Source organism: Panthera leo, chromosome A1, assembly GCF_018350215.1.
Source record: "Panthera leo isolate Ple1 chromosome A1, P.leo_Ple1_pat1.1, whole genome shotgun sequence".
NCBI lineage: Eukaryota > Metazoa > Chordata > Mammalia > Carnivora > Felidae > Panthera > Panthera leo.
Genome location: NC_056679.1, coordinates 162876733 through 163020911, shown reverse-complemented (window position 1 = coordinate 163020911; position 144179 = coordinate 162876733). Strand labels below are relative to the sequence as shown.

Here is a 144179-nt window from a genome sequence, read left to right as displayed (position 1 = left end):
TGGCTATGTGATGAGGTCATGGATAACACACTAATTAAAATACAGTAAGTATCAATTTGAGACAGTCTTCTCATGGGTGCTCTGGTTACAAGCACTGATAAATGCACACAATTTGAGCTTCTAGAATAGAAGATTTGCTTAATTCACACAGTAATCCCAATAGCAGTCATTGTGGCCAATTGGTGTTGATGAACTTCTAATCAATCATTAAATGGATTGATAAAACCAAATCAGATATGCAGATGATTTTCTTCCTACTTAGTGCTTTTGGATATTTTTTAGTCCCTAGTTCTTAATGTACTCTGCTTTAGGGTATTATAATAAATGAGCCAGATTATTGGTATTTTTTAATCAGTTCATGTGTTAAAATGTTTAACTCTCTGTTTTGATTACATGCAATGGGGAAGGTAATTGTTTCCCCCCAAAATAGGTTTCTTTAATTGAGTTAATTCTTTAGAAATATATATTTCCATATGTTCTACTTATATTTTTGGTGGGCTGGTTGCAGATACAGATTTGTTAGATTACGTTTATTACTTTATATTCCATCTACTCCCCAAAGGATTTAAGGGGACTAATATCAAGTGTAAGATGTTGCTAAATACTGCTTTTTGAAAGCAACGAACATGTCATTAGCTTCCTTTTCTTTTTCTTTTTTTTCTTCTTCTTTCTTATGAAGAGTATATAAATAAATAGCATTAATTCTACTAGTATTTATTGATACCACTGTGCCCACTAATTCATATTAGTGATGAATAAGAGACAAGAATTTTGCTCTCATTGAAGCTCATTTTCTATTGGCAGGAGATGGAAGAGGAAAAGCATGCAAACAAGCAAACAGTTGAACGAATAAGAAATTAAAGTAGCAGTAAAGACCATAATATAAAATAAAGTAGGGAAAGGTGTCAATGTAACTTCTTCAGAAGACAAATACTAGTTGAGAAGGTGAAAATTAAGCTGAAATGTGGATGACAAGAAGTCAGGTATGTGAAGTTAGATGGAATAAACAGCTTGTGCAAAGGCCCCCAAGCAGGTGTGTTATAGGAGAAACCGTTCCTCTCCCCGAGCAAACAGAGGGAGAGAAGTTAGAAAAGTTGGTGTGGCTGTGTGGAGCACTGTGGGACATGTGGTGAAAGTGGAGGCCGGATCATATGAGGCTTTGAAATCTCTCTTCCCAAACACTCTTCTGGACAACTGGGCAATTTAGAACACACTTTATTTTTAGGATATGTGAGTGTGAAGCTTTGACTCTTCCATATGCAATTTATGGATACCAATCTCTTCTTATGGCTGCATTTTCTTGGGTTGTTAATCTACATCCAATTTTGAATGTCTAGAAAGTCTGTGACCTGATGAACACATTTATATATCTTCCCCAGTCACTTCTCGGCTCATTTACACCTGCCAAAAGATGGTGAGCATTGGACAGCTGTGCACCTTACTGATACTTATTATCCTGATCACCTTTCACACTGGGTTGAAAGGTCTGTGATGTGTGACTGCAGTTCTTGAGACTATAATCGGAGTTGGTTCTTGGGCTTTAATGAGTATATAACCAGCTAGTTTGTAGGCATGTTACACATGCCTATTTGCAGTTCTAAGCTTCTAAAGGATTGGGACAGTTCAGCTCTAACAACCCTTAATATTGCTGCCACAATGGCAAATGTGAAGATGCTTATTATATTGTAGCTGCTGATGAAAAGCAGAGATGGTCAAAATCCCAACCAGTGTAACACCAGCTGTAAATGACACTATATTAAGAAAGTGTTTCTTTTCCAGAGCAGCTATGAATGGAGAAAGTAGAACATACTTTTGTGTCCATCTGTTTGTGGCACAGCTTAGGAAAATATTTTTAAATGATTTGAGAGCGAGTTTTTGGGGCTTTTCCACAGTTTTATGTATTTCATAATTTGCCAGCCATTTAGAACCCTGTGAATGCAATTGGCTTAAATAGCTCATTTATGTTAGTTTTGGAATATTCACACATCATTCTAAAAGGCAACGTCCTATTCCTGCAAGCTTATTTCATAACTCCTCTTGTTAATGCAAAGAAGCAAACTCCCTCACATAGACCCATATGAGCTATTTGCGTCTTCATGCTCTCAAGTCTGTGATCATTTTTCTTCCTCTCAAATGACAAAACAGATAAATTTGTATTGATAGTGTGAACAATTAAAGAGATAAGTGAAATTAGAATATTTGAAAGGTATGTCACCTTCTAGATAAATCTATTCGTGAGGCTTTTGTAAAATCCTGTCTGTCAGCGTCATGCAAAATTGGACAGAAATGCTAAAACTTGAATTTCTCATTTTCAGCTGCCAAAAGGTACATATTGCTTTAAGAAACTGATATCTGTGTCAGGAGGGTCTCAGCAGGATGGTGACTGGGTAGGAGTTGGAACTGTGAGTTCACCAAGTGGCTCCATGCTCTGGGCATGTGCTGGGGGTAGGATGTCCACTGAATGTCCCCACCCATTTACCTCTGGTTGCAGGATGATTCGAAGAAGAAACAAACAGAACCATACAAGGACCAGGAAGAGAATCTCCTTTCTCCTGTAGTATCCTTTTATAGCCCTCTCTTTCTCTAAAAAAAAAAAAAAAAAAAAAAAAAAAAAAAAAAAAAAAAAAAAAAAAAAAAATTAATGTTGTACTCAGTGCAAAGGAGAATTGTTTACAGGGTCTAGCACCATTGTCACATCAGAAGATAAAAGATATATTTGGATCTGAGAGGCAATAGATTGATAACTGCCCCCAAAGATAAGTGGAAGATAAATTGGCAAAAGAAAATGGTACTTTTAATTTGTGTTTGACTAAGGGAACTATGTAGATGTCTATATATTTCACTGTATGTTTCCTCTGACTGTTTTTCCCTGTTAGAACGACTGTTTGCTTCCAGTTTAATTGGAATTTGATCCTGAGGCAGTAATGTTGTGGTGAAAATTTCCATTGACTTTGGCCCTTCATTTTCTTCATTCTGCTCCCCCCCCCCACCTGGATATATGCATGCACATATACACACCTAGCTGAATTCTAATCCAAATTCTTCCAGTTATTAGATTCATAATTCTCTAAAACTTAATCTGCCTATTTGTAAAGTAGGAGTTAAAATATGTCTTCAATTATATAAGCCCTACAAAACAATGTTTGAGAAAATTCAGCTCATCTTAGACACCATGTAAAGGTTTGTCAAATTCAAATCCTTTGTAATTTCTGACTCAAAGACTATTGCAACAATAGTATATAAATGAAAAGGATTAGGTGGTTTTCAGCTTCTGTACATGAAGGAAACCACAGAAAATCCTAACTGAGGTAACATTAGTAAATATTAAGAACGTATCTATGGCTTATAAGTAACTTGTTTTACATTTTGTAAACCATTTGAAATCACAAACTCATATTGTAAAGGCTTCAACATTTTATAAGAAGATAATAATTATTAATTGTTATTCTATCTACATAGATGTTTGAAAGTTGTAATTGTAGAGTTGATCAGTCGATCAATCAATGTGGTTATTTTTAAGTGGTTTCTCCCTTCTGCCGAGTAATTACCTCTCTCATTCAGTATGTACTCCTAAATAACTCCCTCTCCTGAACACACATGCATTTATTCTAATGAGCTGACATATTCTCGGTTGACATGTGAATGAAGTTGTTTCTCTTCCACATTCTAGCACCAGTCATAGCCTCTGTTCTTTTACACCTTAACAATTCTTGAGACTTCCAATCATGCACCATTTTATTGTAATTAAATCATGCATTTTCTTCTACCTGGAATGCCTTTGAAAGCTTATTCATCCATCAAGCCTTCACTGATAGTACAAGCCAGGAGTGATCTCTTAGTCCTTTGATCTCTCCCTCACCCCACAGAATGTGGTCTGTATACTCCTTCCACAATGTTCTTCCTTATGCCATAGGCCTCTGTACTTTTTGCCTGTGTCCAGTTCAATGCTCTTGAATAATAGGGTCAGTTTCTCCTTTGTGTAACATACAATGTATTACAGTATACAATAGTTGGTACCCAATACTATTTGATTATGATAATAATAGTAATAAATAAGGTAAATGATATAAAACTGATTATAATAATAATATAGTAGCTGTACTTAAAAATATAATTTCTCAATAGCTAATATAGTTAGAGGGCTCAAAATTCAAAAAGCACTGAGAGCTATACAATGACAACTCTCCCTTCTCCTCCTTGAACTCAATTCCTCTCCAGATAGATAATAAATGTTATTAATTTCTTAGATTTCTTGCAGAGAAATTGTATGTGTATATCAGTTAAAACATGTATATAATTACCCTATTTTTTAAAGGTATTGAGCACTTTGGTTTTTTTTACCTTAATATATTTAGGATACCTTTCCACATAACATAATTATAACCAATGTTTATTTAGTATTTACTATGTACTAGATTTTGTTTTCAGTGTTTCATATGCATTAAGTTATTTGATTATGACAATAACCCTAAAAGCTAAGTACTATTATTGTCCCTCTCTTGTTAAAGAAGAAACCGAGGTATCAGGAAATTAAGGAAACTGCTCAAGATCACATGGTTAGTAAGTAGCATGACTCAATATTAGAATACTGACAGTCTAGTTTTGTGGTTCATGTTTTCATCCATTAGGCTACACTGACACTTGTAGAACTTCCTCTTTCTTTTTTGCAGCAGAAGACTAAATCTCAGATCCTTAACAGCTGTTGTTGTTGTTTTTTTTAATGCTCACTCTACATTAGGCACAGGGCCAGTCACATTGCATGACTGAAAAAGGCACAATTCATGTGGAATTCTCTATGAACGAATTATCTTGGAATTGTGTATGTTACCCTGGAAGGCACCTTTCAATAGCTCATAAAGAAAATGAGATTTAGATTGGTAATTTGCCCAAGATTACATACAGAACTAGTAAGTATAGGATTGGGAAGTGAACAATAATCTACTTAACACCAAAGCTTACCAAACTACCACAGTTAAACGGCTTCAGACTTCAAATCTTCAGCAAGGAGAAAATGTATCTTTTAGATTGTAGGTGATATTGTAGAGAAAACAGTGGTACGATCTTGGTTGAGTTTCCTTCAGGATAATCCTGTAGATTCTCTGCAAATACTTCTTTTCCTGCCCACCACTCCTTTCTCAAACTTGCTTCACCTATTACATTCCTGTATTTCAATCATAAGGAGAAGTAAAAGAAGAGTTCATTTCAGAAAGATAAATGTTTAGCATAAGATATGGATTCTAGCTGATTTGGTCAGCTAGATTTTCAGACCACACTTCACACTCAAAAAGAAAGTAAAAGAGATATGACAAATGTCACTTAGAATTCTAAAAAAATTCTTCTTATCTTTTTCTTCTCCTTTCATTTCTTCCATCTTCCCTTCTCCCTCCCCCTTTTAAATGTTTATTTATTTATTTTGAGAGACAGCTTATGCACAGAGGGGAGGCACACAGAGGGAGGAGAGAGAGAATCCCAAGCAGGCTCCATGCTGTCAGTGTGGAGGCTGAGGTGGGGCTTGATCTTAAGAACTGTGAAATAATGACCTGAGCTGAAATCAAGAATTGGATGTTTAATCAACTGACCCACTTAGGTGCCCCTTGTTTTTCCATTTTTTCTGGTCTGATTCCACTCTGAGAACACTTGCCCTATTTGGGGTTAAGTTTTCTTTGGGTTACTTTTGAGTGACTCACAGTTCTGGAAATTGATAAAAATTTGCAAAATTCCTGAGCAGGCTTTTAAACTTCTCCTTCAACCTTTGAAAAGGATTACTCCTCTGGGAGAAAATGAGCAGATGGTGCCTAAAGCAGTTGGCCAAATTTCTGTAACAATGCTATTACTTGACTCTGTGTCATCCACTGGAGCATCTGTCAGAAAAAAGAGTTATGCTTCTGTGCTTCTCTCCTTTGACAATTAATCACACCTCTCCTCCATTTCTCACTGTTCAGCATATTGTCTTTTTCAAAATCTGGTGCCAGAAGGTTTCAGTGACTCCCTGACATAATTCAAAAAAGATACTACAACAATAGCATTATTGGGAGTCCTGTGAGACAAAGAGGGACTTCACTAGGAAAGAGGCTGACACTTTTTCAGTGATTTGTGACAAGAAGACTATTTAGAGTCAGTCACTTAATCTCAAGGGAATTATGATCTATGATGACATCTTAGTAAAGAAAAAAAAAAACCCTAATATGCTATGGAAACTCCACAACCTTCTGCTCCTCCATCATTCTGACTTATTTCTAGTCAACCTATGCTCACATATGTACATGGTGAAGAAAATCGATCATTTATTCTTGCCATGTGTCATTATTACCACATGAGATGCTCGTGTCAGAGATCATATGTCCAAATGCAACAGTTACTTGTAATATTGCCTGCATCAATTAAGACAGTGACTGTAAATGCCCATGACTATGCCTTGGCCAAAGTTAGAGAAGAAGGAGCAGGAGACATGTACTAAATTGGAGCAGTCATAGTCGTAACACTAAAACCATTGGTCATAAATATGCATATATTCTGTTCAATTAGAATATTATGAGTCTTTAAGGATAGAGTGAATAACTCTATTTCATAGGTAAAAACCAGGTTATGTTTTATATCCTAGGCATCCAACAGTTACTATGGATTTCCAGATACAATCTTAATGGCTTTAAGCTCTTTAGCCAAAGTCATAAAATTTTTAATGTTTCTGTTCAGCACTGGTCCAGTCCACCTGAGGCTAAGCCAATGGACTCTCCCTCCTACATCAGAATTAGAAACTCATGTGCTGGCCCAGGGGATGGAACAAGGCAGAGGATGACTGAGTTTTCTTTTTCTTCTTCTCTTTGCCAAATACTGTTTTTTGTTTTTGTTTTTGTTTTGTTTTTGTTCTTGTTGTTTTATTTGTTGTTTTGTTGTTGTTTTTTTTTTTTTGAGAGGGATTTGATGTTCTTGAGTTTATTTTTGAACAGAGAGGATATTTATAGGAAAAAGGAAACAAGAACAGGGACTGCCCATGGAAAACTAGTCTAGCATGGTCTGCTAGAAAGCCAATATACCTGTCTGTTATTTCTTTGTTCCTTGGAGACTTTATCATACTGATATGGAACTGTATCCTCTCCTCCACAAACAGTGGAGGCTTAAGATTTCTGTGTAAAAGGGCTGAAGGTCACAAACAGTTGGACTTATTGGAAGTCAGAGACAAGAGAACTTTATTTGAAGCTGTGTTTGTTCACTGTGATTAACTTAGATTATTTATTACAGACAAATATAACAAACATTCTTAGAACTTTTAAGATTCAAGATTAAGAACATATCAATTTTTTATATCAGATTATATTATTAATGATATTATAACTATAATCATTGTTTTTATTTAAAATACTTTCAGGGATAAAGCATCTAGCACTGCTAAAGCTTCCTCAATTTACCTTTTGGTTCTGTGTTCATGAGATCTTCCATGTTGTTCATTCTTCTACCCCCACAGATGTCACCTGCTTCTCTGTCCTTCCACTGTACTTTCTGTAGTTTTCTATTGTAGCTCTTATCATTTGGTGTTGTAATTATTTGTTCCTGTTTTCCATTAGATCATTTGTTCTATGATATTGCTGTATTTATTTTTATTTCCATGGCACATAGCATTGATTAACATCAATGCTGATGAATCAGAGGTTCAATCTCTTGGATGACAGTGTACAGAGCTCTCCTTACCTGTTCTTTAGTGAAATTGATGACAAACAAAAACAAAAACAAAAACAAAACAAAACAAAAGAAAAAAGGAAAGAAAAAAGAAAACTCAATCACGTAAAGCTTTCAGAAATAGCCCTTAGGACAAATGTCAAGCAAAGACACATCTCTTCAAGGAAATCTATAAAAGGTAGTAAGAAAGGTGAGAGTTTGAGAAAGGTGATATTTGAACCAGGACTGCTTCCTTCTTTCCTTTTTCCCAGCTCAGCAAGATGGAAAAACTACTCCAGACCACTGCAGCCAAGAAGATAGGACCCCTTCTTACCTAGCCCCTTGTCAGAGGGCTTTTTTCTCTGGGGAAGGAGGTCTTTAATGCTTCACATCTTGGCCCCAGCTACCTCTTGCTGAGGCTAGGTTCCAGGTGATTCCTGATGAGAGTTGGTACTCCCTTCTTCCATCTAGCCCTCACTTACAGAATGGAGTCTCTACTTTGGGTATGGAGTCCTGAGAATACTGTGGCACTGATTTACTTGCCCTCACCATTAGGTAGTGGTTTCACACCAGGAGAGAGAAGCTAAGAGAGCCTCAGTGGTTGCCCCCCTACACTGAGTGTTCAGCTTCTAGAGGGAGTAGCCACACTGAGAGAGGCTTGCCATTTACCCCACCCTCAGTTCTAGGGTCCTTCTTCACAGATTTTTGCCTAAAAGGAGAAGCAGACTGTAAAACAGATAACTCTTTACAATTTCTCAAAGGAATTGACTTCATTTGCAATGGAGCATGGAGTAATTCAAATCTAAGGCTCTCTCAGGAACAGTGGAGGTTGTGGTGAAAGACAATTAAGAGACTAGTAGATTTTATGAAGATATAGCTTAGACTGTAAGCTACATTGTCACCACCTTCAGCTCTACAGCCCTGGCTAAAAGAGTTTTTCTGGAGGGAGAATCAGGCCATAAAACAGATAGCTCCAAATCTTTTCTCAAAGGAACTGACTTCATTTGCAGCAGTTTAATGAAGTTTAAGCCTAAGCGCACTCAAAAGAACTGTGGAAATTGGTAAAAGGCATTTGGGAAGAAATTCTTGAATGTAATGAAGACATAGCCTAGACGGTTGGCTGCCAGTTTGTAGGAGATAACTAGAGAATAAGATAGCTGGGAGAAGCTTTCCTGCCATTTAAACAAATCTCAGACACTGACCACAGAATCTATTTCCTCTAAGGAGCCACCATTTGATTGGAATAGTTTGTATGTGTCTAGGGGCATTGCTGAAACAGTAGAGCATTGGGGCGCCTGGGTGGCTTAGCAGGTTAAGCGACTCTTGAGTTTGGTTCAGGTCTTGATCTCACGGTTTGTGAGTTCATGCCCTCAGTCAGGCTCTGTGCTGACAGTGCAGAACCTGCTTGAGATTCTCTGTCTTCTTACCTTCTGCCCCTCAACCACTTGTGTTCTCTCTCTTTCTTTCTCTCTCTCTCTCTCTAAAAAATAAATAAACTTAAAAAAACTCCACATATTGGGGCGCCTGGGTGGCTCAGTTGGTTAAGCGTCCAATTTCGGATCAGGTCATGATCTCATGGTTTGTGAGTTCCAGCCCCGCGTTGGGCTCTGTGCTGACAGCTCAGAGCCTGGAGCCTGCTTCTCATACTGTGTCTCCCTCTCTCTCTTCCCCTCCCTCGCTCACACTTGATCTCTCTCTCTTTCAAAAAATAAATAAACATTAAAAAATTTTTTAAACCAACCCCCCCCAAACTCTCTACATCTTTATTTATAAAAAAAGAAAAGTAGAGCAATCAGCTGGAAATTAATGGAGTTTAACAGCTGAATGTGTTCATTGTAAGAAAGGAAGAGAGCCTTATAAATACTACCCTTCTAGGGTAGCTGTGCCTTTCTGAAGAGCAACAAAAAACAGAGGCTTTAATTATGTGTGGAGGGGTGTGCATGGGGAATAGACTATGTTAAAATAATCCAGCCATTCACTAAACAAATTTTTAAAAATGGCAATAACATTCCCTTGAAGGGGAAAAACCAGTACCCAGAGTTTCTATAATATCATCTAACATTTTCAGTTTCCCCCAAATTACAAGATGTGCAAAGAAACCAGAAAAGCAAACAAACAGTACAAAGTGTCTGTAACAGTGACCAGATATCAGATTTAACATAAACTTTTCAGCTCCAGAATTTTCATTTGGTTCTTTTTTTTTCTTTTTCTTTATTTCTTTCTTTCTTTTTTTTTTTTTTTTTTGGTCTCCTTATTGACAGTCTTTATTTGATGGAACATTCTCATTATACCTTCCTTAACTTCTTTAATCATGCTTTCCTATAGTTTTTTTTTAACGTATTTGAAATGGCTGCTTTGAAGAGTTTTATGTGAAATCTGATCTCTCTGATGCATGCATTAGGCATTCTTCTCAGAATACAGAGCCAAGAGGAGGAAGGTGACCAGAACTCATAGGCACGCTGGTATTGTTGCAGGATTTTTTACTTCAATACCCAGGGTTCCTTGTTTCACTGCTTTGAAGAATGAACAGGTGAACACAGAATAAAATGAGCAGCAGGTAAACGTTTACTAGATTATGAGATCAGAAAGTAAGAATAGTATGAAAGCTCTCTTTACAGAGAAGGGGCATTTGAAAGTGAATGTCCCCGATTATGGGTTAAAGACTTTGTTTTATAGGGTTTTGGTCCGATCTCCCTTTTCTTCCCCCTTGTTCCTTCTCAGGTTCTACCCTTATTGGGTAGGTAACCCTAAATGCCTGGTCATTTCCTTTTGATTAGCTCGTTTCCATTGTATGAGGGCGTTGTCTATGGCCAGACTGTTGCTTGTGGGTCATGCGTTTTATGGCCTACTTATTTTTAGTCAGGTCTTTTGTTTGTCAAATTCCTGAAGAAACCTGAAGTGGGGTAGGTGGTGTCGGTCACATTCTCAAGAGGAACTTCATGCCTGAGGGAGTTTGCTTGAGGTCAGACGTTCCCAGAAGAAATGTTTTAACATTTGTGTTTTTCCCCATCCAGAGACCTCAGGTCCTAACCTTCCCCCTCTTCTTACTTGAATTCTATCTTTTCCTACTATAGTATTCTGTTACTTTTTTTTTTTTTAATTTTTTTTAATGTTTATTTATTTTTGAGACACAGAGAGACAGAGCGTGAACAGGGGAGGGTCAGAGAGAGGGAGACACAGAATCTGAAACAGACTCCAGGCTCTGGGCTGTCAGCACAGAGCCCAACGCGGGGCTCGATCTCACGGACCGCGAGATCATGACCTGAGCCGAAGTCGGCCGCTTTACCAACTGAGCCACCCAGGCGCCCCAGTATTCTGTTACTTTTTAACTATGACCCTACTTTATGATCCAGTTTTTTTCCTCTAGGGAGCTAAAGACTACAATTCTATTACAATTCCTAAGGCCAAATTCACTGAAAACTATTTTTATATTGTCATATTGTTGAGGCTTTTCTGCCAACCTGTCTTCTTGGCCACTTCATAGGCTATGGAATTCTGAATTTTCTCACCACATGAACTAAATATGAGATTTCACTGAATATATTTTTAAAAGTGACAAAACATGATTTTTTTTCAGACATATTAGATGTCATCCCTCCAGGAAACCCAGGTCTAATTACTCCAAATGAAATACAGGTGGAGATTTCTATAGAATATCTTTAAAGATGAGATTTATTTTACTATGAGATATCGGGCTGTAATACTAAAGTTAGAACTAAATAGATTTATTAAGGCACTTCTGAGTAGATGATGATATTTTTAGATTTAAGAGAAATATACAATTTACATATGTATGTTTATATATCAGAATGTTCTTCTGCCTAATAAAATACTTGATTTCTCACATTTAATAGTAAAATAATTTTTACATATATATGAAAGAGAGTATTCATTTATGAAAAAAACAACATACTTTGTTACTTGATTTGAATAGATTACCAGGATGTTCTATTATTCTATTTCCCAGTTTATATTTGGACTATTCATTATTAAAAAAAATCACCTCTATCAAATTACTGTCTTTGAGCCTCTTAAATACATTTTTATTCAAAAGTATCAATGCACAGTTTTAAAATATGGTAGCACAGAGAAATCAAAGTTACAATTTGTCTGTTAACGGAGATTTTAACAAAACCTGCCAGAATTCTTCAGGGCTTTTTCATGGGCAATTTTTCTGAGTCAAGTTAATTGAATATTAAAATATTTAATATTAAGAAAATAAAACTTGACAAGCAGACAATGACATGAACAGCAAAAGTCAGCATTTTTAGGTGTCTATTCAATGACTTCTAACAAATGTCCATAATCATATAACCACTACTAAAAACAAGATGTGTAGTACTTTAATCTCTCCAAAAGATTTACTAGTGCCCCTTTGCATTTAGTCCTTTTACCTCTCTCCCAGCTCCAGGCAACTACTGATCCAACTTCCGTTTCCATAGTTTTTCTTTTGAAAGAATGTTATATGAATGGAAGCATACTGGATGTAGGCTTTTGTGTCTGGGTTCTCTCTCTAGCTTCTTTCACTTTTAAGTTTCATCTGTGTTGTTGCATGTAGGAGTGGTTCATCCACCAGTGGCCAGATTGTTTTCAGTTTTGGTAAATGTAAACAAAGCTGCTGTGAAATGTATATACTGACCTTTGTGTGGACTTATGTTTTCATTTATCTTGTTTAAATGGAAAGATACGAGGTTGCTGGATGGTGATATAAAGAACTATCACAACTAAACACCAAGAAAACAAACAACCTAATAAACATTGGGCAAAAAATTTGAATAGACACTTCAGCAAAAAAGATACAAATCAGTCAAATAAGCACATTAAAAAATGCTCAACATCATTAGTCATTAAAGAAAAGCACACTGAAATTACGGTGAGATATACTGTACAGCCACTAGAGTGACTGAAAAGAGTAGCCAGGTGCTAACAATACAGAACAACCAGAACTTTCATATATTGTTGGAGGGAATGCAAAATGGTATGGTTATTATGGAAAAACATTTTGGCAGTTTCATATAAAATTAAGCCTATACTTTGCTAATTTTCCTAGGAACAGTTTAAGCAAATGGCTCCACCTAGTGCAAATATGGAAAGAAACACTTATAAAATCTACATTGGATTTGAAAGAATTGCAGCATGCCAATTTTTATCCTATTTTTTATTTAGACATTCTTATTTTATTCTGAATCTTATTTCTGTGTGGTAGTTTATGAGCTCAAGGTAAGAAAATTCTGAAAAATAATTAAATATATAAAATGAAATATTTTGGCATACTATTTTCTTCTTTAAAATATATTACACAGATAAATTTTTTATTATAAAGGACACATAACATGAAATTTACCATTTTAGCTATTTGTAAGTATACAGTTCAGCTGCATCAAGTACAGTCATCCTTTTGTGCAATTATCATCACTGTCCATCTCCAGAACTTTTCTTCATTCCTTAACTGATACCTGTACCCATTAAATATTAACTCCTCACCTCCTCCTCTCCCCAACCCCTGGTTACCTCTATTCCACTTTCTATTTCTATAAATTTGAAGAGTGATATTTTCTTCTTTTCCCAGATTTATTGAGATGTACCAATGTATAATATTGTGTAAGTTTAAGGTATGCAATGTGTTGATTTGATAGATTCATATATTATGAAATGATGACTATATTAGCATTAGCTAACATCTCGATCATGTCTATAGTTCCTTTTTTTGTGCCACATAGTATTAAAAGAAGAAAGAGGAGGGGAAAACGTGCCATATAATGATGGGTAAATTCCAGACACTACATAATAAAAAACCATTGTTTTCTCAAAGGTAAAGTGATAAGTTAGACTAGAATACTGAGAAAGCAAGAAACTCTTATGCTTCAAAATAAAAACTTTTGTTTTCATTTTCAATGTTAGTAGTATTATAAATATATAAAATGAATATATGGGGAAATGGTTATGTAGGTCTCTGATTGCTTGTTTATTTATTTATCCTTTGAATTTTGATTCAGCAATTAACACATGCCAGACACAATAAGAAGCCCAACAGTTGCAAAGATGAATATGAGGCATAGCTCCTATCTTCCAGGAGTTCACATATATTGTGGGAATGATGGTAACAGTATATAAAAATAAAAACAACAAATAAAAAGCATGAAAGAAGAAATGGCATTGTACAAATAATGGTTTATTTGTAGATATATTTGTTCTCCCAAATTAATAACCTGAAAATAATTTATTTACATAAAATTTGTATTTCATCTCAAATGTGTAATTGCAGGAGAGCCCTATGTAAATTTAGAAAAGGGATAAAGTTTTCCTTCGCACATTATAAGAAAGATGCTTAAATTACTTTGAAAACTCAGTATTTTCCATTAATTTAGTAGAACCAGTTTGAATATGAACATTTACTATAGCATGCGAGGCACTACATACTTTTAGTACTTACCAAAAGAAGCTGAATGTAATTTGAGGGTAAAAAGTATGTTTTTAAAAAATTGTAAAAAAAAAAGGGGGGGCTTTAAGGTATTCTAAACTAGCAATGTTAAGAGCTAGAGATATAGTTTATATCAATGTACTTCTTTGACTCAATTAACAAAAGCTCTTTGATTCAATGTACAGAGAATGTATATTTTTAATTTTTTTTTAATGTTTATTGTTGAGGGAGTGGACACAGAGACAGGGAGACACAGAGTCTGAAGCAGGTTCCAGGCTCTGAGCTCTCAGCACAGAGCCTGATGTGGGGATCAAACTCACAAACTCACAAGATCATGACCTGAGCCAAAGTTGGACGCTTAACCAACTGAGCCACCCAGGCACCCTGAGAATATTTTTTTAATGGACACATACACTCAATTACACATATAAGACAGAAATATTTAAGTGTAAAAAAGATCAAGGAATTTGTTCATTTGGAACCATGTCATAGTTTTTCTACCAGGAGCTATGAAAAATACATTTTAGAGAGTATCTTTGAAGAATGAAAGCATTTGTTATTCTCTCCTCTATACCAGAAGCTCTTTTAACTATTTGATGGGTTTTATAAATTAGATTAAACACTTTCCAAGGGGAAGACACACAAAATTCTTTCGTATACTGAACTTGAGAGAGAAAATCATTAACTTAAGTCTATGGAAAGCCATTCCTGGGTCTGGACATACTCTTATCAGTGGCCAGCTGTTGCTTTTCTAAGACTGGCTGCAACCAGGAACTGTTTTTATTCTTAATTGAGAATGGTCATCCCAAATGGTTGGCAAACTTTAGGTTTCTCCTGTCTCCTAGCAGCATGGGTCCCTAAAGAGCAGTACAGGCCAAGATCATGATGTCATTCCCACTGTGGCCTTGAGTATTCAAGAGCTAAATTGTTTCTCATCTTGTTTAAAAATATCTTGTTTCAACTATTGAATATATTGCCTGTGCTTAATTTTATAGACTGATGTCAAACATATAGAGCATATTAAGAAATTTAATATTATGGCGTGCCTGGGTGGCTCAGTTGGTTAAGCATCTGACTTTGGCTCAGGTCATGATCTCACCGTTCATGAGTTTGAACCCTTCATTGGGCTCTGTGCTGACACCTCAGAGCCTGGAGACTGCTTCAGATTCTGTGTCTCCCTCTCTCTCTCTGCCCCTCCCCTGCTTGTGCTCTGTCTCTCTCTCGTTCAAAAATAAACATTTAAAAAAAAATTAAAAAATAGAAACTTAATATTATTAATTTTTAGAATATTTCTTTCCTATACACTACATCAATTTACATAATAAATTACTTAGTACAGTTTTGATTCAACTCAAAATTGCTAAATATAAAGATGCAATTTTAAGCTTTTTCAGAGAATAATTACTATAGAACAAAATTTCCATTAAGCATATATTAAGCATAGTATCTACAAATTATAGGAGATTTTAGTCATAAACCTTTACCCTATTTATATAATAAACTCGTGTCTATTTTGTGGTAAAAATTCTGTATAAAAACAAGAAATGGCTACTAATAGGCTATAGATGTATGCTTTCTGTGTGACTACCTTGGTGGTCTCTGCTCTTAGAAACTGTGGCTTAGTCACAACTATATCCTGTTTCAGCTCTTCTGGTGGAAAGGGGTTTGTAACCTAAAGAATTTATGTTTTACAAATTTCTTCACTCAAAGGAAGTCAATGTACATTTCATTGCAGCACCCTTACAACATTCTGATGATGTAAGAGGCAAAACTTGCTTTCCACAGCTTAAAAATTAGGAAACTGATGTATGTTGAAGTTAAGTGGTTTAACGAAAGTCATTCAGAGGTTCAGGTCTGACTCTCTTATCTCCACTTCCTTTAACTCACTCAAACCATGTTCTCCACACAATATAGATCCATAGTGATCCCTATTTTGCTTCCTTAGCCCCAGAGTTTGTGGTTATTTAAATTCTACAAGTCAGTGTGCAATAAAGATGATGCCGCTGAAGGGATTGAGTTTTCTGCACATATTTTATAGTGCAGTGTTTTAGATGTAATCAGCATGTTCTTAAAGCTTTATGTTTAAATTTATCTTGCTAAATATGACTTTTCCTTTTATTTATACCTGCTTGGTCATCAGAATCATCATCTGCTTTTCCTGCCAGTGACAGATGAGGGGCATCAGGCTCAATGGGTTGAGTAGGATAATTTTTATCTAAAGAAAAGTTCTTAATTCTACAGATTTGTGTAACAGTGACAGAAACAGATAAAGAAATTCGTGGACAATTGGTAAACTCTCTGTGGTTTGAGCAAATAACCTAAACTCTGACTGGTTGCTGACAGACTGGAATTTCTCCGTATTGATAGGAAGAAAATGACTCAGGAAATGGCATGATGTATTCTTGATTCTCCAGAAGAGGGCACCATGTTTCAAAGACAGAACAAAAGATAAAAAGAACTTGGATGTATAGCAAGAGCAGGGCAAAGTCAGTTCTCTAACCTTTCACAACTGAGGCCTTTTTTTTTTTTGAGGAAAGAAAGATTGGAAATTAATACCAAGTTATAAATTATACAGCTATAATTTACTTCAAATTTATTAAAGTGATATGTTATAAAATTTAAGATATTAAGATTTCTTGGTATAAATATCGCTTTCTTGTTCTTTCCAAAAGTCACACATGGAAGTGCTAAAAAACATTAAGATAGTGTAAACCAGGCAGACTAGGTAATAAGGGTATGCAGCACTTTCTCAAGCACTAGCTGGGTGTAAACTCATCGTGAATGGAACTGTTTCACCAGCAATTCCTATTAGACATGACACATATGTACTCATTTTATAGAGGCTCCTAGTCTAGTTACTGAAAATGCCCTTTAATAATTTGTCTCGCATTCTCAAAGTGATTAAGAATGAGATAAGATACTTAAGTGCTTACTATTTTGAAACTATTTAAATATTATAAATATGACACTACAATTAAGTTTGGTCTATTATATTATGCAACTTAAAATAATTTTGATGTTTTTTCTTCACTAATATTTGGAATTGATCTTGTTACTGTTTGATGAAACATGAAGTCTTTGTGCCAATATTCAGTGAACATTTACAGGGAACCAACCATTTTAGCCATTGTCCTAAGAGCATGGGTGAAGTGCTAAGATTATAAAGCAGTTTGAACAACTTTATCCAGATACATGTTGTTCTGATTTGATTATTTTTAACTAAAATTGTCTGTCAGTTCAGCTGAGCAAGCAATTAGTTCAACCTTACAATTGGGAAATCTTTCTTTTAAAAGTAAATTAACCAGGGGCTCCTGGGTGGCTCAGTCGGTTAAGCATCTGACTTTAACTCAGGTCATGATCTTGAGGTTTGTGGGTTCAAGTCCCGTGTTGGGCTCTGTGCTGACAGCTCAGAGCCTGGAGCCTGCTTCAGATTCTGTCTCTCTCTCTCTCTCTGCTATCCCCCTGCTTGCTCTCTGTCTCTCTCTCAAAATAATAAATAAACATTAAAAAATAAAATAAAATGAAAATAAATTAAACATTTGATTGAATTGACCAGTTATTTTCAGGAAAGTAGCTAACTTGTGTCTTGTATGTAAGCACAACCTCAACTGTCAAAACTCTGCTTCTTATTCATTCAATTGAATCAGATATATAGAGCCATAGACAGTTTTTTCTTTACCTTTATGTTATCTCTTTCTAGCCCCTTTGTTTTTCTTTTCTGCAGGGATTGTGCATTTAGTTTTCCAGTGGCCCAGCAACTATTATCTGTGCAAAGAATGTAGGTTCTAGGTGGTAAGTGCCATACTAAAAAATACATTGATAAATGGAAGATATGGAAGTTATATTATATTATAATTTCAGAAACATCTAGGTGAAATTCTCCATGTTGAATTTCAATTTAAGGGGTATTAAAAGTATACGAATTTCAATTTAAGGGGTATTAAAAGTATACATTTGTTGTGGTTTTATTTTTACTTTCTTTTGTGATATTCTAGGTAGTCTTCCCTGTTTTTTATTCTTAGTTCATGATCCATGATGCCTATTTCAGCTTTATCTCTTCTCTTTATCGCAGTTAGGCCAGAGTCAATGAGTTCATAAGGCTTCATCTGTGTATCTCACTTTAACCTCCTACAAGTGTTCTTTTTTTTTTTAATTTTTTTTAATGTTTATTTATTTTTGAGACAGAAAGAGACAGAGCATGAATGGGGGAGGGGCAGAGAGAGAGGGAGACACAGAATCTGAAGAAGACTCCAGGCTCTGAGCTGTCAGCACAGAGCCCGATGTGAGGCTCGAACTCACGGACCGTGAGATCATGACCTGAGCCGAAGTCGGACGCTTAACGACTGAGCCACCCAGGTGCCCCTCCTACAAGTGTTCTTAATTCCTGTTCTGCAGACTTGTGCTTTGAAAACACAAAACAGTAAAAACGTAAGCAAAAACAGCCTCATCAAAGTTATTCCCTGGGCTCCTGGGTGGCTCAGTTGGTTAAGTGTCTGACTCTTGATTTTGGTTCAGGTCATGATCTCACAGTTTGCAAGATTGAGCCCTGAGTTGGGCCCTGCGCTGACAGCATGGAGCCTGCATGGAACCTGACTGGAATTATCTCTCTTTCTCTCTTTCTGCCCCTCCCCTGTTCTATCTCTCTCTCTCTCTCTCTCTCTCTCTAAATAAATAAATAAACAAACTTAAAAAAAAAAAACAAACAACAAAGAACAGGTTATTCCCCTGAGGCACAATTTGCAGTATAATGAAAATTCTGAAACGTAAGAGGACTTGGTAAAATCTCGTATTATTCTTTTCTCAGTCCTAATGAGGAACATTAAGCATGCCATAAATTTACTTTGCTTGCACCGGCATTCCTGTGGCAGGCTAAATAAGAACTATGTTAATCTTTAGGTTCCACAGTTTGCCCAAATAATTTGTTATAAGGTACAATATTATTTGGATTAGGGCATAGTATGTAGACTACTTAAAACAGCACATACTGGACATTCCGTAAACATTCTTAATGATCTTGTTTTGAAAATAAGAGCTGGGCAGCCCCTGTTGGCTTGTTGTTTTCCTTGCCCAGGAGATACAACCTGGCAGACTCTGTGCATTTAATCAGGAGTTGTGCTTAGCCCTTCGTCCTTTCTTCTGGGAGATAATTCACACCCCATCTCTCCACAACACTTACTCATGCAGTAAGGCATACCAACTACAATCAGGTAGGGAGGTTTAACTGTGTCAGATCTGATTGTGAACATTTGTTCCCCCCAGAAAGCTCAGGAGGGGCAACCAGCCAGCAACTCTCTTTTCATCCTTCCTCAGATTGGGCTTTAGGGAGCTTAAATCCTCCACTGCCAATGACGTAGACCCACTGCTTCCCACTTCCTCTTCCCTGCTTGGTGTGATGTAGTCCTGCCCAACCTGGTTTAAGGATTCCATGGAGATGAAAAGACCCAGATAAAAGACTGGAAGTTCTACTTGGAAGGAGATAAGTAGAAGAAGAAAGTTTTCAAGAATTTGGTATTTGTTCTACATCGTGAAGATCTGGGTAGGAAAACGTGGACAAAATCTAATGACAGAGAAGTTGTAACAGAAGATTCAGTACAACAAAAACAAATAGTAAGATAGCAACTGGTTACTCTAAACAGAACAAAATAGTGCACACTAGGGACAAAATTAAGAACAATAGCAAACTAATTAAACATTAAGGATAATATATATTTTTTCTTTATAATTTACAGTAGTGTTGCAGCAGGATTCTCGCACAGAGAGTTGTGATGCCGAGGCTTTTTAATTTCCAGGACCACTCAGTTGGGTTTGTACCCAAAGAACTGAGCACCAAACATCACGTGGCATAGTTTTTTATACATTTTCTATTTCTTTGTCTCCCATATATGGTAACACACATAAACATGCAGTCTGATTAAGTAGTCTCGGTTTACAAGGTCATGAGGGATGTTGTCACGTAGGCACATAGCCAGGTTACCTTGAAGTTTTCTCTCCCTTTTTTTCTCTCTCCTTAGGGAGGGGACCCTACCACAGTATGGATATAAAACTTTTCCAGCTTAGTTACTCCACACTGTTAATAGCACATGAATTCTAAAAATATTCAAATATAAAAAAGTGGAATCTACAGACGGAACTCAAATATAATTAAGGACTTTGCTAGAGAATTTGGTATCTATACTGTGTTTAAGGATAGAAAGCTGTATTAGTCATGAATCACTAAGTTGTAAATGATAAAAGCACAAATCAAACTACTTAAAGAAAGCAAAAACAAAGATTCATTGGCACACATTACTGGGGTTGAAGGGACATGCTTCAGATATAAGAGATTTCAATAATTGTATCAGAATTCTTTCTTTCTGTCTCCATTCCTGTTTCTACCTGTGAGTTGGTTTTATTCCAGAAATAGGCTTTTCCATTATGGCAGGGAAGAAGATTGTTGCCAGCTCAAATTCACATCCAGCCAGGTAGAGTCTCAGTGGGAAAAGTCTTAACATCTCTAGATCCATTTCAGAGAAGACTTTTATTGCTTCTGCTTGAGTCCTGTGAAATGCCATGGGCAAGCTTTGATAATAGGGCCACCCTGAAGCAAGGAAGGAGTGCTGTGGAACGGTCCAAATCAGGACACATGGGAGAAAATTCCATGCTGTTATCACAAAAGGGAGCAAAAATACTAGGCAGGTAAACCAACAAAATTCCTTGCCATAGTGATATTTTTAATTGGGTGTGGTGGAAAAGATCATTTATGAACATTTTTTTTATTTAAAAAGTTTTAAAATTAAAAAAAAAATTTACATTTGTTTATTTTTGAGAGACAGAGAGACAGAGCACAAGTAGGGGATGGGCAGAGAGAGGAGGAGACACAGAATCCGAAGCAGGTTCCAGGCTCTGAGCTGTCAGCACAGAGCCAGGGTGGGGCTTGAACCCACAAACCCACAAACAGCGAGATCATGACCTGAGCCGAAGTCGGATGCTCAACTGACTGAGCCACCCAGGCGCCCCAATTAAAAAAAAAAAAAAATTAAATGCTGTTTATTTTCAGAGAGAGAGGGAGTATGCAAGCTTGCTCTTGTGCAAGTGGGGGAGGGGCAGAGAGAGAGGGAGAGAGAATCCCAGGCAGGCTCCTCCCTTTTTTTTTAAATGAAGTGAAGTCACTTTACTGGCAAAACACCATAGAAAATGTGTTTTATAATTACATGTAAAATGGAAAGAGGGTATAGCCTACATGTTAATGATCTTCATGTTCCATCTTCTTTAGGAATTTTAAGTAGTCAAAAAATAAGAACTACCTGAATGTGACTAATTACTTTTGCAAATTTTATAGGCAAATGGTATTGAACGAAAAGTACGCTAATTTCAATTAGCTGAGTTGAGTGGTAGAAACGTATAAATTAAGTTGTCATAATAGAAGGTTAATGATTCTGATTGTGGCTACAGTATACTCCTGTTCAACATACAAAACAATATGCTGCCATGAAACTGATGATAGCAGTCAGAGTGCATCAAATAAAGGTAACGCCTCAGAACAGCAATTCTCCTTTAAAATTTGCAGGGGCCCCTGGGGTGGCTCAGTTGGTTAAGTATCGGACTTAGGCTTAGGTTATGATCTTAGATTCCTTTCCTGACCCACATCCAGCTCCGTGCTCAGTGCAGACCCTGCTTAGTATTCTCGCTCTCTCCTCTCTCTCTGCCCCTCCCCAGCTAGCACTTTTTCCTCTCTCAAAATAAATAAACTTTAAAATTTGCATCTGGCTCACTTAATAATTATTAAAAACAGATTTTTAAAGCCTGTGCTTCTAGATGTATATAGATAGATTTGAAATATCTTTGAAGCATAGATGGCCTAACCTTTAATTATGTAATATTTAAGAAAAAAAATGATTAAACCTTTTCAGAGAAGATTTTATACCTAGGTCATATACAACATATTGTGTTACCAATTCATGTTCTTAAGATTCTCAGTAGATGTTACCAATCCTCAACTGTTCAAAAAAGTGATTTCTAGCAATGTTATCTAGACATTAATAATTATAATAAATTCAGGGCCATCTTTGCACAAAGTTTGCTAATATTAATTTAAAAGATATATACATTAGTGAACTGGAGGGATATAAATACTAAGATTCACCAGAAAATTTTTAAATTATAGTAAAAAATGTAACTCATTCTGAAAGTCTAGGAAGAACATTCTTCCTCCTTTGGATAACTAATTCTAATTTGAAAATTAATTTGTGAGTTAAGAGAAAAAGTGAAGTATAGTTACCACCTGTCACCTTATAAAATTATTACAGGCATTGCGTAGTATACAGAATTGTTGAATTGCTGTGTTGTACATCTGAAACTAATATAACACTGTGTGTCAACTAAAGTTCAATTAAAAAAAAAGAGAGAGAAAGTGACAGAAAGGAAAGCTTGCTTCCTTTTTACTCTCCTCAGCCTGTGAAAAAAAAAAAATTAAAAAGTGAAAAATTGACAGCTGTATAACTTCATATTTTGTTTTTCTTTTGATGCAGATTTTAAAAGCCATCTAGAATTTCCCATTTTTAATAAGCACTAGTTCTATTAAAGTATATTTATTTCCTAATGAAGAAATTCTTAACTGTGCTTTTGTAGTCATATGAGCGTTTAAAATTATTTTATTTTGGTGATGTTTCTAGATCCAAATAACTTAATATTGTAAACATATTTCTTAACTATTCATGATTAATCTAATGAACTAGAAATTATTTTTTCCAAATAACTTCATGAGATCTTATCAAATTATTCTGGTTCCTTTGTAGCTACAAAAAAAGAAAAGGAAAAATTTTAAAAATGTATATTCCATATACTTTTCAATGTTAACATTGCTAATATAGCTGAGTTCTAAAAACTATTTTAAGATTGTATAAAATATATATAATTAGATTGTCAACTCATTACAGTAAGTCTTTCTAATCAGTAAGTTATTAAGTTACATGAATATTGTATTCACTCAACAAATATTTATTGGGCTCCTATGTGTGGTAGGTGCTGTTGATGTTCTAGGATTATAGTCATGAGAGTCTGTTGTGATCTTTTCCAGATGACAGATAAATGAATAAGAAACTTTCAAATGATGATAAATGCTATCTAGACAATAAAATTGAGTAATGGCATAATACGTGCTCATGTTTGAACCTCAAATCCTAGGTTTAGGAAATGGGATACTTTGGATAGGATAGTCAGGAAAGGCCTTTCTGAAGCATTAACACCATCAGGAATCACTTAATTTACATCTTTCATTAATATTTTGGAAAGTACAATATCTATATCCAAAGAGGAGATCAGAAGTGTAATTAAAGACTTACCATTGAAAAATCAGCAGGCTTAAACTACATGGTTATAAGGCTCAATTCTGTTTACAGTGAAAAATCACCCTACTGATAGCTAGTTGGTGATAGTGGAACTGAGAATTGAAACACAAACCACAACTTCTGAAAGGTTACTGCACCATGCCTTGCAAAACAGATAAGTTTTGCTTATGAGTGAAACCATAGTGTCCATTATAGATATAGCACCAGTTTATTCAGACCCATATGTTACAAAGTAAGACCATAGACAAACTGAGTCAAGAGTAACTCCTCTGGGGTTCTCGAAAGAGGAGACCATTGTCTGCTCTAGTAATTCCCTAGTTTTCAGCTTGATCAATCCTGCTTACTCCATCCTATTTCTGATGCCAGTCTCCCAAACCCTATAAAATTCTTTCCTAGTTCCCTACTTTTGATATACCCATTTCCCCATGGTGTGGAGTCTTCCTTGCTTTTAGTGACAAATCTACCTGTGCTGAGTATAGGTGTTTTCTAGGTGATCTTTGATAGATAAGAATTGACAAAACGTACTTCTTTCATTATTTGAACTATACCAGATCATATACAATCTTTCTTTTGAAATTAGAAATTAAATAGGTTGAGACAGGAAACCATCAAAATCCTAGAGGACAACACCGGCAGCAACCTTTTGACCTCAGCTGTAGCAACTTCTTACTAGACACGTTGCTGGAGGCAAGGGAAACAAAAGCAAACCTGAACTGTTAGGACTTCATCAAGATAAAAAGCTTCTGCACAGCAAAGTAAACAATGAACAAAACTAAAAGGCAACCAATGGAATGGAGAAGATATTTGCAAACTACGTATTTGATAAAGGGTTAGTATCCAAAATCTATAAAGAACTTCTCAAACTCAATACCCAAAAAACAAATAATCCAGTAACGAAATGGGCAGAAGGCATGAGTAGACATATTTACAAAGAAGACATCCAGATGGCTAATAAATAAATAAAAAGATGCTCAACATCCCTCATCATCAGGGAAACACAAATCAAAACCACATTGAGATACCACCTCACACCTGTCAGAATGGCTAAAATTAACAACACAAGAAACAAGTGTTGGCAGGGATGTGGAGAAAGGGGAACTCTCTTGCACCATGATGGGAATGCAAACTGGTGCAGCCACTCTAGAAAACAGCATGGAGTTTGCTCAAAAAGTTAAAAATAGAACTACCCTACAATCCAGCAGTTGCATTACTAGGTATCTACCCAAAGGATACAAAAATACAGATTTGATGTGGTACATGTATCCTTATGTTTACAGCAGCATTATCAACAATAACCAAATTATGAAAACAGCCCAATATCCATTGACTGATTAATGGATAAAAAAGATGTGGTATATACATACAATGGAATATTAGCCATCAAAAGGAATGAAATCTTGTCATTTTCAGTGATGTGAATGGAGCTGGAGCATATTATGTTAAGCGAAATAAGTCAGGAAGAGAAAGAGAAATACCATATGATTTCTCTCATATGTGGAATTTAAGAAACAAAACACAATAACATATGGGAGGGAGAAAAAAAGAGAAAGGGAAACAAACCATAAGAGAATATTTATGGTAGAGAACAAAGTGAGGGATGATGGAGGGAGGGTGTGGGGGACAGGCTAAATGGGGGGTAGGTATTAAAGAGAGTACTTGTGTTGAGCACTGGGTGTTATATGTAAGTGATGAGTCACTGCATTTACTCCTGAAAGCAATATTACACTATATGTTAACTAACTAGAATTTAAATAAAATTTTGAAGAAAAAAGAAATGCTTTAATAAGAAAAATAAATAAATTAGTTTGAAATCAGTTAGAGTATCCAAAAGAACTTTCATTTATTAACTAGCTCCCTGAAGGAATTAGAAAGGATATAATTTTTCATTTCAGTTTTCTGAAACAATAAACAAATACATATGATAACAGAAATACTGTTACCATCATGTATTTGAAATGTTCCAAGATTCTGCAGAAATGACATTTAAACTTGAGTAATTATACCATGAATATCTTCTACCACAGGGCTACTATTTTCCAAATTAACAACTCTTGGAATCAATTAACATGCACTAGATAATTATAGAGATGTAGAAATTTCACTTTTTAGAACATATTCCTTTGCTTTGTGAAATCCAGGTATTTGAAACTAAGTATCTCCTCTTTATCATGACCTTTGTATTTAGGAGACTTATCGCTAGTATCCAATTTATTCTGAGGAATACCAGTTGACTTTCTTGTGGCATTGTAAATTGGTACAATGCTTGTTTGGTGAGCAAAGAAAACTTGCAAGCAATTCTAGCTCATGAGTTAAGCGGAGAACATCTCTGTGAAGCCCCTCTGGGGCCAATGCCAAGATACTAGCAAGTATATTGCACAGAACGGCAAAGAGGGCAGGAACGCTGCAGAGTGTATAGCTCCTGAAATCTACTCTGAGAGAAAGGCTGAGTCATTCAAGAATGTTACTTTTCATAGGGAAGCAAAGCCATACAAAGGTATGTGAAATGTATATTTCCTATAACATGCTTCAGGAGGATGGTTCTCAACCTTGAATGCACAGTAGCCATATCTGGGGGCTTTAAAAAATTCTGAAGCCCAGGTCACACCCCATGCCAATTAAATCACAATCTCCAAGGACGGGACCCAGGCATTTATTAAAGTTCCCTACAGAATTACAGTGTGTGGTCATATTCGAGAACTACTGCTTTAGGAATAAACTAAATTACGTGCAGTAGTATGCCATTTAGAAAAACAGTAGAATATTCCAGAATGGGCAGACATACAAATACAACTTTCCCTACCAACAGTGAAGCAGTATCTTACAGCTTTTTACTCAAAAAGGGTATTTCTGTGTAGCGGTGTTAACAGTTACATGAACACATTTGAAACCATCCTATTAGTTAAGATTACGTTTAATGCCCCACCAGTTCCACATTTGCCCCGATTTCTCTGCCACAAACACTTGGTTTATTCTGAGCTTGAAATTTTGTGAAATTTCTAACATATGAAACATCTACATTGATTAAGCATGTTGAATAGTCAGTATTTATTTTTAATTTTTTAATTTGAGTATAACTGACATACTATGTTACATCAATTTCAGGTGTACAACTCAGTGATTTGACAATTTGTACATTATTCCCTGTTCATCACAATGTAGCTACCATCTGTCCTGTTACATTGCTATTTTAATATCCTTGACTACATTGCTTATACTGTGCTTTTTATTCCTGTGACTTATTCATTCCATAATTGGAAGCCTTTTCCCCCTCTACCCATATTCCTTTCTCCCATTTGGCCAAACCTCCAACAGCCCTGTCTTCTGGAAACCATGTTTATTCTCTGTATTTATAGCTCCAATTCTGCTTTTTGTTTGTTCATTCATTTCTTTCTTTCTTTCTTTCTTTCTTTCTTTTTTTTTTTTTTAGATTCCACCTCTGAGTGAAATTATATGGTATTTTTCTTTCTCAGTCTGACTTGTTTCACTTAGTATAATAACTTCTAGGTGCATGCATGTTGTCTCAAATGGCATGATCCCATTCTTTTTTATGGCTGCATAATATTCCATTGTGTGTATGTATGTGTGTGTGTGTGTGTGTGTGTGTGTATGTATGTATCACATTTTGCTACCCATTCATCTATAGACACTTAGATTGCCCATATCTTGGCTGTTGTAAATAATGTTGCAATAAATGTATGGGTGCATGTACCTTTTTAAATTAGTGTTTTCTTTTTCTTTGGGTAAATACCCACTAGTGGACTTATTGGATCATCTGATATTTCTGTTTTTAATTTTTGAAGTACTATTTTTTTAGAGTGGCTATACCAGTTTATATTTCTACCAAAAGGAACTCTCATGTGTTCCTTTTTCTCCACATAATAATCTGTATTTATTAAAGAACAGAATTTCTGATTAATTTGACAGGATTTTCAGCTTATATCATTAGAATGCTCTTCTTGTGGTTATCACTGGGTTATATTTCATTAGAACTTGTATTAAGTTTTTAACCAGCTACTAATTTAGTGATATTTAGAAGTATCCATTTGGTTAATGGCCTGGGTTTTTGTGTTAGACCTGTTTGAATTCTAGCTAGCTAAACTGTGTGTTCTTAGTAAATTAGGTACTTTTTGCCTCCTTTTCTTTATATCTGTAAAGTTGGGATTTGTGTGCCTAATTCACACAGTATAGGATAAAATGACAAAGGACATGAAAAGTGCCTGACATATAATTAGTACAGGTAATAGCTATTATTATTTAATTTTAGTAATATGCACATTGCTATAATCAGGAGTAACTAAAGGCTGTCATTTCTAGACAACAAAGAAAGGACTGAATATTTATTATATATTTTGAGTAACTAGAATATACCACACTTTGTGCTAGGAGGCTTATATAGATTTCTGATTTAATCTCTTTGTGTGAAGTAGATCTTATTATCCCAGCTTTATAAATGGAACACTGATGGCAAGGGAGATTAATAATGCATACTAATTTTATTCCAGTGAGCATTTTTAAATTTATTTTATTTTATTTAATTAATTAATTAATTAATTTATTTATTTATTTTTGAGGGAGAGAGAGAGCACAAGTGGTGGGGTAGGCATTGGGGAAAGAGAGAGAGAGAATCTTAAGCAAGCTCCATGGACAGTATGGAGCCCAACACAGGACTTAATCTCACAACTATGAGGTCATGACCTGAGCTGAAATCAAGAGTCAGAAACTCAAGCAACCGGGCCACCCAGGAGCCCCTTCCAGTGAGCACTTTTGTTGATAGTAGCAACCACCTTAATAATGAATCTCCAGAAACCCTAGCCTTCACAATAATTTAAACAGTAGAAAATATTCAATATTGCATCGTGTGGAAGATTTCTTCCCCCTTCAGAAGACAGAGGAGGAAGTGATGTGGAGATGTTCAGAATTCAGAAAGGGGGTCCCAAACATGCAATAGACCTGAAGTAAGTAATGCTGTGTTGGCCAGAATGACCTAATCAGAGAAATAGTAACTAGAAAGAAATAGATTTCTAACTGTAGTTACTAAGTTTAGTAAACTTTTTCCCTAAGAAAAGTAATTCAAATAGATCAACCATGTCTTAAATGAGTAAAGAGAAACAGTAGTCCCTTTGTCCCCTGACTCCATTTCCCTCTTTCTACTCTGTCTGCCTCAGTGGAGATGCATCTCAAGCAGACTTATTTTAATTAACAGGATCTGGGAAACTGAATACATACAGAGGAAGCACAAGAGTCTAGACTGTGAGTCTAGAGGTGGTGGAGCAGGTATAGATAACATTTGCTTGATCTAATTATGCTTTGAGGCCCTACTTGTATGCCAATAGAGTATTTTCTGTAAAAACAAAATAAAGCATTAATGTGGAAGTGCGGTGGAGACTGGATTTTGCCCAAGAGGCCCATAAACATGGTATTCATCTCTATCCCATCATCCTAAGAATATCCAAATGGTGAAATTCATTCTCCTGTGACCAGAACTGTGAGTACTTTCTGCCAATTATGTCTTTTTGTTTTATCTACAACACCTAAAATAATAAGGCCCTTTTTTTTTAAAAAAAAAAATCAGTGCCTGATATTAAGAGTTCTTAATTTAGTTGAAACTTGATCTCCGATAATTCTTCAGTTAATCCACCTTTTAATCTGAGATCTTCTAAAAGCATAGTCTTAATAAAAGATCTGTGTGCCAGTGGTTATTTGGGAAGCAGACAGGATAGCAGTGAGGGGGAAGATCAAACAGGGAGGCAGGAGAAACCAAGACCAAAAGAAGTTACTGAGATGGTCACTGCTGTAGGTGACAAGAGCCCCATCCTTCAGGGGAAGGTGTAGAATATCTCAAAACTGTCTACCTGAGGGTGCACACGACAGAGCATTTGCCCTTCACTCTCATTCTGCACTGATTAAAGGTTATCTGGTGTCGTTAGTCCCGATCTGCACTTGTGTGCGTGCTGAATGGAATCCTGCAGGACTCTCAGGGCACAGATTTGGAAGGCCCTGGGGCAGTTGCTTGAGGCAAGATGTTGTTAACACTGAGTAAGTTAAAGCCAGCCCTTCACAGATATGATTCCAGAGCCAAGGCTGGAATCAATGGGACGCCTGAGGAAAGTGAGCATGGGCATCTGGGTTAAGTAAACATTTTTAGGACAGTTCCACCTGTATTTGAATCTGGACTCCATAACTTGCTTTGTGAGTCATTTTGGACCCAATATTTATCATTATTATGTCTCAATTTACACATCGTAAAATGGAAATAATATGTGCTTCATAGTAAGGATCCAATTGTTAGTACCACTATAGGAAGTGCCTGATGAATATTGCCCGGAAGATCCTAAGTCATATAGAAGAGGTAGTTTGCAATCACATCACGTATCTTTAAAAAGGCTGATCAACATTATTTCTGTTGAACCACACAGCAATCTTTGCTTTGAGTAGGGCAAACATTATGTTTATTTCATGAGGACCTTGAGACACAGATAGATTATATGATTTTAACTAAAGTCTCTTATAAGGGATAATGCTGGTTTTCTGCCTGTTCTTCTAAGTGTTTAATTTTTTTAAGTTTTTAGTAAATATTAAAACTGTTAAGCTGGTCTGCAATTTGTAGGTTATAATTTACTCACAAATACAAGTTATGGATCAAGACTTAATTGCAATGAACTAATATCTGTTTACTTACTAAACTTGGTGAATAGCTCATTCCCTGCCATTGATTTTACTGTTGAGAACTGGGCAGGGCTGGGCTAAGTCATCTTCCCATGTCAGAGTTCGCTGTGGTAGAACCGGTGTAATTACCTCCACTGACTTCTACCTCTTAATTGAATTAGCGATTCCTGTAGTCTGCCTTAAATTAAGTTCTTAGGAAGCAATTTAGTTGTCAAGTGATTCAGATTAAGTGTGCACATTTGGATGTTAATTTTTTGAATACCTCAGTAACTGAAAAAAGTATACAAAATAGCTTATAATTACAAGAGTCAGACACAGATTTATATAGACTTCATTAATCTAAAATTCACCATTTAACGAAAATGTTAGTGACCACATTAATTCTATGAAGATTATTCTTTGCATTTATTCATTTAATAAAATGTATATTGCAGTTCTATACCATGGCTTAAAAAGTAACATCATATTCTTTTTAAACATTTGTGTGATATTTATTATATGTCCAGCTCTGCTCTGAGCCTCTTACATATACCAACCTATTTAATCTTTGTAATAGCCTTATGAGATAGGACAATTATTATACCCATTTTATAAAAGAGGAAACCGAGGCACAAAGAGGTTAAGTGACTTAGTGAAGGTCACATAGCTAGTAAGTGGCAAAGCATTGTGGTAGGGCTTTAAAGTCTCTGCCCTTAATCACCTTGCCTATCTCCTCATGTGATTCCTGAAAGAAAAAAAAAACAAAAAACAAAAAACAACACAGAGTTTTTAGTGAGTTCATGAAACATAGGTGATTCTATTTAGGGATGGAGATTTTTGACAGTTGGAATCTCTCAAGACCCTTTTAAGTAAAAATATATAAGAACTTTTTATTGAAATGTTTACCAAGATACATGAAATGGATATAATATGCAGAGATGTCTGTGCTTATTTTATTTTGTCTATTTCGTTATCCTGATCAAAATTTGCATACTCTAGATCATCTCTGTTGTCTTTGGGTTGCTAGGATCAGAAGTTCAATTAAATTGATTTAACAAGAAAATGAAATGTATTGGCAAGTATAACTGATAATCCAGATGGTTATTGCTAGTTTAGGACTTGATTCTATGCAGCACACCTTTTCCTTTTTTTTTTTTTTTCTTTCTCTATCTCTTGGCTCTTCTCTTCTGTATTTTCCCTTCAGGCAGGCCTTCTACATGTGGTGTCAATGTTGTCCCTGGAGAGACAAGAGTTATATAAACAGAAGGAGAGCTCCCATCATCCAGAGTTCATATTAATTGCCAGAGAAGAGTTGATCGGCTCTGTTTGGGTCAAGTGTCTGCTTCTGGAATAATCATTAATTTTGGAGGCATGTGATGCTTGACTGGCCAACCTGGGTGGATGGACACATTGTTGGAATCATATCAAATAGGTGAATGTGCAATTCCCCGAAGAAAAAGAGTATTCAATTATCAGAGAAAGAAAGGTAATCTATGTCACTGATTAGTCACAGTTGCTTGAGATTCCAAAATCTTCAGGTCCTTTCAAGATATTTTGTGACAATGGCAATGATAATAGACAATGCTAGACCCTGTTTTCCTATTTCCCCAGAAAGGAAGGTGGTGCTTATTATTTATCGTCTTCATTAAAGGAACAAAATGAAAACCTTTTTTTTTTTTTTATTATTTATGATGGGTCTTAAATTGCTTCAGGTGATCAATAAAAGTAAGCTATTTAATTTAAAGTTAAAATACTATAAATTTTTGCCACATATATAACACCATATGTAAAACATGCTTAAAGATATGTGAGCTCACCCCTTCTTCTCCATGCTCACTTTTTCACCATTTCTTTAGACTCACTTTCATTCTAGCCCTGAAAAAGTATTGGAATTTCCCCAAAGGTGCTCTCATTTTATGCATTGGCATACATTTATGTGCTGCTCTCTCTTACTGCAACGTCAGTTCTTGCCTGCCAAACATACTCTTAATTCCAAGGAAATCTACTTGGTCCACAGCCCTTACAGCCTTGCATTGACCTAACTCTTATTCTTATTCCCTTCCCCACTGCTCCAGCAATAGCTTCTTAGACTGGTGTGAATGCATGTCTCAAATCAGCAACCTCTCTATGAGAGAGGTAGTACCGTTATCCTTATTTGAGGAAACCAAGGCCCTGAAACAATACATAGAGCTGGTAAATGACAGAGTCAAGATACAAATTCAGGTAGATTAATGTCCAAACCCGTGTTTTTAATCACTATATTCTCTCTCGTTCAAGAATGCTTATTGAATGAATGGATTAATGCTTATTGAAAACCAGCCCTAATACTATGCCATGACTGACTAGAAAAAATAAGAGTTAAACTTTTTAAAAAAGGAAGAAAAATAAAACTGCTATTAGGGTTACTTAAAAAGGAGACAGAGAAACCAACCCTTCCACATTTTGTGAATGCAATGTTGACTAATCAGACAGAGCTTTTAATGTGAGGTATTTTTGTAGAGTAAGATATGTTTCTTTTAGAACCAAAGCATATGATTTAACACACACACACACACACACACACACACAACCACCTTTCTAGTATGACCTATAAATTCAATATATACATTTAATATTTAATTTTTTCTTTGAGGCAAGAGTTGGGCTTATGGTAACATACATGCATTTATTTTTTTTTCTTTCACAGAATGTCACTTAATGGTTGTCTTTTGACATTTCAAGAGCAAGGCCCTCTGATAGTGGTGCTGAATCAGTGACTGCTTTGGTTGGAAATTCAGCTGTGTTTAGTGAGGTGTGGTACATAGCTAACTGCTGAAAATTGGCAGTATGTGGGTACTTTTGCCGGAACAACACTGACTTTCAAAGCAAACACTTTAAATGGATTGGGTAATAATAAGACAGGGAATGGAAGTAAAGAAGAGCTGATGGATTCATGCAAAATAAAACAAAATCTACAAAATCAAACAATTCTTAAAAACAATCATTCAGTCTCTGCAGGAGCAGAATTTATTGCCAAAAAGTTATTGTTTTTGACACCAAATAGCAGACTGGTCACCATATTCCATAACCAGGAGAACTTTCTCAGAAGCCTTAATCTCCTTATTTATTTAAAAAAAATTGTTTTAATGTTTATTTATTTTTGAGAGGGACAGAAACAGAGCGTGAGTGGGGGAGGGGCAGAGAGAGAGGGAGACACAGAATCCAAAGCAGGCTCCAGGTTCTGAGCCATCAGCACAGAGCCTGACACGGGGCTCAAACCCACGAGCTGTGAGATCATGACCTGAGCTGAAGTTGGACGCTTAACCAACTGAGCCACCCAGGCGCCCCTCTCCTTATTTAAAAAAAGATCATTATTCATTCTAATTTATTGGTCTTTTCCCTAGAAAATACTAAATGTTCCTATTTTTATCTGAATTCTGCCGATTACCTGATGAATCTTTGACTGTCAATTTGATTCTATTATTCACTACCAAGAACCTAATTCCTTTCCTTTATTCTTCAAATAAATTTGGGGATAAATTGCAAATAAGTAGTCACAGAAAACTAATCTAACTTCATCTTAAAATTATGTACTTTTTTGGGGCTCCTGGGTAGCTCAGTTGGTTAAGCATCTGACTCTTGATTTCGGCTCAAGTCATGATCTCTTGGTTCGTGGGATGGAGCTCTGCATTGAGCTCCATGCTGACAGTGTGGAGCCTGCTTGGGATTCTTTATCTCCCTCTCTCTCTTGCCCCTAACCCCAACCATGCTCTCTCTCTCTCTCTCTCTCTGTCTCTCTCAAAATAAATAAATAAACTTTAATTTTTTTTTAAATGAGGTATGTTTTTCCATCATGTTCATGGATGGACTTAACATCAGGTCTTTAGAATCATGCTTCTAAATCCTTAACACGTTAAAACTTCTCCACATTTCACATCAGATACGCAGTAATGAGAAAGACCTGGATATTTGTCTCCCAACCCTTGGGGCTCTTTTCTGCAATGAATCCTCTATTATCTTGGCTAATTTACCCCACTGAAAAAATAAACCAGTACTGGCTGTCTCCTGTGTACTCATACACATATTCCTACTTCAGTGGACTTTTGCTCCTTTCTCTGTAACAACATAGGTTTGTCTGGGAGACCTAGCAACAGGTGATAATTATAAGGATCCTGTTAAGGGTTCAATTTTATGCCCTCAAAATTTATATGTTGAAATGTTAATTCTTGGTGCCTCAGAAACTTAGAGGTAACAGAGTCATGTGGATGTAATTAGTTCAGATGAGGTCATATTGAAGTAGGGTGCCCTTAATCTAATATGACTGGAGCCCTTATAAAAACGGAAAATTTAGATACAGACATGGACAAAAGAACAATGCCATGTGAAAATGAAGGCAGAGATTGGGTTGAGGCATGTACAAGCCACAAAAGGCCAAAGATTACCAGCAAACCATCAGAAGCTAGCAGGGAGTGATGGGATAGATTCTTTGCCACAATCTTTAGAAGCAACCAAGTCTGCTGGTATGTTGATCTTGGATTTGTAGTCTCCCGAACTGTGAGACAATAAATCTCTGTTGCTTAAGACACCCAGTTTGTGGTCCTTTGTTACACCAGTCCTAAAAAACTGACTAAAATCCACACAGACTTTTGGATGACCTGATCCTAATGAGCACTGACACATGGTGGGAATCTTAAAGTCCTTCTGCAACCTGAGCTCATTTCAACCCTCTCTGAGTTACAGTTGTAACTCAGGGTGAATTCCCCAAATTCAGCAGAGCCTGTACCTAGAACCCAATAGCCAGATTGGAAAATCACTATTTCAAATGGTACTTTTAATGCTAGGATTTTAGGGCTTAAGCAGTTCTTCAGACCTGAACTCTTAATATCAGTGATAGGCCTCTCCTGAACTCCCAACAAATTTTCCTTTGCTCTCAGCTCTTATAAAACTCAGTTTGTCACGATTCTGCCCATCACCTTCCTTTCCTGGCTTTTATTTCCTGGACTAAGTAAACCTTGCCTTAATCATACCATCATTTCTATCTTTGTAGTGAGAGATGTAGCCTGGTTCTGGTGATCTGCGCATGAACAAGAATACACATCGTAGAGAATTGACAAGGAGGGAGAGTGGAACTACTTTTTTTCCTTTCATAAAAGAACAATGATGACCTACACATGGGTTCATGTGTGATGTAGCCTACACGTCCAATTTAAATAACTTGAACAAGAAGTAATCTGCCTCTGGAATAATGGCACCTTATGTACACTGAGTTCCAACTTTTTGTGTTATATATTGCATGAGGTGCTTTCCCTATGAATTTCACATTGATCCTAATAATGACGATCATTTTCATCATTTTCTGAGTACCTACAGTATGTTTGCACTGTAGTAGGTTTTAATACACTTAATTTTAATTCACACCCAGTACAGAATTAGGCATTGTTCTCCACATTTTACAGATAGGGAAATTGAGATTCAGACATGTTAAATATTTACATTGGCAGGGCAGGAATTTTGACTGACAAGATTAATGCTGTAACAATCTAGGACAGAACAAAAGAAATTCAATAAATAGAAGTTTCTATTTACATTGTCTGTAGTCAGAGAAATTTATTGCCCTATTAGACACGTTAGAGCCTAACAGCATCTCAAATCTGAAATAAGGAGTGTGATTCTTTCTATATGTAACTCACTAAACTTTTAACAACATTTCCCCACTTCAGGCTCAGAATGTTTCTCTTTTCCACCTTCCCTCTCTCCCTCCCTCTATCCAAGCATGGGTATGGCCTGAAACACCATGACAAGAACAGGCAGAATGTACAAGAAATACCTCCTGCTTTGTGGATCACACTATTGCTGTACATTTTTTCCCCATTATTTCAAACAAGTGGGTCTTTACTGGAACTCTAACCGAGAACTGATTACTAACAAAATTTTGCAATAGCATGTTGAATTACTATTGAAATACAGTTGACTGTGGCTAAATCTACTATCCTCGAGACTATAGACAATGGAGTTTCCTGAAGCTCAAGGTTAATATTACTTGCAATAAGATTTCCCCAGAGGTGCTGTTTTGCTATGGAAATACTCTAGATTTATGGCATGGTATCAGGCAAGATTCTGGTTTCTTTCTATCAACACCCTCTTAAAAATTCATGAATCAAAACACAGATTCAGAAATTAATGGAAGCTTGAAGCTAAAGACCACAATTCCAAAAGCCAGCTTGTCTTTTACTGTCATGCAGAAAAAAAATACTCTCAATGGGAACTTAGTTTAATTAACTACTCAAATATTCTATTCTAGGGATTATTGACACTTTAAATGGATTCTTTCTGGAGTAGCTGATAAAAAAATTTTGTTGGGAGGTTGTTAAGAAAAAGTAATAAATTAGAGCTGATGAAATGTAAGTAAAATGGTTATTCCTTACTTGAGGGAAATAAATGGCAAAGAGCTGTGTGAAAAAGAGAAAAAAAAAAAACCTTCCAAGATCTGCAATAACATTGATTCAGAGATTCATATCTCCCAAAGACACTAATTGCAACTTTTTAAAATTTCTGCTCTTGAGATAGTAGGACAAATGAGATTTTAGAGCAAGACCTGGAAAAGAGAAATGGTGATTTATGTTTATGTTTTCCTTCCTGACTGCTTCTTCCTGCCAGCAAGATTTTAGCAAGCAGATAAACTGTAAGATCTAAAAATTATTACCAAGTGGTAATGCTAGATAAACAGAAAATTAAAACAAATCACATAAGTCTTCTATTGGTTATAAGTTTCTAGGAATTAAATAAATAAAGTACATGGTAGTAGACATTTAGATCAAATAATCTTTGAGATCATAAGTGATTTCCTTTTTTCTCATTTAACATGTATTTTTCCTTCCTTATTGTTTTTTCTGCTGTGGGACTTCAGAACAAAATGGTGTGTGTATGTTTTTTATTTGAATTTACAGTATGTATGAGAGATATACAGGATAGTGCCTAAGAATGTGGGCTTTAGAGACAACTTGGATATGAATTCTGGTTGTGCCGGTCGGTAAGTGTGTAACATTGGACAAGTAATATTACATTACATGTCTTTATCCAAATATTCACCTGTACAAGATGGGTTAATAACAGCAGCTACTTCATTGTGTTGTGCTAAGGATAAAATGAGTTAGTATGGTGGCCTCCACCTGGTACATGAACACTTTAAAGAGTTGGGACAACTTTAAGGGAATCCCTTTCTAGATCCTGAACTCCACATGCATTCTACCTGAGAACTTGTGGCTGGAGGAGAGATTATTCCAGAGACGTCACGCCTCTTTGCCTCTCTCTCTTCACACCTGCTCTTTCCCACCTCTTACCCATGAATACCCTTAACTCTGCTGCTTACACTTAATGTAGAAATTCTCCAGGGCCAAGTAAAGTGACTATCTGAAAAAGGGTTGTTGGTGTTGAGATGGTGAATAACACCAATGAGTAAAATTATGTGGTTTTTTTTTTTTTTTTTTGCAGGTTTGGTGATTTCTAATTCTCTACTTTCAACAAAATTCAAGGAGGACTTGCTTGAATTCTTAGCTGATAGATCATTAGAATAATTAAGGATGATAAGAACAGAGGATTCTACCATTCCTTTCTACCTCTGTGTGTGAACAGGCTTCTTAGCATGTTATGTGTCCCTGGTCACCATTTAAAAATTATTTTGAATATGGGGCACCTGGGTGGCTCGGTTGGTCAAGCATCAGACTTCAACTCAGGTCACAATCTCATGGTTCATGAATATGAACCCCATGTCAGGCTCTGTGCTGACAGTGCAGAGCCTGCTTGGGATTCTCCATCTACCTCTCTATCTGCCCTTCCTCCTCCCCCATTCTTTCTCAAAACAAATAAATAAGCTTAAAAATAATTTATACATATATATATATATATATATATATATATATATATATGGTATATATGTATATTTGTTGTTTGATTTTGTTTTTGTGTTGGGGATGATACATATCAAACTACTTTATGACCTAGTCTCAGAAGGCAGAAGGCATTACTCTGGCTGTACTCATAGGCCCACTCATAATCAAGGGGAAGACATAGATCCCACTTCCTGGTGGAGAGCTGCTAATTTCACACTGATAGAGTTTGTTGAATGGGATATATTATTGCAATAATCATTGAAAAATATAAAATACTACATATTATGAGAAGGGAAAATCCTGCAATTTTAAATTTGCAAGCAGTTTTGCTTCTATAAATGGGGAAGCTTGAATTTACCTTTGAAATCAGCTATTTCTTTAGTTTTAGGGAAAAAACCTAATCAGTTTAGTGGGACTTTTCCTATAGTAAGCCAATATTCCATTCTGAAATGAAGGGATATAGTATAGTGAGGAGTGAAATTACTCTGCATTATAAATAAAAACTTTTCCTACAAAGAAATGGATCCATACCTCTGAAGTTTGTTTCCTTTCAGAATGAAAAACTCTCCACTTTTGCATTTTCTGGAGTCCTTGAGGGAGTCCTGGTCCTGAATTCTGAGCAGGACAGTCATGCTGAAGAACACTAGTATGTGTAGGAACTCCATATAACATGGTGGGATACTGGGAACTAAGGGTAGAGATGTTCACAAGCAGTTATGTTGGAATGGTTTGGCCAGGGGATTCTTGGGGTGGTTTTATGTAATGTCCAGTTTTGAGGGTTCCTTTCTTTTCTTTCTTTTTTTTTTTTTTTTTTTTTTTTCTTTCTTTCTTTCTTTCTTTCTTTCTTTCTTTCTTTCTTTCTTTCGCTAGGATGACCAATTTGTCCTGGTTTGCCCAGAATTTTCTGGTTCTAGTTCTAAAGGTCCCATGTCCCTGGAAATCTTTTAGACTCAGATGAAACTGGATGGTTGGTCACTGACTCAACATTGGAGGTTAACTTGTTGGGAGAGAAGAATAGCAGCTTAGGGAAAGGTGACTTCAGGTCAGTAAGTGGCAACCTTCAGAAGAGATGAGCCATGTCCTGTTGAATCAGGAAGTAGTTCAGCTTTCAAGCAAATGTTAAGAAAAGGTATTGACATCTTAGAAATAGGCAAAGAGATTACTAGGCCTCCTTTCAGTGTTATGCTAAGTATTGAAGTTCACAGAAATGTTATCCAGTTCCCTAAAGGTGAGTTCTTTTGCTTGACTTTCTATTTTAGTAATGATTATGATATCTTATATCTCTGTAATGGTTGTCATTCACTTGTAGAAGCAGATGCACATGATTATTTTCTGATAGCAATACAAGTGAATTTTGTTCAAGAGATGAAATGATTTATGTCCTATAAAAAGAGATGAACCCCAGAGGTCACAGTTTTAGCATCCTGCAGAATATTAACTAGTTTTGTATTTTAATTAGTATTCTTATTCTACTATCCTTTCTTTAAGTCACTATAAATACTTTGATTTTTGCAACTATTTTTTTGAACCAGACTCACCATCTTGCCAGTTCCCTCATTAATGAGGTAAATAAATATTTGATACTGCTGACTTTTTTTGGGTGAGTGATATTTTCATCTTGTTGAAAATCATGTTTTGATGTTAGAGATTTGCTGGAATGTGCTAATAGTCCTCAGAAACATCCTAGAAATTCATGGAGGGAGCGAACCTGGTACAAGTCTGGGTGTCTTATATCACTCTCTCCCACGGCTGGGGAGATAATGAACATGAGGCTATAAATAAGAGATTAGGTATTCCTATCTCTACTTCATCCCCACTGCCAGTCCCTGCAGGCCTTTATCCTTCTCCTCACCTGCAAGTTTCCACTCTTAGAGGATTCCATCAGTGATGTTATGGTGGGGTCCAGGGTGGGGCAAGTTCTTCAGAACCTCTTCTTAAAGGTGGATATGGACCTCTTCTTAAAGCTTAATTATGCTACATAATGATCCTAAAAAAGTCTGTGTTGCTTTCCTCAGTCTTGCCAAAGAGGCTTTTCTAAGAAAGAGTTGGAGATGGAATCAGAATCAGAATAAAACTAGATGTACACATATAAGTATATGTGTGTATTGCATATATTGTCAGGGTCCTAAGAGTAAAGCAGAAGCCAGAGACAACTCCATATGTTGTTTTTGTTTTTGTTTTTTAAAGAAGGTAATACCTGGAATTGGTTAAATAGGTAATGGAAAAATGGAAAAATCATGTAGGGGACGGTGAGGCATTCCAGAAATTAGCAAGAGCAAGGAAGCTGCTCCATTCCTCCTGCTGGAGGGATAGAGAAACAGAAGGCAGTATCCGTGAAGCTCACTGGCTGGTGTTGAATAGCAGAAATAGGATCAATGGGGAAGATGCAGCTGTTGGCAGAGAAACTGCTACGGGCAGAAAGAGGGGAGAGAAGCACCCTGGTTTCTTCCTTCTTTCCAGCTTCCCACTGCCAAATCTAACAGGAAGCAGTTGATTACAAAGCCTGGGAACTGCAGCCTGCATGGCCAGCCCCTTTGAGAGGAGAAAAGAACAGCAGAAGTGGGGAGAAGGGGATTAAGAGGTGTGCTGAGCATACCTGCATTATTTACTGGGACACATGATAGATTAATAAATGGTAAATTCCCCTTTCTTCCAGTTTTCAATTTCATTGGCCATTTAAATTTTTTCTTTGATTGCGAGGGATGTAAAGAAAAGTGCTTTTATCATATCCCTCAGGACCTTGAATCAGGTCAAAACTTTCTAAGAATACAAAGGGCTGTCCTCCTCTGAATTTCTTGAAACTGCCCCTCTGAAGATAGTCAACTTGGTTGAGCTAAACACTCTCTCAGCTCCAGCATTAACTTCAATACTTTTTTAGTATCTCTCTCTTTTGCTTGGCCTCCCAAAGGTCTTCTTTCTCTGTTTGTGATGCATCCCTAAATCCCACAAAAAAAGAGACCTTTCACTGTTTATTTTACTTCCTCTAATTCACTTGCTGTCCTGTTTCACACATACACATGCAAAATACTGGGTTTTGTGGTGATACTAATTATACTCTCTTTTTTCCTTTGAGTTCTGAATACATTAAAAAAGTAGATTCAGAAGTGAGGTGAGAGCAAAGTATCAGCTGTACTCCTGCAAAAGCTAGATGAAAGAGCACAGCTGGGACTTGCAGAAACGTACTTTTCCTCCCACGAATCCAACGTACCCCGTACCACGTTGCCACAGGTAAAGAGGACAGATAGCTTGCAGGCCCAGCTCCTGCATGCTCAATCCAGACCCACTCTCACCAGTTTGACAAATCAATCCTTCTTTCTGGGATATATGCAAATAATGAGGTAGAGGGGGTGACCAGAAATAATCCCCACCACTCCTTTCTGGGTAGTTTAGGAGAAGGCCTCTCTCCCTGCAGAGATGAGAGAAGGATAATAGCTGTTCCCCTGAGTCAAACTACAGCCTACATAAAATGTCAATCAATCTGTTAAAACCTAACTGTGGCCCAGTTTAACCCCACAGGTTATCAGTTTGTATGTAATCAACCCCTGCCTCAAGAATTTGCAAATCAGGCATTCCTGATTCCTAATTAAGAGAATTTTAAAACCCGATTCAAAGCTTAAAATTTTTATTTAAAACTTCTGTGTTGAAACTTGTTTTGTAAGTATTGTAGGCTCTGTTATAAAAGTTAGCACAGTAGAAGCAAAAATAAACTATCACACACCCAGTGTAGTCAGTAACTACAACTCTCAGAGTACTGGAAGTATGATTAAAAAAATGAAGTACTTCTGTAGGTGACAATAACTAAAAATATTTTCCTGAAAGAAAATGTAAGTAACAAATGTAGCAGCATGTGAACTCTATTTTAAATGTCTCAATCCATTTCTTTTAGATTTAATATAAAAATGAAAGTCTACGACCACTAGATGGCAGCAAATTAAATCTTTTAAAACCATGTATCTGATTAAGTAGACGTGAAGGAAACAGGGGCCGGTCATTAAGTTGTGGCAGAGGGGAATTAGGAATTCAGACAGAAACCATAACAAGCAAAATACACTGGCAAATTATATCAACTATCCAAATTGTGATTACAGACTTTCTATATTGGCCTCCTAAAGTCAAAATCTTTCAACAGCAATTCCTTTGGACTCATATGTTCTAAGACAAAACTGATTCAACAGTAACTCCCCACAGTCTGATGAGTTCTGAAAATACAATCACTGACTGTACAGAAACCGGTCTAACTTGCAAATTCTGACCAATCTTTGCCAAGACCTACCTGTGACTAAGTCTAGCACCAAACCCTCTCGGTACCCTTCCCTGACTCTCTCCTTTGGTTGTGACCTTTAACACATCAATGAAACATGCTATTTTCAAGCTTATTGAGGGATTATCTTCAAAATGGCCTATAATATTAAAGTAGATTTATTTTAGGTAATGTAAGTTGAACGTCAGCCACAGTGCAGAAGCAAAGCATCAAATATCCTGACAGACCTTCTCCTTGACCAAATTTTAGATACACTCCCCTAAGCCCTCTTTTCAAAATCAGTTTTAGCAAAGAATCCTGCTAAGACATCATGCCCCTACCCTTGATATCTGATCACCCTTGTTATCTGATCAAGTTCCTTGTCCCCGTCTTTGATATAGGAGTCTTTGGCCTGCTTTTAGCAAGAGTCCTGTTAGCAAGAATCCTCTTGTGTTTGATGTCTCCTCTTAGTAATTTTCTATCTACTGACCCCCTCAGCCTAGTCTTTAGCTATAAATCCCCACTTGCTTTGCTGTATTGGGAGTCGAGCACAATTTCTCACCCTTATTGCAGAGTCTTGAATAAAGTCATCCTTTTCATTTTAACAAGCGTCAGAATAATTTCTCTTCATTTTTTAGTGTCTTACTTGTTTTCAAAATTTTAACATGTAATCTAGCAATCATTTTGAATGGCTTTACATCTGAAATTATTTATTAAAATGTATAATCAATAACAGGAAAGAATTTCCAACGCTCTTCTTTTTTACGTGTCTTATTCAGCTGCGTATTACTTCACCTATTGACCTCCTGGATAATCTACTGTCTCCAACTTCAATCTACTCAACCATTTTGCAACTGAATTCCTAGGCTTTGCTAGCTAATGAGTAAAAATTACTTTATGTTTATTTCAACATCACAAATTCTTAACTGCAGAACCCCAGCTCTCCCAGATATTTCTGAATGTCCCCTATTTCCACAGAGATGTCAGGGAGTCATACCTGGGAATCTACGCATTATCCTTCTTCTTCTTCTTCTTCTTCTTCTTCTTCTTCTTCTTCTTTTTCTTTTTCTTCTTCTCCTTCTTCTCCTCCTCTTTCTTCTCCTCCTCTTTCTTCTTCTTCTTCTTCTTCTTCTTCTTCTTCTTCTTCTTCTCCTTCTCCTCCTTCTCCTCCTCTTTCTTCTTCTTCTTCTTCTTCTTCTTCTTCTTCTTCTTCTTCTTCTTCTTCCTTTTCTTTCCAGCTCATTGCCTTTCAGAGTCATTTGTTGTCTGTAAAGCTGCTTCAGGAAGCCTTAAAACTCTTTGTTATAGCTTTTAACTTTATTTCTACGTGTCCTAAGTCTTATCTCTAATGTACCTCACAGTAAACATTGATTTTGGCTATTATGTTTCTTGCAAACCATTACTTTTTCACATTCTATCGGTTAATTAAGGATGAAAAGCCCCTCAGTAAAGTCAACTTCTATCCATTGACTGAGGGTCTCACTTAGTAGGTAGTAGAGGGCTACACATAATAGGTACTTTTTAATATAAAAGTTTATGCTTGAAATAATTTTATAAATAATTATCTTTGTTTAAGTATCTACTGTATACCAGGAACTGTGTGACACTCTTAGCATATTACATCAGGCCCTCACAATAATTTTTCAAAAGAGTTGCCATTATTTTCATTTTATAAATGAGGAATTAAAGGTAAGAATATTTAAAAGAATTCCCCCAAATCACATAATAACTAAGAAGAGTTGGACCCAAAATCTAGGTTGAATTCTCCATACATGATTCTTCCTTCATGGTTGCCACGTTTGTTTTCCTATGAGTTTAAAAATTACTTAGCATTTCATTTATCCAGCAGTTAGACTTTTATTCTCAATAAACATAAGCAACTCATGGGAAGCCAATACAAAATAAATAAAGCAAAATACCTGTAATTGCTGAGAGCACCAATTTATTTAATGTTTTTAACAATACTTTGCAGTCACTTTCAGCCTACAACCTGTAGGTCTTATAGTTCATATAGAATATGCAGCAAATTTGACTACATAGTTATGGGAGGCAACATAGTAGAAACTGTTGCAAAAAGTCACTACACTCTATCAGTGAAGAATCAGGAACCATACACCTCGGCAGCTAAACAATCCAGGGCCATTTACTAACCGCACAGATAGTTCTATACCTCTTCTTAATAGTGAAGTCATTCCTTGTTAAATAAACTACATTATAGTAATTTGTAACATCATGTCATTTTTCTGTTTTATTGACTCATTTGTCAAAAAGAGCTATATAAAATAGCCTCCCTAGGTTACTTTAGTGAGTTGTTCTTCCTACATACATGTTTAGAGGTTTTAGCTGAAATAGATATTATATGGAGGATATTTAACAGCACCTCATAAACATACATTGCTTAATTCAAACTGGTCTCTTGAAATATCTTAAGCTCTTGAATTGCTTAATTTCTCAGAGACTGATTTAGTTGGTAGGTATATTTCAAAGCCTATATTGAAATTTAATGCAACAATCATTTGTTAACTTGTAGAAAACATGAAAAATTATTTTAATATCCGTGTTTACAGATTCAAATACAGTTTTTTGTTTTTTCTACATTAATATTTCCAAAATTGGGATACGTTTTACAACTTTATTTACATTTTCTCTGAAAAGTTGTTTAGAAAAATTTTTTAATGCTTATTTTATTTTTTGAGAGAGAGACAGGGCACGAGTTGGGGAGGAGCGGAGAGAGAGGGAAACACAGAATCCGAATCAGGCTCTAGGCTCTGAGCTGTGAGCACAGAGCCCCATGCGGTGCTAGAACTCACAAGCCGTGAGATTATGGCCTGAGCCGAAGTCCAACACTTAAACGACTGAGCCACCCAGGAGCCTCTGAAAAGTAGTTTTAAATTCGTGATAAAATCTTTCAGGAAAATACATATGAAGATGTCCATTTTAGTATTATGAAAACAAAAATTGTAAACAAGCCATACCATCAATATGGGAGTGGTTACATTATAGTAAATTCATACAATAGGATTCTATACAAAAACTGTACCATCATATAAAGATAGCCAACATGGATTGTTAAATGTGATGTCTAGTAAGGTTAAAATGTGCAAGGCAAATAGAGGTCTGTTATTTCTTCTTAAATACTTAGGCTACAATCCTTGCAGCTGGGTGAAACTGCCCTCTATTATATAACAAAAGCCTGTGATTAGACATTTTTTCCCTTGAATAAATGCTACTATTAAAAAAGACACAACTAAATCATTTAGCTGGCGAAAAAACCAATTATACAAATGGAAAAACATCAACTTATTATAAAATATGATAAAGGAATTGCTATTAATTCTGTGATTTAAATAAATCTTGGCCCCCCAAAACTTATAAACTTAACTTTTTAGAATAGAAAAGGAACCTCTATAATCACACTCCCCATCAGGGTAACCACCAGCTCTATATGGCTCTTGAGCATTTGAAATGTGGCCAGTCCAAACTGAGGTGTCCTGTAGGTATAAAATACAAACTGAAGACTTAGTGGAAATAAAAAAAAAAAAATATATATATATATATATATAATATTTCATTAATAATTAATGATTTAAAAAATATTAATTATATGTTGAAATAATATTTAGGACATATTAGCTTAAATAAAATATATTACTCAAATTAATTTTGCCTGTTTATTTTTACTTTTTTGTAGTGGGACTAGAAAATTTTAAATTACATATATGCTGACATTTTATTTCTATTTTACAGTATGGCTCTATAACCTAGGTTTCTTAGAGACTCAAAAACTTCAAAGGTCTCTTTTCTGGTAAAACTGAGAAGAAATGGGGCGCCTGGGTGGCTCAGTTGGTTAAGTGTCCGACTTCGGCTCAGGTCACGATCTCATGGTCCGAGGGTTTGAGACCCGTGTCGGGCTCTGTGCTGACAGCTCAGAGCCTGGAGCCTGCTTCAGATTCTGTGTCTCCCTCTCTCTCTCTGCTCCTCCCCTCGTTCATGCTCTGTCTCTCTCTGTCTCAAAAATAAATAAACATTTAAAAAAAAAAACTGAGAAGAGATTAGTGAGGGACCACTTATTATTTCTTTATCACACTCCTTTGGACTTTAAAAAAAAAATTTGTGATCAGAACAACAGCCACAAAATATCCAAATTTACATGAGCAAATCTTCCTCTGGGAGCTCATCTTTCTATCATCATGCAGTTATGTTAGTAAACAACAATACAGGTGTGGTTTCCCTGACTTTCTAGCTCATACTCCCTGTTACAGTGAAAAGGACCTATCTTTTTATGACTGTCACCTGCTGCTTCCAGTGGTGAATTCCTGACTTAACTTTCCTAAAGGGCCACATCATTTTTTTCTCCATGGGTATTTTAAACAACATTGGGTATTGAAAATATGACTACACTTTCACACAGTTGTTTCTTGCATAAAGGTTTACTCAAATAACCCTGGAAGCAAGTCAAAGGGCAGTAGGTATGATACCATTTATTAGTTTGGGGCACTTCCCTTCTATTCTTAATTTCTTGTGTGTTTTTATCACAAAAGGGTGATGAATATTTTCAAATGCTTATTCTGCATCTATTAAAATGATCAGGTAGACTTTGTCTTTTGTGAATCTGGTGTATTATATTAAATAATCTTCAAATGTTAAAACAACCTTGCATTCCTATAATAAATTCCATTTGATCATGGAATATAATTCTTTTTATATGTTGTTGGATTTGACTTGCTAACATTTTGAGAAATTTTATTTTATTTTTTTTTTTACAATTCCTGACATCTTTTTGAAAGATATTTTTATGGATAAAGAATTCCTAGTTGGAAATTTTTCTTTCATATTTTAAAGATATAGTTTTATTATATTCTGGCTTGCATAGTTTCTGATAGTATAATTTTCTTTTCTTTCTTTATTTACTTTTTAAAATGTCCATTTATTCATTTATGTATTTATTGTATAATATACTTTTGTTTCTCTATAAATTATGTTTGTCTTTTCTCTGCTTCTTTCAAACTTCTCTAATTAGGCTTGATTTTTAGCCTATGCCTATGATATGTCTAAATGTGTTTTTTTGTTTTTTGTTTTTTGTTTTTTTGTATTTATCTTGCTTGGCATTTTCTGAGATTATTGCTTATGTGGTTCTACATCTTTTATTAATTTTGTAAAATCTATGACCATTATATCTGCAAATAATCTTCCAGCTCATTGTCTCTCCCAGGTACCTCAGTTATATATATGCTAGAACATTTAATACTAATTTTCAGACACTGTATGTGAATGTATATTGCAGACCAATCTATTTACACCTGGAAATGATGATACTTCTATCTGATTGTTAGTCTAGTTTTGTCAATGTTGACAGGGGTAGAGTTGGATTTGGGTTTTGTTTTTGCTCCATTTGTCTTTTGTGAAGCATGTGCTTAAAATTCTAATGGGAATTAAAGCCTCGTGTGCTTTGTCTGAAACCTGGGGTGCTTGAGAGTCTTTTGACAGTATTACTACTCTACTCTCAGCTTTCATCAGGGGTCCAGTATGCCTGTACCACAGATGGGGCTTCCTTCTGCTCTTCTGACCCACCTATACTGGTGCAGTGTCATTGCTTTTTTATTCATGCAAAGCTCATACTGGAAGCAGGTTCCTCTGGACCAGTCCCAGTCCTAGGCCCTGAGTGCCTGAGCCTCAAAGGTTGGACTTTGCCTTGTTTTGGTGGCAGGTCTTGGGAAGGGATGATGTTCCTGCCACTCTGTCTTTGTCAGATGGCTTGTATTTCTACCCTTCCCTCTGGTTGCTGCCAACCTTTGGGTTGATCATAGAACAGGATGTTTTCCTGCCTCTCTTTCAATGGCAAATGGTTTTTGCTCTGCTTCTCTCGCTTTGCAAGTGATTAGGGGGCAAGAGAGTTTCCTGCCTCAATTCCAAAGGCTGAGCTGCTTCTGCTTTGCTTGTTAAAAGGCTCAGGAGCACAGCACTTTGGAGTAGGAAGATCAGGAAGAGTCCTTGTTTCTTCCTCATTGTCAGCCTATCACTACCAAATGCATTCCTCATTAAGGAGGTTAAGCATCCAACTTTGGCTCAGGTCATAATCTTGCAGTTCATTAGTTCAAGCCCTGCATCGGGCTCTGTACTGAGAGCTCAGAGCCTGGAGCCTGCTTCGGATTCTGTGTCTCCCTCTCTCTACCCCTCACCCACTCACACTCTGTCTCTCTCTCTCTCATAAATAAATAATCATTAAAAAATTAAAAAAAAAAAAAAGGAGGACTCTCCTGCTCTCTCAGATGGCAAATATCTAATAAGAGGGTGTGGATTCCTCTTGACTCTGAGGTTCCTAGGGTTTCTAAACCATTATCTAGTCCTTATAGTCCTCACTTGTCCTTTAAAAGTTAATTAAAATTTTCAATATGTTTTTAAATTTTCTTTTATGGTTGCTACCTCCTCCTTCTGTGTTCTGCCAAAGCTGAAAGAGTCTGTGTGTCCCATTCTTCTTCCTAGGGGTTTGTTACCCTTTGGAAGCAATTCACCTCGTTGCTTTGCAAATGTAGCTCTCCAGTGGGTTTAAAAAAGTGATAATTTTTTATATAATCCAGATTTTTTTTCTTGGTTGTTATGTTGTTATTGTCTTGGTTATTATGTTGTTGTTTTCTTGGTTATTATTGTTATTAGAGTCAGGTACATTCTGTTTGGCTCTGTATATTCTGGGTAGAAGCAAAAGTCTTAGAATCATTTCTTTTGATCAAAGCCATCTTTTTCCCTCTGCTCTCAGGCAGTGCCCAGTCAGGTACTAAAGCACGAGAGTAAGAGTCCCCTGGCTTTCCACCCTCCAAGGCATGTTGTTTCCTTTATGCTTATTAATGTCATGAAGCAATGTGAGGGTGAACCCTAGTTGAATATGATGAATATGGAAAGACTAAGGTATTTTTCCTACTTATGTAGTGACCACATGTTTGACAAAGTAGGTCTCCTAATAAGGGCAAAATAACATTTCCACGTACTGATGGGCATATAGTGAGGCAAGATGAGGACTCAGGTTGGAGGTGGGGTCTGTGGTACCCTCCTCCCCAGCACTTCTCAGTGTGTTTTTTCTCTTGGTCTACCAGCCCTAGCACTTACTAGCAGCTCAAAATTTTTTTGAAGATCTGTATTGTTTTTGGTGACACAATGTCTAATCCATTGGAGGGAAGCTAGTTTCATTTTTCCTATAAAGTCACCCCGCCCATATATATGGCCTGAATAATTAATATTTGTGCCTGAGAAAAGGAAGACAATAAGAAGACGAATTTTCACCATAAAAACATACAAGTTTCACATTCTGCTACTAGTCTCCTATATTCTTTCTTTTCAGTAAAATTGTTGTACCTAAGAAGGTGAATGACACGGGGTCCCATCCCACTATTTAGGGAGGAAAATAATAATCCTTTCTGTTCTTGGCTAAGGATAGTTTCTAGGACAATAATTTATATATGTAAAACACTTTACTTAGGCACATTCATTGGAATATTGTTTTATGATCTTTGCTGGTTTCTCCGAATATGATAGAAGTGTCTTTTTTCATGTCTCTGATTTCTCCTGGTCCTTCAACACTTTGCAAGCTGTTTGTAGTGAGACCATCCAGTTCAAAAAACATTACAGTAAGGTAAGTCTGGGGGAATTTGGGGGACAGTTCTGATATCGCATCACTGCACATTTCTCTTTCCTTGCTTCCTAATAAAAAGTACTAAATCCACTAGAGTTACTCTGGCGCCCCCTGTTTGTGCTGGCAATGATCAGAATCTAGTCATAGTAGCTTCCTCCCCACCCCCCCCCCCACCCCCACCCCTTCACCACGTGGAAGCAGAGAAGGAAACAGCCTTGGAAGTTCTCTCTGGGCAACTGTCACCCTTACAGGGACGTTTGCCTTCTGCTCAAGGAGAAACGTTCCCTCTGGAGGCCTGGGCTGCAGGTGCCTCCGGTGGCCCCCAGTTCCCTGACGTCGGGCCCGCCGGCGTTTTGGTGGAGCAGGTGGAGCAGGCCGCGCCTGGAAACCGCAGGGCACACCTCTTCTAGCCCGGCGCCGCCCTCTGTGAACCAAGACCCCGGCCTCCGCAGGCCACAGTCCCATGCAGGACGCCCGAGTAGACATGGGGCCCCAGGCTTCCCCGGCCCAGATTTCTGAGGACACCTTGGCCGAGGAGGCCGGGAACGCCACGAAAAGAACCCTGCCATCAGGGGACGGCCTGATCAAGTTCCACGGTTTCCCACAACAGGGGAACGATCAGGCTGTGGCCAGGCCCGCCCTTAGGAAGAAAACACGAGAAGGGAAAGAAAGTTTGGAAAGGCCTTGTGGCTTGGGCTGTATAGTTATTCCCAGCTGTCAGCGTTTCAACAACATCCAGTGCTTCCTGGTTTTCTTCTGCATCCTGGTCGTCTCTCAAGGTGAGCCTGAGCGAGGGTGGCGGTCGTTGTGGTGAGGGCTGTGGCGGGGTGCCTCATGGTTGCTGAGGTGGGGGAGGCGGGGGACAAGTGGGGGAGAGGACTCTGTGTGGTGACCAGCTTGAGGCAGCTGTACTCTCACGTTTTCAAGGTACGTCTGGAATAAAAACAGGTGAAAGGGCCCATTACTTGGGGTTTGTACGCCTGTCATTGCTTCACCTCTGCAGGCACCTGGTGACGCAGTCTGCCTAACACAGTGTGTGTGACAGGGGCCCGGCCTCCAGCTAGCCGCTGGAGGGAGGGTAGTGCTGAGCCATTTGATGTTTGGTCACCAACTCTGAGAAGTTCAGGGCTGAATTACTTGAGGGATTAAAGTAAACCTGAAAACTGTGGCCACTGGTGTGATCCTGCTTGTGCTCACAATTTTGAGACACATACTGGCCGAGCAGCTCCCCGCCTGGAGTTTGTTTCCTCATGTGTGAATTGAGGAGGTGAAGTGGGACCTCAAATAATCTATATCAGAGAACCCAAACTGGAACGTGTTTATCTTGGAGGGAACAGTTTAACAAAGAATGTGAATTTGAATGCCTTTTGGGGGGGTATGCATTCTTACTTGGCCACAGTTATCACCCCGCCCATTATTTAGATTCATAGCCTGTTTACACTGACGGCATCGAACTTTGCCAAAAATGATCCCCTTTTGCTCTAAAATGTTATGTCTAAGTAAGTGCAATAAAAAGGCTGTATATGATAAGAATCACAAGAAGCACACATAAATAGTGATCAGTTTGTCTTGATTTTATTAAAGTAGTTTCTTGGGAAGAGGCATTTGAATTGTGCCTTGATAAAAGAGTACAGTTCTGATAGCTGGGATGTAGTTGAGGAGTATTTATTGTAAAAGGAAATCAATGAATGAATTTTTTGAAAAATAAACACTCAGATATAGAAAAGCCTTGTTCTAGACTGTTAAGTGACAAGTTTGGTTTGGATGATGGTTTCACCTAAGCACCAAAAGGAGTAATTATATTTATTTTATTCATTGTGTCTCCCCAGGACTTAATTATAGTGACTAAGTTAGAAAATACACTCAATAAATATGTATTGACTGCATAAATCAATAAAAAGAAGAAGGAAAAGACAGATTGTCACCACATTAAGTTCTTTAAATACCAGACCGAGAATTTTGAAAGGATACTAAAAGGTGTTTGTTTGTTTGTATTTATTTATTTATTTATTTATTTATTTAAATGTTTATTTTGAGAGAGAGAGAGAGACAGACCACAAGGGGTGGGGGGAGGGGAGTGGCAGAGAGAGAGGAAGACACAGAATCCGAAGCAGGTTCCAGGCTGTCAGCACAGAGCCCGACGTGGGGCTTGAACTCACGAACCGTGAGATCATGACCTGAGCTGAAGTCAGACGCTTAACCGACTGAGCCACCCAGGCACCCCAAAAGGCATTTATTTTTTATTAATGTGCTAGGTGATGAGTAAGAAGCTTTACAGGTATTAACTCACTAAATAGAATCTTCTTATTAGGCTAGTAAGGAAGAGCCATTGGAGGTTTTTGAGCAACTGGTTTACAGTGAATATTTTTAGCTCCACTACTCATTAATGACTTCATACAGTTATTAGCTCAGTTGGGTATAACGTTGAGGTTTCCATTCATAAAATGATATATCTCTGCATGTATATTTATCAGTTGATCTATTTCTTATTTATTGTTACATTTTAAACAATTTTTAAAATAATTTCAAACATGCAGAAAGGGTGCAAAGTGATACAAAGAATTCCTATGGCCCATACACCCAGATTTTCTAGTTGTTTACGTTTTACCACATTTGTTGCTTCACTTTTTCTCTGTACCTACAGACTTTTTTCAGACACGGTACCCCATTACTGCTAAATACTTCAGTGTAAATTTTCCCGAAGTGAGGACACTGTTCTATATAACCAGTATACACCCTTTTCAGTCAGGAATATAAGTGCAACACTATCATCAAATTAGGAATTGGTGGTGCCAGTCAGATAACGCCAACTGCCTCAATATGCCTCAACTGCCACGAACATTTTTAGACATTAATCTGCAGCAATTACTCATTTTTTCCCTGTTTCTTATGTCCACACAAGTCTTAAAGTATATGGATCTTTCATTCTGTATGTTGAACTTCAACCTGGTTATGTTTGATGTCTCCTTATAACCAGACTCAGGCCATGCCTGCCTGATTGGATCCAGGCTGTTATGAAATTGGTATCAGGTGTAGTCCCAGAAGATCTACCCATAAAGATGGGATTTTTTAGGACTGGTTTTATTATTCCTTTCGTCTTGAGGGAAGTTCTGAGCTGTTTGACAGTGGAAGATAGGTAGTCATTTTTGGTATGTGATGGCATTATAATGAATCAAGCTATCACTTGTGTTTGATTGGGATGAAGTACGAGTTGAAGTATGTTATCTTAAAAGCCCAAGTGTCTCTACACTTTACTTTGTGGAAGTGATAATGACCATAAGGATTCTGGTGTAGGATGGACTCTTGAGTGCCCTTAAAAAGTGCACTTATGAAGGGAAAATGACAAACTCCTATCTGATAACTCTCAGCTCAAGTCCTGGTCTGAGAATTCTAGAGCTCCCATCACATCCCTAAAATAAGTTCTCATTTCTTTGAACTGCAGAGCTTGTATTTTTGGAAATCAAATACAGAATTTAAGTGTATGGGCCTATGGGTTATAATGCCAGTGTAATGCACAATCTTGTCAGGTTTGTCCTGCATCTTCTCCTCTGTTACATTTCCAAGAAGAGTTGTTAATTTTTTAGTCTGTTCAGTTTATTGCCTGTTAGGACAGAGTGGTGACTTCCAAGCTCCTTACATGTAGAACTGTTACAGTATGAATTGTAATTGAACCAAGACTTATAAGTTTTTGTGTGGACATATATTTTCATTTCTGTGGCTTTTATGCCTGGAAGTGAAATTGATGTATCCTATGATAACTCTTTGATTCACTTTTTAAGTATGCTATAGGTTTTTCACATGTGTGCTTTATTGGTTTGACGAAGTTGCTTTCTATTCCTAGTTCATTGAGTATTTTTATTATGAAAGTGTTTTGGATTTTGCTATATGCTTTTTTTTTTTTGATGTTTGTGTGGGTTTTGTCCTTTATTATATTAATCTAGTGAATCACATTGATTCATTTTCATATATTGGAATGAAATTAAGAAACACTATGATTTTGCACATTTAAATTGGGTGAAGCATTCAAAATAATTGTACACAGAGACAATTTACTTGAGGAGTTTTGTCTTGTAAAGTATTAGTAAAAAATTCTCTGAATGGAGTATTTTGACTAAAATATTTCAGTACAAAAAAAAAGAACTTCGAACATTATTTAGTAGTGTTTTCTTTAGATAGTTACGCACCTGTAGAGAGTGTTTTCTCAAAATATGATCTACAGTGAACAGTCTTTTGGAGCTTTATATTAAGTAACAATTATTTTTGAGGTCTCTAAGACCTCATTCAGGCTGAATGATTCACTAGAAGCATGTGGACTCAGAGAAAGATGTTATCCTCATGGTTATGACTTATCCTCATGGTTACAATAAAAGGATACAGATTAAAATCAGTAAAGACACATGGGACAAAATCCATAAGAGACCAGGCCCAAGCTTCCATGTGTCCTTTCCCAGTGGAATTGCATGGCCATGCTTAATTTTTCCAGCAACGATGTATGATAACACATGCAAAGAGTTGTCAAAAAAGGAAGCTTATGTGAGCCTTAGTGTCCAAGTTTTGGGGAAGTATTACTCATGTAAGCATACAGCATCAGTGTGACTGACCTGAACTACTCAGACTCCATTACCCCACTCCTACACACACAACAAAACATGCGTTCTCCAGAAATTATATTGTTAGCATAAATTATCTGATCAAACTGGTACAACATGGCCCAAGGCCTCAGGCATACAACAACAGATGTTCACCTTAAATTACCTTATTAATATAAACTTTTTTACTGGTTCTGTGTGGCCCCAGGCCTCGGGTGTAATAAAGCACTCTTAACAGGCAGCATATTACAAGCGTTCAGAGTCCTTTTCCAGGAGCCAATCAAAGGCCAGTTTTGAAGACAGGCATTTTTTTGAGCAACCACGGCCTGCTGAGTTAACCCTGTACTACAAAACTATACAAAGCAACTTGAATGAATTGCTGCTAATTTCATGAGAACAGTTAAACAAAAGATCATATTAAAAATATATTCTCCAAAAAATATGAATAACATTTTATTAGAGACAAGTATGGCTAAGAAGTTAAAGTATGTGAGTGCATATCAAGAGTCATATTCTTTTATTTTGTAAAAGTTATATATAATATAAAGTTTTGAAAAGTTTTAAAATAAACTTTTAGCTTCACCAATGTAATAAAACTAATTTGTCCGTAAATTACAATGTGAATTGTAATTGAACCAGGAAAAAAAAAAAAAAACTGTGAGAGCAGGAGGGTGGTGCAGTGAGAGAGGGGGAGAGAGAGAATCTCAAGCAGGCTCCATGCTGTCAGTGCAGAGCCTGATGGGGCTGGGGGTGGGGGAGAGGGGGAACTTGATCTTAGGAACTGTGAGATCATGACCTGAGCTGAAATCAAGAGTTGGACACTTAATCAACAGAACCATCCAGGCACCTCTAGAACTTTTGACTACAAAGATTCTAGGGTTGACTGATTGCTTCTGATTGTTCTAGAAAGTTTACAGAAAGAAAATGAGAAGTTTAGGGCATGATTAGGGAAATGTGTCAGCTTCTCTGATGGTTCTATGAGAATCTCATCACTTATAGTGACACACTGCATATTTTGATCATTTCCAACCCCGAATTACAGTGTAAGTTCAATTCACAGATTTATCAGATCACTTTTGTCAGAGTTAAGACATTGATTGTGGAAAAGCAGAACCCTAAGATTTGGGATCAAGGCATTTGGGGAATTGAATGAGTGTGAGGACCATAAATCCCCAAATCCTGAACTTCCTTTCCCAGTAGGAGCAAATATTTCTCCTATGTCTGAAGAAAAATCAATTACTTGCTTGAAAATATTAACCTTACCTCACCCAAGTGAAGGGAGTGCTGGTTGCCCTTATGATCTACCCCACCACCCCTTACTGTTGCCTGTACCATAACTAGAATTAGATCCCAGCCTTCATAGAATGACTAACATAAAATCAAACCTGGGAGATAATATACACCAAAAATTTCCCTGCCAGTTCAGTGACGTGTCTAGGGAATGATTGGTTTGGAGTGTGAGGGCTACCTCTTCTAAAGTGAAGGAAAGTTTCTTCACTTGTTCTACTCACTATTAAGAAACATAATCTTTAGTGAACCTATGGTTTTTTGAAGGTGGAAATATGTTATGGTAGATAGTCACACTGTAGCTCCACTCAGGGGAGGCCCTAAAAAAAGTAGAGGAAAAAGGAAATATTCCTAGCGGGCAGAACATTAAGAAGTATATCTGGTTATCTATATTGCCTAGAATGGCATGCTGCCATTGCCTAATGGTTTCACCATTTGGTAACTAGAGGAGAACTGGGAAAGTGTTATGTCTACTTAAATGGGCATAGTTCTCCTTTGTGGATGTTCACCAAAGAAATCCATTACAGAGAAAGCGTTCAACAATGAGATAGATAACCATACTGTGAAATTAGCCAGCCGCTTTCCCCAGTCATTGCATGTCTTGTTCAGTGGGCTCATATTTATAGTGGCAACTGCGTCAAGAATGGAGGTTATGAAAGAGCTGGATGCATAATTTATCTTGACCAGCATTGATATGGCTATTGCACTTATTGATTGCCTTATATACTGTCATGATCACTTATTATCACATTGCTTTAAATGAAGGAACTCATTTTATAGGAGAAGAAATGTATCAGGATGTTCATGTTCATGGAATTCACTGATCTTACTACATATTTCCATAACCCAAAACTCTTGGCCTTATAGATGATTATAATGTCCTCTAGAGGACTCAGGTAAGGTCCAGCTAGGAGACAACAATAAAAAAATGGAGATGCTGTCCTGTAGGGTGAGGCATATGCTTTGAGATAGCAGCCTACACATGTCATGCGTGATCAAGAAGTACAAGAGGGGGTGAATAGTGGAAGAAGGGGGTTATAAATATCAACTGTGTTTGCATAACTATTTAGAGAAATAAAAACAACAATGATGCATTTTTCTCTCATTTGTTTTATGTGTACACAAACATATATACATTTGTGTGTGTGTGTGTGTGTGTGTATGTGTGTGTATTCCAATATTTTTCTTTTTCCCTTTTTATTTGATCAAAGAGTATTATGGGAGATAATGTTGCAAATTTATCTCTAGGTTACAGAATATCCCTGAGAAGGAAAATTAATATCCCAACACCAGAGTTGGACATAGTTACTGACAGGACATTTCTTGCTTTGGCCATTATTCCCCTTGGCCACATCTAAAATGAGAGTTGAGGAAAATTCTTCTCTTTGATGCAGCAACATTTTTATACCTTGTTTCCTCCTGGTCTTGCTCTGTTAAACTGTTGTTGCTCTAAGTTTGACTTATGGTTTCTTTTTCAATGTAATTCCCTTGCAAATTTAGTTAAGTCTATGATGTCTTTGATTAGTTATTTATACCTTTTATACCATTTATACCTTTGCAATTTACTTTTTGTATTGAGAAAATCCATTCAGGTTTGCGATTGAACTAGAAGATGGATTCACATTACCTTGAGATATATATGATGACTGGTTGGACTGTGTGTCTCTGCTTTTGAGGGAAAGAGTGAGAACATGTTTGTAAGAATGAGAATTGCAAAATGTTAGGCAGAAACATGATGGTGTCCCTGCTAATTTGGTATGTTAGTTTAAATAGAAGAAAGGTGAAAATATGTCCTGAGTAGTCTAAAGGGTGAGTTCTCAAGTTACTTGTCTGTTGGCTATAAACTTCATCATTCACGGTCTGGACTCATTCCTCTATTTACAAAGGGGACTGGGAGCTTGTAAACTACAATTGTCAGCCTTTCTTTCTCTCTGGCTTCCACTTAGGTGGTGCCAGTGAGAGGCTATGGCAGTAGATTTGCAAAACGGGCAAAGGAAGGCCTCTTTTTTGTTTTTTCCTCTCTGTCTGTGGTGATGTTTTTGGCAAGAGCAGCAATGCTTGGTGAGGAAAAGCCCCTGGATTTATGGTCAGGAATCACTTCAGCTTCATCAGCAGCAACAGTGCTTATGGTTGTAGGTCTGCAACTGCAAGAGCAGCAGAAGCAGTGGGTGGCTGTGAGTTGGCTCTCAAAGCATTATGTGGGTCCTGGCTTCCTGCAAGAGAGGCGGTGACAGCAATTCCAGCTGGAGCAGCAGCAGTGGCCCATGCTCCCGCAACCTCCCTTGGCGTAGGGATCCTGAGTTTTGACAAGTAACTCTTTTCCCTTTTCATTCCAAAAAATGTATTATTTTGGTAACCAATGTCTATATTAATTTATTTTTCTTTCAAATATTTAGCATATTTTTTCCTAGTTGTATACTGAGGGATAGAAAAGCACCCGTAGGATACCATTTATTTAGTGTTCAGGAACATGACAAACAATTCCTGTATTATTCAAGGATATACACATTGTCAAAAAAAAAGTGTTTAAAAGGGTCAGAAATGATAAACTTCAAATCTAGGATGTGCGTTATGGAGAGAGAGAGAGGAATATGTTTGGGAGTACATATTGGGCTTCAAATATTTTGATAATGTTTTATTTCTTGTTCTGGGTAGTAGATAAACATAATTATTAGATTGTTATTTATTCATATTCTATGATTTAAATGAATACATTAAAATAAATATCAGTTGGCACAAAAACAGACACTCAGATCAATGGAACAGAATAGAGAACCCAGAAATGGACCCACAAATGTATGGCCAACTAATCTTTGACAGAGCAGGAAAGAATATCCAGTGGAATAAAGACAGTCTCTTCAGCAAGTGGAAAACTGGACAGCGACATGCAGAAGAATGAACCTGGACCACTTTCTTACACCATACACAAAAATAAACTCAAAATGGCTGAAAGACCTAAATGTAAGGCAGGAAGCCATCAAAATCCTCAAGAAGAAAGCAGGCAAGAACCTCTTTGATCTTGGCCACAGCAACTTCTTACTCAACACATCTTCAGAGGCAAGGGAAACAAAAGCAAAAATGAACTACTGGGACCTCATCAGTATAAAAAGCTTCGCACAGCGAAAGAAACAATCAGCAAAACTAAAAGGCAGTCGGCAGAATGGGAGAAGATATTTGCAAACGACATACCAGATAAAGGGTTAGTATCCAAAATCTATAAAGAACTGATCAAACTCAACACCCAAAAAACAAATGATCCAGTGAATAAATGGGCAAAAGACATGAATAGACACTTCTCCAAAGAAGACATCCAGATGGCCAACCGACACATGAAAAAATGCTCAACATCACTCATCATCAGGGAAATACAAATCAAAACCACCATGAGATACCACCTTACACGTGTCAGAATGGCTAACACTAACAACTCAGGCAACAACAGATGTTGGCGAGGATACAGAGAAAGAGGATCTCTTTTGCATTGTTGGTGGGAAAGCAAGCTGGTGCAGCCACTCTGGACAACAGTATGAAAGTTCCTCAAAAAATTAAAAATAGGGGTGTCTGAATGGCTGAGTCGGTTAAGCGTCCGACTTCAGCTCAGGTCATGATCTCACAGCTTGTGAGTTTGAGCCCCGCGTTGGGCCCTGGGCTGACAGCTCAGGCCCTGGAGCCTGCTTCAGATTCTGTGTCTCCCTCTGTCTGCCCCTCCGCTGCTTGCCCTCTGTCTCTCGCATTGTCTCAAAAATAAATAAACATTAAAAAATTAAAAAAAATTAAATATAGAACTACCCTACAACCCAGCAATTGCACTACTAGGTATTTATCCAAGGGATACAGGTGCGCTGTTTTGAAGGGACAGATGCACCGTAATGTTTATAGCAGCACTATCAACAATAGCCAATGTATGGAAAGAGCACAAATGTCTGTAGATGGATGAATGGATAAAGAAGATGTGGTATATATATATACAATGGAGTATTACTCGGCAATCCAAAAGAATGAAATCTTGCCATTTGCAACTATGTGGATGGAACTGGAGGGTATTATGCTAAGTGAAATGAGTCAGAGAAAGAGAAATATCATATGACTTCACTCATATGAGGACTTTAAGAGACAAAACAGATGAGCATAAGGGAAGGGAAACAAAAATAATATAAAAACAGGGAGGGGGACAAAACATAAGAGACTCTTAAATATGGAGAACAAACTGAGGGTTACTGGAGGGGTTGTGGGAGGGGGGATGGGCTAAATGGGTAAGGGGCATTAAGGGCAATGTTGAAATCATTGTTGCACTATATGGTAACTAATTTGGATGTAAATTAAAAAAATTAAAACCACTCTAAAAAAAAGGAAAAAAATTCAAAAATAAATACAATAAATATCAGTAAAAAATCACTATTCTTCAGTAAATAGGTACAAAAATTCAGTTATTAAGTATTTCTTAGAGGTTAAGGTCTGTTAGCATTTTAGAAAATGGATCGTGTGCTTATAGGGTTAAACAATCAGAATAATGTAAAATAAATTTAATGTAAATTGTTTTGCTTTGTAATGATTATAATGGTGTTCTTTTTTGTCTCTTAAATGCATACTATGGCTTTCTTTTTTTTTCTTTTTACATTTTAGGTATTGTGTTTGGTCTTGTAGATCTAAGCATTGACACTTTTCAGAAGGAGAATCATCTGGGGACCAGTGAAAATTTAGTGTTATCTTTGACTTATGATATTTCATCTTGCCTGATAGTACTATTTATATCACACTATGGAGGGAGAGGAAACATACCAAGATGGATTGCATTTTCTTCCTTTTTAGTAGGACTTGGCTCACTTTTCTTTGCTTTTCCATACATTAGTGATGGACGTTATCAATTGAGTGCAGACCCTGAAGGTAAGATTATAAAAGACACAACAAATTACTATTCATTTAAACCATTTCCTCTAGAAATTTAAAATAGACTGTGATATTTGTGTGTACATCCATCCATCTGTATCTATTTATATTACCAAGTTTATTAAGCTAATTAATTATAGCTCCATACTAACATTTATGTGCCTGTCTCTCATCTTCTCATGATCAGATACCCTTTCATTTAAGAGATAGGGATAGGAAGAAGAAAGAATATTTTGGGATAATTGTTTATCTTTTGTCAGTTTTCATATATATTACAAATCTCTTGAGAACTTTGGTAATTCCTTATGTCTTCCACAGTATGCTTTAATTAATCCCTTTATTTTGACCTCAACACACATACACACAAGCAGAAATAAGTACATAAATAAACAGAAAAAGAAAGATTACACCTTTTTGAAGGTACTCCTACCATTTCAAAATGGGAGCTGCCCTTCTGCATAGTACTTGGAATCTGAAGAGATTAGTGACTTCTTTACTTTGTTCATTTTTTAATAAGTTTATTCCACAATCTTTTTGCTGTTCCCAGTAGAAGAAGTCTATTTTGAGGTTTCATAGTGCTATTTCTGACACTGTTGTGTTGGGTACTTTATTGTTGTGTATAGTTCTATAAAAATGTTAAAATGAATTTACCCATTTTGATAACTTTAAACTGGACTTTAGCAAGGCATGGTGGAAAAAGCCATGAGGATGTGTCCATGTTTGTATGTATGTGTATATACATGCTTATGATATTTAAAGGTATGCTTATGATGTGTGCTTATACTTTAAATAAATAATATTAAATATAGTTTAATATATACTATATAATTTGTATATTAAATATGTTGATATATCATCAGTATGTGAACTATATAACATTCACATATATTTATTATGTATTTATTACATTTGTACAATGTAAATATGTAGGCTAAATGTATTAATTTGTAGAATATATTTGTAGTATAATTAAGATATATATTTTTTTCCTGGGGACAAAAGTCAGGGGTACCTACCAGATGCCATATTTAAGAGGAACATGTGTGTATGTGTGTTTTGTATGTGTGTGTGTGTGTGTATGTGTGTATGCATATATTTACACATAATTGTGTATATACATGTAATTGTGCCTACACATTTATATGTGGTTTATAATATTTGTATCTTTCCCAATATTCCCACAAATATCCTTTTATAATTGTGTTTTTCAGAGAATATGGTGATTGATTGTAGAATGGCTACATTCAGTGTAAATTAAATGTTAACTAAAAAAAGCATACTGGTGGAAATAGCTTTGTAAAAGGTTAAATATTTCATGAGAGATACTGCATATTTGTTGTATGTGTAACTTTTGACTGATTTAATAAAAAAATTATCTTTTCAAAAGATACTTGCCAAGAAATGAAGATCATCAAGACTTGCAGGAAAGTCTCACCATCATTCCAAGCAAAATACATAGCTTCCTTCATCCTGGGGCAGACTGTGCAGGGAATAGCAGGCATGCCTCTTTATATCCTTGGAAGAGTCTTTATTGACAACAGTGTTGCCACACACTCAGCTGGCATTTATCTAGGCAAGTTGTTTTCCCTCTCTAATATGATTGACCCGTTTTGAATTTTTATTGAGCTTTTATATCTTGGTGTACATGTTGAAGCTGATATGGAAGTGCTAATTATTAGCTCTTATAATAATATTATAATAAATAATAACAGTATGTTTGACCTCAAAATCACATTGAGTTGCCTAATTCTGAGGAGTTGCTTGAGATTTGGAATTGTAGACAAGTCATCTGAAAGTCATCAAACAGATAAAGAAAAATTGGAAAAATACATACTGTCTTAAGTAATAAAATCTATACTCTTTATATGTGTGTCTAATATATATATAATACATATAACATTTATATGTTTTATATATATATGTATATATACATAGTTTGTAATATCAAACTTTATAGGCTGCGTTTCATTTCTCCAGGGAAAAAAAACTCAAATTATTATATTGAATTGCTTGCATAGTTGTATATTTAAGCTTTGGGGACATAGGTGGGAAGCAGCTGCCATCATGTTCGTAAGGAGATAGAAATATTGTTTCATACCTCCTCAGCGCTAGATTCAGTGTTGAAATCATCATCACCATTGTACTAAGCCTTTTGCATACGTTAACTTACTTCATCTGTTTTGGGGAGCTCAGATATTTTGAAGTTAATGAAAATATAATCTTGTTCATCCCATCAAGAAGAGAAGTGATGTGCTATTTAATTGACTACAATGTAGTACTGTTTCCAGTGTTTTATGTCATGGTATCCTACAATAAATAACCCAGGGGTATATCTCAGAATAATCTGTATTTCCTTATGTTTTAATAGCTCCTGGCCCTGGTAGATCATCTGTCTGGACAGGGTTGTCTACCTATCATATTTTTTTTAAAAATTAGAAATTTAACAAAATATATATTGTGAAGGTGACTTAAGAGAAAATAGCATTTTGCACCAAAATAGTGCTTTTTCCACTGGAAGTAAGGAAAATTATGTCAATAGATTAAAATAGTTGACTTTCATATGTATATTTGCTTTTAGAAAAATTTTGCAGTGATTTTTTAGTGTTGGCTGAGGGTGGCAACAAATCTGTTTGTTTTACTTTTGGTTCTAATTGAGATGTACACATACACACTGCAGAAAGAAACTTACTGTATCTCCACCTCCTGCCACCATAGCTGCCAGGGTGAAGGATACAAGCTATCACAAATTAAAGTGAAATCAGGTATATCAAATTTATATTTATATTAAATATAAATATATTTATATCACATTAAATATATAGACTAAATAAGATACAGTGAATTATATAATTAACTTGCCTAAGTTTCTTTATTTATGCATTGGATGAAATACAGGATGGCTAATTTTATGTGTCTGTTTCACTAGATTACGGCAACCATTTATTTGTTTCAACACCAGTATAGACATTTATGCTATATTTTTTAAATGTGACTAACACAGTCAGTAGACTCTGAGTAAAGCAGATTACCCTCCATTATGTTGGTTAGCCTTATCCAATCGGTTGAAGGCTTTCAGAGGAAAGACTTGGGTTTCCCAAAAAAGAAGCAATTCTTTCACCAGACTGCTAGATAGAAACTCTGCCTGAGTTTTTCCAGCCTTCTGGTCTATCTTATGGATTTCAGGCTTAATTATGGACTCACTACTGTAACTTTAACTCTTACCTGGATTTCCAGCCTGCCAGCCTACTCTACAAATTTGGACTTGCCAGGCCTTACAATTGCATGAGCCAATTATTTATAATCTCTCTCTCAATATCCTATTGGTTCTGCTTCTCAGTTCTGCTTCTCATAACTAATAAAGTTAGTTATGAAACTTTCAGAAGTAATCTATTTCAACCATGTAATTTTTATCATGACAGAACTGGCTTATGTAGTTGTTTGATGTTCAGTATTCATTTCATAGGCTTAATGGACGCTTCATTAATACTTGGATATTCTTTGGCTTATGTGATAGGAGCACCCCTTATGAAGGGGGCTGAAAACAATACTTTTCCTATTAGGTAAGTCATTTTATTTCATTTTTTGTTGTTGTTTATATGATATAAAATATTTATTGGATATGTATAGCCTATAAACATATATTTTTAATTTGTTGTACCATATTTTTAAGAAAAACGTGAATGTGACTGATACGTGTATTTATGTGCATATAAATACACTTTTATCTTTATTTGAAATGCAATATATTGTTTGAAAACATTATAAAGACAACCTTATTACTAATTCTGCATATGGTTTTTTTGAAAAATTGTGGAGAAAACAAATGACATAAAATTTATCATTGTAGCCTTTTTTTTTAAATTTTTTTAACGTTTATTTATTTTTGAGACAGAGAGAGAGACAGAGCATGAATGGGGGAGGGTCAGAGAGAGAGGGAGACACAGAATCTGAAACAGGCTCCAGGCTCTGAGTTGTCAGCACAGAGCCCGACGCGGGGCTCGAGCTCACGGACTGCGAGATCATGACCTGAGCTGAAGTCGGACACCCAACCGACTGAGACACCCAGGTGCCCCTGTAGCCTTTTTTAAGTGTTTAGTTAGTACAGTAGTGTTAACTATGTGCACACTGTTATGCACCAGTTCACTAGAAATTTTGCATCTTGCAAAACTAAAATTCTATATCCATTGCACAATAACTTCCATTTATCCCCTTCTCTCCAGCCCCTGAAAATCACCATTTTACTTTCTAAGATTTTGGCTACTTCATATGCCTTATATAAGTGGAATTGTGCAGTGTTTGTCTCTTTGTGACTGGCTTATTTCACTTAGCACAATGACCTCAAGGTTATTGAACATATGCCGTGGCATATGCCGGTAAAAATACTTTCTTTTTAAAGCTAAAAAATAGTCAATTGCATGTATATACCACAATATTGCATCTGACAAGGGAGCATATGATAAGACAAAAAATCTGTGGTATGACAACTACAGTTGTCACTGTACCCTTATCCAGAAATAGCTGACTTGATAGAATGGAGTCATGTCTTGGTATTGTCCACACTTACTCTGTGCCCTTATCCAGAAATAGCTGACTTGATAGAATGGAGTCATGTCTTGGTATTGTCCACACTTTTTGATGGAGTATTTAGGTTTTCTCTATTACTATCATGTCATCTTCAGAGATAGTTTTACTCATTCCTTTCTGATTTGAATGCCTTTATTTCTTTTTCTTCCCTGATTGATCTGGCTAGTACTTCCAGTGCAATGTTGATTAAAGTGAGGAGATTGGGTATCCTTGTGTTACTCCTGATCTTATGGGTTTGTCATGATGACCTTTGTCATGTTGATGCATTTTCCCTTTTACTCAATTTCTTGAGAGTTTTTATTATGAATGAATGCTGAATTTTGTCAAATGATTTTTCCACTTCAATTGACCTGATCATATGATTTGTATCTTTCATTTTGTTCCTGTGGTGTATCACATTGATTAATTTGCAGATATTGAACCATTCTTGCATCCCTGGAATAAATCCCACTGATTGTGGTGTATGATCCTTTTAATGACTTGTTAAATTTGGTTTCCTAATATTTTGTTGAGGATTTTTGAATCTGTGCTCATCAGGGATATTGGCTTGTAATTTCCTTTTCTTGTAGTGTACTTGTGTGGTTTTAGTTGCACATTTAAATGTAATATCCAATTTCAGTTTGTTTTTTTTTATATAATATGGGAAATGGGTAAAGCTTCTATTTTTCCCCTCAAAGGGATATCCCATTGTACTGATGACATTTATGGATCATTCTGTGTGGTTTTTTTTTTAAATCAATTTATTTTTTACTGATATTATACACCATCTATATCATAAATTAAATTTCTTGCATACATAGGTTTCCTTCTGATCTGTTGTCTCTCTAATCCGTTGTCTGATCTCTCTCTCTATTTTCATGCCAGTACTACAATGTTTTAATAACTACAACTTTATATATGATTTGCTATTTGGTTGGGTAAGTCCTTCCTCAGTATTATTCACCAAAAAGCAGGAGCTATTTCTGCAAAATTACTCTTTCAGATAAACTTAATAGTCTCAGGTTACAGTGAAAGCATTTTGATTTGAGATACTTGAATTTACTTATCAAATTGGGAATAAATGTCATTTTTCTATGCAAGAATATGGTATATATTGCCCTATTTTCTCTGCTCTTCCTTTGTGCCATTCAATAAAGTCTTAGGAATTTTGTTACTGAAAATATTCCATTAAGCTTATTCCTAGTAATTTATTTTGTTAGTAATGTGCTTGGAATCTTTATATTATTACTTCTTAATCAATTATTTCTAGTAAGAGGAAAATCTGTTAATATATATGGCACCTATTAAATTCTTTGCTTACATTTTCTGACTATTTTCCTCAGTCTTCTTGGTTATCAATTATTTACAGATAGGTAATAATCATATATAGCATAATGCATATGGTTACAATACATAGCTGGATTCAAAAGTAAAAAGAGAAAAAAAATTCTAAATATTTTAATCAGTGAGGAAACACATAATCTTAGTGAAAATCTAGAGTTGAAACTTTCTATGCATACCATGTCCAGATATATATACCTCTCTGATAATGGAACTCAAGATTGCAACCTAATAGTATTGCAAGTCGGAACTTGTATCCCTTAATAATATAACAATGGATAAGGAGTTAGCCCATTAATAAATAAAACTGGGAATATTCTCCACTTTCTGTGAAAGACAGAGCCTATATGCAAGCTCCTCACCAGGTCACTGTTGACAAATAGAATTACCTGCGAGAAACCAGCACCTTCAAAACTGTGGTTCTTAACTATGTGGGTTTTGTCCCACAATGGATGGTCAGACAAGGTCTTATGCGTCTGTGGAATTGAAGACAGTGGTAGCTGTATGGTAATGAACGTCTCCAAATCTTCTACCTAAATGATACAAAATAACTTTATAACTATGAAAACTTTCTGCAAGATCATGGCCTTAGCATGACTGAAGACAAATAGTGCTGAAATTGCAAAATGAACAGTGAGTAAAAGAGAAAATCAACACAGGATCCTTCACATTCCCATCCTGCCCTGCTTACTGCAAAGTCTGCCAATGCAGACCAAGAAAAAGCTGCAGGGAAAATGGAAGATAAAGGCTAACAAAGAGTACTATGGGTGATTAGGTATGATCACCAGGAGAGTGATAAACACTCAATCTGAGTTGATTCAGAGAAGGAATTGTAAGAAAGGCATTTCCAAGTGTATGTAATGTAAAGGGTTAGATATCGGATAAAAGGTTAGTTGCACACCTTAAAGGCCAGGCTTGCCCTAAAGGTTGTGCATGATTTAAATGGGCAGGAATGATGTTTAAGGATAGGTAAGAGTTAAAGGGGTAATATTCCAAAAGCATAGCTTCTGTCGACAAAAAAAGTTGAAAAGGAACAAAGAATTACTTGTGCCACCTGAGTGGACATGGGAAAAGAAAGAAAAGAGAAAAAAAATTAGAATCTTGTAGGGTAAAAGAAACCTGCATAACTGGAGGAGTCACAGTCAGCAAAACAAACAATAGGGACAAATTAACACAAGATGTTCCTCCCTTCCTCCTTCCCTGTCCCTCTCTCTTTCTCTCTGTTTGATTATGGCTTTGTAATGAAATACACAAAGTTGAAATTTTTAATTTTTCTCTGTTAAAGTGTTGAAGACATTGATGATCATCACAAGTGGCTGAGGAGTTGGTGGATTTATTTCGGTTTTGTCTCACTTACTGCATGGATAACATTAATACCATTGTCATGCTTCCCACACAGTGTAGGAGGTGACTGTAAAAATGTAATTCATTAAGTTAAAATACAGTAGGTTCCTTGTCCCACCCCCATTTCCCGTTCTCAGAATATGGCTGAACTACTTTTCTTTTTGTCATGGAGATATGACATATGCTAGTGTTATTTGAACACATGAAACTTCATGTTGCCAAATACTATTTTATTTATGTGCCAAACTTTCATTAGTATATATTTTTGTTTCTTGTCATTTTTTAAAAAAGGTAGAGTTCATAAGTTTTCTTTAAAAAGAAATATATTTAAATCTATTTACCTAGCATTATTTAATACATGTACCACCTGAAAGAATTATTGTAAGATAAAGTAATAACTATTAAAATTCTTTTGGAAACACTAAAAAATACATGTAACATTAGAGAAATCAAATACTCTCCTAATGGTAGTACATTTTATTGGCACAAAATATTTTTAGTAATGTCAAAGATGACTCTTTTACATTTTAGGGCTGTGTTGTCAAAAACTATAGTCACTTTCCATGTGTGGCTATTTAATTTTCAAAGTAAATTAAGATTACTCAGTCATAGGAGCTATATTTCAAGTATTTAATAGCTACATAGAGCTCGTGGCTACAGTATGGGACAGTACGGCTACGACAAGTTTTCATTATCATAGAATGTTCTTTATGACAGCACTGTTTTAGAAGAATGTGCTTTTTACTTAGATCGACTTTAGCTTGTTCAAAAATAGCTCACTTGCCATTTCAAGAAAAACTATTAAGATGTGTGCGTATGTTTGTATATATGTTTTAATTATTTGAATGTGTCATAAGATTCTTTTACTTGTTAACCTATAGGTACAGCAAAGATAAAAGCTGAGAAACGTAAACAGCTTCATCCGTTTGACAACAAGTTTAAAGATAAGGAACTTGGAACTAGTATCAAGGATTTATTTGCTAATACTTGGGTAAAGTAAAATATTTTACATGAACAAGCCAATTAAGTTGACCTGTATATTTTCTAACAGTGGATTTAAAAGAATAACCGTAAAGTGTTCAACTTAAATCTGAGGGGGACTTAAGCCCTTAATTAACTTACTCATTTTACAGATAATGGCAAATAGGACCCACCTTACCTAAGTGACGTTTCCGGGAATGTGGCTAGTGTCAGAGGATGGTACTAGTTTTTTCCTTCTACCTTTTCTTTTAATTTTACTTTTGTATTATTTTGTGTTTGTTCTTTTCCTGAAGAAATACATAAGACTTATAGGTATTAACATCTTTTTATTATGTTTAAATGACTTAGAAGAGAACTCTAGAAGTTAACAAATATTCATGAAAACATCGTATTTTATGGAAATTATTTCATCTCAGTTTCAAATGGAGAAAAATTCTTTGCTTCTCTAGGTGAGAAACAAGGCCTACAATACAGACATAGTGGGTTTAATAAAAACAAACAAACTTCTAAGTAGTGATTCTACATTCAATTTGCTTTCTCTTCTCCTTTTCATAAGTATTCTTTATGTTGTGGGCAGAATTATATTGAGGATATATGGAAACTAACACCTATGCCTTTATGGAGCTTATATTCTTGTGTAGGTTTCAGATTTTTAAAAATACAGAGATTAGAGGTAGCTCAGGCTGTTAAGCGTCCAACTCTGGATTTTGGCTCAGGTCATGATCTCATGGTTCGTGAGTTCTAGCCCCATGTTGGGCTTTGTGCTGACAGTGCAAAGCCTGCTTGGGATTCTCTCTCTCTCCCTCCCTCTGCCCCTCCCCTGCTTGCACTCTCTTTCTCTTTCATAATAAATAAACATTAAAAAATACAGAGATTAAAAACAACTGATTAACAATTGTGTAGGGAAAATTCTACATAAAATGTACTTTAGTTATGGGGTAATAATGTAGGTTTCACTGAATGGGGAGCATTTAAATGGAATACCCTAAAGCAAGAGAAGAAGTTATCCATGTGAAGAATGGTCATTAATAAAATTCCAGGCATAAAAGACACATGTGGAAACATCTTGGAGCAGCAAAGTTTTAAGAATGTTCAGTTCAGAGAAGCCTTGTGTATTTGGAGCATAGTTGCTTGGTGGGGAGAATGAACGAATAACAGGTTAGAGAGTAAGCAGAGGCTAGGTCACAAAGGTCCTTGTGGGGCATGGTAAGAACTTTAGATTTTGGTTTTAATGCAATAGGTAGTCACTCATATAGGTAAGGAAATAGTGTTTTAAGAACTTTAAAACATGACTTTGGGTAAAAAATGGATTACAGTGGGGTAAGAGTTGAAAAGGCAGTATGACTTGGGTGTTATAGGAGGTTTTCTCTGGGTATTATAAATAGTAATTTTTTTATTCATATGAGACCCAATTGTAAGAACCAATTAAAGAATTATTTGGCATTTATAAAATACGGGGCTACTGACAATGAATTGTGTACGAAGAAGAAAAAACCTTCCACATGTCAACATGATTTGAGTTTCTGGGGCCTTAAAGAAAAGAAATTAAAGAGTGGCTCAGCTGATTAAGCATCTGACTTTGTTGGCTCAGGTCATGATCTCACAGTTTGTGGTTTTGAGTCCTGTGTTGGGCTCTGTGCTGACAGCTCGGAGCCTGGAGCCTGCTTCCAATTCTTTGTCTCCCCCTCTCTCTGCCCCTCCCCTGCTTGCAGTCTGCCTTTCTCTCTCTCTTAAAAATAAATATGCATTAATTTGTTTTTTTTTTTATAAGAAAAGAAATTAAAGCCTAAAATATGGGGAAACAGATGTTCTAACAGATGTTCTAAAGCCTACATATGGACATGTAATATTAGGATCCAACAGAAAGCTTATGTATCTTATGCTCTTTCCTTTAACAATGTACCAGGCTGAGTTTCAGAAAGAAAACAGGGATAATGCGCCATACTTTAGGAAGCCTAGTAGATTACAAAAAATCCCACTGTTTGCCTTATTTCATGGGGTAGCACCTGCCAAAGCTCCGTTTCTTAGTAAGATGTAGCTACGGAGCAAGCCATGTTGGTGAAATTAAAGTAGGGCATGTCTTCTCTGATAATAATGGAGTCAGGCAGTGTTTTCTGCTAGGTTGGTGGTTAATTATGAGTCATTTAAGTAAGCAATGCAGCTTATTAAAGAATTCATGCAAGGAAGAGTGGAGTTGAGCAGTGGATAATGGCTATAACCCCTTATCAGGCAGGGGCTAGAGATGATATGACTTTCTGGAAATGAGTAGAAAGTGGAACTAAAGGTGAGTTTATGCTTGCCTGTTGTAGATCTTTTAGGCAGAGAGATTTTCTTCAGTAGGGTCTATTACTTTTCATCTAAGCCCAAAAGTCAGATGAGATGCTAGAGATGCTGACCCCTGAGGAGTAGCATCCTATTCTCCTTTGGTAAAAAGTTTTAGAGAGAGCAAGCTCTATCCTTCTCTTTGTGCTCTATTGGTTATCCAAGAGGTAAAAGGCTAATGATACATCAGATCTCTCCTCATCCATAGGTTCTTATCTGTTAGTAGGCCTGACCACTAGTAGGACTACCCAGCAGGGATATTATATAGCACTCACTAATGGTGAGACCTAATGTAAATGTCCATATTTCTTTGATTCTAAGACACACTTTTTTCCTTTACATTTTAGCATATTTAAAATTGGGTTGGTATTAAATTGATGGAGCCTCGAAATAACTGTAAAGCAGCATGTGATTGTGACATAGTAGATATTGGCTAAGTAGATATTGGCTAAGTATGGGTAAAATGGTCATGGCCATTCATATTATCATTACCTTAAGTAAGTTATATACTTTAGTGGGACTGTCCATAGTAGGCGAAACCGCTGGGTTAACTCTTCAAAAAGATGATGCAGTATTTAAGCATTGAGTTATGAAGTCATTATATATCTAGAAAGAAACAACAACAGAATATAATTTTGATATTAGTAAAGCAAACATTTGATGTTGAACGAATGACCGCTAGTTCACATTTTCTTGCAAATAACATCCAAGTGTTTTATGAAACTTAAGTAAAGGAGTCCCATAAGTAGAGATAGCATTATTGTTCTCTTATTAAGAAAGCTGCTAAAGGAGATAGCATTATTGTTCTTTTATTAAGATACCTGATAAAGGACTGCCTACCACGTGCCGAACTGTGCAACTGAGTCAGGAAAAATTGGCAAGTCCTTCTTAGTAGATCTAATATATTTCAAAAGCTGGTGAAACTAATATCTGCATAGTATAGGACTTTCCTTAAAGCATTGTATTGTTATGTCATTGGCAGTAATTTTTTTTTTCTTGGTGGTACATAAAATAATGGTGTTTCTTACTGTTGATAGTATCTTAGAGTCCATGAAATATGGTATTTTAACCTTTCTGAGCCTCTAAAAAACTGGTGCAATAATGGTACCTTCTTCATAGGAATGCAAGGTGTATAGATTACCACATAGCCCATAATAAAAACTCAATAAATACATAATAAATATGAATGCCTTCTTGAGATATTTCTGATTTTAGTTTAGGGAAGGAAAGTACACCAAAAATACAGGGGAAAACTTCTTAAGATTTTCTTTCTATCTTGATAAGAGTGGGTTATCAACTAGAAAATAAATTTAAAAGACTAATTGAAAAATTTGATGGAATAAATATCTATTGTTTTCCTGCATTACTAATCCTATAGTTCAATACTTCCTGGTTCATGAGACTTAATTGGTACTATTTGCTTGAAGTTCAATGTCTGTTTACAAGCTCCTAATATAAGAAATGACATAAAATAATTCCAGCAAGCAAATTATTCCAATCAGTGAAATGTATCACCATCATCATAAGACTACTAACAGCTAGTTAAAAAACACATCTCCTGATTTTCTAGACATAGATTTTTTAAACAAGTCTTTTTATCATAAATTTTAATTAAAAGCCAGAGAAGTGGCTATTTTTAGAATGAATTCTCTTTACTGTTACCTATTTCTTGCTGTTCCTTATTTATATATTTTAGAAAATTCATCAGTTAAGGAAACATAATAGTTTTATTCAAATGTTAGTAAAGATAATTTTAATTTACAAATAGAGGGGCGCCTGGGTGGCTCCGTCGGTTAAGCATCCGACTTCAGCTCAGGTCACGATCTCGCGGTCTGTGAGTTCGAGCCCCGCGTCGGGCTCTGGGCTGATGGCTCAGAGCCTGGAGCCTGCTTCCGATTCTGTGTCTCCCTCTCTCTCTGCCCCTCCCCTGTTCATGCTCTGTCTCTCTCTCTCTCTGTCTCAAAAATGAATAAAATAAAAAAAAAATTTACAAATAGAAAAAATGGGCATGAATAAAAGATAACAAGCTAAAATAGAGACAAAATACTTAACATTTTTATAAAGTTATAATATCCATGAGGTGAAATGTTATAAATAAAAAGTCAATGGCATTAACTTGAAGAACAGAAAGAAAAATGACTAAGAGCAATAATAGTCTATAGATCTCAGAATATAATAGATTAGAAGTATATTTTAAAAGAATAAAAAGAGAAAGCTTGGAAATTAGGAAATAAGTCAGGGAAAAGAAAAAAATGAAATTAAGACTGGCTGGAAGCAGGTAAGGAATAAAATTTAAAAAAATTAATCTTTATTTTTGAGAGAGAGAGAGAGGGAGGGAGGGAGGGAGGAATAGAGAGAGAGGGAGACACAGAATCCAAAACAGGCTACAGGCTCTGAGCTGTCAGCACAGAGCTTGACTCAGGGCTCAAACTCATGAACTGTGATATCATGACTTGAGCCGAAGTTGGAGGCTTAACTGACTGAGCCACCCAGGCACCCCAAGGAATAAGATTTTATAGGAGAAAACTTTTTAAATGTATGGAGTAGAGAGATCAGCACTTTTACCTTCTTTTTCTTCATCTCCTACCTAAAGTTTCACACCTTATTAACAGAGAAGACATTTACATACTAAAACTCCAGTGAACAAAGAAGTGTCAATGACTATCATGATAATAAAGAACTTTTTGAACGATAAAGACCAAACAAATATAAAGTGTTATTCATTGTTTGTATTTGACTGTAAGTGGATGACAGAATCTATCAAAGGAAGCTAGGATCCAAAGTATTTAGATATTATTCTATTGGTAGTCAAAATACTGAATTTCCTTGGAAAGCAAGTAAATTACTATTATAGATACTAAAATCAATTTACATTTGACATAAGTAACATAATTTTTAAAAATGTATTTATTGCTTATGTTTATGTCAGGACATAATATACTAGTTTCAGTCTCTGAGTTGTCTACTAGGTTTGACCAAATAAATTGGTGTGGAAGGAGAGTGAGTGAAATTTCAGGATAGAGGGCTGAAACATTTTTAAACTTGAAAAAAACAGCATTCTCTACATGAGATATTGTACTCTTATTGGCAGATTTAATAAAGATAAGCATTACTTTCTATGGCTAACTATAGATATTTCATCATAAGGAATGAAGACCAGAGCAAGGGAGAAGTTAAGTAATCAGTAAAACACTTGAGAAGTTCAAGGAAGTTTATTGGTGTCCTCTTCAGCTTATGTTTTCCTCCTATTTGCTCGTAGACACGAAGGCCTTTTATTGGCAAGATCATTGTTTCTTGTCATGCTGCCTTGATTAGGGTAGGAAGTAGATTAATGCTTTTACCACATAGAAGAAAAAGTTCCCCAATTAATTGGGACATTATACACCCCATCTCCAATGAACCTTGGTTGAGTCTTTAGGAACTCTTTCCTCTCTTGCATCATTGCTCTGCATTAGTTTCCTTGTTAACATTTCTTTCCACTGTTACTCGAGCCCTGTCCTGAACCTTAGTCTACTTGTCTGTGGCCACTCTTCCATATACTTTATATTTTGCTGATCCTGTCCTTATTTCAGACTCTAAGTACATTAAGGAGTACCTAGTCTAGTTTGAAATCATACCTCCCAGACCAACATGAACCTCCTCTGGTATGATAAAGACCTTGGTTTTAGACCAACTCTGTAATGGACTAGGGCTGAGAGCCACAGTACTACAAGATATGGCTGTTGCATAAAATTATCCACTACTGTAAAGAACTAATTTGATTTCTCCTTTTGTATATCAACATCTACCATAATTAAGCCTGAGTTTACTACATGAAATTCCTTGAATACTGATTTGTATGTCTGGCCTTTTTCTTTGCCTCCCATATTTATATTTAAGAAAAGAATATTTATTTATTTATTTATTTATTTATTTATTTATTTATTTAAAAAGGAAAGCCTGGACATTTTATTGGAAAGGTCATTTGCATTCTGAGTGTTTGCTTGCTATGCTCACATGTTCTTTCTGAATAAAGCGCCCACAGCCCTTTCTGAAGAAACCCAGAAGTGTAGTGTTGTGCATTAATTGCCATGTTCTATATGATGTAGTTTAAATGTCCTAGTTAAAACTAGGTCTGAGATCAGCACTTGAGCCCAAGACAGCCATCTTTAGATTTCCCAAAAACTTATCAAATATCTTGAGAAAAATATCCAATCAGGAAACCTGCTATAAACTGACTAATTTCTCTTTCTTAAGAGAGTATAAATGATCAGAAGGGAGCTTTAATAAATTGACATCAAGAAAATGAATGAGAAAAGGCCATTGAGACAGAGAAGCAAATGGAGAGAGAATATACTAAGTAGCTGTAATAGAAGTAGATATAGACACAATAAGCTGACAGAAAGAAACTGAATATCTGGGCCTTTGAAGCAATTAAGACAAAGCAATGGAGACAAGATAAGCTGCTGTTTGAGTCTGAATGATGTTGTTTCTTTATGAGTGCTGAATTATTCAGCTACTTAGAAAGTGTTTTTGGCTTTCTCTCTTTACAGTGTAACATTATAATAAGTTTCATCAATTGGATTAAACTATGAGTCTGTTCATTTTAATTCTAAAGAGTCCAAACACAAAAATTATCTAGTACAGTGGTTCTTAGTGTGGGGCCTAGACCACCACCACCACCACCAACATCATCATCATCATCATCACCTGGGAATTTGTTAAAAATGCAAATTCTTAGGTCCTACTCCAGACCTACTGAAAGTAGGATCTGGCAATCTGTGTTTTATACCCTCCAAATGACTTAAAGCACACCATAGTTTGCAACAACAAATCTAATAATCTAGTGTGACCTTCTTATTTTATAACTTATGAAAATGATTTGTATTCTTTCCTGGGTACCTTCTATATGGCAGAAATTAAATTATTACATATATTCAATTCTCTTGATCACTTGGAGGTATAGATATTATCATTTCTATCTTATAGATGATGAACCAGTAATTTAAAGAGGATGAGTAATTTCTCCAAAGACATGTATATCTTTGGATACACATGCACACAGACAAAAGACACATAGGGTTGGCCGAATTGAAGTTAAAAATATAAAAACCTCTCAAAAAAAGAATATAAAAACCTCTCACATGCCTGACTCTAATGCCATTACTCTTGTGTACTCTTGTGTATTATAAAATACCGCCTAAAAATAAGATACGTAGAGACTGCTATTTGCTGATTATTGTTTCAAAAATCAATTGCAGAGCCAAGATAAAAGCTAGGTTTTCTGTTCCTTATTCTGCCTGTTATATCTAATACATACTACCATTTCTTATAAAACCATGGTATAGTCCAGTGGAATGGAAGATAGAACTCAATAAGAGACTAATACATATAAGAACTTGCCATGCGATAGAATAGGCACTGCAGGGATAGTTGCTCAGTAGATGTGATGACAAGTTTGGTTCTCTGTGTGGTGAAATGAAGTTGGATTTCTATTTCATATCATACACATAGGTGATTTCTAGGTTAATAAAATGTGATTAGAAAAAAACAACACAGTTAATGCTAAACCGTGAAAGACATATCTTGTGACATAGAGGTAGGAAAGGTTAAACAAGTTTGCAGTATTGTAAAATACGAAGTAAAAATTTATGGATCAAAGATTTCGGTTCTATGAAGGAAACCGTAGACAATGTTAAAAGATGAGTGACAGTTCTTTCAACCCAACAAGAGATTGGTATTTAGAATGAACAAATTATTGGAAAATCTGTGTAGGAATTTCAGAAAGCCTAATAAAAATATGAATAGACAGTTTGCACACAGTAACAAATCCTAAATAGCTATGAATTACATGAAGAAATGCTCAATTGGATTTGAATTTAAGGAAGCATATTGTGGCACTGCTTCACCTCCATCAGCATGGCTAAATTTTAAAAGCCAGCTAATAATATCAAGTGTTTGTGATTATGTGGGGTGTACCAGTTATCTACTGCTACATGACAAACCACCCCAAAACTTAGTGGCTTAAAATAATAAAACATGATTTTGTTCATTAATCAGCAGTTTTGTCAGGCCTTGCTCCTTTCAAATATACTTTTTTTAATGTTTATTTTTGAGAGAGAGAGAGAGACAGAGTGTGAGCAGGGGAGGAGCAGAGAGAGAGGGAGACACAAAATAGGAAACAGCATCCAGGATCTGAGCTGCCATCACAGATCCTGATGCAGGGCTGGAACTCACAACCTATGAGATCATGACCTGAGCCTAAGTCAGCCACTTAACCCACTGAGCCGCTAAGGTACTCTATGGCTTATCCCTTTCAGATCGACTTGTCAGCTAAAGTAAAGTCTGGAAAATAAAATCGTCTGGAGGCTTATTTACTCAAATATTAGCTTTTGGTACTGGTTGTTTGCTGAAATACCCACAGATGGCCTCTCCATCTGATCTGGGCTTTCTTATAACATGGTGAAAGAGTTCCAAGGCCAGAGTCCTAAGAGAGTGGGAGGGAGTACATAGCAGAAGTCAGATTGTCATTTTATGACCCAACATCAGAAGTCATGCTGCATCACATGCTTTGTTGAGACAGTCATAAAGGACTTTTCCAAGGTCATTGCCTCCTGATGAGAGAATGGCAAAATTCTGGAAGGGAATGTGGAACTGAAAATATTGCTTTAATGGATTTTATAAAAAGTATAAGTTGCTACATGAAGAAAATAGAACTCTCTTACATTATGGTGGGATTGTTTTGGGAAAAAAATTCTAGAGAAATGATGTACTAAATGTCAATGCCCTAGCAATCCCGTTCTAGAGTATGTATTTCCAAAGGCGTTCTACCCTAGTCCTTGATGGTGCATGCACAGGGATGTTTAATGTAGCCTTGTTTGTGACAGTGGGAGTGGAACTGAGCCTAAGCATTTAATGCTGTGGGAGTGGATGAGTATGGTGGAATCACACTTTGTAAAGTTAGATAGCACTCAGAAGATGAGTTAAATTAATATACAGAATATGTTTAGATTAAAAAAGTGGTGTTTAGGACTAGAAAAAAAATTAAGTTATTTTAAGAATATACAAATAAAACACCACTGAAAATTTCAAAGATATGTACATATATAGGAAATACAGAAATCTGTTTGAAAATTAATACTTTAATGTTAATTATTGTCATGTTAATTACTATGTATAGTGTAGTAGTATGATAGGTAATAGTAAACCATGACTATACATCTTTGTCAGGTTTCTCAGTAAGTTCCAAAAAATTGACTAAAATGCAGAATTTAAATGACTTTACTCTGTATGGAATTCCCGGGAGTAAAATATTATAGAATCTTAATTGTGTGTAATACTAGTGATTTTCCTTGAGTGTTGCTTAAATTATCTTTGTTTCATTTTTTAGTTAAGTAAAAAAATTTGTTAAGGAAAAAAAGTAGATAAAAGTAAAGGGGCATTCTAGACATCTGGTTAATGGCATCTAGTTTCCTTTAAGTTTCCTAGCAAACGGCCAGACTTACAAATAAAAATTTTAGAGGTAGAATTACAAATAAAAATGGTTTAAACACTACATGTCTTTAGCAGTATTTGTATACTGGTGAATTGCAAATTTATATATATATATGCACATTTTATATATATATATGCAATATATATATGTATATTATATACGTATATATATTATACATATAATAATGCATTTCCAGTTTAGATTGTGAAAGGTAAAATTTTGTTGATTGCTCATTAACATATGAGTGAATAAATCTGTTTTTCTTTACCTAACAACATAAAATAATTTGAATATGACTTATTTCTATTTCAGGTTCTGATGAAGAATCCAGTATTTATATGCCTAGCTCTGACAAAAGCTTCAGAATCTTTAGTTCTTATTGGAGCTTCTGAATTTTTGCCTATATATATAGAAAATCAGTTTGTATTAACACGCACCACAGCAACTAAAATCGCAGGTAGACCTTTTCAGCTCATTGTATTCATTTTGAAGTTTTTATATAAAGTTTTCTTATATGCATTTAGGAAATATTTCAAATAAACATAAAGCAGGAGTAATAGCATTTACTCAAGTTTTATTTTATTTTATCTTATTTTTCTTTTCAGTGATTTTATGTATTACTCAGTGCTCATCAGAATAGTATACTCTTTTTTTTTTTAATTTTTTTTAACGTTTATTTATTTTTGAGACAGAGAGAGAGACAGAGTATGAATGGGGGAGGGTCAGAGAGAGAGGGAGACACAGAATCTGAAACAGGCTCCAGGCTCTGAGCTGTCAGCACAGAGCCCAATGAGGGGCTTGAACTCACTGGCCGCAAGATCATGACCTGAGCCGAAGTTGGACGCTCAACCAACTGAGCCACTCAGGCGCCCCCGCAATAGTATACTCTTAATCCCCCTTTATTTCACTATGTTCCTCTCCCAACCTCTGGCAACCCCCAGCTTGGTATCTGTATTTAAAGTCTGGGTTTTTTTTGTCCCTTTTGTACTTTGTTCATTTGTTTTGTTTCTTAAATTCCACGTATGAGTGAGATCTTATGGTATCTGTTTTCTCTGACTGACTTGCTTCACTTAGCATTATACCCTCAAGTTCCATCCATACTGTTGTGAGCAGCAAGATTTCATTCTTTTTTTATGGCTGAGTAATATTCCATCATATTTCACATTCTATCACATCTTCTTTACCCATAGGGGCTGCATCTATAATTTGGTTTTGTAAATAATTCTGGAATAAACATAGGGAGGCGTATATCCTTTTGAATCAGTGTTTCTGTATTCTTTGGATAAATAGCCAGTAGTGGAATTACCTGATCATAAACTAATGCTAATTTTAATTTTTTGAAGACCTCAAAAAATACTGTCTTCCACAGTTGCTGCACCAGTTTTCATTCCCATCAACAGCATACACAGGTTCATTTTTGTTCCACATCTTTGCCAACACTTGTTATTTCTTGTGTTATTGATTCTAGCCATTATGACGGGTGTGGATTGATATCTGATTGTGGTTTTGATTTGCATTTCCCTGATGATGAGTGGTGTTGAACATCTTTTCATGTGTCTGAAATGTGTCTCTTGTAGGCAACATATAAGTGTTTTCTTGATAGATTCCGTCACACTGTGTCTTTTGATGGGAAAATTTAGACTATTTACATTTAAAGTAATTATTGATAGGTGGGGCATCCGGGTGGCTCAGTTGATTAAGCATCCAACTTTAGCTCAGGTCATGACCTCACAACTTGTGGGTTGGAGCCCCATGTCAGGCTGTGTGCTGACAGCTCAGAGCCTGGAGCCTTCTGTAGGTTCTGTGTCTCCCTCTCTCTCTGCCCCTCTCCTGCTCATGCTCTGTCTCTCTCTCTCTCTCTCTCAAAAATAAATAAATATTAAAAAAATATTTTAAAAATTAAAAAAATAATTATTGATAGGTAATTACCTATAAAAAGTATTGCCATTTTGTTTATTGTTTTCTGTTTATTTTTATAGTTCTTCTCTGTTCCTTTCTTCCTGTAGTTGATGACTTTTTTAGTGTTATGTTTGGATTACTTTCACTTTATTTTTTTATATGTCATTATAGTTTTTTGGTTTGTGGTTACCATTAGGTTTATATATAACATCCTAAGTATACGACAGTCTGTATTAGGTTGATGGTTGCTTTAATTTGAGCACATTCTAAAAACACAATATTTTTACTCTGTACCTTCTATGTTCTATATATATGCTTTTGCATTTTTAAATTTTATGAATCCCTTAACTAATTTTTTAGATGTAATTAATTTTACTATTTTTGTCTTTACCCTTCATACTAGATTTATAGGTGATTGATCTGTAGTTTTATTATACATTTGCTTGTGGGCACCTGGGTGGCTCAGTCAGTTGAGCATCTGACTTTGGCTCAGGTCATGATCTCACAGTTTGTGGGTTCAAGCCCTGTGTCAGGCTCTGTGCCAACAGCTCAGAGCCTAGAACCTGCTTTGGATATTGTGTCTTCCTCTCTCTCTGCCCCTCCCCCACTCATGTTCTGTCTCTCTTGCTCTCAAAAATAAGTAATAAAACATTAAGAAAATTAAAAAAAAAAAGATTTGTTTTTACCAGTGAATTCTTTTTCCTTTTATAATTCCTTCTGGTTCTGCCTTTTTATTTTCCACTTAAAGAAATCCTTTTAACATTTCTTACAAGGCTAGTTTAGTGGTGATGAATTCTTAACTTTTGTTTGGGAAATTCTTTTTCTTTCCACCATATCTGGATGATAAATTTTCTGGGTAAAGTATTCTTGGTTGAAGTTTTTTTTTTTTTTTTTTCTTTCAGCACTTTGCATATTTATGCTACTCTCTTCTGGTCTGTAATTTTCTGCTGAAAAATCAGCAGGTAGCCTTGTAGGGTTTCCCTTACCCTTTATATGTAACTAGTTGCTTTTTCTTGCTGCTTTTAGGATTCTTTTTGTTTTTAATTTTTGATATTTTAATTATTATATGTCTTGGTATGTACCTTCTTGGCTTCATCTTGTTTTCTACTTCTACACTGTTCCCTCTCTCACTTCTCTTCCTTACTCCTTATAGATAGCCACTATTCTAAAGTTAGAGTGCAATGTTCCCAAACAAGTTTGTATATTTTTACTGCTTATAAGCCTATCTGTGGACAATCTATTTCTAAAATTCATACATTTTCTTGCATATATTCTTCTCCCACTTTCATTTCCAATTACATCTACCCCATTCATGTTGTTGTCTATTTAATGCTGTGGAATTCTATTTTATGAAAACACCACTGTTTATTTATCCATTATCATATTAATGGACATGGAGTTACCTCTAACTTTTCACTCTTCCAAACAATGCCATAGTGAAAAGGCTGTATGTGTCTACTTGTGCAGATCTGTAAAAGTTGATCTAGGTTGAGACATTAAAAGGGAATTGCTATTGTGTACATCTTCAGTTACTAGATATTAAGAATTGGCTCTCCAAAAGAGGTTGCAATTGGTATTAAATATTTTAAGATTCTGGCATTAATGAGAAAGTCATGAATATTGTCATATATTTTATGCTGTAAAAAGCCAAGGATACATGCAAATACTTTTAGGGCAACCAGTAACAGTAAAAAAAAATAAAATAAAATAAAAAAATAAATTAAAAAAAAGTAAAAAAATATTAATTTGGAAATTTTGATTAAAATTAAAAAAAAAACAAGAAAGGAAAGAAATGAGGAACATAAAACACGTGGGCCAAATAAAAAAAACAAATGTTAAAATATGCACAAATTTTGACTATCAGCCTATTATGGAGTAGATTTTATGAAACAGGAAACACGATTGTCAGACTGCACATAGGCCAAAATCTCAAAACATAGCTGTTTTAAGGGCCATAATGACAATATTTTTCCATGAATCTGCCATATTGTTTGCTGTTCTGATAAATCTAATCAAGAGATTGGGACTAAATTTATTCAGTTTCCTACAGTGTTTAAATAAGGATAATATCAACAAAAGTCCAAACAAAGGATAAGGCCACATGCAATACTGGCCTCAACCATGCTGGCAAGATCTTGGCCCCAACCAGCTAAATAAATCCCTTGGCCCTCATGGTCTACCTTAGAAAACAAGATGGATTTCTCCTTAAGTTTCTGTATTTACCTTTTTAATTAGCCTGAATTATTAATCCAGTAAAACAGAAAGTATTAGCAATAGTGTATGTTCTACCTTGGGCTAAAAAGATGAAGTTTTGGGCAATTCTGTCATCCAAATTAGTATTGATCAGTGGCTGATGCTGATCAGAATGTTTTCCAAGGCTGTGGTGTCACTGATTATTTCAATTAAAGTCAGGAACAAATTTTGTACCACCTTTTCTGATTGGATTACTCTTATACTGATAACTGCCCTCAGGTGCATATAAATAATGTGTCAGTAATCCCTCCTGGAGGCTCCTGTCAGAGAGATTTCCACAGTCTTCTGAGGGCTATTTGATCTACTGGTGGTATTTCTTTAAGCACTTCAAGATTTCTTACGAATATCCCTATGGCTTGAATATACCATTTCATTTAGTTGTGAATCTGATTGGTGAATCCCAGAATGAAATATAAGTCCACAGAATCACAATGACTGCATGGGTCAGGGCTTCAGTTTTGACAAGAAGCCAGTAGTAAGCTAAGAGTTGTTTTTCCTACCTACCTATTTCAGGGAGTCAGTGAATCCAAACCCCAAGGGATTTTCCTGAATGGAGGCTGGCTCCCACTTCCAGAGGCTCCAGTACACAAAATCTCTATAGATTTCCAGCTCCAATGGGTCATTAGGTTTGTGGTACCTCAAAGCAGGAAGAAGTATGCCATAGCTTCTTGATTAGCTTCAAAAGTAGGTCGGGATTACACTCACTGTAGGTTAGCTGATAGAAAAAACCACTAGAGTAGAATATCCACATGAGTCACCTACTGTCTCAAATACTCAGAGTCCAAAGCTATGCTATAATCCCTTTTGGTCAGGGGGAAGGAGAACAACAATTTGTCTTTAATTGCCAGAGAGATTGAGCATTGTGAATCTGTCTACATAGTTCCCCCAAAACTTGATGAGCATTCTTCTGGGTTTTGTTGGGCTTTATCAGTCTTCTTTGCTGATGAAAGTGTGATAACACTAAAGTCAGAGATTTTGAGTCTGAGACTTCTGACTCTCCATCCTACTGAACATTTATCTATCATTGAAAGCTTTTGGCATCAGATGATAATGGTACTCACAATGAATCCTTATCTACCCCATTGTAGTAAATATCAGGGGAGTTTAGGGTGTACTGAAAATGTATAGTTATGGCCTTGCAGCATGAATGAGAATTGGTTTTTGTCTTTGGTTCCTAATGGGATAAAAAAGAAGGTTTTGGCAATGTCCAAGATAACATCTCAAGTACCATTTGTGTATGCCATAAATTTAGTTACCTCAGATGTTTGGAACTTCAAGAGGTATAGGAACAACAAATGAGTTTAATTGGTGGTTAATCTGCTATAAATCTCAATTCCCTAATAAGGGACTATGTTTTCACTGGACATAAGGTCTGGTGAATTGAGTTATTGCTCAAATCCTATTCTCTTACTACCCCTGCTTCCTTTAAATCCATAATCAAAGCTGAGATTTCCCTTTCTCCTCCTGGGATTCTATGTTGTTTCCATTAGACCATACAAGAGGAGACAGGCACACAGGTTCGGGTAAAAATTTATGTGTTTCACTTTTACTTTTGGAGTTTAGGAGCATAAATAATACAAGTTTGTAAAATATAATTACCAATTATACATTTTGGAATTGAAGCCATAGCATTAGTATATTGAAGTTACCACCAAAAGTACATTAAAGTTGTCCAAAGCCTCACTCACAAGATCATTTTACCTCCTTTTCTGAGGCATTTTAAGAGTCCAAATTCCATTCAATGTCTTATTTATGGTTTTACATAGGAAAATGTCTTTCTTAGGGAAATATTCCAGAGATGGTCACAACCCTAAAGCAAAACAACTGTTAGATGTTTTACTTTTGTCTTAGACTGGGTCCAAGGTTGACAGAAGAGACTGCAGGAGGAACTGGGCCCTCAGACAACCCAGCTCTGGCCAATTCACATTAACAAGCAATTGTGAACTCTACTGTCTCATCAACAAAGCAAATCAGATCAGCTTCTAATGATTCACTGGTTTTCATCTATAGTGGTTGCATATTTCCCTCCTTTCCCTCTAAACCTAATTTGTTGAAAGTTTTTGTCAGATGCTTTCCTGCATTTGTTGAAATTGTCATTATAATTGTACACCTTTATAACTGTTGTCTGAAATCAGGAGAAATCCTCTAACCAGGATGAATCTTAGTAGCAGTTGTTACAAAGGGATAGGTCTAGGATTTTTATAGTTTCAGGTCTCACATTTAGGTCCTTAATCCATTTTGAGTTTATTTTTATATAGTGTAAGAGAGTGGTCCATATTTTCATTTTTTTTACCTGTCATGTCCAGTTTTCCCATCACCATTTATTGAAGAGACTGTGTTTTCCTCATTGTGTATTTTTTTAATGTTTTATTTATTTTTGAGAGAAGGATTGAACAGGGTAGGGGTGGAGAGAGAGGGAGACAGAGGATCCAAGTGGGCTCTGTGCTGACAGCAGCGAGCCTGATGTGGGGCTCAAATTCATGAACTGTGAGATCATGACCTGAGCCAAAGTCTGATGCTCAACCAATGGAGCCACCCAGGCACCCCCTTCCCATTGCATATTGTTTCCTGCTTTGTTGAAGATTAATTGACCATATAGTTTTGGGTTTATTTCCGGGTTTTATATTATGTTCTATTGATCTATTTTGTACTAGTAACATAGTATTTTGATCACTAGAACTTTGTAATATAACTTGAAGTCAGGAATTGTGATGCCTCCAGCTTTGCTTTTCTTTTTCAGCATTGCTTTGGCTATTTGGGATCTTTTGTGGTTTCATACAAATTTTAGGATTGTTCTACCTCTGTGAAAAATGATGTTGGTGTTTTGACAGGGATTGCATTAAATGCATAGGTTGCTTTGGGTAGTATAGACATTTAAAAAATTTTTTTTCTTCTGATCAATGAGCATGGTATGTCTTTCCGTTTTTGTGTGTCATCTTCAATTTCCTACATCAGTGTTTTATAGTTTTCACGTTACAGATCTTTTACCTCTTTGGTTAAGTTTATTATTAGGTATTTTATTATTTTTGGTGCAGTTGTAAATGACATTGTTTTCTAATTTTTTCTCTCTACTGCTACATTCTTAGTGTATAGAAATGCAACAGATTTCTGTATATTAATTTTGTCTCCTGTGACTTTCCTGAATTCATTTATCATTCTAGTAGCTTTTTTGGTGGTCTTTAAAGTTTTCTATAGGTAGCATCATGTAATCTGCATATAGTGAAAATTTTACTTCTTCTTTACTAATTTGAATGACTTGTTTCTGTTTGATGTCTGATTGCTGTGGTTAGGACTTCTCGTACTATGTTGAATAAAGTGGTGAGAGTAGACATCCTTATCTTTTTCCTGACTTTGGGGGAAAAGCTCTGTTTTTCCCCATTGCGGATGATGTTAGCTGTGAGTTTTCTCATATAAGGCCTTTATTATGTTGAGATATATTCCCTCTAAACCTACTTTGTTGAGAGTTTTTATCATGGATAAATGTTATACTTTGTAAGATGCTTTCCTGCATTTGTTGAAATGATCATATATGGTTTTTATCCTCTTATTGATGTGATGCATCACATTGATTAAATTGTGAATATTGAACCACCTTTGCATTCTGACAATAATTACCACTTGATTGTGGTTAGTTATTTTTCAATGTATTGTTGAATTGTTTGGCAATATTTTGTTCAGGATTTTTTGCATCTATCTTCATCAGAGATATTGACCTATTATTCTTTTCTTTAGTGTGTCTTTATCTGGTTTTGGTATCTCATGAATGAATTTGGGTTTTCCTTCCTCTTCTATTGTTTGGAAAAGTTTGAGAAGAATAGATATTCACTCTTCTTTTAATGTTTGGTAGAATTCACCTGTGGAGCCCTCTGGTTTTGGGTTTCTTTCTGGGTTTGCAAAATTTTGTTTGTGGGAGTTTTTTAATTACTTATTGAATTTCATTGTTGGTAATTAGTCTTTCAAGCTTTATATATCTTCTTGTTTCAGTTTTGGTAGGTTATATGTTTCCAGGAATTTATCCATTTCTTTTAAGTCATCAGATTTGTTGGCATGTAATTTTTCATAATGTTCTCTTATAATCCTTTGTATTTCTGTGGTGTCTGTCATTTGTTATTTTCCTCTTTTATTAATTATTTTATTTGATTCTTTTTTATTATGAGTCTGGCTAGAGGTTTATCAATTTTGTTATCTTTTCAAAGAACCAGCTCCTGGTCTTATTGATCTTCTCTCTCTCTCTCTCTCTCTCTCTCTCTTTCTGTATCACTTATTTCTGTTCTGATCTTTATTATTCCCTTCCTTCTGCTGGTTTGGGGTTTTGTTTGTTGTTGTTTTTTTCTAGCTCCTTTAGGTGTAAGATTAGGTGGTTAATTTGAGATTTTTCTTGCTTCTTGAAGTAGATCTGTATTGCTAAAAACTTTCCTCTTAGAACCACTTTTGCTGCATCCCAAAGATTTTGGACTGTTGCTATTTCCTTTTTGTTTTTTGCCATGTAATTTTTGGTTTCCTCTTTGATTTTTTTGGTTGACCCATTCATTGTTTAGTAGTAGTATGTTATTTAACCTCCATGTATTTGTGGTCTTTCCAGACTTTTTATTATGGTTTACTTCTTGTTTTATAGTATTGTGGTCAGAAAGATACATATTATGACATACCTTTTTTTAGTTTGTTGAGACTTGTTTTGTGGCTTACTGTGTGATTTATTCATGTGCACTTGAATGTTCCATGTGCACCTGAAAAGAATGTGTATGATACTGTTTTAGGATGGAATAATGTTCTGAATGTATCTGTTTTTTTTTTCAATATATGAAGTTTATTGTCAAATTGGTTTCCATACAACACCCAGTGCTCATCCCAACAGGTGCCCTCCTCAGTACCCATCACCAACCCTCCTCTCCCTCCCACCCCCCATCAACCCTCAGTTTGTTCTCAGTTTTTAAGAGTCTCTTATGCTTTGGCTCTCTCCCACTCTAACCTCTTTTTTTTTTTTTTCTTCCCCTCCCCCATGGGTTTCTGTTAAGTTTCTCAGGATCCACATAAGAGTGAAAACATATGGTATCTGTCTTACTCTGTATGGCTTATTTCACTTAGCATAACACTCTCCAGTTCCATCCATGTTGCTACAAAGGGCCATATTTCATTCTTTCTCGTTGCCACATAGTACTCCATTGTGTATATAAACCACAATTTCTTTATCCATTCATCAGTTAATGGACATTTAGGCTCTTTCCATAATTTGGCTATTGTTGAGAGTGCTGCTATAAACATTGGGGTACAAGTGCCCCTAGGCATCAGTACTCCTGTATCCCTTGGGTAAATTCCTAGCAGTGCTATTGCTGGGTCATAGGGTAGGTCTATTTTTAATTTTCTGAGGAACCTCCACACCGCTTTCCAGAGTGGCTGCACCAATTTGCATTCCCACCAACAGTGCAAGAGGGTTCCCGTTTCTCCACATCCTCGCCAGCATCTATAGTCTCCTGATTTGTTCATTTTGTCCACTCTGACTGGCGTGAGGTGATATCTGAGTGTGGTTTTGATTTGTATTTCCCTGATGAGGAGTGACGTTGAGCACCTTTTCGTGTGCCTGTTGGCCATCCGGATGTCTTCTTTAGAGAAGTGTCTATTCATGTTTTCTGCTCATTTCTTCACTGGGTTATTTGTTTTTCGGGTGTGGAGTTTGGTGAGCTCTTTATAGATTTTGGATACTAGCCCTTTGTCCGATATGTCATTTGCAAATATCTTTTCCCATTCCGTTGGTTGCCTTTTACTTTTGTTGGTTGTTTCCTTTGCTGTCCAGAAGCTTTTTATCTTCATAAGGTCCCAGTAGTTCATTTTTGCTTTTAATTCCCTTGCCTTTGGGGATGTGCCGAGTAAGAGATTGCTACGGCTGAGGTCAGAGAGGTCTTTTCCTGCTTTCTCCTCTCGGGTTTTGATGATTTCCTTTCTCACATTCAGGTCCTTTATCCATTTTTGAGTTTATTTTTGTGAATGGTATGAGAAAGTGGTCTAGTTTCAATCTTCTGCATGTTGCTGTCCAGTTCTCCCAGTACCATTTGTTAAAGGGACTGTCTTTTTTCCGTTGGATATTCTTTCCTGCTTTGTCAAAGACTAGTTGGCCATACGTTTGTGGGTCTAGTTCTGGGGTTTCTATTCTATTCCATTGGTCTGTGTGTCTGTTTTTGTGCCAATACCATGCTGTCTTGATGATTATAGCTTTGTAGTAGAGGCTAAAGTCTGGGATTGTGATGCCTCCTGCTTTGGTCTTCTTCTTCAAAATTACTTTAGCTATTCGGGGCCTTTTGTGGTTCCATATGAATTTTAGGATTGCTTGTTCTAGTTTCAAGAAGAATGCTGGTGGAATTTTGATTGGGATTGCATTGAATGTGTAGATAGCTTTGGGTAGTATTGACATTTTGGCAATATTTATTCTTCCAATCCATGAGCATGGAATGTTTTTCCATTTCTTTATATCTTCTTCAAATTCCTTCATAAACTTCTATAGTTTTCAGCATACAGATCTTTTACATCTTTGGTTAGATTTATTCCTAGGTATTTTATGCTTCTTGGTGCAATTATGAATGGGATCAGTTTCTTTGTCTTTCTGTTGCTTCATTATTTGTGTATAAGAATGCAACATTGATTTTGTATCCTGCAACTTTCATGTATCAGTTCTAGCAGACTTCTGGTGGAGTCTATCGGATTTTCCATGTATAATATCATGTCATCTGCAAAAAGTGAAAGCTTGACTTCATCTTTGCCAATTTTGATGCCTTTGATTTCCTTTTGTTGTCTGATTGCTGATGCTAGAACTTCCAACACTATGTTAAACAACAGCGGTGAGAGTGGGCATCCCTGTCGTGTTCCTGATCTCAGGGAAAAAGCTCTCAGTTTTTCCCCGTTGAGGATGATGTTAGCTGTGGGCTTTTCATAAATGGCTTTTATGATCTTTAAGTATGTTCCTTCTATCCCAACTTTCTCGAGGGTTTTTATTAAGAAAGTTGCTGAATTTTGTCAAAGGCCTTTTCTGTATTGATTGACAGGATCATATGGTTCTTTTCTTTTATTAATGTGATGTATCACATTGATTGATTTGCGAATGTTGAACCAGCCCTGCATCCCAGGAATGAATCCCGCTTGATCATGGTGAATAATTCTTTTTATATGCTGTTGAATTCGATTTGCTAGTATCTTATTGAGAATTTTTCCATCCATATTCATCAGGGATATTGGCCTGTAGTTCTCTTTTTTTACTAGGTCTCTGTCTTGTTTAGGAATCAAAGTAATACTGGCTTCATAGAATGAGTCTGGAAGTTTTCCTTCCCTTTCTATTTCTTGGAATAGCTTGAGAAGGATAGGTATTATCTCTGCTTTAAACGTCTGGTAGAACTCCCCTGGGAAGCCATCTGGTCCTGGACTCTTATTTGTTGGGAGATTTTTGATGACTGATTCAATTTCTTCGCTTGTTATGGGTCTGTTCAAGCTTTCTATTTCCTCCTGATTGAGTTTGGGAAGTGTGTGGGTGCTTAGGAATTTGTCCATTTCTTCCAGGTTGTCCAGTTTGTTGGCATATACTTTTTCATAGTATTCCCTGAAAATTGCTTGCATTTCTGAGGGATTGGTTGTAATAATTCCATTTTCATTCATGATTTTATCTATTTGGGTCATCTCCCTTTTCTTTTTGAGAAGCCTGGCTAGAGGTTTATCAATTTTGTTTATTTTTTCGAAAAACCAACTCTTGGTTTCGTTGATCTGCTCTACAGTTTTTTTACATTCTATATTGTTTATTTCTGCTCTGATCTGTATTATTTCTTTTCTTCTGCTGGATTTCGGCTGTCTTTGCTGTTGTGCTTCTATTTCCTTTAGGTGTGCTGTTAGATTTTGTATTTGAGATTTTTCTTGTTTCTTGAGATAGGCCTGGATTGTAATGTATTTTCCTCTCAGGACTGCCTTCGCTGCATCTCAAAGTGTTTGGATTGTTGTATTTTCATTTTCATTTGTTTCCATATATTTTTTAATTTCTTCTCTAATTGCCTGGTTGACCCATTCATTCTTTAGTAGGGTGTTCTTTAACCTCCATGCTTTTGGAAGTTTTCCAGACTTTTTCCTGTGGTTGATTCCAAGCTTCATAGCATTGTGGTCTGAAAGTATGCATGGTATGATTTCAATTCTTGTTTACTTATGAAGGGCTGTTTTGTGACCCAGTATGTAATCTATCTTGGAGAATGTTCCATGTGAACTCGAGAAGAAAGTATATTCTGTTGCTTTGGGATGCAGAGTTCTAAATATATCTGTCAAGTCCATCTGATCCAATGTATCTGAATGTATCTGTTAAATCCATCTGGCCCAGTGTGTTATTCAAAACCGTTTCTACCTTGTTGAATTTATGTTTGTATGTCTGTCCATTGATGTACGTGGGGTGTTAAAGTCCCCTACTATTATTGTATTACTATTGCTTATTTCCTGTATGTTTGTTATTGACTATTTTATGTATTGATTTGGGTGCTCCCATGTTGGATGCACAAATATTTACAATTGTTATATCTTCTTATTGGACTGATCTCTTCATTATTAAATGGTTTCCTTCTTTTTCTCTTGTTATAGTCTTTGTTCTAAAGTCTACTTTGTCCAAAAAAAAGGATTGCTACCCTGGTTTTCTTTTCATATCCATTTTCATAGTAAATAGTTCCCATCCACTCACATTCAATCTGCAGGTGTCTTTACATCTGGAATGAGTCTCTTGTAGGCAGCATATAGATGAGTCTCGTTTTTTATCCACTCTGGTACCCTATGTCTTTGATTGGGGCATTTAGTCCATTTACATTCAAAGTAATTATTGATAGGTATGTATTTATTGCCATTTTATTACTTGTTTTGTGGTTGTTTTTGAAGTTCTTATCTGATCATTTCTTTTCTTGCTCTCTTCTCTCACATTTTCCTGGCTTTCTTTAATAATATACTTGGATTCTGTTTATTTTTTACATATTTATCAGTAGTTTTTGATTATTAATTACCTTAGGTTTGTATATAACATCTGCATATAACAGTCTATATTAGGTTGATGGTCACTTAAGTTTGAATCTATTCTCTACTCCTCCCAGCCCCACAGTTTTGGTATATGGTATTATAGTTTACATCCTTTTATTTTGTGAGTTCCTTGACTGATTTTTAGAGATACACGTATTTTCACTGCTTTTGTGCCTATTTTCACTTGTGTTTGTTTTTCCTCACAGAGTCCCCGTTAACAATTTTTTTTTAGGGCTGGTTTAGTGGTTTGGTTCATATATCTCCTTCTATTCTGAATGTTAGTGTTTCTGGATAGAGTATTCTTGGCTGTAGATTTTTTCCTTTCATGTCATTCTTTCTGGCCTGCAAAGTTTCTGCTGAAAAATCTACTGATAATCTTATGGTGTTTTCCTTGTAACTGTCTTCATTTCTCTTGCTGCTTTTAAAATTCTCTCTTTATCACTGTTTCTTGCCATTTTAATTACTGTGCGTCTTGATATGGACCTCCTTGGGTTAATTTTGTTGGGGGATCTCTGTGCCTCCTGGTTCTGGATGTCTGATTCCTCCCCCAGATTAGGGGATATTCAACTATTGTTTCTTCTGATAACCATATAATGTGAATGTTGTTACGCTTGATGGCGTCCCTGAGTTCCCTAAGTGTATTCTCATTGTGCATACGTTTTTCCCCCTTACTTGCTCAGTTTGATTGCTTTCCATTAGCCTGTCCTACAAGTCTCTAATTTGTTCCTCCACTTCCTGTAGCCTGCTATTTATTCCATCTAGTATATTTTTAATTTCATTTGTTGTGTTCTTCATCTCTGGTTGGTTCTTTTTTATATTCTCTTATCTCTTTTTTAAGGGTCTTACTGATACTCTCCACTCTTTTCTCAAGTTCGCTGAGTATCTCTATGATCATTACTTTAAATTCTCTATGAGGCATATTACTTACATTCATTTCACTCTTGATATGTTTTTTTTTTTTTTTTGTCCTGTTCTTTCATTTGGGATATATTACTCTGTCTCCTCATTTTGTCTAACTTTCTATGTCTGTTTCTGTGTGATAGGGAGATAGATCAGCTATGTCTCCTGATCTTGAGAGTAATGGCCTTATAAAGAAGTGATCCTCTAGTACTCTGCAGTGTAGTACTCTCTGTTCACCAGAACCTGGCACTTCAAGGTGTCTCAGTGTGTGTTGCATGTGTCCAGCTGTTGTGTCCTGGCTACTTTTTCCTTTATTGTAGTCATCTGCAGTTTCTCTCTCTACCTGTTGTGGGCAGTCTTCAGTCCCCGGCCATGAGGCACACAGTTTTAACAAGGTGCATCTCAGTCTTCCCTAGGGCCCACTGCCACCACCAGAACTGAAGCCCTTAAAACATATGAGCCAGAATACCTGGTGTTGACAAGGTTTGCATCAGAGTTCTAGGGGAGCGACCTGCAGGACTGAGACTGAGACAAATGTGACTGGGAAGGGCAGATCCATCAAAGTCTGGGTGGCCAGGGCACAGTGTAAGCTAGTTAGGTAGTGAATGTGGGCACCACTCTAGGGGAACATAAATCTTAGAATAGACAGTAACCATGCTTACCTTTTAATCCAGAAGGAGACATTATCTTTATTATACTTGACAATAAATGTGTTTTCTCCCAATTCCAGGAGGGACACTATCTCTGTTTTCCAAAACTATAAGCAAACTTGCCTTCTGCTTTCAAGAAGAACACTATCTCTATTATCCAAGGCTGTTTGTTCACTATATAAATATCCTTGAAAAGATAGAAAAAAGATCAGTCAGTGGTTCTGCTTGCTGGGTATACGGAAACATGAGATACATGGAGAATTGCTTCTCAATAAATATCGTAGTAATTATAATACATATAAATAAAGATTTTCAGATTGGAGGGACAATCCAGTATATCACTTGGAAGAGATACTCCTTAAGTATGAGGACATAAAAAGATTGAAAGGATAGAAAAAGTACTGTGGGAAGAAAAGGTGGTGTAACTATAGTGATTTTAAGTATAGTATTCTTTTTTTTTTTTAATTTTTTTTTTTAACGTTTATTTATTTTTGAGACAGAGAGAGACAGAGCATGAATGGGGGAGGGTCAGAGAGAGAGGGAGACACAGAATCGGAAGCAGGCTCCAGGCTCTGAGCGGTCAGCACAGAGCCCGACGCGGGGCTTGAACCCACCGACCGTGAGATCATGACCTGAGCCGAAGTTGGACGCTTAACCGACCAAGCCACCCAGGCGCCCCAAGTATAGTATTCTTTAAAGCAAGAGGTATTACTTGTTATGAAGAGGTTATTTATAAGTGGCAGGAGGGTTAGCCGGTGAGGTAGATGAAACAATTATACATAGGTATGCTCTCAACAATGTAGCTTTATAATAAATAAAACAGATAGCTGGGTTAATTAGGCATTGGTGATATTGGGTCAATTAGATATCGTTATGAAAAAAGGTAAATCTTGACCGCTACCTCACTATATACACAACTACCAAATTCTAGGTGTATTATAGATCTAAATGTGAATGGTAAGACAAAGCTTTTTAGAATAAAACATAGGAAAATATCTAATGGCCTTGGAGAAAACAAAGATTTTTTTATATAGGATAGAAATCACATAGCTGTAAAGAAAAAAATTAAGTGGTATTACATTAAAATTAAGAACTTCTGTTTATCAAATGTCAGGATAAAGAGTAAAAATGAAAGCAGACAATCTTTTCTTTTTTTTTTTTTTAATGTTTATTTATTTTTGAGACAGAGAGAGACAGAGCATGAATGGGGGAGGGGCAGAGAGAGAGGGAGACACAGAATCGGAAGCAGGCTCCAGGCTCTGAGCCATCAGCCCAGAGCCTGACGCGGGGCTCGAACTCACAAACCGCGAGATCGTGACCTGAGCCGAAGTCGGACGCTCAACCAACTGAGCCACCCAGGCGCCCCAACAGACAATCTTTTCAATAGAAATACTCTACAAAGATTTTACTCTACAAAGAATATGTAAAAATTTCCATCAACAGTAAGGCAGATAATCCAATAAAAATGGACAAAAGACTTGAGAAGCTGTTCTATAGAAGATGATGTCTATTGGCCAATATTCATATGAAAGTGGGTTCACCTTCATTGGTTTTTGGGGAAATGCATATTAAAACCACAATGCAATACTATTACTCTTTCACCAGAATGGCTAAAATGAAAAAGGGAAATACATGTTGTCACAGACTTACAGCATTTGGCATTTCATCCACTACCGGTGAAAATGTAAATTGGTTTAAGCATTTTTTAAATCTGTTTGGCAATATCATAAAAATCTGAACATATACATATTCCCTCATTCAGAAATTCCACTCCTGGTTACATACCAAACATAAGTTCTTCTCTTAAGAAAATACCTAGAAGAAATGCAAATGTTTACAAAGGGACATATACATGAATTTCTAAAGTACATTACAATTCACAATATCACAGTGAACCAGTTGTGTATGTGTATTCTAGAATGCTATTCAGCAATGAGAAGGCATCATCGATTGTTGTATATAAAACCATGGGTGAATTTTCTAAACATCATACCAAAAAACAAAAGAAGCCTTAATGCATACATACTTTATGATCCATATTTTAGAAAATCCTATGAGTACATGAAAGAGCCTCTAATCTTCTGGCAATTTTTAATTTTTGATTTGAGTGGTATTTTCATAGGAATGTTCACTTTGAAAAGTCATCAATATGTATTGTGATTTGTGTACTTTTCTGTACACCAATGAAATATGTACATAAAATGATGGTTGGAAGTTCTGTGCGTTGTTTGAATTTTCAACTGTTTTGTTTCCTCTTGGGGTAGCCTTCAAAGACCTAGCCCTTTAATTGTTGAACTCCCTGTGCCCAGGATTTTCCTATTGCCTAGGGCAATAAGCCTGACAGCCAATATTTTCCTGGCTGAGTTAAGGACTCAGTTTTCTGCTCACAAATATGCTTTGTTTTCTTAAATCTACAGTTGTTGAGTTCAAGCTGAATAAACCAAGTCTTTTGCCGGTCAGTTATATGGCATGGGGATGGGGATGGGGATGGGGAGAGGACTTGGGAATCAAACATTTTATATAGACTGCAATCCATTCCCCTTGTTTTTACCTTTATCTCACTCCTGCTTTTAGTGGTACCTACTGCCCTTAATTTCCAAGATTCTGGGGTAAAATGTGGTTTACTTCTTACTGACTTCCTTACCTGCAGGAGTACTTCTCATCCTCTGAAGTCTCCTGATTCAGTTCCAGTTCCCACACTTTTCTTGATAAATACTGTCTCCATTCTATTTGTACCTTTTGCTTTCTAATAAATGAATTTGTTTGTAAATTTCTACCTTTTATCAAACACTCATATGTTTACTTTGTTCGAAGTAATTATTGACTTATTTAATTTTCCTAACCACCTTAACATGGTAGTATAATTATTTATAGATACTCATTAGTAGCATCTCATACATTTAGGTATGATTTTCATTGTTTTTTCTGTTCTATGTATTTTTAAATGATGATTCTTGAATTTTTACTTAAGCCAGAAAAGACTTCATTTCTAATTGTATGATTTTGTTTCTCTTTAAATAACCGTGCACATCGATTAGTACTTTCCATATCTTTAATAGTGTTGTAAGCTACGTCTTTATGAGAAAGCTGAATCAAAATACTTTATGGATTTTTAATTTTCTTAAAATCTGGGCATTTTCCCATAATTTTATATGATGTTATTAGATATATACATGTTTAGGAGCTACATTTCATGGTACACTTTTTTTTACTACTTTATTTTCAGACTTTCCTTTAAAAATATCCAATCTGTCTTTTTAATAGTTAAGTTTTATCCATTTACTATTATCGTGGATTCTGATATTTTAGGTAACTTCTATTTATATTTTTTAGTTTATTATTCTTCTGTTTTGCTTCTTTCTCCCCCTACTATCCTATCCTGTCTTAATGGACTCATTTTTTTAAATTTTATTTTATCCACCTTTGGTTTGTTTAGGAGATTTTAACCAACCACTGACAGTTTGCTACCCCCACTTTTCAGTAGTGAGTGTGTGTGTACATATCCAGTCTAGATTATTAATTTTATAATTTTATAAATTAGCTATAGTTATCATTCTTTTGCAAGTAACATGCTTTTTGGCAGCTTTTACAATTTTTGCTTTATTCTTAATGTTATGAATTTTCCTTACCTTCTGTATGTGTAAGGATAGATTTAAGTATTTATTTTTAATCCTTCTCAGTAGTTGGAGTATACTTTTATTCCTAGGAGTAATATTTTTTAATGATGGAAATTTCTCATTCTCAGTTTTAACTTTTCATGTATTGTTTCTCTGGCATTCATTCCATTATATTTCTCACCACTGCTGTAAAACGTTTTTAAGAGCCTTTTATTCTGTTCCCACTGTGCTTTTTTTTTTTAAGTTGCTTTCTGATCAGTTTTAAATTAAAAAAAAAAATGGAAATAGTACAGAGGGCTAACTCCCATACACTGCACACCTGTTTCCCCCTTTTATTAACATCTTACATTAGTATGGTAGATTTGCTATAATTAATGAACCAATATCAATACTAACTAAAGTCCACATTTTATTTGGATTTCATTAGCTTTTACATAAAGTTTTTGTCTTTGTTTTTGTTTTCTATTCCAGGATCTCTTTCAGGATACATGATATTTAGTTGTCATGTGTTTCTTTAGGTTTCTGTTGAGTTTGACAGCTGCTCAGTCTTCCATTGTCTTTTTTTATGACTTTGACAGTTTTGAGGAGTGCTGGTCAGGTATTTTTTAGAATGTTCCTTAACAGGGAATTGCCCAATTTGTTTCCTTGTGATTAGTCAGGGTTTATAGGTTTTAGAAGGAAGCTCACAGAAGTAAAGTGCCATTTTCATCAAATCATATCAAAGGTACTACACTATCAACATAACTTACTACTTTTGAATTTGACCTTGTTCAACTGGGTAATCATATCTGATCATACTTCTCCATTGTACTCATTGCCTTTTAATTAGTTATCTTGGTTATTTTCCTTTTACTCTTTTTTTTTATTATATGGTAGATGAATAACACAGTCCTCTCTTCCAATTTATTCACTTATCCAATGTCTCTGGTCTGAGATTTGAGTTTTTATTTTAATAATTATATTTATAAATGTCTGGGTTTCTGATTTTTATATTCATCTGCTCTTATTTCATTCCTTTATTCTTTTATTTCTTCTTCATTTTTATGGAAGTTACACTATCATTTATCTTTTTGAGTATCCTAAAACTATTTATTTCCAAGTCTCTCACAGACCCTTCAGTGATATAAATTTAATCTGATGTTAAATGGACTCGTGTTTTGCTTTATATTTCTCTTGCTATATTCCTATTTAAATCTAGCACTTCTATGTTTGGAGCAGTGAAGATTACATCAATGTAAGCATTTATTGTGCTACCTTCATACGATTATTTTCTAACTATATTTCTTCTTCTCCTTCCTCCTCCTTTTCTTCTTCATGCTTGCCTCTATCTAATCTATATCCTTGATTGAAAAGAAAACAATTTTCATAATGGCTACTGTGAAATCCCACTTTGTTATGAGATTGTTAATATTGCACATCCATCCACAGAACCAGCGGATGGCTTAATTTAATTCTTGGCAACACATCTCAGATTCTCTTGTAATTATGAGCATCCCTCTTGCTATAAACTATAAATCCATGAAGCTATACAATAATAGCTCTAAATAAGACCATTTTCTTCTGTTTGCATGGATTAGATGCCATTACTATATAGGAACAAAACTTCTCCATCATTCCATTATGCCTATAGCTTCAGCCCTACTCCCAAATTTATACTTCTCTTAAAGTTCAGGTTTGTTAAGATGTTTACCATGCCTTTCAGTTTTTGTTGTCTTTTTATTTAAATCCATGTTTGCTATATGTTTAGAGCATGGGGATTACATCACTGTATGAATTTTCTGTACTATCTTTAGCTGATTATTTTTTAACTGTTTTCTCCTCCTCCTCCTCCTTTCTTTTAGGCTTGGTTTTGCTTCCAGGAGGTGCACTTGGCAAGCTTCTGGGAGGTATCATTGTTTCCAAGTTACACATGTCTTGTAAAGCCCTTATGAGATTTACAATCGTTACATCTGTTATATCACTTGTATTCTTTGGGTTTGTAATTTTTGTACGCTGTGATACAATACCATTTGCTGGGATCAATGCAGATTATGACGGGTAAATATTATTTTGTATATCAGGATTTTACATTTGAACTAACAATGTATTTTTCAGTTAATAATTATTTATCTAGTAACCCTGTATGTTTGTTCCATTCTTGGAATTATTCAACATGTAAAAGAAATATAAAGCTTCACCTTTACATAAGAAATATAAAGTTTCACCTTTTATACTAAGGGCAGAAATATCATGATGATAGCTTGTGACATGACTATTTATGCATTCATAAAGTAATAAATAAAAAAAAAAACCATTGACATGAGTCAGGATGTAGAAGTAATATTCTGTATTAAAGTGACTAATACTAGGAGACAATGCTGTCTATACAAAGCCTTATCTTGTGTTCCTGAATTAGTATGTCTGCCTTTTTATAGACATCATAGAAGGGAACTGAAGTACATCTGATAGTACATGTAAGTAACGCATTCTTTAAGCTAAACTTGCGAAAACTTAAAGAACTTGGCAGAGATTGATATTAAACACAGGGGAACAGAATTCAAATAGAAAACCTAAGGACTGAGCAAGTAAAATCAGTAAAGAAAATAAGACTTTCACTTCAGAGTAGCTTGTGGCCGACCAATGCTCCCATTGGGAACAACCCCAGAAAACTGAATAGAGTTTAAAAGGTTTGTTTAAAGGGCATCAGAGGATTGTTTGGCAAATAGGAATTTAAAGGCCAAAATTCTAGAATAAGGCAGACCCTTAAGAAAAGAAGGAATTTTCTGCAGTTGGATACTTCTAGAGATATTTTCTAATTCTTGATGTTGGCAAGAAGCCAAGAATTTGGGCGAAGGTCTGGTCAGAAAGCATCTAGTTAAATGATGAGAAATCACACCTTTTGACAGATGTATCAATCTAAAGAGACAAAAATAGGGCTGGGCGGGATATCAGAGATAGGAGGGAGATAAACAAATAAGACAACATTCTGTTGGGTTTTCATTCAATATATATGCTGCATTATGAAGTAAGAAGCCGAGAACAAGCAAAAATCTTGTAGAAAGTAGAGGAAAATTCTAGCAGTATTGTGATACTCTGTAGATCAGAGTGACTTTAGAATATTGTGGGGGTGGAGTGGAGAGGAACTGTGGTGAACACTACGTGTTCTCAATTGGTATCTCTCTCAGGCTCAGACCTAACAGTGAGGGCCTTCCTGAAGTACCATAGCTTAGCCAGGAGTTAATCTGGTCTCTGATTGGATTGACTTGGTCAGCCAGCACTCTAACTATTGGCAGAAAGATACAACACTCTAAAAAAAAAAAAAAAAAAAAAAAAAGATAATATCAAACACAGCTAGTTGTAAAGTATCATAGGCAAAGGTCTTGCATTACACAAAATTACCAAGCAGATCAAGGATGTGACCAAAAGTTATGAGACAGAACAGATGATAGAACAGACCCACAGGGGATCCAGATGTCATCATTATCAAATAAGAATGTTAACACAATATTGATATGAGCAGTAATACAAATGACTGAATTTCTCTTCAGAAACCACGGGTTCAGAAAAGAGTAGAACAATATGTTTAGAATCCTGAAAGAAAAAAAAAAAAAACAAACTCTTGACTCTTTAATCATTAATCGAGTGATAATATCTTTCAAGAATGAAAATCAAGTAAAGCTATTCTCAGGTGAAGGATAATAAAATTAGTTGTTAGCTCTAAAAGAAATTATTAAGTTTTTTTTTCAGTTTAAAGCAAAATAATCCTAGAGGAAAACTTGAAACTTGAAAGATAAAGGAAGAGTAAAAGAAGTGATAAATACACTAGTAAATAGACTAACTTTTCATCTTAAGTTTAAGATATATATAACTATTGAAAACCAAAAGTACAACATTGGTGTAGATTATCGAAGGTTGTATATGTAATATGTGTGACAACTGTAACCTAAGGGACAGAAAAAATGGACATCTGTGGTTATGAGACTTATACATTTTAAACAGAGTGGTAAAATATCAACTTGAAGTAGAAAAGTAAGTATACATACACATATAGTTTAGGTATCTATGTAGCTCAGGTATACATCGATATTTCCTGTCTTTGTATGGTCTGCACACTAAGATTGTTTTTATATTAGTAAGTGTAGTGAGAAATAATAAAGAACAATAGGACTTATAGTTTCTATTCCAATATGTAAAGTGCTTGTAAGTCATCACTCCCATCCTCACAATTAGAAAAGGTTTGGACAAATGAAAAATCAACAACAGAGGGCAAACTGGGCAAAGTACTGTCCGCTAAACTGGAGAGATAGGCAAATAGAATTGCAGTTTACTGGAAGCAGAAGCCATTGGAACTGAATATTAAGCAGTACTTGACTAATTGCTAGATGTGGAACATGGAATAATTTGAGAGTTAAAGACTCCTGGGGACTCAGTCATAGGAAGACCCCACACACTTTCATGACTCTTACATCCAGGTGCTCCACCAGGTTCTAACAGTGGAAACTGGGAGAAAAATCCTCTTGTGTTTTGGGCAGGAGGAGAGGGAAAGTAACCATTTGAAATATGCCCACAAGAAGTCTGCTCTTTGTAACAAGAGCCTACCCTGAAGGGAAACTACTTTCTCAGAGTTTCTCTTGCCAAACTTTAAAAAGGAGGGCAATTAGACCAGTCAACCATTTTATAACCTTCCTATTTTATATAAGGAAAGGGAGAAAAAAAGCTAAGAAAAACTTCTGAAGTTCACAGCCTAGAGACTCAGGCCTACTGGGGCAGGGAGAGACATAAAATCTAAGATTTAATCATAATATTACAGAATGCTTTCCCTCAAGAATATCTTACCACCACCACAACAGATACCTAGTAATAATAGAGAATTACAACTGAGAGAGCTGCAATGTATGCCCTGTTTGATAAAAAGATTCTAGGGCAACCCAGGACAACCTGGAAGACAGAATGAGGATGCCATGGAAAACAGAGGCCTTTGACATCTGTAACTACAACAAACTTTAAACACAGCCTAATTCCTACACAGATAAACATAAAAACCTCACACTAAAAGGCCTATTTACCTCTGTTCTTGGTAACCTAATAATGTCTGCCTTTAAACAAACACATTATAAGGCATTCTAAAAGGGAAGAAAATATGCAGACTGAAAAACACAGTAAACATCAGAACCAGACTCAGATATGGCACAGGTTTAGAAATGACCAGACTAGGAACATAAAATAGCTATGATTAATATGCTAAGGGTTGTAATGCAAAAAAGTGGGCAACATGAAAGAAAAGATAGGTAATTTAGGTAGGGAAATAGAAGTTGTAAGAAAAAAATCAAAAGTAAATACCAGAAAGCAAAAACACTATAAGAGAAATGAAGAATCCCTTTCATGGGGCCATCAGACTGCAGAGGACTGAGGAAAGTATCCATGACTGTGAAGATATGTCAATAGAAACGTCTCAAACTGAAAAATACAGAGAAAAAAAAGATGAAAAAAAAAAAAAACTGGAACAGATATCCAAGAACTGTGCAGCAATTACACAGATATAACAAATGATAAGGCAAACACCAGAAGGAGGAGAGTGGGACTGAAGAGGTGGGTCACATAATGGCTGAGAATTTTTCGTAATTAATAACAAGCACCAAAATATAGATATGGAAAGCTCAGAGAACTTCAAGAAGGATAAATACCAAACAACTGACACCTAGGCATATCATATTAAAACTGCAGAATGAGAAAATAATGACAAAAATCCTGAAAGAAACCAGGAGAAACAAACCTCACTGTTGTATGATTGAAGATTATTTAATACAGACTTATTTAGAAACCATACAAGCAAGAAGAGAGTGGAATGAAATATTTAAAGGATTGAAAAGAATCATTAACCTAGAATTATGTGTGCAATGAAACTATCCTTCAAAAATAAAGCAGAAAGATGCCTGGATAACTCATTAGGTTAAGCTTCTGACTCAATTTCTGCTGGAGTCATGATCTCACAGTGGTGCAATCCAGCCCTGCATCAGTGTGGAGGCTGCTTAAGAGTCTCTCCCTCCCTCTGCTTTTGCCCCTTCCCTGCTTGTGTGTGCTCCTTCTCTTTCATTCTCTCTTTCTCTCAAAAAAAAAAGTGGAAATAAAGATATTCTCAGGTTAAAAAAATAATGGAATTGTAAACCTGCTTTGCAAGAAACATTTAATGAAGTTCTTCAGAAAAAAGAAAAACGGTTTGAATTAGAAATTTGAGTTCACCTACAGAAACAAAGAAACATGCCTTGCAAGTAAACCTGTCTTGCAAGAAATGTGTTTTTTGTTTTTAAGTTTATTTCTTTTGAGAGAGACAGAGACAGTGCCAGTGAGGGAGGGGTAGAGAGAGGAGAGAGAGAGAGCATCCCAAGCAGGCTCCATGCTGCCAGCGCAGAGCCACACACAGGGCTCAAACCCATGAAGCCATGAGGTCATGACCTGAGCCAAAACCAAGAGTCGGAGGCTTGACTGAATGAGCCACTCAGGCCCTCCAGTAAGAAATGTATAAAGAAGTTTTCAGAAAAAAGAAAAATGATATGAGTGAGAAATTTGAGTTTATATAAAGAAATGAAGAACATCAGAGAATGAATAAATGAAGGTATAATAATTTTTTAATTTTTAATTGGTGTAATAGGTAACATGTTCAAAATAATGGTGATAAGAGGTTAAGTGTTTATAGTTTATGGATAGTGAAATGGATAATAGAAATCTTATACAAGAGGAGGGAGCAGTTGAGAATAGTCTTTTATAAAGTATGTGCACTACCCACGAAGTAGTATGGTGTTATTTGAAAGCAGACTTGCTTATATCCTGGAAATTCTAGGGAAATCACTAAAACATTTTTAAAAGTATAATTGCTATGCTAACAGATGAGAGAAAATAGAATCTCATAAAATACTCGAAACCAGAGGAGGCAAAAAAAAAAAAAAAAAAAAAAGAAAAGAAAGAAAAAAGAAGGAAAGGTGAAAGCAAGAGAGCAAGAAAGCAAGAAAGAACAACTGTTTGGCATGTAATTTTTCACAGTCCTCTCATGATCTTTTGTATTTGTGTTGTCTCATTTGTGATGTCTCCTTCATTCACAATTTCATTTGTTTGAGTTCTCTTTTTTTTTCTTGGCAAATCCGAAGGTTTGTCTATTACATTTTTCTTTAAAAAAAACCAGCTTTTAGTTTCATAGACCTTTTCTATTGTGTTATTAGTCTTTATCTCATTTATTTCTGTTCTGATCTTTGTTATTTCCTTCCTTCAACTAACTTTGAGCTTAATTTGTTGTTTTTCTAGTTCCTTGAGGTGTAGAATTAGGTTGTTCATTTGAGAGCTTTCTTTTTTCTTAATGTAGGCATTTATCACTGTGAACTTCTCTCAGAATTTCTTTAGCTGCCTCCCATACCCCATAGTCTTTGGAATGTTACCTTTCCATTTTCATTTATCTCAAGGTATTTTTTTTTATTTCTCTTTTGATTTCTTCTTTGGTCCATTAGTTGTTCAGTAGCATGTGTTTAAATCTCCACATAGTTGTGATTTTTCTAGTTTTCTTCTTTAAATTGATTTCTAGTTTCGTACTATTGTACTCTTCTTAAATTTAATGATTTGTTTTATAGCCTACTATACGATCTATTTTGGAGAATGTTCCATATGCATCAAGAAGAATAGGTATTCTCCTGCTGTGGATGGAATGTCCGTCTGTAGGTCTAACTGAGCCAATGTGTGGTTTAAATCCAATGTTGTTTGTTTGTTTGTTTGTTTGTTTGTTTTTACTGATTTTCTCTCTGGATGATTTATTTATCCCTTGTTGAAAGTAGGGTGCTGAAGTTCCCTACTATTATTATATTTCTGTCGATTTTTCCCTTTAGGTCTGCTAAAATTTGTTTTATGTATTAGATATTCCTCTGTTAGATAAATAAATATTTGCAACTGAATTGTTATTGGATTGATTCTTTTTCATTATAACATGATATTTGTCTCTTATAACAGTTTTTGCTCTACTCTGTCTCATATAAATATAGCTACCACAGCTTTCTTTTGGCTTCCATTTGCATGGAATATCTTTTTTCATCTCTTTACTTTCAGTCTTTGTGTGTCCATACATCTGACGTGAGTCTCTTGTAGGAGGCATACAGTTTTTTTTTTTTTAATCCATTCAATCATTCTATGTCTTTTGATTGGAGAATTTAGTCCATTACATTTAAAGTAATTATTGATAGGTATGTATATATCGCCATTTTGTTAATTGTTTCTGGCTGGTTTTTAGTCCTATTTCTTTTTGTCTTGCTTTCCTTCTTATAGTTTGATGGTTTTCTGTAGTGGTATGCTCAGATTGCTTTGTCTTTATCTTTTGTGTGTCTACTATAGGCTTTTGCTTTCTGGTTAGCATGTTACATAAAATATCTTATATTTTTAACAGTTTTAAGCTGATAAGAGCTTAACCTTGAACACATACTGAAGCTCTAAATTTTTATGCTCACTCTACATTCTGTTTGTTGTTGATGTCACAATTTATGTCTTTTTACCTTGTGTATGCATTAACAAATTCTTGTAGTCATAATTATTTTAATAACTCTATTAACCAGGTTAACCTTATCTACAACTATTGTCTTTTTTTAGCATTTTTTTACCTTGTGTATGCATTAACAAATTCTTATAGTCATAATTATTTTAATAACTCTATTAACCAGGTTAACCTTATCTATAACTATTGTCTTACCTATAATTATAAATAGATGGTATTTATCATTCAGCCAGGCTTGAGCTCTTGCTTGTCTCTCAAACTTTTGTGATTGTTTAAACTACCTTCTTTGTTTTTAATGGGTCCTGTTAGTCGAGGATGTGCCTAGACCTGTCAGTGTCCCAAAGGGACACTAGTCAACACCTAGATTTAGGCTGATTGGACCTCAATCTGGACCTCAGGCAGTAATAAAATATAGTTTGGACCCTCCCAGGGAGAAAGTGGAGTTTAGCTATTTTGTCTGCTCCATCTTTGTTAGGGTTGAGTGTATAGCAGCAGGGGGTACTCCTGTGCACATTAATAATGGCTTTTTTGTCTTTGTCTACTATGGTCCCATGGAACTCATCACTGCAAGCCCTTTTGGATGTGAGAACCAGACTACCCAGAAATCCATCCCTTGGGTGGCAGCCACAAAAGCTGGGATGCCAGCATATGTATAAGTTACTTCTAGGGAAACACTGGCAGTTTGTAGTGAGCTGACATGAGAAGGCAAAGGTAATGTCTGATGGCTTCTCTCATCTCTGGGGAGGATTGCAGTCAGCCCCTACATGCCTTCTAAATTAGAAGCCTGATCTTCAGGCAGCTGCTTTTAAAGTATTCAAATAGGCCTCTTTCATGAGAAATCTAAAAAATGGGTATATTTTGTCTCTCCCCCCCCCCCCCCCACACATGAACCCTGTAGGGATAGCTGGTTAAGAACTGTTTCTTTGTTTGCTGCAGTACTGTGGAACTCTGCAAGCTCTGTTGGTTATCAGAGTCCTGCCATCAAGGGGCTCTTGGGGGGATTGTGGTGAGCCCCTGGATAGATGTTAAATTAGAAGCCTAATCCTCTGGTAGCAGGTTTTAAAGTACGCAGATAGGATCTTTCAGGCAGACAGAGATGGGCATTTTTTGCCCATGGGGAGATAGCCATGGTGAGTCTGCAGAGCCCGTTAAGAAATGTTTCTTTATTTCTTTCAATCTTGTTCACCTGTGGTTGCAAGCCCCAATAGTTTTTGTAACTAAGTGTTTTGGGTGTGTTTAAGACTCAGGTGTAACTCAGGTGTGAGTCTTAAAAGTTGGCACACTAGAAGTGGGGTCCATATTTTTCACTGCTTAGGGAGAAGTTGCTAGTTGGGAGGTCCTTCCTGATTATCAGGCACTGGCCAGGGGTGAGGTTTATGCTGAAAGTGTGTCTCAGGTTTTCCTATCTGTTTCAGTGTGGGTGATGGTATTTTCTCATTTTCCCTATTTGTACGAGTTACTCGGGGCATTTCTCTGTATAGCTGTAGATTTGGTGTGTCCTCAGTAGGAGGTGAGTTCTAGAGACTCACTGTCACCATCTTGGATTGCAACCAAGATAGTCTTTTCAACAAATGGTGCTAGAAAAACTGAGAATGTACATGCAAAAAAAAAAGAAAAAGAAAAAATCTAGAGAGAGAACTTATGCTCTTCACAAAAATTAAAACTAACTCAAAATGGACTCTAGACCTAAATATAAAACACAAAATTATAACTTCTGTAATATATCATAGGATAAAATCTAGGTAACCTTGGGTTTTATGATGACATTTCATATACAACGCCAAAAAAAAAACATGAAAGGAAAAAATGATATGTTAAGTGTCATTAAAATTAAAAACTTTCTCTCTGAAAGGCACTTAATGGAATTAAAAGACAATGCACAAATTGGAGGAAAAATACATATTTGATACAGGACATATCCAAAATATTTAAAGAACTCTTAAAATTCATCAGTTTACAGAGAAACAACCCAATTAAAAATGGCCAAAAGATCTGAACAGACACTTCACTAAGAATATACAGATGCTAATAAGCATATGAAAATATGTTCAGTGTTATATGCATCAGGGAGTTAAAGATAAAAACAACAATTAGATACCCCAACACATTGACTGAAATCCAGAAAACTGACAAAACCAAATGCTAGCAAGGGTATAGAGTAACAAAGACTCACATTTGCTTCTATTGGTAATATAAAATGGTAACTCTGTATATGCTCAATTATGTAAACCTAAAATTGTTCAAATATATAGTTTAAAATTCAGAATATAACAATCTAAAAGTATTTTGAAGTATAGGCAGTTTTTAATAATATAAAGTGAGACCTTTTGGCTTTATCCTAAATTTATATTTGGAAATAATTCCGAGCTTTCACTTCCAGCCAAGATGGGATAACAGATTTCCTCTTCTTCCAAAAACAACCAAGAATTTGATAAAATTGAAACAGTGTTTTTCAAGACATTGGAATTAGTCATTGAAAGACAGTGATACATGAGAAAGGAGAAACATTTAAGGTGAACCAGGTAATTCCTCCAGCTCACTGTCTTAATAGAGGTTTAAGGTCATGGCACAGGGAGTGGGAATGAGACAGATTCTGCCTGATTCCCTTAACTGAGGAAATTGAGCTGAGGGTTCAAAAACCAATATGGCTATAGTTCACAGGATTGTGTATTAGAGGATATATCTGCAGAAGACCCCCTGAAGTATTAAGTGCAATAGTAACTATGATATATGTGAAAAAAGTTCTTGAGTCAAGTCCGCCAAAAGAATTAGAATTACAGTGCATACCTCTCACACAGGATTGGGAATAATATCTGTTTTAATCAGTCAACTAGGAAACCTCAAAAATCACAGTGCATAAAGTATACACAGGGATCTTGTCTCAGAAGTGGATAATAATTGTAAATTGAGTGCTATTCTGGCTGTTCCTATCAAATCTGCCTATCAAACTAAAAAAGATAAAAGTGTTTCCAAGTAAATTACCTGAATTTCAGAGCAAAGCTTAAGGATGTTCACAAAAAGACAAAAATATTCAGCATCAAAGATCAAAATTTAGAAGGTCCAATATTCAGTAAAATGTTGTAAGGAATTCAAAGAAGCAGAAAACTACAACCCATAATGAGAAGCTAAACCAGTTGATCAAAAATGACCCATAACTGACATGGATGTTAATATTATCAGAGTTAACACAGTTATTATATCAGTATTCCATATGTTCAAAAAGTAAAAGACATTTTTAATAACCGAATTGAGCATAGAGAAATGAAAACCAGGATGTTTGAGAAAAATGCTATGTATGAGATTAATGACAGAATAGACACTGCAGGAGTTTAAACTTGAAATTATTAATAATAAACATCCAACAGAAAAACACAGAGAAAAGAGAATTAACAAAAATAAAGCATCAATGATTTGGACAACTTCAGGTGGCCAGCCAAGCGCAGAGTTGGAATCTCCAAAGGAAGGCCTTGGAGAAAGAAAAATATTTGGAGAAAGTAGGTTTAAATTTTAAAAATTTCATGTAGACCATAAACCTACAGACCTAGAAACTTAGCAAACCCTCAGAACAAGAAACATGAAGAAAATTACACCATGCTACATAATAATCAAATTGTGCTCACAGCACAGAGCCTGCTTCAGATCCTCTGTCTCCCTCTCTCTGCCCCTTCCCCACTTGTACCTGTGCTCTCTCTCTCAAAGATAAATACATGTGAAGATTTTTTTAAGTGAAGGAGAAATAACTTTACACATAAAAAATGTAAATAAATTTGAACAACAGACTTATCCTACGTGAAATGTTTAAAAAGTCTGGCTGAAGTAAAATACCAGATAAGAATATAAAATACACAAAGCAAAGAAAAGCAAAGGAAATGGTAATTATTTAGGTAAGTATTTTTTCTTATTTAACTCACTTTAAAAATAATTGTTTAAGACAGATAAACATATATTATGGACTTACATGAAGTGCTATAATATCACATGTTGGTAAACTGTGTTAAATTAAAGATGTATAATATCACCTCTGAAGCACCACTAAAATAACAAAGTCACAGCTAATAAGTCAAGCTGACACATGAATTAAAATAGAATTTTACAAAAACATTTGTTTAATCTCAAATTAGGCAAAAAAGAGAACAAAGAAGAGATAAAAAGAAAACAAATATAAAGGATAGATTCAAACCTAACTACAGTAGTAATCACATTAAATGTAAATGTTGCAATATCTCAATTAAAAGGCAGAAAATTTTAAATTTGATTTTTTAAAGCAAGACCCAATGTATATGTTGCATAAAAGAAATGTGCTTCAAATATAGACACAAGTAGATTATAAGTAAAGGGATGGGGAAAGGTGTATCATATTAACAGTAATCTAAAGAAAGCTGGAGTATGATATCAGACCAAGTAGATTTGAGAGCAAATAATACTAGCAGGAATAAATAAGGTCATTATGTAATGATTGAATGATCAGTTCATCAAGAATTCAAACAGTTCTTGATTTTTATGAACCTAATGAAAGAGCTTTAATATATGTGAAGCAAAAACTTAGACGCTGTAAGTAGACATGTAGAAATCCACAAATATAATCAGATATTTCAATACTCTTCTCTTAATAATAGAAGTAGGCAAAAAAACCTCAGTGATGATGCATAAGATTTGAACAACACTAACAACCAGTTTGACCTGATTGACATTTGTAGAACACTTCACCTGTCAAAGAAGAATATACATTCTTTTTAAACTCGAAACCCTAAGTAAACCATATTCTGTAAAGCAAGTCTCAGTAAATTTAAAAGATTAAATCATATAATGAAATTAAATTTTCAAACCATGATGAAATTAAATTAGAAACAAATTAATAAAAAAAGATTTCTGGAAAGTCCCAAATATTTTGAAACTGAATAACAAAGTTCTAAACAACTCGTGTTAAAATAATTTTTTCAGAAGGGAAATTGTAAAGTGTTTTGATGTGAATGAAAATGAATACACATGTAACAAAATTTATAAAATGCCACTAAAACAGTACTTAGGGAAAAATGTACAGCCAGTGTTAGAAAAGAAAAAAAGTCTCAAGCCAATGACATTTGTTTCTACCTTAAAAAACTAGAAACATCAAAGCAGATTGATCCCAAAGTAAGTAAAATAATGGAAACAATTGAGATTTGAACAGAAATTAGTGAGGTAGAAATGATAAAAAACAATGGAGGAAATGTAATCAGATGAAATTTTGAGAAGATGGATAAAATTGCTAAACTGTTAGAGAAAACTACCAATATCAAGAGTCAGAGAGCTGATGTGATATTTTTATAGATTCTACCAATATTAAAAGGATAGTAGGGTAATATTATAAACAACTTTATGCCCATAAATCTGACAACTTCCATGAAATGGGCAAATCCTTCAAAAGACACAAATTTATTTAAGAAAAAATAAATGTATGTATCTAGTAAATAAATCAAATTTGTACTTAAGCACCTTCTGACAAAGAAAATTCCAGGCCCAAATGGTTTTATTGGAGAATTAAACCAAACATTTAACAATATCTGATTTTACATAAATTCTTCCAGAAAATTGAAAAGGAGTGTATGCTCCCCAACTTATTCTATAAAACTTGCATTATCTTGATGTCAAAACTAGACAAAAACTTTGTAAGAAAAGAAAAGTATATAGGCTTATTTCTGTCGTGAACATAGATGCAATAACTTTTAACAAAATTCTAGCAAGTTGAACCTAACTAAGAGTATATTAAAAGGAAAATAAATTATGTTCAAGTAAGATTTTTCAGAGGAATGCAAGATTACTTTTATATTTGAAAATCGATCGATATAATCCACCATATTAATAAAATCAAAAAAACTATAATCACAATAGATGTCAAAAAGGCCCATGATAAAGTGCCACATCTATTCCTAATAAACTAGGAAACTAGAAATTGGAGGTAACTATGAAAACATACAGCTAATACTATACTTAGTGATTATTATGGAATGAATGTGTCCCTCCCCCCCAAATTCATATGTTGAAGCCAATGTGATAGTGTTAGGAGGTGGAGCCTTAAGGAAATAATTAGGTTTAGGTGATGTCATGAGGGTAGGACCCCCCCACCCCCATAATGGGATTAGTGTTCTTTTAAGAAGGGGAATAGACCAAAGACTTTCCTCAATTTTCTGTGTGAGGATACACTGAGAATGTGATGATCTACAATCTGGGAAGAAGCCCACACCAAACATCAAAGCTACCTGCACCTTGATCTTGGACTTAGCTTCCAGAACTGTGGGAAATAAGTGTTTATTGTTTAAGCCACCCAGTCTATGATATTTTGCTATAGAAGCCTGAGCTGCTATAAAATGATGAAAACATGAATGACATGTTGAAACATTCAAGGACAATGATGAAACATTGAATGACCAGGAGCATAACAACGATATCTGCTTTCAGTACTATTACATTAACATTATAATGGATGTTCTAGCCATTACAATACTGTAAGAAAAAGAAATAAAAGGCATCCTGATAAGAAAAGTAGAAATAAAATGGTTTATTTTATTGTCTATAAAGAAACAATTGTCTATATAGAAACTATATAACTAAAAATATAACAAAAAACTATAAAACTATAAAAAATGATAACTGAACTATAACTAAAAAAATAAGTTTAGTAATTTGTAGGATACAAGATCAAAATGTAAGAGATTACAGTATTTCTACATACCACCTACAAATAAGTGGAAATTAATGTCAAAAACACTACTGACAGTAATATTAAGAAAAAAAAATGTTGTAGAAGAATATATCATCATACAAGAATCAATGGTGTTTTTATATACTACCTACAAACAGCTGGAAATTGATATTACACAAAAATGCCATTAGCAATAGTATCAAGAAGAAGAAATACTTAAGGATAAATATAAGAAGTGAAAGCCCTATTCATAATTACTACAAAATATTCCTAGCTAACATAAATACCTAAATTTTTAAAAAGAGATCCCGTGTTCATGTTTTGGAAGACACAATATATTAAGTTAATCCTTCCAAATTGATGTAGTTTTCAATGTAATCACAACCAAAGTCCCCACAGGGTTTCTTTTTTAGATATTCTACAAATAACTTAAATTCATGCAATATACACAGGACCTAGAAAAACCAAAAACAATACTGATGAAGAGTAGAAGTAGAGTACCAACACTATTTTATTTCAACAGTTACTAGCTAATGTAATAAATTGTGTTGGTATAAACATAGATGAATATATCAGTGTGATAGAGTAGAGAGTCCCGAAATAAGCCCACGTATAAATGGATAATTGAGTTTTGATAGGATGTATGTGAAATTTAGTGAAGAACATATAAGCATTTTAACAAATGATGATGGAACAATTAGATATCTATATGTAAAAAAAATGAACTTTGATGCATATCTTGTACCACATAAAATAGTTAAAATGGATTGTAAGTGTGAATACAAGATACAGAATTCTAAGAATAGAGGAAAAATTTTTTATAAATTTGGATTCAGCAAAGTTTTCTTAGATATGACACTAAATACATGATCCATGAAGAAATATATTGATAAATCTTTCTATGTCAAAATAAAATATTTCTGCCCTTTGAAAGACCTGTTAAATGAATAAAAGAACAAACCACAGATTGTGAGAAGATGTTTAAAAATCATGTATCTGGTGAAGGACATGTTTCCAGAATATATAAAGAAATTTCAATGCTCAATAAGAAAACTAATCAATAAAAATGGGCAAAAGATTTGAGCAGACGTTTAACCAAATATATACAGATGGGAAATAAGCACATGGAAGGATGGCTCACATCATTAGCCATCAGGGAAGGGAATATTAAAAACCACAATATGAAGCTGCTATATTCTTAGACTGTCTAAAATTAAAAAGATTGATTATATCAAGTGTTGGTGAGGAATGTAGAAAGCAACTGAAACTCTTATACACTGCTGGTGGGAATATAAAATAGCACAATCAAATTGGAAAAGTGACAGTTTCTCAAAAAGTTACATGAGCACCTACCATATGATCCAAACATCCTACTCTTTAGTATTTACCCAAGAGATATGGAGACATATCACCATACAAAGACCATATAAAGAACCCAGACAAAGAAAGTGTGTATATTATATGATTCAATTTCATGAAATTTAAATTAATGAATAATGACAGAACATAGATCTGCGGATGCCAGAGGCCAGAGGTATTACAAAGGGTCACAGTGAAATTTTGGGGGTGATGATTATGTTTGTTAACATGATTGTGGTGGTGATAGTGATGATTTCATAAGTGTATACATATATCAAAAAATTTCAAATTGTTCACTTTATGTATAGTTCATTGTACATATTGAGTTATACCCCAATAAACCCGTCAAAAGGAATTTATTTCAATAAGCATATTTTTATGTATCTCATATCCTAATATACACATTAATAAGTATAATACTTCAATCTCTTTTTTTACAGAACAGGACAGTTGGGAAACCTGACAGCTCCTTGCAATTCTCATTGTAGATGCTCATCTTCACTATATTCTGCTATATGTGGAAGAGATCATATTGGATATTTTTCTCCTTGCTTTGCAGGCTGTATACAATCTAAAATAATACAAGATCACAAGGTAAATATTTTTTATTATGCATCTTCCTCTCAATAAGATGTTCAACTTGTAGATGGTGTTTACATTTTACTCCTAGCTCTCTAAAAAAGCATTTCCCCCCCATAAATGTCTAAAAAAAAACAGGAAAAGAATATTTACTTTATGTGGCCATAATACAAAGGGCTTAAGGGAATTGGCAGTGGGAAAGATACTTCTACATTAAAACATGCCTCAAAAAGTAAGAAAATTATGAAAGGAAAAAAATTCACAGGTAAATACAAACATAAAAAAAGTAGTAATCACTTATAAAACCAGGATGGAGATTAAAACACAAAAGCAGTAAAATTAGTTTTATCTATAAAAATCAGTCAGGGAATTCACAGAATATAAGGTTGTAAAATATGCTATTTTAAACATAAAATGTGGACAGAGTAGAAATTTAATGCTTTTAGAATGGGTTCAAACTTAAGCAACTATCAACTTAATATTGATGGCTATATGCATAAGATGTTATATATGAACCTAATGGTAAACTCGAATCAAAGGCATAAAATAGATTTGCAAAAAATAAAGAGAAAATAATTCAAGGATGTCACTAAAGAAAGCCATCAAGCCACAAAAGAATGTGAGCAGGAAAAGAAAGGAACAGAGAACTACCAAAACAACCATTTAAAAAAGTTAAAAAATGGCAGTAAGTTCATACCTATCAATAATTACTTTCCCTATAACTAGACTAAATGCCAATCAAAAGACATAGGGTAGCTGGAAGGTATACATAAAAAAAAGCAAGACCCATGTATATACACCCTACAAGAGACTCCCTTCAAACTTAAAGACACATGCAGATTGAAAGTGAAGTGATGGGTAAACATTTATCATGCAAATGGACTCTTGCTAGAATAGCAAGACTTACATTAGACAAAATAGACTTTAAAACAAAGACTGTAGCAAGGTACAAAGAATAACACTATATAATATAAAGAGAGGGGCACCTGGGTGGCTCAGTCAGTTGAGCATCCGACTTCAGCTCAGGTCATGATCTTGTGGTCTGTGAGTCTGAGCCCTGCATTGGGCTCTGTGCTGACAGCTGACACCTGGTAGCCTGGAGCCTGCTTCGCTTCTGTGTGTCCCTCTCTCTCTCTGCCCATCCCCCACTCACACTCTTATCTCTGTCTCTCTCAAAAATAAATAAACATTAAAAAAAATAAAGAGAACAATCCAACAAGAACATAAAACAGTTGTAAATACTTATGTATCCAACATGGGAGAACCCAAAATGTAAAGCAACTATTAACAGACATAAAAGAAGAAATCAATACTAACACATTAACAGTAGGGAACTTTAACACCCACTTACATCAATGGATACATCAGACAGAAAATCAACAAAGGAAACAGTGGCTTTGAATGATACTTTGGAACAGATGGACCTAACAGATATATTCAAAACATTCCATCCTAACACAGCAGAATACACATTCTTTTCACGTGCACATGAAACTCTCCCCAGAATAGATCACATGTTAGGCCACAAAACAAGTCTCAACAAGTTCAAAAAGACTGAAATCATATCATATATCTTTTCTGACCACAAGGGTATGAAATTGGAAATCAATCACAAAAAAATCATGCTACTGAACAATGAATGAGTTAACTAAGAAATCAAAGAGGAAATTAAAAATTATATGGAGACAATGACAATGACAATGACAATGAAAACACAGTGGCCCAAAAACTTTGAGATGCAGCAAAAACTGTTCTAAGAGGGAAAATCATAGCAATACAGGACTACATCAAGAAGCAAGAAAAATCTCAAACAACCTAACTTTACACCTAAGGGAGCTAGGAAAAGAAGAACAAAACCCAAAGCCAGTAGATGAAAGAAAATAATAAATATTAGAAATAAATAAAATAGAGACTAAAAAACTATAGAACAGATCAATGAATCCAGGAGCTGGTTTTTTGAAAAGATCAACAAAACTGATAAACCTTTATCCAGAGTCATCAAATAAGAGAAAGAGAGAGAGAGGACTCAAATGAAATCAGAAATGAAAAAAAGAAATAACAACTGACACCATAGAAATTGTAAAATATTACACACCACAAAGGATTATAAGAGAATAATTATAAAAATATATATGCCAACAAATTGGATATCTTAGAAGAAATGGACAAATTCCTAGAAACATATAACCTCTGAAAACTGAATCAGGAAGACATAGAAAATTTGAATAAACCAATTACTAACAATACAATTGAATCAGTAATTTTATAGAGAACAAACTATGGTTACCAGAGGGGAGGTGGGTGAGGGTATAGTTTGGGTGGGTAATGGGAATTAAGAAAAGCACTTGTGATGAGCACTGGGTGTTACATGTAAGTGCTGAATAACTAAATTCTACACCTGAAACTAATATTACACTGTTATATTAACTGACTGGAATTTAAATAAAAACTAAGGAAAAAAAAACTTCCAACAAACAAGAGTCCAGGATCAGATAACTCCATAGGTAAATTGTACCAAACATTTAAAAATTAGTGAATACCTATTCTCAAACTTTTCCAAAACAGAAAAGGAAGGTAAACTTCCAAATTCATTCTATGAGGCCAGTATTTCTCTGATACCAAAACCAGATAAAAATACTACAAAAAAAGAGAACTATAGGCCAATATTTCTGATGAACATAGATGCAGAAATCCTGAACAAAATATTGGCAAATTGAAAAAACAATAAAAAAATTTCATTCACCATGATCAAGTGGGATTTATTGCTGGGATGCAAAGGTGGTTCAGTATTCACAATTCAATCAGTGTGACACGTCACGTCAATAAGAGAACATATAAACACCATATGATCATCTCAATAGATGCATAAAAGCATTTGACAAAGTACAACATCCATTCATGGGAAAAACCCTCAACAATATAGGTTTAGAAGGAACATACCTCAACATAATAAAGGCTATACATGAAAAACCCACAGCTAACATATTCAGTGGTGAAAAACTAAGATATTTTTGCCTAAGGAACAAGACAAGATGTCCACTCTCACCACTTTTATTCAACATAGTACTGGAAGTCCTTGCCACAGTTATCAGAAAATAAAAAGAAATAAAAGGCATTCAAATTGGTAAGGAAAAGGTAAATTTTTCACTATGCGCAGAAGACATGACATTACATATAGAAAACCCTAAAGACCACCAAAAAACTACTAGAACTAATAAATGAATTCAGTAAGATCACAGGAGACAAAGTTAATATGCAGAAATCTGTTGCATTTCTATACACTAATAATGGAGTAGCAGAAAGGGAAATTAAGAAAATAATCCATTTACAACTGCACTAAAAAGAACAAAATACCTACTAATAAACTTAACGAAAAAGGTGAAAGACCTGTTGTCTGAAAACTATAAAAAATTGATGACAAAAATTGAAGACAACACAAACAAATGGAAAAATATTTTATGCTCATGTTTTGGGATACCAGTATTTTTTAAATGTCCATACTATCCAAAGAAATCTGCAGATTTAGTGCAATCCTTACCAAAATGCCAATAGCACTGTCCATAGAACTGGAACAAATAATCCTGATATTTGTATGGAATTACAAAAGACCTCAAATAGCCAAAGCAATTTTGAAAAAGAACAAAACAGGAAATATCACAATCTCAGATTTCAAGTTATACTACAAAGCTATAGTCATCAAAACAGTATGCCACGTGCACAAAAATAGACAAATAGATCAATGGAAGAGAGTGGAGTCCAGAAATATACCCACATCTGTATGGTCAATTAATCTATGACAATGGAGGCAATAATATGCAATGGGAAAAAGATAGTCTCATCAATAAATGGTGCTGGGAAAACTGGATAACTACATGCAAAAGAATGAAACTGGACCACTTCTAACACCATATACAAAAGTAAACTAAAATAGATTAAAGACACAAATGTGAGACCTGATACCATAAAATTCCTAGAAGAAAACATATGCAATAATTTATTTGACATCAAAAAATTAACCATTTTTGTAAATATATTTCCTCTGGCAAGGGAAGAAAAAGCAAAATTAAATTATTGGGACTACACCAAACTAAAAAGCTTTTGCTCAGCAAAGGAAACCATCAACAAAACAAAAGACAACCTACTGAATGGGAAAAGATATTTTCAAATGATATATTTGATAAGGGGTCAATACCCAAAATATATCAAGAACTTACACAACACTAAAAAACAAACAAAAACACACACAAAAAAACACCAGTCTGATTAAATTTGGGCAGAGAAGAATATGAATAGACATTTTTTTTAAAGACGTATAAATGACATGAAAAGATAATCAGCATCACTCATGATCAGGGAGTTGCAAATCAAAAACGACAATATATCTCAACCAGCATCACTCATGATCAGGGAGTTGCAAATCACCACCACAATATGAGGTATATCACCTCATACCTGTCAGAATGACTAAAACAAGAAACACAAAAAATAACAAATATTGGCAAGTATGTGGAATAAAAGGATCCTTCATATACTTTTGGTGGGAATGTAACTTGGTGCAGCGATTGTGGAAAACGGAATGAAGATATCTCAAAAAATTAAACATAGAATTACCATATGATCCAGTAATTTTACTACTGGGTATTTACGCAAAGAAAATGAAAACACTAATTGGAAAAAGTATATGTACCACTGTGTTTATTGCAGCATTATTTACAGTCGCTAAGATATGGAAGCAACACAAATATCCATCCATAGATAAATGGATTAAAAAGATGTGGGGTGTGTGTGTGTGTGTGTGTATAGATGTATATACACAAAATGGAGTGAGATATCCATACACACACACACACACACACACACACACACACCCATATACAATGTAATATTAGCCATAAAAAAGAATGAAATCTTGCTATTTACAACAATATGGAGGATCTAGAGGGTATAATGCTAAGTGAAACATCAGTCAGAGAAAGACAAATGCCATATGATTTCATTCATATGTAGAATTTAAGAAACAAAGCAGGCAAGAAAAAGGACAAAAAAATAAACTCTTAACTATAGATGACAAACTGGTGGTTATTAAAAGGGAATTGGTGGGGGACAGGTGAAATAGGTGAAGGAGATGGAGTATACTTATTGTGATAAGTAATGTATAGAATTGTTGAATCATATTGTACACCTGAAACTAATAGCACTGTATGTTAATTACACTTGAATAAAAAAATGTCTCCATGTATTACATCATCCCAATTTTATAGTTTTAAAGAAGTAGGTGACTGTCATTGCCTCTTGCAGTAGTAAAGTTGAAAGCAATGGTTTAAGAGAATATTTTGTCTTCTACTTATGTCATTTATTGTAGTTCTGTCCCATCTATCAGCAATACCCATTCACACCAAAATCTTGACCCATAGTCTTTCTTACAGCTTTGGGTTGACCAATGCTATCTTTCTGGTCACCTTTCACTTGGTTTTTTCTTCTCCTGAAGAATTAAAAATGTCTACACTACACCTTCTTGCTGTTTCTATATCTGTTCCACATTGACTCAGACATGAAAATCAGTCCATTTAATCGATGATTAGCATACATACAAGACCTTTTTAAACATATCATACTTTCTAGAAAGGTAAAAGAGAATACTTACATGGTAGCAATACAAATGACTAACAACTGAATATATGTATTCTTGTTTGTCTTTTGCTGTTTACATGTATCAGGACTCATTTTAAAATTTCCCTGTTTGCTCATATTTGGTCCATAACAATCAGAATTCCTTATTTCCCTAGACCTTCTACCAACCAGACAGAGTTGGCTACTCTGCTACTTGCTTGACTCCACATTAATTTTCTTTTGTCCTAAGTTGCATAAATCTGCTTTTAGCTAAATAATGCACTATAACTTAAGTCTCTCCCTTTTAAGTTGCACCAAAGTAGGGATGTGGGATTTAAAAACTTTTTTCACATGTTTCTGGCTGGTCTTTCTGAGGGGGAGAAGACAACAGAGAGGTATATATATCCTGACCCATGGGCATTATACCACCTCATTTAGTAGGCAGTAAGATCCTTTACTATTTATGCACTTACATAATAATAATGCCTTTTCCTGTTATACACAGATTACTTTACCATATTAGCATACCTGGCCAACTTCAGTTTTTTGTAGTCAGGTTTTCACTAGTGTATGATTTAATAATATATCTTCAGTTTTTTATTGAATATTAATATAAAAAATATTGTACACCCTTTAAAAATGTTTATTCTTAAATGTTACCTTATATTCCAGAGTCTTTCAACCCTTCTGGAGCCTAATATCTTGTGATTCTACCATTTGTTCACTTAACCTTCTTCATGTTTTCAGTTTTCCCTTGGTCAGCCTAGCTTCTATTGTCTGCAACCACTTATTGTGCTGGACATCTTTTGTCTGACCTCCAGGTCCACTTGTCACTCTTCTCTACTTTCCTCATTATTCAAGAAAGCTGAACTATAAGACAAGACCTTCCTTGCCTTCTGAGTGGATTAAGATAATAAAAAGTCCAAGTAGAAAAGCAGAAAAATGGGGGAAAAAGTGAAAGCATTGTGCTTACTTTCTTGGTTCACTTTCTGAACCATGGACTGACTGCATCCCTTGACTGAAGGTCTTAATTTCTCTCTTCCCTCTCTATATGACTCTCCTTCTGGTCACCATTCTTTCCCTAAGACCCTTAAGCAAATCCTTTCAAATCTACTTTCAGACTAAATACTGGATCTGACTAGCTTCATCATTTTCTCTGTTACCATTGTCTCGCATCTCATTTCAATAGCTTTTTAACTGTTTTCTCTGCTTTCATCTTTCCCTTCATAGTCTGGTATAGCTGTCAGAGTGATCTTTTTAAAATATATCATTTATACATATATCCCTCCACTGTTTTTACATTACTAAGAATAAAAACCAAAGTTCTTAAATTATTCTTGCAGTTTTTTACCGGTTTCTGTATAATGTGCTTTTCCCCCTGCTACTTTGATTTTATTTTCTTAGTTTCTTTCATGCTTATTCTGCTCCAGCCACATTTGTCTCCTTACTTTTCTGTGAATGTGAATATTTTTGCTGAATTTTTTTAGATTAATAGAATTTATCCTAAATAACTCTAGTTAAACACACACACACATTTTTGTTACATAAAATACCTAGAATGTATCATTAATATTTCATTTCTAAATAATGAATGGCAGATTTAATGTAAGAATATTGACTAATAAAACTAGCTACTGTACCTGAAGTTATTGATTTTATTTTATAATGATAGAAGTTGTTGCATTATGACTATATTTCTAGAAGATGGTTTCTTGTTTTAATTTTCATAGGCATACTACAATTGTTCTTGCATTCAAGAAGGGTTAACAACTGCAGATGACCAAGGTGATTTTATTGACGCTAGACCTGGGACATGTGATGCAAAGTGCTATAAATTACCTTTGTTCATTGCTTTTATCTTTTCTACGATTTTATTTTCTGTTTTTTCTGGTGTACCAAACACCCTGGCCATCCTTCGGTATGTATATAATTCAAAATCATTGTTCATTTAATTTATGAGAAACACAATTTTAAGAATATTTTAGAATATTGTTATAAATGAGTCACTTTTTTGTTTCAAAGTGGCAACTGTGAGAGGGGAAATTGATTATATTGTCAAAATTTATATATTTATTTCTGTTTTAACTAATTATTTGCTTAAAGTTTGTGGCTATCACATTTAGTTTTAATTAATTAAATTTAACTTACAATATGGTAAATTCATATATAGGAAAATTGTTACGTTGTCAAAATTCATGTGTATATTAATTTTCTCTTTTATCTAATTTTTTTTTGCTTAAAGCATATAGATATCACATTTAGCTTAAGTTTAATATAAAACTAAATTTTTTACTTAATTTAAGACACCTGGAAATTTCATGAATAGAGGATAAATCTTAATTTTAACACAAATGTGATTATAATGTTGATTCATTAGTTAAGGTATTTATTGAGTGTTTGCTTCTATATTAGCCAATTTGACTATGAGAAAACATCAGTGTCATTAGCAAAGGAGCGTAATAACTTAAAAAATTGTAGAATTTCAGTACACAAATTTATCCTAAATTAAAGCAACATTTGAAATGTATTTTTTCTGAATATGTGAAATACATGTAATATTTCTTTTTATCATGTAGCAAAATAATTGGTCACTATTTTCAATTTTTTTCAAAAGGCTAACATAAACTCTAGGTCATGAGGAGCGATCTGTTGTTCCCTAGGAAAGCAGGCTAGAAAACATGAATAAATATATGCAAAAAAAAAAATCTGAGAACTTGGGGACATGTGGTTTCTGCTTTTAATTAACTTGCAATTTAGGTGAGAGTCAAAAGTTGGACTTATAAATCCAGTGAAGCAGCTTTTATAACCATTCATCTGTGTCTGGAGTAAAATTACAGGGACCAATAAGATATATACCTTGCCTTCAAGTTTCTTAGAGTATTGTAGGGAGAGAACCGAAAAGAAGATGTACAGTGGAGGGGCGCCTGGGTGGCGCAGTCGGTTAAGCGTCGGACTTCAGCCAGGTCACGATCTCGCGGTCCGTGAGTTCGAGCCCCGCGTCAGGCTCTGGGCTGATGGCTCGGAGCCTGGAGCCTGTTTCCGATTCTGTGTCTCCCTCTCTCTCTGCCCCTCCCCCGTTCACGCTCTGTCTCTCTCTGTCCCAAAAATAAATAAGAAACGTTGAAAAAAAAATTTAAAAAAGAAGATGTACAGTGGATATTTAGAGGTGTCTTGATTAAAACTTAGACAGACTGACCCAGGAAAAGGTGGATGAAATGGTAATTTTTGTCTATGATGATTTGGAAATGCTTATAGAAGATACAGTACTTTAACTGAGCTATGAATAAGCGATTTGTCATAATGCCTGCCAATTACGGAAAAGTTCTTAACAGGAAAACTGAGCCGTGAAAGTAGAGGCAAAAATGTGTGAAGTATCTTGACAAGGAATTTGTTATGACAGAAGTAGCATGATGGTAAAGGGACAGGGAGATTTGGGCTCCATAAAGGTGAGATCATGGAAGGCTTTCTTTGCCATATTAACATGAATGATGTTATCTATTTTGCAGCTGGAGGCCATTGAAAAAAATAAACCTCATAAGTAAAAGTGATCAACTATGTATTTTAGATAGAATACTTTGAAGATGGTATAAAAGACAAAGCTGAGGGGGGAAACAAGAAAAAGGAAAGTAGTTGGGATACAGTTTTCAAATTTAGTAGTGGTATTTAAAGTTAGAAGTGATAGAATATCTTTGAGAAATATTTAGTTTGGATAAAAGCGCAAGATTATTACTTTGATGTTCCTCATATAAAATATTTAAAAAATTAATTATGTGCAGATTTCCAGTCTAGGGAACTAAATGAATGACAATCCATTAACTGAGATGAGAAATTCAAGCAGAGAATGCTTAGACTGAATATAATCTGTACAATGTTAAACATGCCTTACGTAAAGATCATGTGAAACATCCAGGTAAAAATTTCCAGCACTGAGATGAGACAGATGATAGTAATAGTCCAAAAATTTAGTTCTCAGTCTTATCACTTATTCTAGTAAGTAATTATATAGAGCTATAGGGAAAATAAAACACACATGTATGTGTGCACATGTGTGCACACACTATAGTTTCTGTAAATAATGAAATTGGTAAAAAAAAAAAATCACAAAGTTGAAATTGCGTGTGAGTATTGCCAAAATTGAAGCAGAACTAGAAGCCAACTTGTAGATTCAAAAGGATGTGAAATGTGGGGAGGATCTCAATATTGACAGATCTGATCTCTGGCATTTATTTCTGCTCAGAAGGAGAAGGCCCCACCTTAGAATGGAAGTTTTGGGAGCACAACCTAGGTAGATAAATTAAGGTAGACACTCTCTGGAAATAATGAGAGAAAAGGCTTGGAAAATGCCCAGGTGGTCTAGACATAGCAGATCTCAAAAAAGTGCCAGCAAAATATTACTTCTATAAATGAATACATCACCTTGGAAAGCAAGAAAAGTGAAGAGATCTCAGAAGTACATTGATTGTAGATGTTCTTTTGAAGCAGGCCATATTTGGAGAGGTAGAAGAGGTGGAACGATACATAGGAATCATTCTTAAGTCCTCCCCTATGTCACAGAGGAGATAACTTCAGTTTTGAAGCTTGGAAACCCTGGCTTAAGTTCCATTCTCACAACCTGCCTCTAATTTAAGACAACTCACCTCATTAAAATATGAATAAATGGAAAAGAAAAAAGTTCTGCCTACGTACAAAATAACTATAGTAAAAGAAACGAAACTTATTAAGCATTACTGCACACAATGAAACTCAGTAGAAAATTGTTCATGAATCAGATAAAAATATAAATGTAGTTATATGTAAATTTAGGCTAAAAAAATGAACAATTATGGCCACAAAATGAGAAAAATAGCTAGAAGAAGGAAGCTATGGAATGCAAGCTGACAGAACTCAGGAACAAAATTAAAAGGAAAAAACTTAGAAATGAAAACTAAATTAGAAGCAAACAGGGAAGAAAAGACAGCATAGAAACCAATGTGGAGCATAGAAATGAGGGGGGATGAAGAATATAGAATAAAAATAAGAGAAAAGCATTAGATAAAAGGGACAAAAATAAGAGGAAAGGAAGATCTGACATAGGGATAATTGAAGTTTCTAAAGAAGAAAACCAAAACAATCCAACAATAAATATTTAAATTTTTAGTTAAACTTCACTGAAATACGATATTTAGTAAATGCTGGAATAATAAGCAATAATAATAATGAATAAAGACTGAAATAAAAAAGATTTGTGTTTACATTTTAGAATGACACATCAAGTAAAACTAGGGAAATTTACCCAAACCAATAAACATTGAGATACAGTGTATTAAAACTGTTATATTTAAAGGTGAAGAAATAGTCCTTCTGTCATAAAAAAAAAAAAAAAAAAAAGAAGAAAGCAAACAAGTTTGGCACCACATTTGTCCCCAGCAGCATTCAGCTCTAGAAAACTAGAAACACTTAAAAGATCACTGAGGAAAGAAAATGTGAACTAATTATTTTGTCATCAACAAACTGCCCTACAATTATAAACAGCTTTGATATGGCAGAACTGGGAAATGTTGTTAAGAGATACTTCTTAAGAAATGAAAGCAAGACAAGTTATAATTAGCCAAGATACATGATTAGGAAAACTTTGATAATAGGTCCGTTGGTGAGCGTTGGATAAGTTAAAACAAACAGATTTAACTACTTATATTTAGCTAATATATTTTTTAAGTGTAATTAATTTATGCTAGAACTAAGACATATACTAATCCGAGCATAAAGGTAACAAAATAGAATGCAATATATTATGCTTTGATAAAGTAGAAATTATACCACTAACAAAAATTGGGGAAAGAAAATGGGTCAAAAGAAGGACAAGCATCTTGGATACCTAATAGATAATAAATGGGGAGTCAAGGGAAATCATCTTAATAGACATTATAATGAAGCATAATATATTCAAAAGAGTGCACAGATCACAGGTATACAGTCTGATGGAAATTTTACAAAGTAACCACCACCAATGTAACCACAGTCCAGTTCAAGAAATCAATAATTATAAGTATTCCAAAAGTCCTTCCACTAACTCCTTTCTTGTCACCAACCCCTTCATCACTTAAGGTTACCACTATCCTGACTTCTATCCTGAATAGGTTAGTTTGTTCTGTTGGAACTTTATGCATATAGGAGATGATAGCATGTAGTCATTTGTGTCTGTATTGTGTTACTCAACAATATGTTAGTAAGAGTCATTGTTGCATATAAAATAAATTCATTTTCATTGCCCTATAGCAGTGCTGTCCAATCGTATTTTCTAAAATAATGAAATGTTTTGTATATCTGTTGTCCAAAATAGTAGTTTCTAGCCACATGTGCGTATTGAGCATTTGAAATGCAGTTAAGTATGAATGAGGCACTGAATTTTAAATTTTATTTGGTTTTAATTGACTTAAATTTAAGTAGGCACATATGGCTAATGGTTACCATATTGTATAGCATAGTTTTATAGTAGTCCATAGTATGAGTATACTAAAATTTGTCCATTTGTTCTTTAGTTAATGTTTCCAGTGCAGGGCTGTTATGATTGCTATTTCTTTTCTTTTTCTTTTTTTTTTCTTTTTTTTTTTTTAACATTTATTGATTATTGCGAGACAGAGAGACACAGAGCGTGAGCAGGGAGGGGTAGAGAGAGGGGAGACACACAATCCGAAGTAGCCTCCAGGCTCTGAGCTGTCAGCACAGACTCAGAGCCTGACATGGGGCTCGAACTCATAAACTGTTAGATCATGACCTGAGCGGAAGTTGGTCGCCTAACCAACTGAGCCACCCAGGCACCCCTATGATTGCTGTTTCTATGACCATTTTTCTATTTGTCTTTTGGGAAACATATGAACAGATTTCTATTGAGTTCATATATAAACAATAGAAATGCTAAGTCATAGTGTTTACATATATTGGGCTTTTTAACAAATTTTAAAAGTATTTGCACAAATCCATTCTTCTAGCAGTCTGTGATTGTTTTCAAGTTGAGCAATTTTGATGGGTGTGTGTGTTAATATTGTGATTTTAATTTCCTTATTCAGAGGACTGATATTATTGAATATATTTTCCTTTACTTATTAGCCATATGAATATGTAATTTTGTTAAATGTCAGTTTGATTTGTTTGTCTATTTTTAAATTGAGTTAAATCATTACTGATTTACAGGGTTTCTTCCTATACAGTATCTATACCCCAAGTTGGGGGTCGCTTATCATATATATTCATAACAAATATCTTTTCCAACTCAGTGCCTTGCCTTCTCAACAATGATGTCATCTTTTGAGTGAAAAATTTTTTTATTTAATTTATTTATTTTTATTTTTTTAAAGTTTATTTATTATTTATTTTGAGAAAGAGGGGGGGCAGGGGCAGAGAAGAGAAGAGAGAGAATCCCAGGCAGGCACTGTCAGTCCACACTGTCAGCGCAGAGCCTGATATGGGGCCTGAACCTATGAACCATGATATCATGACCTGAGCCAACATCCATGCTTAACCAACAGAGTCATCCAGGCGCCCCACAAATTTTTGATTTTAATGTCCTGTTTAGGAAATATTTCCCTAACCAAATTATGAGGACATTTCCTATGTTATTTTAATAAAAATTATAAAATCAGTAATTCAGCTGGAAATAATTTTTTACTTAAAGGCTGTCCTTTCCTGGGGCACCTGGGTGGCTCAGTCATGATCTCATGGTTCATTCAAGCCCTGCATCAGGCTCTCTGCTGTCATCACAGGTTTCAGATCCTCTGTCCCCTTCTTGCTCTGCCTCTCTCCCACTCATGCTCTTCCGCTCTCTCTCAAAAATAAACATTTTTTTTTAAAGGCTATCTTTTCCCTGCAGCAGTGTACCAACAGACTATATATGTGGATCTATTTCTGTACTCTGTTCTGTTCCACTGGTTTATTTACGTATCCTTATACCAAATTACACTTATTCATTCATTCATTCATTCATGCATTCATTCATTTATTCATGTATTCATTTATTTGAGCGAGAGAGAGTGCACTCATGGGGGAGGGGCAGAGAGAGGGAGAGAGAGAATCCCAAGCAGGCTCAGTGCTGTCAGCATTCAATTTCACCAAACCTGAGATTATGACCTGAGCCGAAATCAAGAGTCAGTCACTTAACCAACCCAGCCACCCAGACGTCCCCAGTGTTAAATTTGCTAATATTTTGTTTAGTGTTTTTGCATCTGTATTCATGACTAAGGTTGCCTTATAATTTTTCCCTTTTTATTAATGTGCTCGTTAGGTTTTGGCCTTAATGTTCTGGTCTCATGAAATGAGTTGGGAGATATTTCCTTTTTTCTTTGTATCTGGACTATTTTATGAGGGTGTAGATATATATATATATACGTATATATATATGTACATATATATATACGTATATATACATATATACATACATTTATATATTTAATTAATAATATATATATTTAATTAAATATTTGGAAGAAATCACTTGTGTTGTCACTGGGGATGGGAATTTCTTCATGAGATTTTAAATGGAATGTTTGTGTGTGTGTGTATGTGTGTGTGTGTGTGTGTGTGAGAGAGAGAGAGAGAGAGAGAGAGAGAGAGAGAGGAAGAGAGAGAGAGGGAGAAAGAAACAAACCTTTTTGCATTTATCTTTATAATTCCTATCATTTTACTTTTATGTTTATTATGTTTTTATTTTATTCACATATATCTTCTGTATATTTGTATATGTTCCTTTTCTATCCAAATATGAATATAGCTGCATTCCAAAAGTCTTAACATGTATTTTTCTCATCCTTTCAATTCAAATATGCCTCTCAATGTATTTTTTACAATTTTAACCACATGTTATTTAGAGGTGTATAGTTTAGGGGCGCCTGGGTGGCTCAGTTGGTTAAGCATCTGACTACACCTCAGGTCATGATGTCACAGCCCATGAGTTCGAGCCCTGCGTCAGGCTCTGTGCTGACAGCTCAGAGCCTGGAGCCTATTTCAGATTCCGTGTCTCCGTCTCTGTCTCTACCCTTCCCCCAATCGTGCTCTGTCTCCCTCTCAAAAATAAATAAAAATTAGAAGTGTATAGTTTAATTTCTAAATATTTGGAAATTTTTTTGTTATATTTTGTTACATATATTTACATAGACATGAATATAATTAATATTCTATTATTTTTAGTTCGAATCCACTGTGTTCAGAGAACATATTTTTATGTTTTTTTCCTTGAAATTTCTTTGGACTTATTATTATGGTGCATTTGTCCATTATTTCTGTCATTTTTGCTATATACATTTTGAGGCTTTTATTAGTTGAAAACAAACTTAGAATTGCTACAACTTCTTGCTTTATTGACCCCTTTATCCCTTGAAATATTCCTTTTTATCTCTAATAACTTTTTGTCTTAAAATTACTTTTTATGACATTAATATTGCTTTATCAACTATATTCTTATTAGCATAATATATACTGTTCCATTCTATTACTTTTGATCTTTCTCTGACCATATATATTTAAGGTATATCTAGTAAGTAGTATACAGTTGACTTAAAAAAATCCAGTCTAACCACTTAGTTTTCAAACTAGAGTATATAGAGTATTAAATTAAAAATAACTGCTGGTACATTTGGATTTTTCTCTCATTTTAGTGTATGTTTCAAAATATTTTCTACTCGTTCTTTTACTTCTTTTGAATTAAGTTATTTTAGTTTTCATTATTTTCCCTTTATTATTTTGCTAATTTTGCATTATTTTATTCTTCTTGTGGTAGTCAAGACATTATTAAAGTATATATAGTTCATTAGAGTCAAATTAAATTAGTGCTTTTCCCACTTTCTGGATAATTCAAGGATCTAAGAATATTTTAACTCCATTAACTCTCTTCCAACCTTTTATTATTGTTGTCATGTATTTTGATGCTACATAAATTTTATAACCTAAGAGTGAAACTGTATGTATGTTTAATATCATATTAACCAGAATCTTTATTTTTTCCGACATTTTTGTGCTTTCTTCAGAGATCATTTATTTCTTCCAGAAAAAATTCTTTTACTGTGGGTCTGGTGGAAATGAATTTTGTTCATTTTTTTATTTGTTTAAAAATGTCTCGGGGTTCCTGGCTGACTCAGTCAGTTAAGCATCAGACTCTTCATTTCCACTCAGGTCATGATCTCGGGTTTGTAAGATCGAGCCTCAGTTCTGGCTGTGTGCTGACAGCGCAGAGCCTGCTTGGGATTCTCTCTCTCCCTCTGTTTCTGCCCCTCCTCCACTCGCATGCATGCTTTCTCTCTCTCTGTCTCAAAATAAACTTCTTTAGAAAGTCTTTAAATCACCTTTATTGTAAAATTATATTTTGACTATGGAATTTCAAGTTGGTGGTAATTTTAGTACTTTAAAGAGAAATATTTAACTTTCTTTCTGACTTCTATGAGAACATTTTATTACTATTCCTTTGAATGTAATATGCCTTTTCTCTAGATGCTCTTAACATTTTTTCCTTGTCCTTGGTTGTCAGCAATTTTAATATGATATTCCTTAGTATGATTTTGTTTATGTTTATGCTGCATGGAGATTTAAAATTTTCTTACGGCTTTGAAAGACAGGCTTATTGTCTTTTCCACTTATCTATTATGATGGTAAGTGTATTTATTTGCTAGGCGGCCATAGAAAGGTATCACAGAATGGGTAACTTAAACAGTAGCTGTTTATTTTCTCACAGCTCTGGAGGCTAGAAATCTGCAATCAGTGTGTGGGCAGCTCTCCTGAGGGCTGTGAGAGAAGGATCTGTTCCAGATCTCCTTGGCTTGTAGATGGCCATTTTTAGTCCAGTCTTTACATTGTTACAGTCCATATTTCATGTCGGTGCACATGTCAGTGTCCATATTTTCTCTTCTAATAAAGACACTCTCATATGGGATTAGGCCCACCCAACTGATCTCATTTTAGTTTGATTACCTCTCTACAACCCTGTCTCCAATATGATGGCATTCTGAGGTACTTGAGGTTAGGATTTCAGCATATAAATTTTGGAGGGACACAATTCAACCCATAGCAGCAAGAAACCATCCCCAATTTATTACTTACCAGCACCACATTATCTTCATGACTGTGAGTTGACTGGACTCAATAAGGTAGTTCTTGATTGGGGTTTCTCATGAGCTTGTGGTCAGATGCCACATGACACTTACTCATCTGATAGCATGACTGGACTGGATTTCCAAGACAGCTGACAATTCAGGCTAACTTTTGGTGGGAGCCTAACTGGGGCTGATTGACCACAAGTAGCTTACTTATGTGACTTGTACTTCTGCTAACAAAGTATTATAGTTCCAAAAGGGGGTGTCCCCAGCTTTAGTGTTCCAAGGGACCCAAGCATAAGCTGTAAGGCATAAGCAACAAGACTTTATTTGACCTAGGCTAGAAGTCCAAGAATGTTACTTTTCTGCATTCTTTTTGCTAACAAAATCATTATGTTTCAGGAAGAAGATCATTAGGTTCCGCTTTTTGATGTCACGTACAACTAGCATGTATACAGAAAAAACAAAAACAAAAAAAAAAGGAATTGATGACCACCATTTTGGGTGATTATCTACCATACCCACTTTCATTGATTTAGGAGAATTCTTACATATTGTTTCTTCAAATATTCCTTTTGCTCCATTCTTTCTCTATTCACCTTTGGAATATTAATTATACATATCATAAACCTTTTACTGTGTCCATGTGTCTCTTACTATCTTTTGCATTCTATTTTTATTTGTTTTTATGTTTTGTGCTTCAGACTAAGTTTTTTCACTTTTCTAATTTCCGATGTATTAATCCTATCTCTACCTGCTTTTCCAGTTACCTACACTCTAGTTTACTAATTATATCTTCATCTGTGTTTAATGAGCTATGAAAGTCACCTATTGAATTCTTAATTCTAATCAGTGTATTTTTCAGTTATAGAATTTCATTTCCTTTCAAGATTCTAATTCTCTGAAAAAATTCTCTGTCTTATCGTTTATATTCTTGGGTATATTAATTCCCCAAATTTAAAATCTCTGTTAGGTACCTAGTATCTGAATATTCTGTAAAACTATTATATTGTATTTTTTTCTCTTGGCCCTGTCTTTTATAATTCTGTAATTATTTTTAATAATGTATGGAATTTTGTGTACTAAGAACAATAGAGGCTAGAGACATTAATAACTCCCATTTTTTTTTAACAATAGCTTTATTTAAACACACAGAATTGGAACAGTTCCCTGTAATCCAAACAGGAATTTAGTTGGTTTGAGGTTGGGTTTAAGTCTCTTAAAGTCCTTATCAATATCCAGATTGCTTTTATCCTAAGGTATAGTCTATTAAGAAATCCTGAGTGAAAGAAACATATGTTAAACATAGGATCCTTCATTCTTGGTGAGAGTTGAATGCTAGTGTTTGTCTTCCAGTTACAATAAAACTTCCAAGAACAATATTACCAGTTCTTTTTTATATTGTATTAGAAATAATAGCCAATATATTTAGATAAAAATTCAGTAAGCTCCAGTATATAAAAAAATAACACACACTTAGAGCTACATGCACTCATGCACATACACAGACACACACACACACACACACACACACACACACACAAATTCAGTTAAAATTAATTTTTTAACCTACATTAACTGGAAAATGAAAACAGACTAAGGTCTTTAGTCTGATTAACATAAATAAGTGCATGTTGTTTTCCTGGTTTTAATATTATATAATAGTTACATAAGCTTTCATCACTGGGGGATGCTGGGTAAAGGAACACATGGTACTTTGTACTACTTTTATAACTACCTGTCAGCTTCAGAAATAAATAATTTCAAAATAAAAAGTAAAAAAAAAATGAAACACACACATGTACATACACACACATATGAATATTACAAAAATAGACTGACTTAACAGTTGGGGAAGATGTATTCAATATACGGATAGAAGACCTAACATCACCAATATATTAGTTCTTTTTGAGTTAACTGATAATTTTAATGTAATAATTAATAGAATAGAATTATTGGACTTTAAAATCTGATTTTAGATCTCTTAGGGAAAAATAACAAGCAAGAATAGCTTGGGAATCTTAAACAAAGGAGCACAATAATGGAGCTTTAGTCTCATAAGCTAAAATGTACCATAAAATTTTAATTATGAAAACAATATAGTATTGATTTATGAACAGAATGACAGTAAGTCTAGAAATAGATCTCAAATTGTATGGGGATTTAATGTAAAATGAAAGTGAGATCTTAAAGAAGTGAATCAAAGATTCATCTTTTAGAAAGTGGTTTGAGTGGGGCACCTGGGTGGCTTAGTTGGTTTAGCATCTGACTCTTGAGTTTGGCTCACATCATGGTCCCAGGGTCATGGTACTGAGCCCCACATGCCCATGTTGGGCTCTGCGCCGGGTGTGGAATGGGCTTAAGATTCTCTCTCTCTCTCTGTGTCTCCCCCAACTCCCAGCTTATGCTCTCTCTCTCTTTCTCTTTCTTGCAAAAAAAAAAAAAAAAAAAAAGAAAGAGGGGTGCCTGGGTGGCTCAGTCAGTTAAGTGTCCGACTTCAGCTCAGGTCATGATCTCACAGTTGGTGGGTTTGAGCCCCGCGTCGGGCTCTGTGCTGACAGCTCAGAGCCTGGAGTCTGCTTTGGATTCTGTGTTTCACTCTTTGCCCCTCTCCTGCTTGCACTCTGTGTCTCTCTCTCTCATAAATAAATAAGCATTAAAAAAATAATAAAAAAAGAAAAGAAAGAAAGAGAAAGAAAGAAAGTAAAAAAGAAAGAAGGGGGAAAGAAAAAGAGATTTGTTTGAGTATAATGAGATTGTCTTCAGGGGGAAAAAAATATCCAGAGTATAAACACACCAGAGAAACCTAAAATGGAACAAAGATTAAAAAAAAAAAAAAGTGCTAAGCAATACAAGTGCTAGAAAAAAAAATTGACTCTGGGTGCCTGGGTGGCTCATTTGGTTGAGCGTCTGACTTCAGCTCAGGTCATGATCTCAAGGTTTGTGAGTTCAAGCCCCACGTTGGGCTGTGCACTGACAGCTCAGAGCCTGGAGCCTGCTTCAGATTCTGTGTCCCCCTCTCTTTCTGCCTCACCCCTGCTTGTGCTCTGTCTCTGTCTTTCAAAAATGAATAAACATAAAAAAAATTTAGAGCTTATCTCTTTAAAAAAAAAAAAAAAGAAAAAAAATGGACTTATTTCACTATTATCTTTAAAAGAGCAAGGTATTGGGGTGCCTGGGTGGCTCAGTTGGTTAAGTGACCGACTTCTGCTCAGGTCATGATCTTGCAGTTTGTGAGTTCGAGCCCCGTGTCGGGCTCTGTGCTGACAGCTCAGAGCCTGGAGCCTACTTCGGATTCTGTGTCTCCGCCTCTCTCTACCCTTCCCCTGCTCACGCTCTGTGTCTCTCTGTCTCTCAATAATAAATAAACGTTAAAAAAGAAAAGAAAAGAAAAGAAACGAACAAGGCATTTCCAACTATGACTCAAAATCTAAAAATGGGAAAGACTGAAAAAAGGTACTCCATAAAATTAAAAATAATAACCAAAGTCAAAATTCAAGCAACAATAAGTATAAGCAACTCTTATATAAAAAGATTAATCCCTCTAATAAGTAAAGCTCTCTTATGATTAACAACTCTGTAGAAAAGTGGAAAAGCATCAAAGAGAAAGCAAAAATGCAAACGTGAAGGAATGTTCAGCCATACCCATAATAAGTGACATAGAAATTAAAATTTTAATGTGATAGTATTTCTTATTTATCTAGGTGACAGGAATAAAACTTTGATTATAGAATCTGTTTATGTGGCCATGTAGAAACAAGTACCTTCATAATATTGCTTGAAAGAGCACAAAATAGTACATCTCCTGTGAAAGGGGATCTTTAATACCTAAAAAATTTGCAGATGTGCTTATCCTTTATGCCAGCACTTATACTTCTTGAAATCCTTATTGTGAACATCCTGTAAACAGATACATTTACATCTGTAAGTTTATCTATATCACATATGTATATGTTTCTATTTCATATATATATATATATATATGATATGATATATAATATACATGGGTGTATGTGTATGTGTGTGTATGTGTATATATATATATGAAACAAAACAGTGGGAAAAATCTAAGTGTGAAGGAGCAACAGACTGGTTGAATAAATGATTGCATTTTTGCACATGAAATATAATGCAACTAAAAAAATTAATAGGGTGGAGCTCTATATTCATGTAGGAAAGGATCTTAATATATTGTTACATGAAAAAAGAACAGTGAATATTGTATGCTACTTCCTGTGAAGGAAGAAATAAATATAGAGATATGCATTTACACTTATTTGTATTTGCATAAAAGAACACTAGGTATAAAAAAGAATGTAATTAAAATCGTAACCTAAAGGTAACCAAACCAAAAGGAGGGGGTAGAAATAGAGGTAGATGACAGCAAGGGTGGAAGCAAGCAGGTTTCTTCAGCATATTCTCTTTATATTGTTTTGCTTTCCAAAGCATGTAATTATACTACAAATTCAACAAATAAAGTTTAATTTTAAAAATACAATAAGATTCAAAGTCAAAGACATAAATTGTGAAATCGTTGTCAAATGAGTGATAATTAGAGTCAAGAAAGAGGGGTAGGATGGGGTTTGTAGTAAGCCAATGGGCCTACAGAGGGCAACAAGAAAAGATGGGTTACATGATAAAAATAATATATTTAAAGGCAGAGGACTAGAGGGATTAAAATTCCAGAGAGAGCAGAAGTTTTTAGAGGTGAATTGGAGATCTAAAGCTGTCCCTGAGATTCTTGGCCAATTCTTGATGAAGGCTAGATCCTGACAGTCTGGACTAGGTCCAGGTAGAGGGTCACCCCTGGGGCAAGCAAACTGGCAGAGTTATTGGTGATTACATGGGACTAAGAATGACAAAATTGTTTTTCTTCTGGAGAAATTTGTTGAAATCTGACGCTGTGTGAAGTAAAGTCTAAACAGAAAAGTATCCTAACTTGTCTGTATCTCTCTATCAGGGGCTCATTAAGAAAAACTAGTTCTTCAATTCTTTCCTTTCCAACAGAGCCCGACTTGGGGCTTGAACCCGCAAACCGCAAGATCATGACCTGAGCCGAAGTCGGCGGCTTAACTGACTGAGCCACCCAGGCGCCCTCCACCAAAAAAATGTGTCTTGACTAATAAGTATTCAATTATAATTTTAAAACACACTGCAAAGAAAATGCAGTAAAATTCGATGAGAAAATTATAGGCTGGTCTAACTCTGCGTGAGGATTCAGAGAGGGTGTTCCTGAAGAACTGATATTTAAGCTGAGCCCTGAGGGATAGGGGATGAGTATTCACACAGTGGGAAGGACAAATGTGAAGATTCTGAGTGGGAGAAGTAGCTTGTAAGATTGTTGTGTTGTAGAATGTCGTGAACAGGAGGGTAATGAAGGCAAAAGTGAGGTGTGAAGTGGCATCCAGTAAGACTGATGTGATAAGGCTGACTCTTGTAAATGTTTTTTTGCAATTCTAGGTTTTATCATAAGAACAAGGGGAAGCTGTTAAAGGATCCTACGGGAGACAGTGAAGTAATCAAAGTTTCACAGTACGAAAAATCACTTTGGCTCTTAGGTGGAGAGTGGGCTGAAAGTATAAGGATGGTTGTTGGGAGATAAATTAGGAAGTCATTTCATTTTTTTTTTTTTTTTTGGTTTGTTTTCAGGAGAAAGATATAGACTTGGAATAGGCTGGTGGAATTAGAAATTAAATATATATATATTTTAAATCAGAGAAAGAACCAAAAAATGTATTTTTAAAAATCACAGTATTTGGTTATTGGCTCTGGTCCATGAGAAAAAGGATGGGATCACAGGTGCCTCTTTTCACATTTTGGACTTGAACACTGCATGATGGTGGATGACAGCTCCACTTGTCATGGGAGAGCACTGGGGAAGGAGCAGCTTTTGTGCAAAACAGGAATTTAAATCTAGAGCTGATGTCTTATAAGAATGATGTGGAGTGGAAATATAAGTTTAGAAGTCATGAGAGATAGTGGAAGCTGCCTTTTTACATTTTGGAAGAGTACTAACAAATTTTTGTTTATTCCATGATATTCTTAAGCACCCTATTATAGCCTTACTTATTAGACAATATACAAAAAACATTCGCTTCATTCATTTTTCATTAAATATTTTTAATACAAAGCTATTATTTATTTTGTGCTATTCATTTAACTGATGGAAAATCCTGGGAACCATTAATCTTTTTATCTTGTATATCAGAAGTGAAGATACAAAAATGCTTCTTTTTTAAAAGTTTATTTATTTAATTATTTTGAAAGAGAGAGAGAGAGAGAGAGAGAGAGAGAATCCCAAGTAGGCTCCAAGCTCAGTGCAGAGCTTACATGGGGCTTGATCTCATGATTGTGAAATCATGACCTGAACTGAAATCGAGTCGGAAGCTCAACCGAATGAGCTACCGAGGCGCTCCCAATACATAAATGCTTCTTAATAATGCTACTTATGAATTATGGTCAGTTCTATATATGCTTCGGAAAGCAATGATAATCCATGTAATAAAACTACATGTGCTAAATGAAGCAGAACACTCAATTATAGTTAGGGATATTATTAATATCTCCACTTTATACCAAGACCTATACTAAAGTGTAGTTCTAAAATGTGACACTTTCTTTTTCCTCCCTTAAGAATCTGCTTACTATGGAAGTATAAATTATTTTTTTATTTAAAAATACCTTTATCTTTTGAGGATTGGTTAATTTGTTTTCATTTTCCTAGTAGTAAACATTTGAGGAAAGAATATTTCTACCAGGTTGATATGGGTGGAATTATCTTACTTTTTGTGAGATAGTCACAAAATATTGTATGAATGCTACATTTTAGTATATTGAGTTGTTTGGATGAAAATATTGGTCATATTAGTTCATTGTGCAAGTCCTAGAACAAGGAAAAAAATGGTAAGCAAAGAGTTTTTTTTTTAAATAAAATGTAGTTTTTATTTTTTTACTTCCTAAAATGTTCAATGGTTTATTATTTTTTATTGTATTTTCAATTGAGTCTCCAAACTGAGACTATCAGTGGTTAGTCCCTAACCACTATTTCTTTTTTTTTTTTTTTAATTTTTTTTAACGTTTATTTATTTTTGAGACAGAGAGAGACAGAGCATGAACGGGGGAGGGTCAGAGAGAGGGAGACACAGAATCTGAAACAGGCTCCAGGCTCTGAGCTGTCAGCACAGAGCCCGATGTGGGGCTTGAATTCACGGACCGTGAGATCATGACCTGAGCCGAAGTCGGACGCCCAACCAACTGAGCCACCCAGGCGCCCCTTATGCATTTTTTTTAAAACAAATACTTGCTTTGACCTATAGGAAATAAAGAGAGCTTCATTTTTTATATTTGGAAAATTATTTTTGTTTATTTTAGCTTTTGAATAGTGAGGGTAACAGAGGTCCAGCAGGAAAGAGAAGGGGCTCTCAAATTAGGATAATTTAAGCAAGGTTGAAGAAAGTGGCTATTTAAAATGTGGGTGGAGTATAAGAATCATAAGGTATATAGTGCAGTATCCCTGGTCTGTTACCACTTGCCCAAAAGAAAACAAGGGTAGGAAAGAGAGAGACCTGTAGAGAGGACTGCTTTGCCTAGTGACCTAGTCAGCAGGATTTCACTCTGGGGAGAGAAGCTGGGAAGAAACACCTTGACCTCACTCTCCTTCCTCACTCTCGAGTACCCAATTGGCAAACTGTAATTAGAAGCCAGAAGGCAAGAGAGCCTATTGATGTAGCACATTTAGATCAGTCTCTCAAGACAGAGATAAAGGTAAAGAAATGTAGAGTGGATCTCACAGGGGAAAGAGGAGAAATATAAAGTAGTGGATGTGTACCTCAAAATGGAGAAAAGGTAAGTGTGATAGTTAGTCCCAAATTTTTTTTCAGCAAAGGAAAAAAGAGGCTGGGGCAGAGGGTCTGGCCCATAAATGTTTCCTCCTTGTGAAGAGCAAGAAGCTTTGGAATCAGTTGGCAAGGGGAAGGATATGAAGAATTGAAGGAATTGTACTTCTTTAATTCACCTAGATTGAACTCTGTTAACTGGCTAAAGATTTTTAGTTTAACTGATGAAGAGTAAAAAAAATAACAAAAAATTTATAATAATAATAAAATAATAATAGTAACCTAGCAAATTCTCTAAAGTTATTAATAGCAATGTTTTGATAATATCATTACTCTTTGCTCGCAGGATTGTATCTGACAATCAACGTTCTTTGGCCTTGGGTTTGGCCCTTGTGTTTTTGAGAATATTTGGTATGGACTTTCGGCAATCTTTTATTACAGTGAATTGTTGATTTTTTGATATGTGTGTCTACATGTATATTTAGAATTTCAAATAAATAAAAATGGTAAACTGACACAACACAAGTGAATGCGGGAGCTGCTTTGCAGAATTTAGGAGACAATATTTATGTAAAAAGACAATACATAACGCAAAGCCGATCCTGTCATATAAAATATGCATTAATACTATATTTGATCTGATAGGACAGTCTATTTGATTAGATGTATATTCATCAATCTTGTCCAAGTGGTTTGGTAAGCTGAAACAAAACACATAACCACAACACTGCTTGCATGTTTGGGGAGTCACTAACAACATTTTCGTTACCAAAGACTCTGATGTTTTTAAGGACTTACAGCCAAAGAAAAAAATTGTTTTTCTCAGATGGTAATGCACTCTGTACTTCAGGCTTTCTTAAAATGGCAAAAACTAGCTTTCAAATCTAAATTATCTACATTATGACTGTATTAGCACCCCTGATTCAAAAGTTGATTAAAAATATTGATAGGGCAAGGAAACGAGATTAAACTGGATTGAAGACTGAAAGACATATGATAAATGGAGTCAAGAACATAGAAAAATTTAAGTGTGGCTTGGATAGGGATCAGAGAAATAATTCTATACCTAGATCAATATGTGGGGTTAAAATTGGCTCTTTTAATTAGGAAAAATGAGAGCATATTTTTATGTGAATCATTGCCTGATCGATAAGGACAGATTTGTTTTGGAAGACAGAACCTAAGAAACGGCTAATGCATAAACAGTTTCTAACATGAGAAAGGAAGCTAGTGAGACTGATACATTTTTGTTGGAAGAGGGTGGAACAAGATGATACTTTAGATACAGACTGCCTCTATATCTAACAGTATTTTGCCAACAGATAATTTGAAGCAGAGGATAGATATTATCTGTTTTCTGCTTAAAAGATAACTCTGCTTCTGGAGGGAAAAATACTTATAGAAGATAAATGTAAAGAAAAAAAGGTTTTTGCTCCAGTCTAAACCAGAATTATGTTAAATTGGATTCTGGAGGTTGTGAAAGAGACACAGAAATCAACATATCCAAGATATGTTTAGAGTTAGTGTCCTAAAGATTTATCATGGATTGGAAAAATATGAAGGAAAATAGAAAAAAATGAATAGTAGGCTTAGGTTTTTCACCTTGAACGATTATAAACAGAGTGCCAGCACTCAATAAGATTGGGAGAATTGGTAATCTTTGATAGTGATCTTGGATAGTGGTCTTTGGCAGGAGTCATAAGTCATGAAGCATGAGGGCCCTGACATAATGAAGTTATAGTAAACTAGATGTCAGTAAAGATATCCTAGTTCTGAGATTTCAGTTCTAATGTCTTTGGGGTGACTTTTTAAAAAATGACTTCTAATTCACTTTTAGCTGAAATTGTTGCTGAGGAGATGTTGTCTCTGAGAGTATACAGAAATTTACCTAAGGCAGTACACAACTCTTCTTCTGAATATGAGGTCCTCTGAATCTAGGGTTGCTACAAACATACCAAAGCATTTACATTCCTAGTTATTTCTCTCAATATCTTGATAAATAACAGATGTACATTGCATTAAAAAACTAACTTTTCATTGATTGAAAACATAGAGAACATAAAAACATAAACTGATTACATGTATGTCATTCTAAAAATATGAAAGCAACTAATTTTTTATACCTACAGAAATAAGGATTTTTAAAAAAATACAGTTTTTTCCAGTTCTTAATAATCCTACTTATAAGTAAATTCTTAGATAATTTTAAATGATATATTTAAATGTGATGATGGCTAAATACATCAGTTTAATTTTAGAATAAAAATCATACTTATCCTAACCTGTAGTGTTTTCATGGAGCATTTATAATTATTGCATTTTTCATAGGGACTATACCTGGACCAATAGTTTTTAAAATGACAGCAGATATTTCTTGTATCTTTCGGGAGACTGAATACTGTGGGGATAAAGGAAATTGTTGGATCTATAACAAGATGAAAATGGCCTACCTATTGGTAGGAATATGTAAGTGATACCTGTTAAAGAATTACAGAAAAGTAAAACTGTTTTAAACATGTATGGTTGTTTATAGTAATGTACAATAATAATAAACTACAAACAAATGGATATTTTAATGTTTAAAGAACCCTTATTATATAGAAAATATTTTAGAAACTGAAGTATTAAAGTATTTATATGAATATTTGAGTCACTGCATTAAATACACAATTGTTTTATGTTGTTCCTGAATAAAGGGTGGTAATTAGCAAAATTTCAATTTGGGAAGTAATTTTGTCCATATACATATACAACCAAGTTGCTTGACCTTGTAACCCTTGCTATTTACATAGTAAAAGATTGGACAATTAAAAAAATTTTTTCACATCCCCAGAGAACATCAGGATACTCTCACCCTACTTACATGTGAGTTTCACAGTCTCTTTTGCTTAACGATGTAACAGCCTACCTAGCAAGTATTCAGTATTTATTGAATAAATAAAGATATGAGGAATTGAGATACTATGGTGGTATGAGCTGTGTTATGGTCAGTTTTGAGAAAATCTAGATATGCTTGTATTACTCTAGAAAATATATATCTTCCTTGATTTCAATTTGTTCATCTGTAAAATGAGGATGTTGGACTATATAATGTCTGAAGTCTTAATCTCTACTAACATTCAAAAATTTTATTGTATAGATGTTGGTATGATAAATATTTAAAAGTGTTTATATGTTTTGTGATTTTAATGAGTTCATTAATTCGAAGAAACATAATGATAGACTCTAATATTTAACAGTAACAAATACTTCTGTGATGAACAGTATATAGTGGTGCCTTGTAATTCAAAAGTCAATTATCCAGCAAACTTAGTCTACACTGAACATTGAGTAAAGTAAAATTTTAAAAAACAATTAAAAAGTAAAAAATGATATTTAAGAAGTCAAAATTAATTTCTCAGAGATAATTCAACAAAACTAGGTTTTGTTCTTAAGGAAGTCCTCTTAAGACACTACTGAGCCTTTTAATTTTTATTTTAGATGTATATGTAACATGCTTATCTATTTTCAAACACAGCACAAAATGGACAAAGCTGGTGAACTGCTTAGAGATCCTGCTAAGGAGCTACTAAAAGGAGATAACAATAATAAAGGACATAGAGAAATACAGTTGGAAAGGGCAAACAGAAGAAACTGAAATAAGAATATGCTTTTGTGGCAGTTTAGTGTAAACTTTTTAAAGTTCTGATCGTTAAAATAAATAATTAATAGACAACCATAGTTTAGAAGGTAAAGTGTAAAAAGGAACCAAAGTCCAAAATATATAAAGAACTCCCATATATCAAAATAAGCAAAGGATAAATAATGGAAAAAATGGACAAAAGACTTGAAAGAATTCACAAAAATTTAATAGTCAGTCAATAAACAATGGAATGGATGTATAAATTGTGCTAAAATCAACAATGGAATGGTATATGGCAATGAAAACAGAAGGTACACAACTATATAAAATATGAATTAATCATACAAACATAATTTTGAAAGAAAGAAATCAAACAACTAAGTATGCACTCTGTGATTCCACTTACATAATTTTGACCTGCTGTAACTATATTTCAAAAATAAAAGTAACCCATTCTGGTTAGTGACTTTGAGGAAACATGAAGGAAAGCTTCTGGGGTGTTGACAGCTGTTTTGTTCTTGATCCAGATGCTGGTCGCACTGTGTTTAGTTTGTGAAAAATGTATCTTTAAAAAAAATTTGAGATGTAATGAAGATGCAGTTAACATATATCTTAGGTTTTTAGTTTGATGGCTTTTGATAAATGAGTGCATCTGTGGAACCAGCACCTCAAAACAAGCTGTAGAAATTTATCCCCTGTCCCTTTTCAGTCAATTTCCTTCCTCTAGAGATAAACCTGTTTCAGATTTCTATTACAATATGTTGGCTCTTTCTGTTCTAAAAATTTATGCAAATGGAATGCAGTATATACTCTTTTTTTTTTTTTTTCTGTGTTGCTTAATATTATGCTTTTGGGAGATTCATCCATGTTATTCTATAGCAGTAGTTTGTCCTTTAAAAAAAATTTCCAAATACTATTTCATTTTGTGAATATACTATAATCTATCCATTCTCTTGTTAAAATTCATTTGGTTGTTTGCAGTGTTGGGCTATTATAAATGTATGAAAGTTACTGTGTCATTATAAATGACAGACTCATTAATGTTTCTTTATCTTTTGTGACCACTATAATTGATATTGTCAGATAATTGATGTTGTTGCTCTAGAATATTTTTTACTTTAATTTTCAGGGTCTTTTGCATTCTAAGCTCAAGTACTTTTATATAATGCTTGTAATATTTCTGTTTATATATGGAAAATGGTGATTTTTTCAAAAAGAATAAAGCTGCATGAAGTGGCTTAAATAGGTTCCAGTTCCTATTGATATTTAAGTTAGCAGCAATTTATTTTTAAGCTTTAGAGTTAATACATTCTGTGAAAAAAAGACACACTTTTTAAGAAATTTTAAAGCTTTTGTAAACATTAAAAAATCTCCTTTAGTAACTTGATATGTTTATAACATTAATTACATTCTATAATTAGAAAATTGATATTTTAAAGAGATTAAATATACTTACCATTTCTTTGGTAAATAGCATTCTTTCCACAAATATTTTTGCTCTAGATAGATTGACACATCTGATGGTTGTTTTTTTTTTTTTTTTTTAATTCAGGTTGTATTTGCAAAGTAGTCACTATCTTCTTCACTGCTATTGCATTTTGCCTATGTAAATATTTACCAAAGGATAACAGTGAAATCCTGCATATGCCCGTGAAGAATCCAACAGTAAAAAAAAAAAGAAAAAACTAATTTATAACTGGATCATTAATGTGGAAGAATTATACACTGTCAGTCCATCAATGGAATGTTATACTAATAAAATTTGAAATAATTATAATATAGTTACACGTTTAATAAATGAATGTGACTCATATGATCCCATAGGTTTATTATAGTTTGAGTACAAATATAATAATATAGTCCCTGTGTTTTGGATTTTTGAAATATATTGTAAAATACACATTTAATAAGTAATAAAAAGAATACTTTTAATGAAAAAGATGAAGCAGAAGTGGGAAAATATACATAAGTTAATTCTGTTAGTGACATGTATTAATTATTAGCTTTTGGTTATGTAGGACTACTTAGGATTC

At 35.0% G+C, this 144179-nt stretch overlaps 1 protein-coding gene across 4 annotated transcripts; it reads left to right on the top strand.

The window, feature by feature from the left end:
* Positions 1-50009: 50009 nt before the first annotated feature.
* SLCO6A1 (solute carrier organic anion transporter family member 6A1) lies at positions 50010-143959 on the top strand. 4 transcript variants are annotated; one of them, XM_042944513.1, is made up of 14 exons: positions 50010-50556; positions 60277-60537; positions 61928-62113; positions 64004-64100; positions 67730-67851; positions 68670-68779; positions 78878-79022; positions 98744-98788; positions 114003-114037; positions 121363-121550; positions 136150-136221; positions 138871-138935; positions 140853-140990; positions 143699-143959. In XM_042944513.1, the coding sequence occupies exons 1-14, from the start codon at positions 50241-50243 to the stop codon at positions 143833-143835; spliced, it is 1917 nt and encodes a 638-aa protein (XP_042800447.1). In that variant the 5' UTR covers positions 50010-50240; the 3' UTR covers positions 143836-143959. The 4 variants fall into 4 exon arrangements, with proteins under 4 accessions (XP_042800447.1, XP_042800445.1, XP_042800446.1 ...); XM_042944511.1 differs by having other exon boundaries at positions 98744-98939; positions 113884-114037; XM_042944512.1 differs by lacking the exon at positions 136150-136221 and having other exon boundaries at positions 98744-98939; positions 113884-114037.
* Positions 143960-144179: the final 220 nt, after the last annotated feature.

What these genes read in the sequence shown, in the direction of transcription:
- SLCO6A1 (XM_042944511.1), top strand. Translation starts at nt 50,241, where the DNA reads ATGCAGGACGCCCGAGTAGACATGGGGCCCCAGGCTTCCCCGGCCCAG. An exon ending in GAAGTAATCAAAGTTTCACA is followed by an intron (nt 136,222 to 138,870) that starts GTACGAAAAATC and finishes CTTTGCTCGCAG; the next exon opens with GATTGTATCTGACAATCAAC. An exon ending in CTACCTATTGGTAGGAATAT is followed by an intron (nt 140,991 to 143,698) that starts GTAAGTGATACC and finishes TTTTTAATTCAG; the next exon opens with GTTGTATTTGCAAAGTAGTC.